The sequence below is a fragment of the Sitophilus oryzae genome, unplaced genomic scaffold, assembly GCF_002938485.1.
Source record: "Sitophilus oryzae breed Bouriz unplaced genomic scaffold, Soryzae_2.0 scaffold_1297_pilon_pilon, whole genome shotgun sequence".
NCBI lineage: Eukaryota > Metazoa > Arthropoda > Insecta > Coleoptera > Curculionidae > Sitophilus > Sitophilus oryzae.
The window spans coordinates 12339206-12483384 of NW_022145945.1; the positions used below are offsets into that span (position 1 = coordinate 12339206).

The 144179-nt window shown below is 33.1% G+C and overlaps 3 protein-coding genes across 11 annotated transcripts; 2 read left to right on the plus strand and 1 right to left on the minus strand.

The window, feature by feature from the left end:
- Positions 1-4344: 4344 nt before the first annotated feature.
- LOC115874808 (phospholipid phosphatase homolog 1.2 homolog) lies at positions 4345-117989 on the minus strand. 8 transcript variants are annotated; one of them, XM_030890101.1, is made up of 5 exons: positions 117777-117989; positions 30914-31100; positions 17893-18139; positions 8047-8281; positions 4345-5466 (listed from the first exon to the last, which is right to left on the minus strand). In XM_030890101.1, the coding sequence occupies exons 1-5, from the start codon at positions 117840-117842 to the stop codon at positions 5182-5184; spliced, it is 1020 nt and encodes a 339-aa protein (XP_030745961.1). In that variant the 5' UTR covers positions 117843-117989; the 3' UTR covers positions 4345-5181. The 8 variants fall into 8 exon arrangements, with proteins under 8 accessions (XP_030745961.1, XP_030745963.1, XP_030745964.1 ...); XM_030890103.1 differs by lacking the exon at positions 117777-117989 and adding an exon at positions 111891-112157; XM_030890104.1 differs by lacking the exon at positions 117777-117989 and adding an exon at positions 47416-47558.
- LOC115874807 (uncharacterized protein K02A2.6-like) lies at positions 97429-102621 on the plus strand. 2 transcript variants are annotated; one of them, XM_030890097.1, is made up of 3 exons: positions 97429-97482; positions 97594-97820; positions 98346-102621. In XM_030890097.1, the coding sequence occupies exon 3, from the start codon at positions 98369-98371 to the stop codon at positions 102434-102436; it is 4068 nt and encodes a 1355-aa protein (XP_030745957.1). In that variant the 5' UTR covers positions 97429-97482; positions 97594-97820; positions 98346-98368; the 3' UTR covers positions 102437-102621. The 2 variants fall into 2 exon arrangements, with proteins under 2 accessions (XP_030745957.1, XP_030745958.1); XM_030890098.1 differs by having other exon boundaries at positions 97435-97523.
- Positions 117990-126463: 8474 nt separating the features above from the next.
- LOC115874488 lies at positions 126464-126988 on the plus strand. Its single transcript, XM_030889638.1, has one exon. It carries the CDS (start codon positions 126464-126466, stop codon positions 126986-126988), a length of 525 nt encoding a protein of 174 aa, XP_030745498.1.
- Positions 126989-144179: the final 17191 nt, after the last annotated feature.

The following is a 144179-nucleotide window of genomic DNA, read 5'->3' on the forward strand; positions in this document are numbered from 1 at the left end:
ATCGATATCGAGCTACCGTTTCGTCTACCCGGCCTGGGTAAACCTGGCGGGCTAGACGATCCTCTGAGAGTAGGTCTTAGCGGATCAGAAGCACGGAGATCCGACTGCTCCACGAAGGATTTGCTCCAGAGGAAGCTAAAGCGAAAACACTCCTCCAAGTAAGGTAAGACAAACGAGAGTAAAGAAACCAAGAAACAACCTGACTCATCTCCATCAAAGGGCAAGAGAGGGAGCGAGAACCTCTCACCTCTTCTCCGGGAGAGAAAAAAGCCAGGATGGAAAGCCGTCCAACACCGAGAGGCAAGCAGGGAGGTATCACCAGCTTTGCCGCTATTGCTGGACAAGTGAAAATGGCGGTGCTGGCAAAGGATTTCCCAGAGGTTGCTCTGACACCGAACAGCAGACGTCTCTAGAAGAGGCAAGTAGTGGCGATCTCTGGACGAAGTATTGGCGATCGGATTGCAACACAACGATCTACAAAATGTGGGTCAGCTGCGTTTTGCGGGAATACACTTTCGGGTGGGCATGATCCCCATAGATTGTGTATCTCAAGAATCGGTGAATTGGTTGGTGGAAACCGCACCTAAGCTTAAAAATTGGCAAGGGACGGAACTGGTTGCAGTGAAGGGAGAAAACATGCCTAAAGGGGCGGCCATCATGGTCTTTCTGCCGAGGAGCAAGGGGAAAGACACCACCTACCTGCTGAGCCTTATCCAGAGTCAGAACTTCAATGTAAGGACGTCGAGTTGGCGAGTTATCAACTCCAGGGAGGAGGGTCATGGTGAGGTCCTCACAATAGAAATTGACCTCAAATCCAAGGAGGCAATAGAGAAAGAGGGACATATCCTCTATTATAGATACGGGACAACACCGGTATTAGGTATAAGGAGAGACCAAGTTAAAGAGGCGGAGAAAATGGAGACAGATCCTTCAGCCTCCACCTCACGGGTTTCTCAGCCGGAAGCAAGCTCCTCCACTGTGAAGGGCGGCACGGAGGGCCAAACTCCAACCGTGGAAGGGTGTGTACCCTCGGAGGAAGAACTGTTGTCAGAGGAGGATGGGAAATACCCTGTCCCCTCTACAACAGAGGTATGATGGGTTATGGACTGTGTGATGACTCAAGGAAGGGGGGCACAATACATCTTTAAAGTCGCAGTGACCAACCCCCCCTCTTACTCATTCTACATTCGACAATGTATATCGATGTAAAGAATATTTTAGGCATATTTAAAATATCCTCGAAAATATCCTAGAAGATATGCAGGATACAATAGCAAGAGAAATTCAGTATAGTCTAATTATACTTGTATTTCTATATTATTTTATTGAAGATTTACAGATATGTTTGTTGAATATATGAAACCTTGACACAACAATTCGAAGTTCATATTCGAAGTTTATATGGTATGGTGGTAAGAAACTACTGGGGGAGAGATACGAATTCGGTTAGATGAGACAAAAGTTGCATTATTAGAAGTTTGAAAAACGCCTGTGAAGAAAACGCCAGTATCTTGATTAGTTCCTGATTTACGTAAAAAACTGAATTTATTTGTTGTTGGCATGTCACCATTGGTCGTTGATTCGTCCCCAGCTCGATGGATATTTAATGGCGCGTTCTCACGACTCGTGTACTTGACAAACATTTGTGATTGATATACAGGGTATACATGGGTACGTTAGGCACCTATGCAGAATTTCTAAGTTATTTATATAGGAGGTATGCCGCACTCCCGCCAGACCCTTTAGGCCAATAAAAAATACTTGCCAAGTACACGAGTCGTGAGAATGCGCCTTAATATGATGCCCTGTAGTGTCTGTAGCTTAAATAAAACCAAGGAAAAAATGCGTAAAAAAGTTTTACTAATCTCATAATAATATTTACATTTCACTCAATAAATAACTTAATAGAAAAAAATACTTGTCAATTTATAGAACACGCATACAGGCACATAATTTTTGAGTATATTATATATTTACAAATTATTTAACACCTATTTACCACACAAACATAAAACGTGTAACGAAATAGCATTTTATTTCTGACATTAGCCGCCCGGACACGCAAGGAATTTTTGATAGATTTGTTCCATACTTTACATACTTTTTCTACATTTCACTACGATATTTCCAACCTCTTTAAAATATAGGATCGCACCACAAAGTCGGCCACAAATCAAAAGATTTTGCTATTAACTGCGAGGTTAATAAATACCCTTGAGAATCGCATATACCTACATATGAAAAATCAGATATGTGCCAAAATATCTGTACTCTGGGTAATATCTGGGCTGGGGGACCGATCGCTTAAAAACCCCTTGCGTATAGGCGGGTATTGACAGGTTAACCATTTTTTATTAGTCAGAAACCGGAGTTTTTACCTTTAGACGATTTAGAAAAATGCTCTTATTGTTTATGGCATTTGATATAAAACAAAAGATATTAGATCTAATTTACTTTTTCGAAATTGACAATTTCAAGTCAATTTGTCATGCAAAACAAAGTCGTTTCAAAAAGTTTCGTGATCAAGCGTGTTTTGATAGATGAACATTCTTTTACGTGAAATACATTAATATTTCTTAATTGTCTAAAAAATGCTTACACTCACTTGATCATAAGTCATAAGACTTTTTAAGTTTAACTTTTGGAACATTTTTGTTTGATTTCAATTCTTTAGACAGCGCCTTCATATTGTATTTAGTTATAAAGACTACTTTATCAGATTATCTTTAAATAAATTACTTTTTCAGATTGGTTTTAAATAAAGTTTGTCTAACTATCATTATAAAAAATAATAAAGCAAACCTAAAGCTAAACAATTATTTAAACATACTATACAACATCGTAGCGTACTCGAATAATACTTTTAAGTATATACAGTCTTAGAGAGTCTAAAATCTATTAAATCATTTATGATCAATTTATGTACAGGGTGGTCGGGATTGGTCTGTTTTAACCGAGAAAACCTATTTCCCGACTAGATAGAGTAAAACCGACATAGATGTCATGGGCTTGATTTCTGAGACACGTTTAATGGCGTAAACCGCCTGTTGATATCTTCACTGCCAACTGAGATACAGGGTCTTTTTGAATTTTTTACCATTTGGAAAATTGCCCATAACTTTTGTATTTCACGGAATAATAAAATTCCGTAAAAACGCTGTTAAGGCACTGTTTTAAGCACAATCCAGTGGCGTAGTTAGTTTTTTTTTCTATACTTGCTGTTTTTGTCAGAAATAGTAAAAAATATTATTTTTTAAATGGAAATCATAGTTGGCTATGAACTTAAAAAAATGCTGGCGTTTAATCCTTTTGAACGATGTAAAGTTATATGTATTTATTTCTAAGAATGAGAGAAATATTAGGTTTTTTTTTATCTTTGTATCGAAGAAGGCCTTGATTTTGTGTTGAGATAGTTGCCTAATTATTTTTTATTACAGTTTAATATTCTATACTATTATTTATCTGCATAATTAAAGCCTTTTGAAAAGGTAAATCAACATTCTATATTAGTATTACCAATTATAAATAAAACGCCAGGGTTACAACTGAACTATTAAATGGAGAATTTAGAGAGGTTTGGAATGGAACAAGGGGCCCCATATCTTAGCCTGCTAGGTCCTGTGATTTAACTCCTTTCGACTTTTTTATGGGGGAAATTAAAAAACCTTATATATAAGGGAAGAACCATTGGGACGAGAGAAGAATTGCAGAAGGCTACTAGGCAAGCTTTTGGACTTATTACACCAGCTCACCTAATAAATCGTTATAACTCTGTGCGCAAAAGATGTTTATTGTGTATTCAACAAGGAGATCCTCAGTTTGAACATCTTTGATGATTTTTTTTAGAAAACTATATTCGTCACTTAAAAATACATATTTTTAGTATTGTTCTTTGTTTATTGTTTCGATTTCAATTGTAATTACTAATGTAATAAAATGTAATAAAATATTAATTTACCTTTTCAAAAGTCTTTAATTATGCAGATAAATAATAATATAGAATATTAAATTGTGATAAAAATTAATTAGGCTTTTTATGTGTTGACCTATAATCAAGGCCCGCTTCGATATAAAGAAAAAAAACCTAATATTTTTCTCATTCTTAGAATGAGAGAATGGGTATCTACCCATAACTTTATATCGTTGGAAAGGGTTAAACGCCAGAATTGTTTTAAGTTCATAGCCAACTATGATTTGCATTTAAAAAAATTATATTTTTTATTATTTCTGACAAAAAGAGCAATCATAGAAAAAACTGACTACGCCACTGGATTGTGCTTAAAAAAGTGCTTTAGGAATGTTTTTACGAAATTTTATTATTCCGCGAAATACAAAAGTTTGGTTTGGTTGCGATAATAATATAAGATATTATATTATAGATAAGCAATTTTCAAAATAGTAAAAAATTCAAAAAGACCCCGGATCTCAGTTGGCAGTGAAAATATCAACAGGCGGTTCACGCCATTAAACTAAACACTTAAGTGTCTCATAAATCGAGCCCATGATCTCTATGTCTGTTTTGTTCCATCTAGTCAAGAAATAGGGTTTCTTTGTTAAAACAGGCCAATTTCGACCGCCCTGTACAAGACTTTCAGAGATATTTAGTGTGATATCTGGCAGGCTTACGGATTGGAGGTAGTCAAAACTCTAAATGCAGTAGGAATGTAAATCAAAATAAACAAAACACAACCAGACAGGTAGTAACATCACTGAATAATAACATCACTTATATAACATGGCTATTTTAATTAAAAACCCTGTATATTTTAAGTTTAGTTATATTAACAATAATATATAGCCACTAAATATCTCTAAAAATCATGTACAGGTTCAGAATAGTTACAGGAGCAAGACTTTCAGTCAGATGCCTTCAAAATGCGTTAGCCATTTTTTATGTAGTATATACATTAATATTACAAAGCAATACAGTTTTGTAAATGTAATTACAAAAGAAACAGAAATAGCATTTCTTTTGCTCCTTTTGAAGGAAATTGTTCATAATTAACGAAATCAACCATAATTACATGCAAACACTTCTATAGATATCATTTTTGTTATAGAAATAATAATACTTGTTTAAAATATTATGGATAAAGAATAAATACTATTAAAGTCAATGCAATTAAACTATTCTGCGGTATGATTCTTAAATCTCTCCACACCATCATTTGATAACCTAACCTAAATAATTTCACTTTTAGCGTCCTTGTTCTTGATGTCCAACAACGTAGTGGTGGACATCGCTACGCGAGGCATAGTTTCGGGTTTTCTGCGCACCATACTGAGAGAATAGGCTGCGCAGACGGTGCCTAGCAGCATACCAACGCCCACGTCCCACCAGTGGTGGCGTTTGTCAGTGATTCTGGTCAGGGAGCAGACTAGAGCCCACGTGACACACATTGAGATAGTGAAGAGTTTGAAGATTTGGCCTGTTTGGACAGTGGACAGTCGTGCGTGTAGAATATACTGAAAGGAATAAAAATGCTTAATAAATATTTAGTCTCCACTGTATAAGTTATGATATTCGTTCATTAAACACTAGTAATCCACAATAAGAGTCCACCGAGAGACTACCTATGTAGGGCGAGTCTTTAAATAAGTGCTAATATTTTAAGGAGTAGTATATTATGTCGATCCCAAGGACAGTTTTTTTGCAAAAAAAAATGTTGAAAATTTTGAATTTTTGGAAACATTTCTTAGTTTTTTTAATATTTAGTTAAACAATATATCTTGATAATATGGCAACATAGGTAGTAGATTAAATTTAGAAAAAGAAAACCCCACAAAAAGCCAGTGGTTCTAATATACCGTGTGGTGCATCGCAACACGGGACATAGGAAATCCGTATTATAAATTTTTAGTAATTTGAAGGTAGATTTTTGCAATTAACTTTTAGATGCCTATTCCAAATAAAACAGAATTCTAGACAAAGGTACAATTTTAACGCCTCTTCTAAAAAATTTATAAAGTCAAATAGAATTTTTGAATAAAACCATCTGGGGAGATATTATTTGACATTTGAAAAAAACTCCATGGCATTTCCTATGTCCCGCTTTCCGATGGTACATACTATACATAAATAACTATTTCTTTTTGGATTATATCATTCTTCGGGCAATATATACATACATATATATTTTTAGACACAATATAATGATAAGATTATAATGTGTCAGTGTATATGTTTGTTTGATATGAAATAGATGTAGTAATGTGACTTTTACAAAAAAACTTTTACTGTGTTAAAATGTAAATTTCTAATTTTGCTTTTGTGACGTTCAAGGTTATAATAAAAAGGTTTTGAAAAAGATCAAATAAAGATCGAGAGGGCCCCATGACCCCCCCCCCCCTCTGTATCCGCCACTGCCTGTATCTGTGTTATTATGGATGATAACGGAAAGGTGAAAACTGATTCTTGTAGAACTTTATCCGTAGAATACAGTTACGTAGTCTGTTTTCTTATGTAACAAATATTTTTGAAGATATTATCTAATTATGAGTTTTCAAATGGAACACCCTGTATATTCATAAATCATATGATCCGCCTTGCTATGAGCTTCACAAAAATATATATCACTCTATATTTATTTTCACTATTTACTGCAATATTTAAAATATATCATTTTCTTATTAGTAAGCCGTGATAAATAACAAAAAATCAAAATGGTATTTACTAAAATAGTCATACAAATATTAAAATTTTATTTGGAATTGATATATTTTACTTTTATTTTACCCCTGAATCTCTGAATATATTTTTCTTTTTTTATAACGGAATTTATTATAACGGGATGGGTTTGCAAATATCTAAAAGCTTGCATTATTAAAGAATTTTCCAGGTGTTCGACATTGTGTTAGTTGCCACCTCGGTTGCCACGATATATTTCATATTTCAAAAATCCCCAAAATCAAAAATCGAGAACGGACAAATCCGGGAGCAAAGGAGGATCCGTTGGTCCAATTCATTGATTTGAGAAATAATAATTTAACAAATAATATTTTCGTTGTAAGTTAAGTTGTGAGGGGGACCCTCACATCTTGCTGAAAGTATATTTCACGTAAATTAGCTAAAGGAAAATTTAAAAGTTCCGATACAGCAGCTTCCAAGATTTACAAACAGCGGTAGATAGTTTTAAGTTTCCCTAATATATAAAGAATTTATTAGTGGTTCTCAAAATAAAACAAGAGACAGATAGCAGTATACTTTTAATAATTATTTAGTTTCTTTTATTATTAATCATGGTCTACTAATAAACTTGATCTTTTAATATATTTTTTTTTAATATTGCACTAAATAGTGAAAATAAATATAGAGTGATATACTATATTTTTGAAAAGCTTATGGCAAGCCAGATCATATAATTTATAAATATACAGAGTGTTCCATTTAAGAAAACATAACTTTAATTCATACCTTAATTTATTTAATTATAGAATTTTAATTATAAAAATATTCTTTTCGTAGAATAACAGACTACGCCATTGTATTCTACGTAAAAAGTTCTACAATAAACAGTTTTCACCTTCTCGATACCTTTATCAATAACAGAGATACAGGGGGTGTCCCAAATTGCAAAATTTTCAAAAAGACCCTGAAGCTCAAAAACGAAAATCAACATTTTGTTTACGGCATCTTTGGTTTGACAAAAAAGTGGCACAGGCTTGTGCAAACCGCACCCTCCTATCTTCACGACTAACGGAGATACCATATGATTTCAACTAAAATGGGACACCCTGTACTTGGACCTGTTTTCATCTTCCAACTCGACTTGCATAAAACCTGAGGATAAAACAGTTAATACTATACAAGTAACGTACAAGTGTAACGTTCCTAAGCAATATTATAAGTACAGTTATATGGTGGCATCTAAGTGTATTACTTGGTTCAAGACACTTGGATCGTGTAACCGCCTTAAAACAGTTGATACTATACAAATAGCGTAAAAGTGAGACGCAGCGCAACGTCTATACAAGTATATTTATATAGCAGCACCCGGCTGACTTGGTCTAAGTACAATTAGACTACCAATTTTCTGTGAGACTTACGGAACAGAAAAATGCAACAAATGCACTCAAAGACGAATGGCCGCTAGGAAAACTTCTAGAAGTGTCAGACATGAAGTAGTTGCTGTATTTGGTGACGGTACATTCGTAGGTTTCGACGTACTCTCCTGGAGTGCAGTTTTTGGCAGTTGTCGGTTGACAGACGTCGAAGAAATGCGGTCTGTGTTCACCGACTAGCGCTTTCATAACCTCGGTGATGAGCAGAACCAAAGCACACCTGAAATATCAAAATAAATGTAAGAAATTATACAAACTCTATTTTATGGCACTCCTAATAACAAGCATAGGCTTGGTGCATTCTCCGTCGGTGCTGCCATCATCGGGGAATCCCGTAAAAAACCGGCTTTTACAAATACATGAGCATAAGCTTAAAATAGTGAGTACACCAAAAATCTGTTAGGTATAGGCTTGGTGCGTTTCATCTGATTTCAAAAAAATCAGACCGCAGCGCTGTGTACGACAGAAATCAGATATTTTCACTATGTAATTCACGCCGTCCCGGTTACAGTTCATGCCGATCGCCTTAAAATAATATTGAAATCGTGGCTTTGTCATAATATTTAAGTATTTTAGTTTTTTGCTAGTACAGTTATTCCGCTGGAAAGAGCATTACAACCATATCCTTAACCAAGACAACATCCCCAATATTCAAGCACTAAACACAATACCTCAATATAACAGCATCGATGTATTAGATATCCCAATAACGGAACAGGAAATAAAGGCCTCCATAAAACAACTTAAAAATAACAATTCGGCTGGCTGTGACGCGATTCCAGCGGAAATCTATAAGTGTGCAAGTAAAGAACTTATTGGTCATCTTAAAGCTCTCTTCGATGTCATATGGGAAAGCGGAGAGGTACCTCAGGACTTTCGCAACGCGAATATAGTGAATATATTTAAGAACAAAGGAAGTGCATCAGATTGTGGAAACTACCTACCGAGGAATTTCACTACTGGTTATCGGAGGAAAAGTTCTCGCAAAAATTATGTCAAACCGCCTTCACCCACATATAGGAAAAATCCTCCCAGAATCAACAACAACGAACAAACGGGCTTTCGCACCAACCGCGGTACCGTTGATTCCATATTCTCCGTCCGCCTGCTACAGGAAAAAGTAAAGAAACAGCAGAGTAAACTTTATGTTGCATTCATCGACCTTACGAAATCCTTCGACTCTGTAAACAGAGATGCACTTTGGGCAATTATGCAAAAGTTCGGAGTGCCCAACAAATTTCTTACTGTGTGTAAAAACCTCCATAACAACAACAAGTCGAGAGTGTCACATCATTGATCACTGAGCGATCCCTTCCTGACAAATACAGGAGTTAGGCAGGGATGTGTCCTAGCTCCTCTCCTATTCAACATATTCATGGCAGCGCTCTCTACTATAGTGGACAGCAAACTGCAGGAAAGAGGAATGGGTGTTAGATACAGGTATGACGGCGGTTTGTTCAACATAAAAAGACTCAGGGCAAAAACACGTATAAAATTCATCACAGAACTCCAATATGCTGATGATTGCGCTCTAGTTGCAACTACGTTACAGCAAATGTTGAATACATATACCTGGGCATACGAGACTTTGGGCCTTAAACTGAACATCGATAAAACTAACATCATGTGCACTCCCCCGGAAAATCATAACAGCGCTATAAAAATCAGAGAAGAACTATTGGAATATGTATCGGAATTTAATTACCTCGGCACTTTGATTTCGGAAAAGGCAAATATCGACTCCGAAATTCAGCACAGAATCTGCAGGGCCTCAAGAGCATTCTGGAAATTAAAAGACAGGGTTTTCTACAATCATGACTTGAGTACAAAAACGAAACTTGCAGTATATAATAATAATAATAATAATAATAATAGAGGACTTTATTTACTAGAAAAGAAGAAATACATAAGTAATAAAAAAATCGATAACATTTTCCAACAATTGCCGTTCGACAGCAGGCGAAGTCTAGCAGAGATGCTATTCCACTTAACCGGCAGGTCGACAACAACTGTCAGATTTGGCAGGACACAATTACATAAAAATAATTCTTATTAAAACTAAAGCACTCTCTTAAATAATATAAAACATAACGACAGTTAGAGAGAAACAAAATTTAACGTTACACAATATGCTAGATTAAAAGCTGAAAAAAAAATGACACTCTTTGCCTAGTGGCTGACAAACCCCAACAATACAAACAAAAAAAAAACGAATCACAGACAGGATCAGTGGTTTTCACACAAAAACATCCTTGTATATTTTGAGTTGTCCACCCATATCGAGCAGTAATAATCCCCACCATGTTATATGGAAGCGAAACCTGGGTGCCGTACCGCCGGCACACGAGCGCATTAAACAAGTTGCAACAGAGACAGACACCTTATAGACAACTGTTAAGAATCAAATGGTACCACCATGTCTCAAACGTATCAGTCCTTGAAAAAGTAAGCTGCGAGAGCGCTGAAGTCATGATTAGTAAATCTCGCTTAAGATGGGCTGGCCAAGTATGCAGGATGCAAGAAAACCGTCTACAGAAATCTTTTCTTTATGGTGAACTTGTAGAGGGTAAGAGGAAACCGGGTGGACAACTCAAAAGATACAAGGATGTTTTTCATGAAAACTTAAAGGGGATAAGTATGCAGCATCAGTGGGAGGAAGCAGCGCACAATAGAACGCAATGGAGGAGAATTGTAAATTCAGTTAATAACGACAACCAAAAACTAAAGAGGCAATAAAGCAATGAGATTTTTGAATGTCCGGAGTGCGGTAGGCAAATAACATCACGTATCGGGCTTTTCAGTCACAGAAAAGCTCATGACAGGAAACGTCTTGCGTAACCATCTTCTGATGCGTGTCAAATACTCGTCAGCGAGTAATGGCAGTAAGTAAGTAAGTAAGTGCAGTTATTGAAACTATAAAACATTCAGGTACGAGGTTTCTGTGATATATTTTTATTTACATACATACATATACTGCCATTACTCGCTAACGAGTATTCGACACGCATCAAAAGATGGTCACGCAAGGCGTTTTCTTTCATGAGCTTTTCTGTGACTGAAAAGCCCGATACGTGATGTTATTTGCCTACCGCACTCCGGACATTCAAAAAACTCATTGCTTTGTTGCCTCTTCACTTTTTGGTTGTCGCTGTTAACTGAGTTTACAATTCTTCACCATTGAGTTCTATTGTAAACTGCTTCTTCCAAATGACTCTGCATGTTAATCCCCTTTAAATTTTCATGGAAAATGTCCTTGTACCTTTTGAGTTGTCCACCCGGCCTTATCTTACCGTCTACAAGCTCACCGTAAAGCAGATATTTTGGTATGCGGTTTTCTTGCATTCTGCATACGTGACCAGCCCATCTTAAGCGGGATTTTGTAACCATGACTTCAATACTCTCGCAGTTAGCTTTTTCAAGGACCGATACGTTTGAGACATGATGGAACCACCGGATTCTTAAGAGTTGTCTAAGTTGTCTCTGTTGCCACTTGTTTAATGCCTTCATGTGTCGGCGGTACGGCACCCAGGTTTCGCTCCAATATAACATGGTGGGGATTATAATTGCTCGGTACACTGCCAGTTTCGTTTTTGTACTCAAGTCATGATTGTAGAAAACCCTGTCTTTTAATTTCCAGAATGCTCTTGATGCGCTGCTAATCCTGTGCTGAATTTCAGAGTCGATATTGGCCTTTTCCGAAATCAAACTGCCGAGGTAATTAAATTCCGCTACATATTCGAAGAGTTCCTCTCCGATTTTTACAGCATTGTTATGATCTTCCGGGGGAGTGCACATGATTTTGGTTTTGTCGATGTTTAGCTTAAGGTCCAAAGCCTCGTATGTCCAGGTATATGCCTTCAAAATTTCTTATAATTGTTGTAACGTGTTTGCAACTAGAGCGCAGTCATCAGCGTATTTAAGTTCTGTGATGAATTTTGTACGTGTTTTTGCCCTCAGTCTTTTTTGTTGAACAGACCGCCGTCATATCTGTATCTAATGCCCAATCCTCTCTCCTACAGTTTGCTGTCCACTATAATGGAGAGCGCTGCCATGAATATGTTGAATAGAAGAGGCAGCTAAGACACATCCCTGCCTAACTCCTGTATTAGTCAGGAAGGGATCGCTCAGTTATCCATGATGTGACACTCTTGACTGGTTGTTGTTATGGAGGCTTTTACACACTGTAAGAAATTTGTTGGGTACTCCGAACTTTTTTATAATTGCCCAAAGTGCATCTCTGTTCACAGATTCGAAGGCTTTCGTTAGATCGATGAATGCAACATAAAGTTTAGACTGCTGCTCTTTTACTTTTTCCTGTAGTTGGCGGATGGAAAATATGGAATCGACGGTGCCACGTTTGGTGCGAAAACCCGTTTGCGATTCTGGAAGGATTCTTTTTATATGTGGGTGAAGGCGATTTGACATAATTTTTGCAAGAATTTTCCCTCTAATAGCCAATAGTGAAATTCCCCGGTATTTTTATTTGTAAGTGAAAAAGAATCCAAACTATGCATCGTGTTGTGTTGTGGCAATTTCAAATGTTAATAAAATTGCCGAAAATTAGAGCATTATTGGGTGCAATAACATTCTTATTGAATGTTATAGCACTCAACTTTCCCGGATATTTAACTCTCCCGAAGCAACATTTTATAGTTTCTCACACCGATTTGATCAAAAGCAAAAATGGATACAAGCAGTTCGACGAAACAAGTGAATAAACCAAAATGCTCGTTACATAATCAAAAAGAGAGGATAAATATAATTTGCATTATTAATGGTATACTTTTTTAATCAACTAGTAAAACCTGTGGTAAAATTATGCACGCTACTGTAGTGGAATTCATCTAAAAAGTTTTTGTAGCTGGATTAATAAATTATAATACAAGATATCAAAATATTTACTATTTTATTTTTATTTTTAGAATTTAAGGTGTCTCTGTTGCCACTTGTTTAATGCCTTCATGTGTCAGCGGTACTGCACCCAGGTTTCGCTCCCATATAACATGGTGGGGATTATAATTGCTCGGTACACTGCCAGTTTCGTTTTTGTACTCAAGTCATAATTGTAGAAAACCCTGTCCTTTAATTTCCAGAATGCTCTTGAGGCGCTGCTAATCCTGTGCTGAATTTCAGAGTCGATATTGGCCTTTTCCGAAATCAAACTGCCGAGGTAATTAAATTCCGCTACATATTCCAATAGTAGGCCAGTGAATAAAGGGGGTGTAGAGTGCGTGAGCAGGGACCTAAGCGATTTCTCCAGAAACTCGTTCAGGGTGCTTAGAAAGTAAACATACTAAAAGTCCTGACGTCTAGGTGGTGAGCCGGACGGGTGGGGGGTGGTGGAGGAAGGCAAACGCAAGAAGAGTTCCATTTTTCATTTTTCGCTTATATCTCCAAAACGGTGTATTGTACGAGCTTTTTTCTAATAAGAAATTAAAGCCTATGAAATTCTCTACAACTTTCATATATATACCTTTTTCGAATTCGCAATCCTTTACGATCTACACGCTCGAGAAAAGTGAAAATTAAGAAAAAAAAAATAATAACCTCAAATTTTTTCATCATACCGTTTAAACTATTCACCTCACAAAAAAGTGTTCTTTAGAAAGTTGTAGAGAATTTAATTACCTTTAAGAATATATACATATGCAACTATATCTTGAACCGGTCAACAGTTACATCAATTATAAACTTTTTCATAAAATTTTGTCTTTTTCAGAAGAAGTTGTGTTTGTTATTCCTGAGCCACAACTATCGCTTGTATGCAGTGATATGTGTTGCTACACGTCAAAGCGGAATGTTAAATGCAAAAAAACAAAAATATTATCAAAATTAGCAAAAATTATTTTAGATTCAAATTTTCATTTTCTTCGGGCGTGAGGGTCCTGGCAAGGGTTCTGCATCTAAATAATTTTCGTCCGCAATTATCGGTGCTTCTGGCTCATCGTCTTCATCTTCCTCTTCGCCATAAATAGGTACTCCGTTAAGGCAATTTCCTTGGCAGTGGAGGCACGCCGCAGAGCAGTTAAGCATTGCTTTACGACATCCACATTTTCCACTAGCACAATCCTTGGTACAGCGGCAAAATATCGTTTTCAGTAGGACCTCCGGTGCTGGTGGATCTTCCGTTATAATTGGCACCAGTGTATCACCTAGGCGTTTCCAACCCCATTCTTGAGGGGCAACTCATTCCCGAGCCACTGCTGAACTTGGAGGTAGGTGCGCCGGGAATGCTGCTTAGCTGCGCCCTCAGTTGGTGGGAGGGAGCTGATATCAGGCTTAATATTTGCCACTGACCTCATGAATGACTGGAAGCGGTATTGGTTGAGGGAGGTCTGACTTGCTGGTGCCCCGTACCATTTGAGAAAGCACATCTTTCCAGCCTCTTCAACCTCGGCGTGAGTGGAAGAGGGGTTGTAAAGGCAACTGCCGCTTTCTTAACGATTTCTGACTTTAAGTACAATTTTGAAAAGCCTACTTTGCTTTTTCTTAAAGTTGAGGATGTTGTGTCGCAGCCGGTAAATGAATGTAAGAACAGAATATGTTCAAATCCACTCTGCTGCATCTTTTGGGAGGACAGTACTATTGTTTTAGTTTTTTCCGCGGCCGGGTTTTAACAGCAGGATGTCTTTGGTGGGAGGAGTGGATGCTATCAAAAGAACAGCGAGGTCTACATCTTCACCAACAACAGTCACAGAACTGTAAGTGGATTGTTCGATAGCAGTTTTTATGATAAGGACGTCAGCATCATCGGTGGCCTCCAGAGTATGTATCCCATACTCCTGAAGTTTTGTCTGTAGTAAGGAAATTAACTGACTTTTGTTAGTCGGATTGGACAAAAAATCTTCTTGTTTCATAGGTATCGATGTGTTCCATGTCAAATTTATGTCAGCCGACCTCTTCAGCCTATATCGTCGTTTCTGTTCTTGTAATTTCGTACTGTTGGTTGAGTTCGAGTACCCATCAAATACTACAGTGCGTCTGGTTCCAGGATAATGGTGATTGACGTAGGTGATATATCCATTACAAATGGTGGCAACGGAGGCATCTTTTTGCCAAATTACTCTATGCAGCAGGAATCCTCCGTCCACTACTATGTTCATATGAGACAGTTGAACAGCATTGTCGGTAGGCTCGAACATCGTGTAAAGGACAGATTTGACTGTCTTCCTCATCCCACTTTCGTTAAACAATGCCAAGGGAAATGGGGCCAACTCAAACTCCAAGAATTTCATTAAATCGTCATCTGATCGTTTGCTTATACACATCCGCTGAAATAGCAATGTTGGGTCAACTGCAACCTTTTCATCGTGAATTTTTATCGATGAGCTGACAGAAGAAAGAGGGAGTGCACGATCTTTGCGCGACAACTTGATACTTGAGAATGGCAAGCCCACGATTTTATTCATAGCCTCTTTTCCAATTCGAAGAGCATCGTAGCAATTAATTGTGGCATCTCCTACCACCCCACTTGCAATTGATATAATTTCACTGGTTTGTGGAAAAGGAGGGTATGAATCAAACCATTGACTGAGTTTGGCAATATCTGCTGTATCCCTACTCCGGCGGGCTTGTCCGAAGTCCTTGTGCTGTTCACTTGACGTGAAAAGAACTCCACAAAACTCTTCAAGGGAAGCACAAATCTCATGAGTTGCGTTCATACCAACTAACCACTTGCTGAGTACACTATGTGAAACACCTCTGCCTCCTGTTATGCCTCCTCGGCTTTTAAATGATCTCATCAATGTTGTTTCAATGGTCATATCCGACCACACGCCTGACCAAAAGCGATCAGAGCGCTTCATGGTAAAGTAGTAGTAGTAGTAGTAGTAGTAGTAGTTATGGTAATTTTTGTTTTTTGCATTTAACATCCCGCTTTGACGTGTAGCAACACATATCACTGCATATAAGCGATAGTTGTGGCTCAGGAATTACAAAAACAGCTTCTTCTGAAAAAGACAAAATTTTATGAAAAAGTTTATAATTGATGTAACTGTTGACCGGTTCAAGATATAGTTGCATATGTATATATATTCTTAAAGGTAATTAAATTCTCTACAACTTTCTAAAGAAGACTTTTTTGTGAGGTGAATAGTTTAAACGGTATGATGAAAAAATGTGAGGTTATTATTTTTTTTTCTTAATTTTCACTTTTCTCGAGCGTGTAGATCGTAAAGGATTGCGAATTCGAAAAGGTATATTTATGAAAGTTGTAGAGAATTTCATAGGCTTTAATTTCTTATTAGAAAAAGCTCGTACAATACACCGTTTTGAGATATAAGCGGAAAAATGAAAAATGGAACCCTTCTTGCGTTTGCCTCCCTCTCCCACCCCCCACTCCTCCGGCTCACCACCTAGACGTCAGGACTTTTAGTATGTTTACTTTCTAAGCACCCTGAACGAGTTTCTGGAGAAATCGCTTAGGCCCCTGCTCACGCACTCTACACCCCCATACGGGCCATTCGTTGATTAGCCTATAGTTCCTCTCCGATTTTTACAGCATTGTTATGATCTTCCGGGGGAGTGCACATGATTTTGGTTTTGTCGATATTTAGCTTAAGGTCCAAAGCCTCGTATGTCCAGGTATATGTCTTAAACATTTCTTGTAATTGTTGTAACGTGTTTGCAACTAGAGCGCAGTCATCAGCGTATTGAAGTTCTGTGATGAATTTTGTACGTGTTTTTGCCCTCAGTCTTTTTATGTTGAACAGACCGCTGTCATATCTGTATCTAATGCCCAATCCTCTCTCCTGCAGTTTGCTGTTCACTATAATGGAGAGCGCTGCCATGAATATGTTGAATAGAAGAGGCGCTAAGACACATCCCTGCCTAACTCCTGTATTAGTCAGGAAGGGATCGCTCAGTGATCCATGATGTGACACTCTTGACTGGTTGTTGTTATGGAGGCTTTTACACACTGTAAGAAATTTGTTGGGTACTAAGAAATTTGTTGGGTACTCCGAACTTTTTATAATTACCCAAAGTGCATCTCTGTTCACAGAGTCGAAGGCTTTTGTTAGATTGATAAATGCAACATAAAGTTTAGACTGCTGCTTTTTTACTTTTTCCTGTAGTTGGCGGATGGAAAATACGGAATCGACGGTGCCACGGTTGGTGCGAAAACCCGTTTGCGATTCTGGAAGGATTCTTTCTATATGTGGGTGAAGGCGATTTGACATAATTTTTGTAAGCATTTTCCCTCCGGTAGCCAATAGTGAAATTCCCCGGTATTTTTATTTGTAAGTGAAAAAGAATCCAAACTATGCATCGTGTTGTGTTGTGGCAATTTCAAATGTTAATAAAATTGCCGAAAATTAGAGCATTACTGGGTGCAATAACATTCTTATTGAATGTTATAGCACTCAACTTTCCCGGATATTTAACTCTCCCGAAGCAACATTTTATAGCTTCATAGTTTCTCACACCGATTTGATCAAAAGCAAAAATGGATTCAAGCAGTTCGACGAAACAAGTGAATAAACCAAAATGCTCGTTACATAATCAAAAAAAGAGGATAAATATAATTTGCATTATTAATGGTATACTTTTTTAATCAACTAGTAAAACCTGTGGTAAAATTATGCCCGCTACTGTAGTGGAGTTCATCTAAAAAGATTTTGTAGCTGGAATAATAAATTATAATACAAGATATCAAAATATTTACTATTTTATTTTTATTTTTAGAATTTATACAAATTATACTTCTTTAACAGTATTGGAATAATTATATAGTATACTCGCTATTTAAACCTCTGCACCGGCGGAGAATGCCCCAAGAGAAAAGCCTCTAGAAAATAGTAAAATATACTAACAATTCACCTATTGACTCACCCTGTAATAAATTCCTTGTAAAAGTACCAAACTTCCCTTGCACAAATCTGCCAAGGGTTCCTTTTTTGGAAAAACTCGGTGAGGAACAGTACGACCAGAGGCACTAACAATAAATTGCTGACTAGTAATGTAGTTGCTGTGATTGTATCTCCTTTAAATTCGTAGGAAAGTAGCGGATCCTTGCAGTAGAATCCAGTTTTTGTGGCGGGAATGTATCCCAGTTCTAGGAAAATGATCACAGCTGTAACTGAAATGAGAAAAAAATTAAATAAGTAAATTTAGATAGATTGTAAAAAATACCATGCACAATCGTTTTTATCTAGATTAATAGCCAGTATAAGCACCATATTCACTACCCGACTTGATAACAGAAAAAGCGAATATTTAAGTAAGTAGCAGGGCCGTGGCCGGGGCATTATACAAAGGGCGTCTACAACAAACATACGGCTACAACTAAAATATTAGAAATATGAATCTAAATAAATAATAACCCATACATCAATAATTAATCAATATTAGATATTATTAATTTCCACATCAAAATATTAGCAATTATCACACCGCATAGAGAAAATATATGAATAAACATTAAAACATCTTATATTAACATCACTATCCGTCACTCTTATCCTAGTATAGTTTAGGAAAATTGGTCTCAAAAAATATTTGGTGGCGAAGTTTTAGGGTAATTTCGATTTCTTATATTCCCTCTTTTTAGGGTGCAAAATCTAGCTTTTGCAAGCTAAATTTAGTGACGAAACAATGCAAAAATGTTAAAAATGTTAAAATATCTAGGGGGATTTTTATGTACTGCTAACTTGAAAACTATCAAATTTTCGTAAATAACCTTTCTATTTAACATTAAATTAAGTAGCTACATAAGATTTTCGATAATTTTTGATTTTTATTTTATTTTTTTTCTGAAGAACTGTTCGGGGTCTAATTGAAAATTGGCGGTTCTTGATTTACCATGAAAAATACATTTTTTGTTCTGTACTGCTAAACCCTTAATTTGTTATCAAAAGCTGGCAAAAACTAAAATATACATATATTGTATGACAGAACTTATTATTTATATCGCATTATTTATTAAGGAAATCAAGAAAAACAATTATTTTCTTAGTCTTTTGTCACTACAACCCTCTTGATTATTTCCAATTAATAAGTGCTCATCAATCCATTTGCTTTTATTTTTTCATTTACTTTAATTTTTTAATTATCAAACTATATACCAAATCTCGTTTTTTTATCTGAAAAATTGAAAAAAATGCGTTTGCACTATGTGCGCATATTTGTAGTGAAACTTCTCCTTACTTCCGTTTGTCTGTCTGTCCCTCTGTCCGTCTGAGGAATCCATTCGGGCACCTCTATCCACGTGCCTAGTTTGGTTCCAATCGACCCATAATTAAGAAAAATCCTGATGATTTCGTCCATTTAGAGTCATCGGTTCGAAACATCGGCGTCGAGAGCGTCATCCTGTAGCCCATTATGCCGAAATCGATCAACATTTTTCTTCAATATCAAATCGTTAGCATGATGAAGATGTAAACGAAACGTCGGCGTCGTATCCAACTTTGCAGGGTGGGACCGGCAGGGTACACCGTCGCACACATACCTTACCATCAGATTTGGTCGTAATCCGACGACATAAACTTTTGACGTTTCTTACGCCAAAACCAGTCAGTTGATTTGATTAATTGATGATGGGGTTTCGTAGTGCACAAAACGTCGTCAAAATATCATGAAAAGATGGGGCACTTAAAGCCCCATCTACATTCCGAGTTTCAGGCCCCTAGCTCACAAGGTTACGACGCTAAATCGAACGACTTTGCGTTATTGAGAATGGGTTTTCATAGTGCGCTAAATGTCGTCAAAATATCATGGAAAAATGGGGCCTCGGATGGCCCCAATCCACATTCAAGCCCCATCTACATTCCGGGTTTCAGCTTAACCTCTGATCGTTACCAATTTTCCTGACGCGTAAAGAAGTTTTACTTCAAAAAGTTATGGGGTGAGCCACTTTTGAGACGCACCCGATATTCTATATCTTATATCCTTAACCCTTAATCCTTGTACCCTCGCCCAAAAGTCAAGAATTTACCCAAAAGTTATGTAAACGCTATGCGGTTGATGGTCTTCCTCACTTTCTTAAAAATATTTATACTCAAAACCAAAACAAACGATCTTCAACAAAATTTTTATTTCGAAAAGTTTTCTTGTAATAATAAAACGCTACTTTTTATTATTACATAAGCTTAATTTTGTATTTGGTGTGTAAAAAAGAGGACTTTTTCAATACGTGACAGAAACGAGGACAGTAGTATAAAATAAACAATATAGATAATAGAATATAAAAAAGAAGAATAAAATTATAGAAAATAAAAAATTATAAAAAACAAACTATAAAAGAAGAATGCAAACCTACAGTAAGATTAGCCATGAAACACATGGCTATACAACTACTCGTAGAGACTAGTGTTTCTGCCTTCCGGCTTCATTAATACGGGAGGAATCAGCAACCATGAACTAGCGATCCTGAAAAAAAAAGGGAAGCAAACGAGGCACTAGGCAAACGAGGCACTTTTGTTTATTAATAAAATATAGATATAGATGTAAAATACTTTAAAAAAATAGACCCATATAAACTTATCTACTCCTAAGGTAAATCTATATTTCAGTATAAAATGCAATAATGCAATTATAAATTGTTAGAGAAACATGTTGCTATCAAAAATTTTATGATCAAGGTGTGCCGTGTGTAATAACGACAGATAAGCAATTCTTTAAGGAAATGATGTTGCTATAGTTACTATAGTCAAACCCAATATAAATGTAGAGCTAATAAAAGCAGTAAAATCATTATATAAACAAACAAAAACTAGAATAAAAGTCGGCAAAAAGTTAACACAGGATTTAATGGAACCAAAGGTCTGAAACAAGGGTGCTGTATTTCCCCAACACTGTTCAAGATATATCTCGAACAAGTTCTCAAAGGTTGGAAGCAAAAATGTAGAAATATGGGAGTACCCATAGGGGATAACATGCTCTACATACTTTGCTTCGCGGACGATCAGGTGATCATAGCACAAGATTACGATGACATAAATTATATGACACGAAAGCTTATAGAAGAATATCAGAAATGGGGAGTCGAGATCAATACTAACAAAACAGAATATATGTGTATCGGAGGAGAACAACAAGATCTAATACTAGAAGAAGGGAAGAAAATTAAGTGCTGCACAAAATACAAATATTTGGGTATGCAAATTACAAATGATGGACTGTTAGATACAGCAATTAAAGAACGAAACCAACTTGGAAGGAATGCTATCACGGTATTGAATGGGATACTGTGGGACAGAAACATAAACAACAAGAACAAAACTCTAATATACAATACCATCATAAAGAATATAACCACGTACAGCTGTGAAGTTTGGCCAATTAAGGAAACAACAAAACGAATGCTGGAAGCTACAGAGATGGATTTTTGGAGAAGATCAGCAGGCAAATCAAGACTCGAGCGAATAACTAATGAACGCATAAGAGAGATTATGGAAGTTAAACATACGATAGTGGACGACAAAAAGAACAGTCAACTCATATGGTACGGGCATGTCCAAAGAATGGCAGAAATAAGAATCCCAAGGCAAATTATAAACTGGAAACCTGCAGGAAGAAGAAAACCGGGTAGACCGAGAAGAAGTTGGTAGGAAGGGATTGACACGTTTATGGAGGAAAGATCTCTCGGAGACGGTGCATGGAGAGACAGACAGGCATGGAGAGATGGCATCGGAAGACGTAGAACGTTTTAAACCGATTAATATATATATATATATATATATATATATATGTGTTACTATAGTCAAAGTCCGGTTCAATATACACTTTTTCATCATAAAATACTTTTAACGCAATTTAGACCTGATTTTGATGGTTTTCTGGATAGTTGGTTCCATTTATGATACCAACTATCCAGTATCCAATGTATGAATGCAACGGTTCTCAAAGTTTTTAATATTTAATTTCTTAATTTTGAGCGTATTAACTTCGTTATTTTTTAATGTAATAGGTCATATTATCTTCATACTTGTCAAGCCAGCCTTAAATAAGTGTTAATGAAGTAACAATATTGTAAACAACAGAATGAGGCCCAGAATATACATTTCAAAAGTCTCTTCAAAGTTCATATTATCGGTTTTATTCGATCGTATACAGACCAAAGTTGAGGTGAGTTTTTCACGATTTTTTCTATGGGTTTCTTGGAAATTACAGGAATTAGAGTGTCAGTGAAATGGAGAAAGGATTGCAGTTTTGTGAGATAATTATATGCGCCTTTCGGATTTTTGAAAAAGTTTATGGCTTACTAGATATTTCGAAAAAAACAAATTTGGGCTATTTTAAAAATGTTTCCTGATTTCATGGTAATCTATTTTAGAAGTTTTTTTCTAAAGTCTGTCTTCGTTTTTTTCTAAAGCCTGTCATTTTTGACATATGACACAAACATTTGCATTTTTTAAATAAAAACCATAGTTGGCTATGACTTCATAAAAAGCGCCATTTTTTTAGATTTTCAAGAATATGAACTATAATATGTTTTTTTTCGAAACATTACTGAAATATAGCCAATCTATATCTTTTTAAAACGTATAAATAACTGATAAGGTGTTCTGGTGTTTCCCAATTTTCCCCACAGAATCTGCATTCGCCGTTGTTTCTCAGCTTCAATCTACTGAGGTGTTCGTTGACAATCCCCATGACAATCCGAAGATTGTTCTTAGTTTAATCAAGTAAAATCCTTAATTTTTCTCGGTCGTAAGTTCCGAGGAACTTTTTCGAGTGTCTTAGACCGCTGGAGGATTCCCATTCCAGGTTACGGATGGAATCCCCCAGGTTCTTTAGTTCCGCTTTAACCTGGTTTCCGCTTGGAAAGCAGAACGGTTTTGGTCCAGTTAGTGGGAGTGTTCGCTCCTTTTCTAGCTAGATCGACAAAATTTACAAGAGAACTTATGAATCAGTGAGGCACACGAAGAGAAGAGCTTCAGTTTAAAAAAATGCATTTTATGTACTCAAAACAATGGACGATTTTTTTGAACATTTGTTAAAATATCTTAAAATGTATGTAGTGATATTTTAAGTTTTAATTTGTTTAATGTAGATTGTGTAAATTGTAAAGAACCGTTTAATAAAATGTTCTATCTTTTTATAAGTTAGTTATCATAATAGATTAAGAATGTCATGCCAACTAAGTGAAATTAGTCAAAAAAGATAAGGATTGACTAAAACTCAGTAATTTATAGAAGAAAACATATTATAGCTTATATCACTGGAAAGCTTAAAAACGGCGTTTTTATATGAAGTCATTGCCAACTATGGTTTATATTTAAAAAAAAAACATATGTTTGTGTCAAAAGTTTGTAAGAAAAAAAAGAACAACTTTTATCTGAAAACTTTTTGTCTAGCCATAAACCATAAACTTTTTCAAAAACTCGAAAGGCGCATATAATTGACTTCAGAAAACCCCAATTCTTTCCTCATTTGTATCGTAGAAAACTCACCCTGCATAATAGCTCAGACCATATAATATATATTTTGTTAATCTACCGTACTGTTGCAGTCTTGCCCTAAGCCTGATGCAGTGACTAATGCTACTAATAAATTTGTTATTGGCATGAAGAATTAGTAGAAATATAAATAACTGTTCTAAATAATGATTTATGTATACCTAATATATGTTAATGTTGTTGGTAATCAATGCATGGGAGGTAAAAATAACATAAATATAAAATATACCTTTTTTTGTAAAACAGTCTAAAGTTCAAAGATTTTAGTATTAATTTGGTCAAAAATTGAATTTTCTGATCACTTTATTACTAAGTACAAAATATTTATTACATTATAATAGATAGGTTAGAGGATATGAATATATTGTTAGCCTCATATTCTATTATTATATAGACATTACTGATATTAATACAAAAAATCGTCATTTTATACAGTATGTCCCCAGATTGTCTATACAAGAGGAAATACTATTTTATTAATGACATTTGGAGAAAAATGCATTCTTTATTAACATTTTTGCTTGTTCTAAAATGGTTAACGCCGTTTATGCTTTTACTAATTTCCATACCGTTTCAGAGAAAATTAAGAAAAACATAAAAATATAGTTGAAATTTTTAACTACATTTGTTGAAAATAACGCGTTTCTATGGTAATATAATTTCGTTTTCATATTTTTAGCCGACCATACCAATAGGTATGGTAGGCTATTAGGATCGGCAAAAAAAAGTTTTTTTTAATTTCACTCAAAATGAGTTATTTGGGTCATAAATGACCTAAATACAAAATATTTTCGTGGTCTGTCTGTCTGTCTGTCCGTCCGTCCGTCTGCCCGTTTGTAACACGATAACTCAAAAACCGCTGAACCGATTTTAACCAAATTTGGCACAAAAATACTGTGGCACCCGAGAATCTGGCCATTAGTTTTTGGTGGGGGTGGGGGGTTGGTAAGGCGGTATAGGAGGGGGTTAAAAGTTTAAAAAAATCATAACTCCAAAATTACAGTAGCTAGCGAAACGCGGTTTTCAAATTAAGATTAGGAATAATATTTGCAACAAAATTTGTAATAACATCAAAATCAGTCAAAATCGCAGTTTTCGAGATATTAACATATTTTAGTATGGGCGGCTATACGTGCCTCCCGGCGCCAATTTTTTTCATTGATTGTTATTGATAGAATTTTAATTAACGTCATATTTTTTGCCGTTTTAAAATGTTAAAGAAGTACAAAATTTATTTAGTTCAATGCTACGGAAAGGGTGATATAGTTATCAGAAAATGTGATAAGTACTTTAAAAATAGCAAAAAATATGACGTTAATCAAAATTAATAATAACCATCTATCGAATAATGAACTCGAAATTACATTACCAACCAATTACCAAACCTTTTGATTTTTAGGATTCAAAAAAAACATGGAAAAATTCATTAATTTTTTCATGTTTTTTTTTAATTTACTCTAAAACGGTATGAATATTTGGAAAACTATAAAAGGGATTAAGCATTTTAGAACAAGGAACAAGCAAAATTTTTTACAAAGAATGCATTTTTCTCAAAATGTCAATAATAAAAAAGTTTTTCCTCTTGTAAAGACAATCAGGGGACATATTGTAGAACAAAGAAAATAATTCCCAGGTAAATTATCATTTGTGTAACAAAATGTAGGTATTTAATATTCTGAGTTCAGCGGCGGCTGGTAGAATTTCCAGGTTCATTATCTCTGGTTCTGGGCATGTCACTCCCACCAAATTTTAGTGAGTTCACTTAGAGCCTACCAATAACATTTTTGTATTATTAAAAACAATTTAAACATAATATAAACTTTTTTAAAACAAACAAATAATGTTGTTTTTATTATTTTTGTTACAGTTGGTGCCCTTTTTTGTTCATGCCTAGTGACAGAGGTGTATCGAAATTCTACCACAGCCGCTGCTGTTTGAATTTAATTGATAACTTATACTGGCCAATAATTTTAATATAACGCCAAACTTACAGCTCGGAAATCTCCGGATTTTCATTTTTCAATCTCCTTTCTTCTAGAATTTTAGTTATCGACCTATTTTAAACAAACACATTTCTTAAAAAGAGCAATTTTTAAGCTATCTAACGTAACGATTTACTATATGTAATAGCCTAGGTAAAACGACATTAAACTAACAGAAAATGTACGATATATTTATTATGAAGCAATTATCATTTGATATAACACTAACTTTCTACCTACATCATATAACAAGAATATCAAAAATATGGTATGATTTAATGACAAAATAACTTAATAGCAAAAAACTAAAATTTTTGGTGCAGAACTAGATGCATGATAATGTGCTTATCGATTCTAGCTTACAAGTTTGTTTCTCCAGATTTTAAACCATAAACATTGCCCAACTGGCCCAACTTAACCTAAAAATTGTTTAAATCGCGAAACTGCACAGGACAGGGAATATTTAAGCACTGTCATTTTTATGTTTGTAAATATATTATGATACTAAAGGAGGTAACAAAGCAGGTTTATATGCTGATAAGATTACAGGCACAAATTACAGGCATTACAGGCAAGAAAAATTAAGTACCTAAAAAAATTATAATGTTGACATTTCGCCATATTAACCAAACCATAAATTAATGATTGGTGTTGCCAGATTGGGCTATATTAAAATCCTTAAACTATTTTTTTTTGGTAATAAAATTTATATTTTATTTATTTATTTATATTCTAATCACCAAATTTATTAATAATATACAGGGTCGCTGATATGTATGGGAACGGTCGATTATTAGGTAAAATATAGGAGGTACCGCAAAAAGTTTAATATAAGTCATAGGGTTTTTAAATGTCTATAACGAGTAATACATTTTAGTATACAGGGTCGGTCATAAATTCGTGGCACATCAATATTTATTTTTTTTAAATGCAAAAAAAACCCTCTGTATATATTGCATATTTCAATTCTAAGTGAAAATCGAAATACAAACAATGTACCTCAAACTAACCGTTTCCGAGTTATGACTTTTGAAAATATCACCTAAACAATAATTCGATTTAATTAATTTAGATGTTTTTGGCTTATAAAATTTATACTATGCTAATAACCAAATTTATTAATAACATACAGGGTCGCTGATATGTATGGGAACGGTCGATATTAAGTAAAATATAGGAGGTACCGCAAAAAATTTAATATAAAAGTTATAGGGTTATTAAATGTCTATAGCGAGTAATACATTTTAGTATACAGGGTTGGCCATAAAGTCGAGGCACAGCAAAATTTATTTTTTTAAATGCAACCCTCTGTATATTATTGCATATTTCAATTTTTCCTTCAATTTTAAGCTAAAATCGAGTTACAAACAATGTACCTCAAACCACAGATTATAATCTTTGTTTTTTCTTTATTGTTATTCGTGGTTCCAATTTTCGGAATCGGGCACTAGTTAGGTGACTAGTTTGCGCACATAGCACGCCCACTTATGGCCTCTAAAATTGTGCACAGCGCCTGACCGGCACAGTTATTAGAGAGATATCGTAAAACCGAATAGAGTCATGCAGTATTTACGCGTACCTTATCATGGTCAGTCATGGTTACTATATGCGCGAGTCAATTTTTAACGCAACGCCCGCTAATAACGTTACCGTCTGACGTAATTTGCGGATCAATTACACCAAGCGCAATTTCTAAATAACGTTTAAAAATTGCTTAAAAGGGCATGTGCGGGTATTTGACAACCGGGGCCGGCCGGCGAGATCTTTTATTTTTGGTTATGTTTGAATTGTTTTGAATTATTACTTTAGTTTTATTAGGTAATTTGATATTTAAGTAGCTGGGATTAGTTTTAATTAAATAAATATGGCCCAAAATATGGATTCCACCTCCTCCAATATTAAAGAACCTCTAAAGCGACTTAAGCCTTGTTCATGTAGGCCATTCCCAGAAGAATCTCTGACTAGTCAGCGCGGTTCTTATTGGTTGAAATGTGTAGAAACCTGACTAACAATCAGGTTTCTACGCACTTTAACCAATGAAACGTGCTGACTAGTCAGGGATTCTTCTGGGAATAGACCTGTAGACGCGAATCGCGAATCGCGATTTTGCGAAACTGCTCTCATTGGTCCAATTTTAATTATCATGGCGGCGCTGTCAGAAATTTTAAGATTTTGGCGGTTAGCAAGATTTAAAATTTGGTGGGCGGGAAAGTTAAAGTGTTTTCAACTTTTCGCGAATATTCGCGCGATTTTAAGGTTCGCGTTTGCGCAGAATGGTGTTGTGATCGGTTATCGATTATTTTGACGACGCTGACAAAGTACAAAGTAACTGAAAGGATTTCTCCAGGTAAAATGGGTTCTCGTGCATATGTTTATGATATGTTTTTGATATATATGATGACAATTTTTCAACCAAGTTATCAAACTCCTTTACAGACAATCTGTGAAAATTCCTAAATTTTTTCTCATCTTTTGTCCTCATTTCTTGAATTAAATTACGATAAGCACCCTTGTTGTTTACGAAATTTAAATATTTCACATGTCCCAAATGACCGTTCTCTTCTACGTTTTAACAATAAGTAAATGGCAATTTTACGCCTTCTGTTCCAATCGCACAATGGTAATCAATATTCATAATCATTAAACAAATTTGAACTCATATTAGATTTGTTCGGGTTCTTGTTATTACCGATTCTGAACCGTCCTAGAACTCTGCAGCGCATGCGCAAATGAAATAATGTCTTCATATTTCCTTCTGCGCATACGCATCATAGTTCTAGGACGGTTCAGAATCGGTAATAAGAGAAAGCGGAATAAGCTATTGTATGCTATAAAATATAAAATAAAGGTCGTAAACGTTAACGTAAAAGTTATCTCAGGTTATGATTTTTTTTGGTAACTTTCAGTGGAGCAAAAATGAAATGTCCCTAAAAATTCGCGACTGTATGAAATAGGTCCAAATTTTGCGAATATTTTTTGGCGAATCGCTTTCCGCAATTCGCAATTCGCGTCTATATGAAGCAAGCTCTAGGTTTACAGCAGATGACGACTTAGCCCTACTAAGAGAATTATTTGTTGCTTGTTGCTCTAAACCCACTGGCAAACGTTGAACAATAAAGCACTGGAAGGAAGCACTTTAGGCCTTTAATCATATATCAACTTTTGCAATGCTTTTGCAAACAAACTTTTACTAAAGTTTATAGAATAAGTACTATATATTTTGTAAACTTTGCTTCAGTAAAAGTTGCATTAAATATTATATGTATATTCGGTAAATTTATGGTATATCATATCATTGTAATAAGCACTTAGGTATAAGTAATTAAAATATCCCTATAAAATAGCAGGATAAAAGAGCAAGAGAAACTCACTTAAATTTAAAGTCTTATTACTCTATAGTAAGTATTACTACTTGACTACTATACTGAATATTTACAGATATGTTTGTAACATTGACACGAACCTTCCAATATGGTAAAATTTGGAACAGTCTCTCTTCTATTTTTATGTTTATATCATAGAGAAATATAAAATAAAAGAGTTGTCATTTCCATAGTCAAAAGTAGGCAACACGTTTAACGAGGATCGATTGTAGCGCACCCTTGAGCCCTAACTGAACTAATTGAAATATGACAGACGTTATCGGTAAAATAGGTATCTGCATTGCCTACCACAAAAAAGGCGGGCTGTTTAAATGTGAATATAAAATTTTATGTATTTTTAAAAATATTACGAAATTAAAACTGCAAAAAATATAATGAAAGTTTATTTTTAAAAACGGAATATTTGAAAAGTATAAACTATTGTACACTTTTCAAATGCTTACAGTTAAATGCTAAATTAAATTTGATAATATAAAACATATATGCTGAATTAACTTCGAGGGGTAAACTCCTGATGAATTTCTGTACACTAATGCCAAAGTAATGCCAAATAATTTAGTACTAATACCAATAATGCAAATCTTGTACACCACCAAAATACACCAGCGGTTTACCCTTCGATTTACCTATAGTATTATAAAACGTATTTAACAACGCCACTAACAAAGCATATAAGATCGCAGGGTTTGCAATCTATGCTATTATAACAGATAAAGATTTAAATAAGACATCAAAAATTAATTCACCTTTAAGTTGAATTTATAAACTCAGCAGTCAGCAGTTGAAGTTCAGTTGAGGTAGCAAATGTTCAACACTATTAAATGAAGGCGCAAATTTATAGTCAGTTCGTTTTACGTTCACAGAGTTCAGAGATGGGCAATGTCTTTACATATCGAACTTGCTTTGCATGATACCCTTTCCTGGATCGTGTTCAAATCACATCATCGCTGAACAAAATATTACATGATGATGGCAAAACACAGCACAAAATATAAAGTTCAAATCATAGAGAAATATAAGGTCTCTGGTTCCTCGGGAAATAAAACTTCGTCCATAATTTCTGTACGCACAAACACAAAACAAACAAAGTTTATGCTACACAAAATAATAACAAAATTCCAAAATTCAAAACAAAATTGTAAACAATTACAAAATACAAATAATTTGCTGTCATGTCACTTGTCATTCTTGTAATGACACGTGACAGGTAGCAGGTGGCGACGCTTTGGAGCCCTAACTGAACTATGCAACATTATGGCCAAGTTAGACAACCTTTCAAACACTCTTTTATTTTAGTTACTTTATGGTTTATATTGTCAAGGTGTATGGCGACATCTGTCGGAAGAGCGAACAACCGCTGAGCGTGTTTATATTGTCAAGAAACGTGGCGACATTTTTCGGGAATTGAGTAGTGCGCCAACTCTCAGGGTGCAGCCACACTATCCTAAAAACGGCGTATCGGCGTAACAGCGTAATGACCTTGAATATATTTCCAGTAATTCTATTGGCTGAAACATTCATCTGTCAGAAATTTTATCTGTCAAAAATTTCAGCCAATAGAATTACTGGAAATCGATTCAAGGTCGTTACGCCGTTACGCCGATACGCCGTTTTTAGGAGGATAGTGTGGCTGCACCCTTAGACATTGTTGAAAAATGACGGACGAGACAACGATAATTTCTAGAGAATTCTAATAAACTCAAGAATTCTACAGAGTTCTAGAGTGGAAGTTTCGCGTACCATCCGTTACAGTACATAACCGCACCTCGCGCTGGTCAGTCAGTCAGTTTTGAATAGAATTCTGTAATAAGCGAATTGTGACAAATTCGGGAAGTTTTTTTAAATAGATACTTGTGGTTGTATTATGTATAGTTGGAAAAAAAGTGCTTTATCTTGTGTCTTAAATTAGAAGACTCACGGCATCCGTAACAATATATTTTCTTCGTAAAAACACAAACAAATAACATTTGTAATAAAAAAAATAATTTTAATAATAATTTTTGTTAACTACGGCAACGTTATATCTAGCTCCTCGCTGGGTTTGACCCTCATATTTAATCAATAAATGTTTGAAATGGAATTAACTTACCGAGGACGCAGATAACTGCGTTGACGGCGTGCGGCACTCGAATGCGTCTCCTGAATCGCAAACTAGATGGCAGCTTTGTTTGTTGAGTGGGGGGATTTGCTTTGTCGGGATCGGTAATGTTGATGCGAACGTTCGGTTGTGAAGGGACGCCGACAGATGGCAGAGGTGTCACCATCGCTTTATTGTCCTGAAAGATTGAATTTTGAAAGTTAGAAAGAGTTTCAACTTTTTTGAATATCAGACACATGTTTGGTGGATATCACAAATGAAATTATTGTTTACATATTTCGTAGTGAGGAACTGATGAAATACCAGAGGCATAGGCATCTTTTTCTTGGCATAGTTACCGTCGAAGATATTTTAATATTTTTAGACGACGGAATGGTGAAACCTTGCATTACTGTAAATATACATAATTGACATAATTTTTTATTCCTGTTTGTTGCTAGAATTTTTGGACGAATTGGCAACAACTCATAAGTCCTTTTGTCGAGTCTGGTGATTCTCAAAATTTTTAAATATTTTTAAATAATTAATCAGTTAGCTGCAACTAACTCCGTTATTTCTTTGGTTTTGTTTAAAAGATAAATATACAGGGTGAGTCAATAGGTGCAAATATTTTCAGGGTTGGTAGATATCGCTAAACGAAACATTTTTTCTCTGTACCGTTTTGCAAATAAATCTAAAATAACCGAGTTATTTAACTAAGAAAAATGATTTTTTGCTAAAATTTTGAGAACCACTGGAACTTTTCTGGATTTTTTTTCTTGTAAATTTAATCTACTACTTATGTTGCCATATTATCAACAAATTACCTTTTTTACTAAAAACTTTAAAAATTTTCAAACTTTTTTTGCAAAAATTCCTAATTTTCATTTTTTTTTCGCGAAAAAAACCTCGCATCATCGTGTTTCTGTGGTCGAAATATACTACCCCTAAAATATTTGCAGTTATTTAAGACTCACCCTGTATATGCCTATACATGGTGTCTTTAGTGAAGCTATTTCGATTAACAGAACAGAGATAATGTTCTATAACGTTAAAGCTACCGTATGATCGAATAAAAACGGCGTCAGCGATGGCCATGAAATGACGATTGATGACATTTCCCATATAATTTTACATATAAAATGACAGCGATCTTCATTTCATAGCCATCGTTGACGCCGTTTTTATTCGATCATACGGTATAAGGTTGAATGTTTTTGAGATAGTATTAATACCGATGGGAACATAGACTTAAAAACAATTTTAAGTCTATAGATGAGATGTATTCCTCTAAAATATTTTCTAGGCGGTTGTATTAACGGTACCCCCACCCCCCCTACACAGGGTGTTTCAAAACAAATGCGAAAAACTTCAGGGGGTGATTCCTTGTTAAAAATAAAGGGTAGTTTGCTTTATAAACGTTGGGTCAAAAGTCAACCATTAGGGAGATATCGCGGTACAAAGATGGCGGAAAAATAATGTTTTTAATTTTTATCTTGAAAACGAAAAGCGATAGACTAATGAAATTTTATGGAAGCATTACTGTTATGAAAACACACTTTCTGGTATTTTTTTTACTTTTTTAAAATGAGTAAAAGGGGTTGAAATAAAGTACCCCTATCATTCTTGTTAACGAAATTTAAAGAAAAATATTATCAAACACATGCAAGAAAATTAATTTGGATAGTTTAGTTTATTTAGAAACTTTTTATCTCTTGTGTTTTTTTGATAAAAGTCACCTATTTGAAATTAAAAATAAAATGTAAAGCATTACCATGTCAGGACAAAAAATATTTTTAGATAAAGAATCTAGTAGGTTAGGTTAGGTTATGGTGTCACTTTTTAGGATGTTTCTAATATTATTTTATTTGACATTACTCTACTGCAATACGTTATTATCTTACGATCAATTAATTATTCCGAAGCCTTTTTTCTTTATCTAAAAATGTTTTCTGCCCTGACATGTAATGCTTTACATTTTATTTTTTAATTTCAAATCGGTGACTTTTATCAAAAACACAAAGATAAAAAAAGTTGCTAAATAAATTGAACTATCCAAATTAACTTTTTTTGCATGTGTTTGATACGATTTTTGTTTAAATTTCGTTAACAAGAATGATAGGGTAGTTTATTTCAACCCCTTCCACTCATTTTAAAAAAGTGAAAATTTACCAGAAAGTGTGTTTTCATAACAGTAATGCTTCCATAAAATTTCATTAGTCTATCTCTTTCGTTTTCAATATAAAAAATAAAAACATTGTTTTTCCGCCATCTATGTACTGCGATATCTCCCTAATGATTGACTTTTGACCCAACGTTTATAAAGCAAACTACCCTTTATTTTTAACAAGGAATCACCCCCTGAAGTTTTTCGCATTTGTTTTGAAACACCCTGTATATGATGTCCCAAAAAAAACAATAAATAATAACTCTATTTTTTTCTGTTGTTGAGCTACATAGAAACATCGATAACTGATCAGCAATTAGTAAAGTTAAGCGACGTTATACGATGTGAACGTCTGGATGGGTAAAAGCCTGGTAATCCCCATAGTTCAGTCATTGGGGATCAAAAAAGGGGCCTGCTTGGAAAAAAGTCCGGAAGTTTTGAAACTTTGCAGGTTTATAGGTTTTGAGGTCCCTAACTAAAATCCTTAAAATGCACATTTCCAGACTTGCCGCCGGCGCCGCCATCTTGCCAAGATGGCGCCCAAAATTGGTATTTTGCGAATATCTCGAAAACTATGCGTTTTTCGCAAAAAATTGAGGAGAGCAAAATTAAAGAGAATTTTTTCCTATAAAAAAGGTTTTATGAAAATTTTCGCTAAAGTCAACCGTTTAGGCACAAAATCCCTGGAAATTTTACAATTTTGCGTAAAATATGATATATTATGTATAGTCGATTTTCCGAAATCAAATGTCGATTAGGGTTCACTAAAACTAGTTTTAGTTCAGTCTCTTCAATTTTGTCATGAAACAGTGGCGTATCCTTAATTCGCTCATTAATTTATGAATAATTAATTGTCGTGCTAGACAGCTGGAAATGATCAGGATTTTTCTTAATCATAGGTCGATTGGAACCAAACTCGACACGCGCATAGAGGTATACGAATGAAGTCCTCAGACTTATTACTTTTTCAAAATTTTAAACTACACTTTTTCAAACAATGTCCTTTAAATCATTCAATTTAATAGCTGTTAGTAAGAAGTTTCACAGCAAATATGCGAACATAATTTTTGCGACGCGACGCATAGATTAGATTGGAATGTGCCCATAAGGACAATTTAAAGATTTAAACACTATTTGGCGCTATTCTCGCAACGGTCGCGAACCAAAACTTTTGAAAATTTCGGAGCGGTTCGGCCTTTTCCGGAATTATATCGCCAAATATTGTTTATTCAAATTTATTGTTATTTTCGTTTAATTTTATAAATAAAATACAGTGTGTTGCATACAAGAAACTTTATTTTATATAAGGACGCATGTATGAAATACCTATGAAACATTGGAAACCGACGTTATGCCACGATCCACGATCGTTTTTGTAGTTCACAGTTCACAGCACAGCTTTTTAAGTTTTTAATGCCACTTTTTCACAATTATCACCGGTTGGAGTAAATAAAACTTGAATTAAACTCACAAGATAGCAATAATTACTTTAAAAATGGACGCTATAAACACTTCTCGGAATTTCTTTAATGAGAGCGGTTGAGATTTTGAAAGATTATTATGATTCATAGATAAATGAAACAAGTTTAGATTGGAAAGTGCCCGTAAGGACAGTGTAAACACTATTTGGCGCTATTCTTGCAACGGTCGCGACCCAAAACTTTTGAAAATTTCGGAGCGGTTCGGCTTTTTCCGGAATTATATCGCCAAATAATGTTTATTCAAACTTATTGTTATTTTCGTTTAATTTTATAAATAAAATACAGTGTGTTGCATACAAGAAACTTTATTTTATATAAGGACGCATGTATGAAATACCTATGAAACATTGGAAACCGACGTTATGCCACGATCCACGATCGTTTTTGTAGTTCACAGTTCACAGCACAGCTTTTTAAGTTTTTAATGCCACTTTTTCACAATTATCACCGGTTGGAGTAAAGAAAACTTGAATTAAACTCACAAGATAGCAATAATTACTTTAAAAATGGACGTTATAAACACTTCTCGGAATTTCTTTAATGAGAGCGGTTGAGATTTTGAAAGATTATTATGATTCATAGATAAATGAAACAAGTTTAGATTGGAAAGTGCCCGTAAGGACAGTGTAAACACTATTTGGCGCTATTCTTGCAACGGTCGCGACCCAAAACTTTTGAAAATTTCGGAGCGGTTCGGCTTTTTCCGGAATTATATCGCCAAATATTGTTTATTCAAATTTATTGTTATTTTCGTTTAATTTTATAAATAAAAGACAGTGTGTTGCGTACAAGAAACTTTATTTTATATAAGGACGCATGTATGAAATACCTATGAAACATTGGAAACCGACGTTATGCCACGATCCACGATGGTTTTTGCAGTTCACAGCACAGCTTTTTAAGTTTTTAATGCCACTTTTTCACAATTACGACCGGTTCGAGTAAATAAAACTTGAATTAAACTCACAAGATAGCAATTATTATTTTGAAAATGTAACTATAAACACTTTTCGGAATTTCTTTAATGAGAGCGGTTTAGATTTTGAAAGATTATTATGATTTTTGAAGATTCTGACTTTGACAAGGGAAAATTATTTCTGTTTTTGTTTGCCGTTGTTCTTAGGGACCGCTATAGCAGCGCCAGATCGCGTATAACGGTCGCGACACAAAATAATTTCGCGTCCTAAAATTTTTACGGGCTTTCCAAACTAAACTTGTTACATTTATCTATGTTATGACTTTTGAAGAGATTTTGAAGATTCTGACTTTGACAAGAGAAAATTATTTTTGTTTTTGTTTGCCGTTGTTCTTAGCGATCGCTATAGCAGCGCCAGATCGCGTATAACTGTCGCGACCCAAAATAATTTCGCGACCTAAAATTTTTACGGGCTTTCCAATCTAAACTTGTTGCATTTATCTATGACGCGACGTGATAATATAAAAACATGTGTCAAAGTGTCAAATTCAACGACCGTAACCATAGTTTCTCGATGTACAGGGTGTTTCAAAAAACATGTTCCATCTCTCGTGGGGAATCTCCCCCCCACGTAAAAATAAGAATTATTTTTCATATAAACATAGGTTCGATTCTGCTTTGTTTCGTAGCTACAGGGTGTTAAAGTTTTAATATTTTTTTCGATTTATTTTAATAAATAAGTACTCATTGATTCTTCATCAAAAAATATGAAAAAATGTTCCATCTGTCGTGGGGAGATTCCTCCCGTAAAAATAAGACTTATTTTGCATATCAACATAAGTCCGATTCTGCTTTGTTTTGTAGGTACAGGGTGTTAAAGTCTTAATATTTTTTTGGTTTATTATAATTTTCTTTCAAGTACTTTTAGCATTTCGAATGAAATTTTGATGGTAAAAGTAACTACAAATTCGTCATATTTTAAAGCTAAAAGTGTCGATATATTCACCAGGGACTTGCATATGGGTTATCTCTGGAATATTTTTCTAAAAAAAGCAGGTACGCCACTGACTGTTTTTTTCTTGTTAGTAAAATAGTGTAAGCAGTTTAATGCCGATTAAAAGTCGTGTCTTGATATTTTGTCGACTTCGGCCTCCTTGATGAGAGCCAAACCAAACGCAATTTTATTAATTTGCTTTGATCCAAGTCTAATAGCAACCTTCAAAAAAAAAATAAAATCATTAACTTGCGAAAGTTTTAAATAAGTACTCACTGATTCCTCATCAAAAAGTATGAAAAAAAGTTCCTATAAACATGGGTATGGAAATGCATAGTTTTAGAATGTTAAAACTTTTTAAAATTAGGGTTTTTGTAATTATCTTAAATACCATTATTTTTTTATTTGAAATTGCTGTAGGTTGGGCTAATAGTAGTAATAATTAATAGTGATAATACTTAATAACAGATAAATTAGGTAAAATATACAATTTATTAATTTTGATTTTATTTTAATTTTATTAATTGTGATTAACAAAATTGCGTTTATCTCACCAAGGAGGCCGAATTGGAATTGAGATCAAGAGATAACTTTTAATTGGCATTTAACGGCCTACACATTTTGATATTAAAAGAAAAAGTCAGCGGCGGACATGTTTTTTTCTTGAAAAATATTCCAGTGATAACCTATATGCACGTCCCTGATGAATTTATTGACACTTTTTTAGCATTAAAATGTGTAACCTTTATAGTAACTTTTTTTTACCCCCGAAATTTCATTCAAATCACTAAAAGTACTTGGAAGACAATTATAATAAATCGAAAGATTATTAAGACTTTAAACCCTGTAGATATGAAACAAAGCAGAATCGGACCTATGTTGATATGAAAAATAAGTCTTATTTTTACGTGAGGAATGCCCCCACGAGAGATGGTACATGTTTTTTGAAACACCCTGTATAATTACTTACAAGAGTAATAATTTTAGATCTTTTAATATTATTTTCAACGCTTGAATTTGTTTAAAACATTATTTGTGCCGTTTGAAAAAAAAAATATATTTTGTTGCTGCAAAAAAATCGATTTAAAAAATACATTATTTTATATAAAATTATCATTACTTCTACAATTATCCGGATTGTTGTTTATATACAAAATAGGTACATGTCGCATCACTTACAAGTAAATGTTCTTTACTATCTTCCACATTATCCTTGTGACTATAAATCACCTCAATGGAGGAACTACTATCTTCGATATCATCACCCATTCACGGTTTTTTCAAAAACTATTTTTTCGTTTTTTTTTGACAAGACGTCGTTCTATCTGTCTGTATACCGATAAAACTACCAATAATCACTGACAGTACCTCACCTTTCCACAAACAAATGCAATGCGATAGAGATAAAATATTGAGAAATGGAGTTTTGTTTGATCTATTTTTGCAAAGTGCAATATCTTTCACTGAATTTTTAGAACCTATATGTTATTTACATTGCACAGGGTGTATGAAAATGTGTTCCATTTGAGAAATTCAATATTAAAATATGATTTCTCAAATCATTATTTCTAATGAGTATATGCATAGATACTTATGAAATAAAATTAAGATTATCCATTTTTGCTGTTTCAAGAAACTTTAGGCAATAATCATTTTCAGTCACTTTACAATTATTTTTAGATTATTTAGTTATTGGTGCCATCTTTGATTATTAACATTTATTAGAATTAGTAAGTACAAATATTGTTTTTTTATCAATATACAAATACATGATACATATTGCATCGTAATCTGTGATTACATATAGTCACAGATATAGCTTTAAATCTAGGGATAAAAAATCAGAGTAAATATTAGAAGTATTAGAATATGTGGTTTTATTAATTTAAAATACATGAATCATGCAAATCTGCCATTTACTATCTGCTGTATACAGGCAGAGATGAAATGATATAGGAATTTCATTTCTCTCAGTCATACGACGCGGAGGCTCCAAGGTAAACGGTAGATTATATCGAAATAAATTTTTTGAAGCATATGTCGGTTAATAGATAATATTTATAGATTATAAAAATATACAGAGTTCTATAGGGTGTCCTGCAAAAAAGTTACGCATCAAAGTTGTGTTTTTTCTAATGGAACGCTTTAAGGTGCGTTCACAAAGGCTGCGCCGCTCTGCGCAAAACATTTTTTTAACATGCACTTTTGAAGTGTATTTTTTTAGCGCGCACAAAAGTATATGTTAAAAAAAGTATATGCGTGGCGCGGCGCAACCGGAGTGAACGCACCTTTATATATCTATCAATTATTGATTTTCGGATTCTAGGAGAAAAATTAAGGTGAATTTCATTAAAGAAGCATATGCCTGAAACGTATGGTTTTTGACATATTTAACATTTTGTGAAAATCAAGAATATATTTTAAATTTCAATAACAGTTACTTAAATAGTAATTTACCCTATATAGCCCGATATTTAGTTAAAATAACCATTGTATGATAATAATAATAATAATAATAACTTTATTGCCTAACAAGTATTAATAAGGTATGTATGTTAAACAAAATTAAAATTTGACCTGAAAAGGTGGGTGAAACAAAATTAATATTGACATTGGGGAGAAGTCCTCTTTTTTACATACCAAACCCAAAATATAAAAAATGTTCGTATATCACACAATGCTTTAAAGATTTTTTAACCTTTGTCTTTCGCTACTCCCACTCGTTTGTACAGAAAAGAAGTCGAAGAAATATTTATGTAAAAGAAATATTTGTGGAAGTGATAAACATGTTTAACTATTTTATGTTTACTTATTGTTGGCTCATGTTTTGAAAAAAAAAGTTTTGTTGAAAATGGTTTATTTTATTTTAACAAGTTTTGAGTATAAATAATGGGTAGTATTAATAAAAACCAGTATATGCTTATGTAGTAGGTACTATTAGCACTAGCATTTATTTTTAAGTATCAGCAGATGCTAGAAGCAAATGCTGATGTTTACATATATTAATAACTAAAAAATGCAAATACTAATAAGTATGTGCTTAATCCTAGTCAGTATCTACTAAAATCGCAAAGTTATTTGAGTTCCATTTTTAAAGAACTGATCATATCAATACATGAAAGTGAACATTCAAGAATTTTTAACAACAAACGAGCAAATAAACGTCTTTCTGCATCTGAAAATGTCGGACTCCGAGAGTAGTGTCAATTCCAGTGTGCAAGAAAAACCAAATTCGGAATTAGAATTTGTTGCAAATTTTGTGAAAGAACACGTAATTATCCTTGATAAAGGAAAAACACCCTCAATTACCCAGAGGAAGAATTTCAAAGTAAGTCATATTTTATTATTATACAAAATTATAATATAAAATGTATTAAAATTAAAATATAAGTAAAGTCAATTAATTGTGATAATTTAATATCCCCACCCCACGTGTCTTAGATTCAATAAGACTTTACTTTACAAATTTGACAGTGTTGGATACCGTAGGTTGACTAATACCAATGTCTTCAGCCACGCCTATCTGGAAACCTAAACTCACCAGGATCGCAAATATATCTTAAAAATATCTTCATCTTTGTTACTGGGTCTAAAGCACCCCCTCGTCTTTCTTCACTTTCCCCCAGAAAATGATGTGCAATCCATTCTACTTTTAGCTAGTAAATCGATATAATAAATATAGAACGTATAAAGTCACGTTCAGAAGAATTTTAGCGATGCGGTTTAAAAAGTTTTGGCGCTCGGATCCGTAAAAACATTTTAAAGATTGCCAAAAACTAACTGCTACTTGTTTGACATGCTATCAAATAACCACTAAATTATAATAAAATTAAAAAAAAGTATGAGGAACCGTAAACTTATAATTTTTCTAGGAGATACTTGTTTGTAAAAGTATGTACTGGTTGTTATTAATTCTTTTTTAAGAATATCCTGGGGGATACTTTGAAGTAAGCATTAGAAGATGCTAATCCTTAGCATCAAGTACTAGTATCATTAGTATCTTCTTAAATTTTATTAATACAATTAAAAGTATCTACTTCTTAAATTAGTAGTAGAAGCATTTGCTAGTCTTTATTAATACCATCCATTGTTAAGAAAGTAAGAAAGACCATCAGTTGTTGCATACAATTGACATAACTTTTTGATAAATTCTAGACATTTGGACGAGGTTTCAAAAAATGTTACACCTGTGCCCAGGGTTGGAAAAAATCATGATTTTTTAAAAAAAATCAAAAAAATCCGATTTTTTTTATTTAAATCGGATTTTTTTTTATTTAAATCAGATTTTTTTATTTTAATTCAAAACAATATTTAAATCGGATTTCCAAATGACTAGGACTTATATTTCCAAGTAAAGTCCTATCCTAAATGGCTAAATCTTAATAACTCTGAGCGATACCAATAACATTAACAATTCTACGCGGCGTGTAATTTTTCTACATCGGTCACCAATATATTGAGCAAAAAAGTCGCTCGCTTCAGATCAAAAGGATTTTTTTTCAACCGTCTCAAAAATATTAATTTTCGTCATTTTAACGGCACAAAAGTACAAAAATATATTATTGAACTGATATTAGGTGCCAAATTCAACGAGTGTACAAATCGTTTCTCGATTACTGTTTGTATTATTAGCAATGTTTGAAATTGATTAAAAAATTATTTGTAATGTTTTAAAAAAATAGTGTTTTATTCGGAGTAAAAATGTAATATATATATTAACATATCCCCATAAAAAAAGTCCACACTAGATAAATCAGGATCATTTAAGCATTCTATGAATTGATGAATGGGACATTGCAGTCACCAATTAATAGAATCATATCAATTCCCTCTGATGTTGGATAAGTTTTCATTTTCGACAAATATCGCAGAACTTTTTTTAACTGACACAAAATGATAACTAGTTGGTAAAGTTGAACTAATTTGACAGCTATGTTGAAGTAACGTCAGGTACATATATACAGCCACCTAGATTTTATCAAATAATAAAGATCTACTGACACTAAATCAAAATATCCAGGAAAATCTTTGTTTTTAGAGGTAGGCAACATTAATAGTATAGGGTGTTCCATTTAAACCATTTGTAACCAAATTATACATGCTTAACTAGCTAGAATACTAAATAAAGATATATTTATTTATTATTTATACAGGGTGGCGCCTCTCATACGCCGCGGACAAAATGAAATGAAATTTTGTGAGCATATGTAGGTTAATTCAGAGCACTTTTTAAAAATATAGAGAGTTCTACAGGGTGTCCCCAAAAGAAGTTACATATCAAAGTTGTGTTTTTTGTAATAGAACAACCTATATATTAATCGATTTTCGGATTCTGGGAGAAAAATAAAGGTGAGTTTTATAAAAGAAGTATATGACTAAAATGTAAGGTTTCTGACATATTTAACATTTTCTAGAAATAAAGAACAATTTTTAAATTACAATAAAAGCTACCTAAATTGGAATTTACCCGGTATAGCCTAATATGTAGTTAAATTAACTATTATACTTAAAATTAAATTAAAACTTGATCCAAAAAGTTATACAGGGTGAGACAAAATTAATATTGAACATTGGTCACATTTAAAAGCCTGTTACTCTCTTATTTTAAATGGAACACCCAGTATATTATTCCGATATTCAATGGAAAATTCATGTCTCTTCAAAATACTATTAAGGTTGCCTACCCCTCAAACAAAGATTTTCTTAGATATTTTCATTTACATGACTTGATTTGAGTAGATCTTTATTATTTGATAAAATCTAGGTGGCTGTGATATGTCCGAAGTTACTTCAACATAGTTGTCTAATTAGTCCAATAATAGTTATCATTTTGTGTCAGTTAAAACAAATAAAAATTCTCAGAAATTTGCCGAAAATGCAAACTTATCTTACATTAGAGAGAATTGAGATGATTGTATTAGTTGGTGAATGCAGTAGGCATTCACCAATTAATAGAATACTTAAATGCTCCTAATTTTATCTAGTCTGTTTTTTTTTACGGGAATATGTTAAAGACAGTGTTTACAAAACTCGACCAACTAGTGTCGCCAACATGAGAGAAATTATTGTAGCTGCTTTTCGAGATAGAACTCCACATATGCCTTTTAAAATGAAAAGATCCTTTTGAAAAGACAACCATTTTATGCAGCTGACAGGAAAGGAAGCATTTTGAGCCATTTGATTTCATATATCTAATTTTCGTCGCATAATTATAGGTTTATATCTAGTTTTAATTCGATAATAAATAAAATATGTATTTAAACGTGCATCTTTTTATTACCCTTGAGTATTTTACTCTACAATCTTTAATTTTTGTTAAATTAATATAAGGTATGTCACACAGCGATGACGCAAAATTATAAAAATGAAAATATCTGGGAAAATCTTTGTCTGAGGGGTAGGCAACCTTTATAATATTTTGAAGATATATAAATTCCCCATTGAACACCGGAAAAATATACTGGGTGTTCCATTTAAAATAAAGGAGTAATTTGTTTTTAAATGTGACTTATGTTCCATATTGATTTTGTCTCACCCTGTAAATTTTCGGTTCAAATTTCGATTTGGTTTAACATACAATGGTTACTGTAATTAAATATCAGGCTGTACAGGCCAACTAAAATTTAGGTAGCTGTTTCGAAATTTAAAATTTACTCTTCATTTTCACAACATGTGAAATATGTCAAAATTCTTAGATTTTAGGTATATGCTTCTTTAATAAAACTCACCTTTATTTTTTTCCTAGAATCCGAAAATCAATTAATATCTAGGGTGTTCCATAAGAAAAAACACAACTTTGATGTGTAACTTCATTTGGGGACACCCTGTATAATTCTATATATTTTTATAAAATGCTGTCAGTTGACCTACATATGCTGCCAAAATTTCATTTTGATATAAACTACCGTTCTCCTTGGAGCTTCCGGCGTATGAGAGGCGCCACCCTGTACGTATCAAAACTGAAAATCGATTAAAACACGCAAAAATAGTCTGTATTTCCAGCGCTTTTAGATGGAGCGGAGCGTCCGCAATGGACCGTCCGCGACTTCGAGCAAGTACCATGAGTTTATATGAACAATTTCACATGGGTGCGTATGCTCCGTCCGGATGATTTCGTCCGACGGCTATCTTGAAAAAACACGACGGACGGTGCGTCGTGGGCGCGCCACTCCATCTGAAAACGCTGTTAGAAGACATGGTTCTAATCGAAAAATAATGTTTCAGAAAAATTTTACGATAAAATTATTGCACAGAATATAGGGTTAAACATAGGGTAAAAACAACCCTTTGATTAACCCTGTATAATATAAGCCAAATACTAAATATTTATAAAAAAACTGAGTTAAGAGAATAAAAGTTGATATATTTATATAGTTTGCTAAAAAATCTTAAAAATAGGCCTAACAATAAAAAAAATAAAACAACCCTTTAAATATGACGAAAATAATTTTTGCTGCGGTTTTTTTGCATCTGAGGGTACATCCATACTATCCTAGAAAAAGCGGAACAGCGTATCGACGTAACGACCCTGTATCGATTTCCAGCAATTCTATTGGCTGAAAGTTTTGACAGATGAATTTTCGAAAAATTTCAGCCAATGGAATTGCTGGGAATTGATTCGAGGTCGTTACGCCGATACGTTGTTCCGCTTTTTCTAGGATGGTGTGGATGCACCCTGAGTGTACATTAATGTTTAGGTAGGTATATTACAAAAAAATTAAAATGCTTAGAAAACTGTTTTGTATTACTATTTTGTTCTATTAGCAAAACAATAACACAAAATAGAAAAATAAAATAAAAAACACACCATTTGTATTAAAATATTTGCTGAAATCATAGACTTAAAATTTTAAGTCTACCGCTGAAATGTACGAAAGTTGGCCAATATCAACAAAAACAAACAAATATTAACTTTATAACACCCTTGTTGATAATTATTCCTTAAAGGTTTCTTTACTTAGAACAAAATGCAATAACTTAATCTGGAAGATTACCAAACCAAAACACATTTTAACAGATAATTTTATATGATACTTAAGTAAATTCTTAAAAAAGCTTAGAATGGATTAGATGTACTTACATCTGTCTTTTTGTCACTTAAATCCTCACTATTCCGTCGCACCAACGCATACTTTAGCTTCATCGCTGATAAGGCCATGTTTTAAGACTGTTAACTCCTCGGCATCTTATCAGTAAATAAAGATCCATTTTACCATAGCAAGAAGCTCTCTGGTATCTATGCAGTTCAAGCATTTCGAAACTGCTAATCGGTCTTAAGTATATTTGAGTTGCAACTTACACAGTGTGAAGTTACTAATCAAACCTGTACTTGGTTAAGATAGCTACGAGGGTTGGATCAAAAATAAACTGGATTTTAACAGTAAAAATGTTTTTAACAATAAAAATGTATGTCAAAATTGAAGAAGTGGTTCCAACATGACGGCATACGTGTGAGGAGTTGTTTCAAAAAAGTTTTGCGTATGCACCTGAAATTGTCACAATGCAGGTCACAATGGCAAAACTTCTTGTAGGTCCAACGTTCTTTAGCATGAAAGAATGCTGGACAAAACAAATCAATGTCTAGATCGTAACCACAGTTGTGTTAATCTATTTTTATATGTACGGCTGCAGGGGTAGTAAAACAGAAACTGTATTTTATATTCTTCTACTCTACGCTGAGAAGAGGCATCTTCTCAGCATAGAGTATAGTGATTACCACAGCGAATTTTTCTCGTCTTTCTGCCATTCTGCTAACGGGTGTTCAAACACTCATTCCTGTCCAATCTCTTATGTTTCTCATCTAAGACATCTATCTTGGACTTCGCTTCCCTTCAATTTTATCTTTGATTATAAGGTGTAGTATGGTATTTGTTTATGGTATTGTTCCTGAAAATATGTCCAAACTATGCCGATTTTCTTTTCTTCGTTTTTTTTATCATACAGGGATACTTTGCGAATGCAGCTAAAAATAATTGCTGAGAAGGGCTACTAGTGGAAGAATATTCGGGATAGGGGCAGCTTTATGTACATTGATGGACAATGACTAACGCACTCACTTCAGCACATTTTCTCATGCAAGATTCAGCACATTTTCTCGTTTCCCTTCTTTAAGTGCAAATGGTCTCCCGAGATACAGTTCTGTCTTGCATTTTGTTAGCTTGTGCAATAAATAAAATAACAAAAATATAACAGTTAGTTAATAGAAGTAACTGGACCAAAGATTGGCTACTTAGAGGAAATAATTATTCCCATGTCAATTCGCTTGCTGTTTTAAAAATTGAAAAACAGGTATAGTTAAACTGATATTTTTTTCTTTGTTTCCTAGCCTACTACTATAATCTTTATTAGTGATGAAACGGATAGTTGTTTGGCCGGATACCGAATACCGGATATTCGGTGAGCTGAGAGGCCGGATAGCCGAATATCCGGCAGTCGGATATCCGGCCATCGCGATTGTTTCAGTGAAATTGCTGATGAAAATATTAGACAATGTCGCGATCAAGAGAAAAACTCAATTGCAAGCCTGATCGACTACTACTTGAAAACAGTTCGAATTGATCACAGCCGGGACTCTAACAGTTGGTTGTCGAATAACGCAAACCACTAACCCAATTTGACGAAATTTGCGAAAATATACCTTTCATCTCCTTCCAGCAGTGTTTTTAGTAAGAGGTTGTTTTCCGAAGCTGGTTTGGTTTACGACAACAAGCGAAATCGCCTACTACCGACAACTATTATTCGCCATAATTTGCCACTTATTAATTTTGACTATTAATTTTCTAATTAATAAATTCCCATGGATAAAAGAAAAACAAAACAAAAAAAATTGTTTTCAGTATTTTTTTTTATTTATTTTTAGTTACCTATTAGTTATTATTACTTATTTATTATTAGTTATTTATGTCACTATATGACGTTTTCATTTTTGTATTTTTCAAATTTTTTAAAGTGAATAATGAATATTTTCAGATTTTTTGAAGTTTTAGTTATTTTCAGCTTTAAATAAAAGCAATTTAAACTGTAATTACATTATTTTTTGTTATTTATGTGACTTTTTGAATATCCGGTATCCGGCCGGATACTCAATTTAGGCCGGATAGGCCGGATACCGGATAGTTGATGGATATCCGTTTCATCTCTAATCTTTACACCTTATAATTCTAGGCGGTATCCTAACATGATTTGTTCTGTTAATATCTCCTGTTAGAGAGAAAATAGAACGCTGCAGTTTGCGCTGATATTTTGGAAAGTTTGTGCTCTATTTAACAGTCTAAAAAGATATACAAGGTGTCCCAGAAATAAGTGCAAGTATTTTAACTGGTAGTATAGTTCAACCCCAGGAACACGTCTATGGGTTTTTTTCGCAAAAAAAAAATTTGAAAATTCGGAATTTTTTGATAAATTTTTTGGAAATGTTTTTAGTTTTTAGTTAAAAAACATAATTTCTTGATAATATGACAACTAGGTAGTAGATTAAATTTACAAGAAAGAAAATCCAGAAAAGATCCAGTGGTTTTCAAAATTTGAGCAAAAAATAATTTTTTTGGAAATTTTCAAAGTAAAATATCTCCGTTATTTTGGACTTATTTGAAAAACGATAAATAGAAAATATGTTTCTTTTATCGAGATCTACCACCTCTTAAAATACTTGCACTTATTTCTGGGACACCCTGTATAACCTGCTATTTAATTTTTTTATGCAAAAGCGGAGTATATGTTATGATGCCACACAGCGCCCTCTGGTTACCATGCAAACATATATGGACGCAAAATTTTTACTGGATATCATTAAGGGAGAAAAGCTCTTTTAAACGAGCCCTAGTTTGTTTAAATCGGTTAACCTAAACCAGAGTTAACCTTCCCCCACCACTTTATTTTATAAGATAGAGCAAACTAATAAATAAAAATACAAATTACCCATTGGTTACAATAGCAATATTTAAAATACCTCTTCACCTGCATATTTTTGAGAAAAATCCTCTTTTCTGGTTGGCCATCACAGATGCGCCCACTAGCGACATTTTTCGAACTTGGAAATAATTTCCAGTGATTTACTTATAACAGTTTTTTTCCCAAGGTTACGATAAAAAGTTTCTGAGATACAGCCAGCGTCCATTCTTAGTTGGCCACCCGGTACATGTCTATGAATAAAACTTTCATTAGTACTTTTTATGTTTTAGTAAATATACATTGTTAAGATATAAAATTCTGATTTAAGCTTGATTCCGCCTCGTATATATATTTATATGTATACTGTCTACGAACTCTTCTAAGTGATGTTTACTTATTAATAATGCGAGTTAAGAAAGTAAATATACATTGAGCTTTTCCAACATGTATTTTAATTTAATAATTACAGTGACAAATATGGATTTCGTAATTGAAATTGTAAATAAGTTTGGTTTGGTTTGGTAAATTAAATATATCGATAAATACTTATTGTTAACTACCCATTGATTCCTCATAAAAAAATATGAAAAAAAGTTTCTATAAACATGGGTATGGAAATGCATAGTTTTAGAGTTACAGGATGTTAAAACTTTTTTAAAATTAGACTTTTTGTAATTATCTTAAATATCATTATTTTTTTATTTGAAATTGCTAACTAATAGTAAATAATATTTAATAATAAATTAGGTAAAATATATAATTTATTAATTTTATTTTTATTATTATTTTATTAATTGTGGATTAATAAAATTGCGTTTATCTCATCAAGGAGACCAAATTCGACAAAATAGAGATAATGCTGAGATAACTTATAATTGGCATTAAACGGTCTACCCAATTTTGATATCAAAAGAAAAAATCAGTGGTGCACATTGTTTTTTTTAAATATTTCAGTGATCACCCATATGCACGTCCCTGACGAATTTCTCGACACTTTTTTAGCATTAAAATATGTAGCGCCTATAGTAACTTTTACCCTCAAAATTTCATTCGAATTACTAAAAGCACTTGGAAGAAAATTATATTACACCACATTATTAAGACTTTAACACCCTGTAGCTACGAAACAAAGCAGAATCTGACCTACGTTGATATGAAAAATAAATCTTATTTTTACGTGAGCGATCTCCCCACGATAGATGGCACATGTCTTTTGAAACACCTTGTATAATATATCTATATTATTTATAAACTTTTTTAATAAAAATATGATGCAACCTAGAATGTTTCTGTGTACATCTGGTTTCAATATATTCGATACCTTTGTTTTATAGGGTATCTGTTGGGCAAGGGTATTGTGCTATTACTCAACTGAGAGTACATAGATGTATTTTCTGATCGGCCCTGTAGTAAATACATTTTTATTGCAATTTACAGGTACGTCTGATAAGATAAAGAAACGCTAATTTGGACTTTAATTATTTGTTTACACTTTGATGACATAGTTTTTTTGAGATTTTATCTGAAAATAGTATGTTTACGTTCTACATTTTTTTATTAATTTTGTTGATGTTTAGATTAATAGTTTTTAGCGCAAATGTGACATTTATGGTGTGGATTAAGGATATGAAGTAAGTATATATACTAAGTAAACCAATTTGTTTCTAACTAGTTTAAAAAGGTATTGACCGAAATATTCATTTAATGACTTTAAATAATATTAGCTCGAACATTTTATTTTGCAAAAAGTTAGCTGATATAAAAATTGAAGCTGCTTAAGCATGTCCAACTTGGTTAACATTCGGGACAACAAAAAAAAATTGGTACATATATAATTAAAAATAACTTGGTTTTAGTCCTGCATTGTCGTTACCTATTATTATAATACAATAAAACTAAAGTTATGGACTAAAATGTCTGTTAAAATCTGCTAATCCAAGATTCAAATTTAGTCATGTAATTTGCTGAAAAAACTCTGAAGATTACCGCAATTATTTGCAAATGGACAATGATTGTTTCAGTGAACTATTAAGTTTGGTTATGCCAACATAAACATCAACTTATTAATCGCACTTGATGAATATTCACGCTTGGATGAACCATCCAGTTTGGTTGTTTGGACGAGACCTGCCACAAGTATTATTTAATCCCATAAAGCAAATTCGACAATAAATTTTTCAAAACAAGAAGTAGTAAATAAAGTTTGAAACCCCGGCCTAAAGCAGGGCGCCCATTGAATCGGATCGGACCGGCACGGCATCGCTCAGTCCGAAAACGTCCAACACCCGCTCACCAAATCGGTATGCTTCAGTTTATCAGTCGAAATATAATTTTTGTGGCGTGTAGTTTATTTTAGTTCGGATTAGAATTTTATAAACAATACATCTTCGTGTTGGCATGCCTTGAGATAGAGAAACAAAATAGGAGATTTTGTGTCCACGAAATTAACCTCAAACGAGATGTATTTGGAGAGTTTGTGAACTTGTTTCCTGATTTATTAAGAGATGACCAGAAATTTTTCAAATATTTTAGACTGTCGCAAGAAAATTTTTGAATTAGTTAAGATATTACCTTTAAAACGACAAGATACTAATTTTCGAGAAGCAATTTCTATTGAAGGACGTTTAGCAGTAACACTGAAGTATATTTATTTTAATTTACCGACAAACAAAAACATCAAGTAAACTACACTGTTTACATAAAACACAACGAGAAAACTGATCGGACCTTCGGAATTTTTTGCCCTCTCTACCAAAACAGACTGATTCCGAAGCCAACCGATAGACGTTGCCGAGCGGTACTGAAGCAGTGCGCGGATGTCAATCTATTTTTACGTATTTCAAATCATTCCGATAGGACTGTTCCGATCCGATCCGATCCGATCCGATTCAATGGGAGTACTGCTTAATTCGTTGACCGGAACTTTTCAGGCGGATTGTGTACCTTTTGGAGAGTAGTTTTAGGGAAAAACTACACCGTGTTCGGCCACTATAGTTTTTGGCAAATATCTGCCAAAATATACAATTTACAAAAATTTTCATAGAATAAAAAATGAAGCTGAGGTAATTAGCTCAAAAATTGGTCCATATCATTTCTTACGTGGAATTATTTAGTTTTCGAGATATTCCGAAGATTCCTGAATTTTCTCTTGAAGTCTTAACGCTCCAAAGATAGATTTTATAACGCTTCGGCCTACGTGGGCGACAAAAGGTCTGTTCTCAGAAGAATACCTGACTAGGCAGCACGTTTCTCATTGGTTAAAATGCGTAAAACCAGACTAACAATCAGGGTCAGGAAAACTGACTGGTCAGGGATTCTTCTGAGAACAGACTTAAAAGCGAGCGGGGGACGCGTGCGACATATTTGAATCACCTTCGATGCCGCTTCAGTCGCGCGCATCTCTTACCTAGGACTACTTCGTAAGAAAACGTTGATAAATACGCGTCGCTCGCACCGCCCTTGGTTACATTGGGTGCGTGTCCGTGCGTTTTTTTGGTCGTACGTGCACGAACGTACCCGCAGCAAAAAACAAACAAATGCTATTTACGTAGGCGGTTATATTGCATCGGAGTTTGCGCGTCCGTGTACGTACGTATATTTCCGTTGGTCGGATAAAAACAAACCGGTTTGTTTTTTTAATACGTGCACGTCCGAGCGTTCGAATTTTTCTTCTCTGATCCCAATACATTCCCGAAAAATTTGAATATTTCTGAATACCAGGTTTAATTTTATTTAGGATATATTAAGGTTGATGGAGAAATTCTAAAATATTTAAAAAAATTGACCGGTTGCTGTCTTAATTCACGAAATGTTTTACATATTCATTTTATTCTTCGCTTCTTGCATATAAATCATTTACCGTACATTTTCTTCTTTTCATGAGTAGTTATTTTAACGTTATATTCTCACACAGCATCAAAGTAGTTGCGCTTGTTGTGACAAACTCGACACACAGGACACTATGAACGCGCATCCAGGACCGGCGGAAGGAAAATATTGAGACCGGGCGAGTACCCCATCTGGCGCCCCCCCCCCCTCCTTAACAGTTATTATAACTCTCTTTTTCCTTCAGTCCTATACTTTAACCACAAATTAAGCATATTTATGCTACTTTAACAATAAATTTTCACTTAAATATACTTCAAAATTCTTCTCTTCGTTCAATCTTAGTCTGCGATTGTTGTTTTTTCTACACCGGTCTCGAAAGTGACTCACTCTTATAATTTTTTTATTTTTTTAGATAAAAGAACGAGTTTTGGTATGTTAGTATATGACATATATTAGGTTTGATTGACGTATTCAATGGTTTTTAGTCACTTCCTGTTTGACCGGAAATGACTACTTTTGATTTTTATATGCACCCTCGGTATATTTCTACTTTATTCCAAAAGAAAATGACATTCTGAGTAGAATGGCACATCATATGTCAACTTTTAACATTTTTGCTTAAAAAATCGTATTTTAAATTTTAATCTATAGTGCCAGGGCTGTGTTAAAAATAAACAAATTATAGGGGGAGAAACTTCTGAGACGCACTCGGTATATAGAAGAAATAGAATTCCAACTTCGGCAGTCTCGTTCTGGTATAAGTGATCTTCGAAAACATAACAGTATTTAATTGCAAGCAGTTGCATTAGTTTTATTATATTTTATTATTAAGAATTTAAGAAAATGTTCCTTTCTTTTTCACAAACAATTACATATTTAGTGCAGAATCAGTATTATGATCAGACAGTTTTGTCGGCTGCAAAATGAGGATCAGCCAATTCATTTCTTTGTGAGAAATTTTTCTTTGTGTGAGAAAATTCTACGATTTTGCTACCATTTTCAGTGTATTACTATATATTATATTCATATATTATATATGATAGCGCAACCTTCCAAGTTAAATTAGATGATGACCTCAAAACAGAAAAAATACTACTCGGCAAGGGCGTGAGACAAGGAGATACCATCTCTCCCAAGTTATTTACACTGGCACTGGAAAATGTCTTCAAGAAATTAGAATGGGAAAATAGAGGTCTAAACATCGAAGGGGTACACCTTAGCCATCTGAGGTTCGCAGACGATATTGTCTTGCTGAGCACCGACATTCAAGAACTAAACACCATGTTAAATGAGCTAAATGATCAATCCCAGAAAATTGGCCTTAAAATGAACTTGAAGAAGACCAAGATAATGAGCAACAATATCCATAACATTACCGTGGACAACGTTATTATTGAAAACGTAGACCATTATATATATTTAGGTCATAAAATCAAGCTGGGCAAGGAAAACCAAAATACGGAGATCAAACGCAGGATCCATTTGGCATGGGTAGCATTTGGAAATATGAGCGATATTTTCAAGGATAAAAAGGTGCCCATGAACCTAAAGAAAAAGGCTTACGACAGCTGCATTCTACCTGTGTTTACGTATGGCTTAGAGACTATGGCAATTACTCGAAAAACAGCAGAACAACTACGAGTAGCACAAAGAGCCATGGAAAGAATCATGTTGGGAGTCACCATTAGGGAAAAAATACGGAATACCCACATACGTCAAAAACAAAATTAATAGATGTCGTTAAAAGAGTGGCAAGTCTGAAGTGGCAATGGATAGGACATGTGGCAAGACAGGATCCAGACCGATGGCCCCAAAAGTAATCCTATGGAGACCTAGGGGAACAACAAGAAGTGTGGGCCGACCAAAAAAGAGATGGGTCGATGACGTCAGGGCAGTGGCGGGAAGACAATGGATAAGATTGGCTAGAGATCGCGAAGCATGGAAAAACCTAGAAGAGGCCTATATCCAACACTGGATGGAACCAGGCTGAGAAAGAAGAAGATATTCAATCCGGAACAATCAAAACCACCAGAAGATTGATATATTTCCCACTACTATTAATAAATTAATTTAATTAATGAGGCAAATTTATAAGTTTTTTTTTGATAATAAGGATATCGGGATCCTCTTCAGCTTCTTGCGAATGAATATTCGCCGCATATAACTTTAGGGCATATCAGCCATTAATAACAAATAAAGGGTGTGGATAGTAGAAAAAGTGCAATTTTGAGCGGTCAGTCTAAAACTGTTAATTTTGCTGGCTCTTGACCCAAAACAGGTTGTTTAGAAATTTGTAAAAACGAGAATTATAGAAAGAAGGATTATTTACAAAAAGTTGTTAGCTTTTGAGTTATAAAAATGCCACGAACAAATTCGATTTATATTTTTTTATTTAATTTTGTTTAATATTCTTCCACGAAAATGAATTCGCAAATCCCAGTTTCGGATAGAGCACTCAAAAAATATATAGAATTGAAGAAATTAAAACTATCCCAAAGCTTTCGTTCTAAAGATTTTTTGAGCATAATTTCAGTATGAGTAAATTATAATAGGATACATCATACATCTGGGATATAGTATACTGTTTATAATGTTTAGTCAGATATTGTGATAAGTTTAGTCAGCTAATGTGTTAATGTGGAAATTGACAGTACAGATTAATTATTGAAATAAATATTCGTTACTATTTGTTTAGATTACTGTTTTTAAATATTTTAGTTGCTGTCGTGGCGCCCTTCGTATCCGGCGCCCCGGGCGGCTGCCCGGGACGCCCGGCCCTTCCGCCGGCCCTGCGCACATCTAATGTAACCACTAAAAATAGTCGTGCGAGTAAATTCTGTCAGAGCTCGCACGTATAAAAAAACGCACGGACCAAGCTCACTCACGTTGGAACCGGTTTTCAAGTAAAGTGTTCGATTTTTGGCTTATTATTAATTACAGACGATGCAATTGATTGTAGTAAATTCAATTTTTTTGTAGTACTAATAATTAGCCAGAAGAAGTAAACAATTGTTCGCAATGTAATAAAGAGAAAAAATATTGAATTTACACAAACTACAAACGATGCAATTGATTTTAGTAAATTCAATTTTTTTGCAGTACTAATAATTAGCCAGAAAAAGTAAACAATTGTGCGCAATGTAATAAAGAGAAAAAATATTGTTTTAACAAAGGTCTAAAAACCTTCAAAATCGTTTGTAGTTTTATGTAGTAGCAAAAAAATTCAATAAAATATCCTTGGAATTAGTGAATTATAGTAAAATATGAAAATTAACATAGTTTGACATAATGTCTTTAGTTGTACCCAAACTACAAACGATGCAATTGATTGTAGTAAATTCAATTTTTTTGTAGTACTAATAATTAGCCAGAAAAAGTAAACAATTGTGCGCAATGTAATAAAGAGAAAAAATATTATTTTAACAAAGGTCTAAAAACCTTCAAAATCGTTTGTAATTTTATGTAGTAGCAAAAAAATTGAATAAAAGATTCTTGGAATTAGTGAATTATAGTAAAATTTGAAAATTAACATAGTTTGACATAATGTCTTTAGTTGTACCCAAACTACAAACGATGCAATTGATTGTAGTAAATTCAATTTTTTTGTAGTACTAATAATTAGCCAGAAAAAATAAACAATTGAGCGCAATGTAATAAAGAGAAAAAATATTGTTTTAACAAATGTCTAAAAACCTTCAAAATCGTTTGTAGTTTTATGTAGTAGCAAAAAAATTCAATAGAAGATTCTTGGAATTAGTGAACTGTAGTAAAATTTGAAAATTAACATAGTTTGACATAATGTCTTTAGTTGTACACAAACTACAAACGATGCAATTGATTTTAGTAAATTCAATTTTTTTGTAGTACTAATAATTAGCCAGAAAAAGTAAACAATTGTGCGCAATGTAATAAAGAGAAAAAATATTGTTTTAACAAAGGTCTAAAAACCTTCAAAATCGTTTTTAGTTTTATGTAGTAGCAAAAAATTGAATAAAAGATTCTTGGAATTAGTGAATTATAGTAAAATTTGAAAATTAACATAGTTTGACATAATGTCTTTAGTTGTACCCAAACTACAAACGATTTGAAGGTTTTTAGACCTTTGTTAAAACAATATTTTTTCTCTTTATTACATTGCGCACAATTGTTTACTTTTTCTGGCTAATTATTAGTACTACAAAAAAATTGAATTTACTACAATCAATTGCATCGTTTGTAGTTTGTATACAACTAAAGACATTATGTCAAACTATGTTAATTTCCAAATTTTACTATAATTCTCTAATTTCAAGAAACTTTCGTTGAGTTTTTTTGCTACTACATAACACTACAAACGATTTTGAAGATTTTTAGACATTTGTTAAAACAATATTTTTATTCTTTATTACATTGCGCACAATTGTTTACTTTTTTTGGCTAATTATTAGTACTACAAAAAAATTGAATTTACTACAATCAATTGCATCGTTTGTAGTTTGTATACAACTAAAGACATTATATCAAACTATGTTAATTTCCAAATTTTACTATAATTCTCTAATTTCAAGAAACTTTCGTTGAGTTTTTTTGCTACTACATAAAACTACAAACGATTTTGAAGATTTTTAGACATATGTTAAAACAATATTTTTATTCTTTATTACATTGCGCACAATTGTTTACTTTTTCTGGCTAATTATTAGTACTACAAAAAAATCGAATTTACTACAATCAATTGCATCGTTTGTAGTTTGTATACAACTAAAGACATTATGTCAAACTATGTTAATTTCCAAATTTTACTATAATTCTCTAATTCCAAGAAACTTTCGTTGAGTTTTTTTGCTACTACATAAAACTAAAAACGATTTTGAAGATTTTTAGACATTTTTTAAAACAATATTTTTATTCTTTATTACATTGCGCACAATTGTTTACTTTTTCTGGCTAATTATTAGTACTACGAAAAAATTCAATTTACTACAATCAATTGCATCGTTTGTAGTTTGTATACAACTAAAGACATTATGTCAAACTATGTTAATTTTCATATTTTACTATAATTCACTAATTCCAAGGATCTTTTATTGAATTTTTTTGCTACTACATAAAACTAAAAATGATTTTGAAGGTTTTTAGACCTTTGTTAAAACAATATTTTTTCTCTTTATTACATTGCGCACAATTGTTTACTTTTTCTGGTTAATTATAGTACTACAAAAAAATTGAATTTACTACAATCAACTGCATCGTTTGTAGTTTGTATACAACTAAAGACATTATGTCAAACTATGTTAATTTCTAAATTTTACTATAATTCTCTAATTTCAAGAAACTTTCGTTTAGTTTTTTTGCTACTACATAAAACTACAAACGATTTTGAAGATTTTTAGACATTTGTTAAAACAATATTTTTATTCTTTATTACATTGCGCACAATTGTTTACTTTTTCTGGCTAATTATTAGTACTACAAAAAAATCGAATTTACTACAATCAATTACATCGTTTGTAGTTTGTATACAACTAAAGACATTAAGTTAAACTATGTTAATTTCCAAATTTTACTATAATTCTCTAATTCCAAGAAACTTTCGTTGAGTTTTTTATAATTCCCTAATTCCAAGAAACTTTCGTTGAGTTTTTTTGCTACTACATAAAACTACAAACGATTTTGAAGATTTTTAGACATTTGTTAAAACAATATTTTTATTCTTTATTACATTGCGCACAATTGTTTACTTTTTCTGGCTAATTATTAGAACTACAAAAAAATCGAATTTACTACAATCAATTGCATCGTTTGTAGTTTGTATACCACTAAAGACATTATGTCAAACTATGTTAATTTCCAAATTTTACTATAATTCTCTAATTCCAAGAAACATTCGTTTAGTTTTTTTGTTGCTACATAAAACTACAAACGATTTTGAAGATTTTTAGACATTTGTTAAAACAATATTTTTATTCTTTATTACATTGCGCACAATTGTTTACTTTTTCTGGCTAATTATTAGTACTACAAAAAAATTGAATTTACTACAATCAATTGCATCGTTTGTAGTTTGTATACAACTAAAGACATTATGTCAAACTATGTTAATTTCCAAATTTTACTATAATTCTCTAATTTCAAGAAACTTTCGTTGAGTTTTTTGCTACTACATAAAACTACAAACGATTTTGAAGATTTTTAGACGTTTGTTAAAACAATATTTTTATTCTTTATTACATTGCGCACAATTGTTTACTTTTTCTGGCTAATTATTAGAACTACAAAAAAATCGAATTTACTACAATCAATTGCATCGTTTGTAGTTTGTATACAACTAAAGACATTATGTCAAACTATGTTAATTTCCAAATTTTACTATAATTCTCTAATTCCAAGAAACATTCGTTTAGTTTTTTTGCTGCTACATAAAACTACAAACGATTTTGAAGATTTTTAGACATTTGTTAAAACAATATTTTTATTCTTTATTACATTGCGCACAATTGTTTACTTTTTCTGGCTAATTATTAGTACTACAAAAAAATTGAATTTACTACAATCAATTGCATCGTTTGTAGTTTGTATACAACTAAAGACATTATGTCAAACTATGTTAATTTCCAAATTTTACTATAATTTTCTAATTTCAAGAAACTTTCGTTGAGTTTTTTTGCTACTACATAACACTACAAACGATTTTGAAGATTTTTAGACATTTTTTGTTAAAACAATATTTTTATTCTTTATTACATAGCGCACAATTGTTTACTTTTTCTGGCTAATTATTAGTACTACAAAAAAATTGAATTTACTACAATCAATTGCATCGTTTGTAGTTGATAATAAGCCAAAAATCGAAAAGTTTACTATAAAGCGGGTTCCAACGTGACAGAGCTCACGGACCCGCGTCCAATGTAACCGCGGGCTAAGGATCGTTGATTGATATGACAAATTGTTTAATAACTCGGCTAAAATTTAGTATTTTTTGATGATTCAAACCTCATTTAAAAGGTAGAATCAAGAGCTATCACATTTTGTAACTAAAACTGCTAAATTAAAAAGAAATATATATTTCTTGATGGTATAAAATTTAATATTTTTTGATGATTGATAGTTCATTTAAAAGGTAGAATCAATAGCTATCACATTTTGTAACTTGTGTGACTTTTGTCATGTTTTATGATAATAAAAAAACGAGCACACATTCCTGGCCCAAAAATTGTCAGATTTTTACAAACTTATTCATATTTTCACTAATAATAGCTTATTTGTCAACATTTGTTTAACAGTTGTTCTTAGAATCTCTTTAAGTAACTCAGAAAGTTTGAAGTATTTGTTTAATCACATTTTAATAAAAAACAACTATTCATGAGTGGCTTGGTCCGCTTTTTTCGGATTTGCGGAAAGTGTCGTAAACAAAAGAAGTTAAGGTCGACAAATTACACCGAGACTTGGGTCAAAGATAATTCAACTATAATATTCTTTGCTTGGGTTCTTTTTTTTTTTTTCATGTCCTTATTTACTGGACTAAAGATAATCTCAGCCTATTCATTAATACGGATCTCATTATTTCTAAATAATAATAGGATATCATAATTGATTACCTATTTGTAGTATTAAGAGAATTTTGGGGTCAAAAAACCTCTCAACAGGTAGATGAGTGATATCGTTATTATTATAAAAATACGTATATTGATAGCTTAGAGAACATTATACTGTATTTTTTGTGTCTGTATGTCCCCCGGATATAAAAGTGACAGACAAAAAATACAATTTACCCTTAAGGACTACATTATTAAGATTACTACAATAAGTAATCTTAATCTAACCAGATTTACTACAGCTATTTATTTATATAATTAGTATCGAGTATCGACTGATGTTTCATTAATTATAACTCAATACACTATTGATTTACACTCTTTTTTCAGATTTCTTGTACATGACAGATCACTAGATTTCTTTCTTTGAGCCTTTTTGTGTTGATTAGGACTGTTCTAACTAAAATTATATATCTCACAGTTCATATATCTATTGGTGAAATTTGCGTTCATGGTTAACAGCAAACTTCTGGATTAATGTTGATACTAGTTCAATTCCTAGATTCGCACGTAGTTTCTTATTTGTAGGGTACCAAGGAGCATCAATTAAAAATGTCTGTATTACATTAAGATGGCTTTGACCAAAATTGTATACGATAGATCATAATGATTTTAATATCTGTTTTATACAAAAGTAACGTAGGTATTTCGTATTTATAACAACGATTGATGAAGATTCCTCACAACCAATAAATTCTACTGAATTTAATATCTAGTTTATTTTTTTTGATATGAGTTTTCCGCCAGAGCTTAGCATCTAAAGTCATCCTTAGATTTAGCTTTACTGGTATATTATGACATAGCCTGGTTATTGAGAAGTAGGTACTGGCACTGGTGTATAATTAACATGTTTGTGATTATGGATTGTTATAAATTTAATGATTTACGTTAATAGTTTTATGTCCAGAAAATACAAATGGGTGAAAATAATTACAATGAATAATTACACACACATCTTAAAATATTTATATTGTATACAGAGTGTCTTCAAGAATAATTCCCACTGATAAAGCGAGGTATATTGAGGTAAATATTTACGCGAGAAGCCTTAAATGTTTTATACGAACAACCAAAAATATTTTCAATATTGCATTACTTCTGGTTATAAAGAAACATAGTAATGGATAATGGATGTATTAGGATTAAACTATCTGTATAATCCGGAATAACTGAACAATATTACGACCGGTTAATATAAATCAATAGCTATTATGGACCGGTTTCTATAAAAGGCGAGATTTCCGAAGTTATCAATTTCTTTGTTCACAAAAGTAAGTTTACATAACGTAAAAATAATGGGACCAAAATAATCAGTTTTAATAATAGATTGTTCTTACTATGGACTATCTATCGCAAAAATAAATAATTTCAACAGATTTCAAGACTACTTCGAAAATTGAGAGAGAAAAACTTTCGAATCAATAAAATAGACAACAATTATGACTGGGCTAAATAATAAAATGATGGAGCACTCTGTATACTACGAGACTGCGAGGTCGTTCTTGAGGTCGCTTGACGCTTACATAATTATGCACTACATATACATTATATGTAGTAAAATGTATAATATATATACATTTCATTGAATATGAACTACTTTTAATAGGGTAAGGTTGTTTAATAATAGATGATTTTTTTTTATTCGTATTAAAGAGAGATGTTTTAAAGCAGATTTTTTTCTGGATTTTTTTAAAGGTGTTTTAACGGAGTAGTAATTCTGTTTCTATTTTTAATAGGTTACTTAATTATATTCTGTAGCAAAAAGAATTAATAAAAGATAATATCTGTATTAAGAAAAGATAATATGCTGGAAAATACCTGGTTTTTTAAATTCGACTTTCGCATTTAAAATCTAAGAAACGGTAAGAGATACGGGTGGCTTATAATTGACGACAGAAGTACAAAGTTAAACTTACCGGTTGGCAGAAGTTTTTCTCTTTCTCAATCATGAATCTGATTGAGTTACTTCGTGAATTAAGATGATTGAGAAAGGAATCTAACTGTCTATCGGTTTCATTTCAGATTATAAAGGTATCATGAACATATCAAAGCCAGATTTTGGGTTTGACGACTGCGGTTCTAATGGCATTAATCTCGAACCATACCAACTAATTTACAGGTGAATGCTCACATACACCGCTACTTTATATTATGCCATTCAAATGCTTATTAAACATTTTCCGAACAACAAAACAGAAAGGTTGCATTAGGAAGTCTCACGGGTGCAAAGAACAGTTACTGGTGGATTCTCCCATTATAGGATAGGCACTACATAAACAAAGATCTTTACATTCTGCTTATATAGACTATTATGAGGCATTTGATTCGGTACCGCATTCATGGTGAAAGTTCTGGAAATATACAGATATATAGATATCACCGCAATTAATCAATGATGGAACATTTAATGACTACTTGAGAAACCAAACTAAAAATGACCAATCAATGAAATGTCGGGCCCCATTCGGATTTGCAGAGGAATATTACAGGGGGACAATTGGAGCCCTCTGTGGTTTTGCTTAGCTCTGAAGCCCCTATTTAGAATGCTAGTTCTGCACTGGGACTTTCACTAAAATTCCCTTCTCATATCCAAACTATATGGATGATATTGAGTGGAACTATTTTCTAAAGATATCCGTATGGCCTTCGGCTTATACAAATGTAAAACTCAAATAATATCAGGCTTGGAAGAGATACAAGACGGCAATATAATCGAAGCTATCAACAACATGGACACATGTCATTGTTGTCGGTATTTATACATATATATAAATACCTAGGTGTACTTCAATCCACTCGCACCGAACACAAAGTAATGAAGCGCAATGCCACAGAAAATTATTTGAAGAGATTAGAAAGTTTTTAATTTGTCATATAAATATTTAGGAAGTTGACCATGACGAACCTTATAAACATGAGTAGCTAAGTGAACACTCAATCGTTCGTCCAATGTTAACTAGTTGGACGCCTCTAACAAAGGTGTGACATGGTCAAATTTTCTTTTGCTAAAACTAAATTTTAAGCTTTTGTAGGCTATGTCTATTTTTTGTGTAATGGATGGGCAGGATAAAACATCGCTAGAGGAGTCATAGACAGCAGCAAAGAATTAGTGAGCTTTAACTTAATGTCAGTAGATAAAATATTTGCATGCATGTAAAGTACTTTTAATTTATAATAAGCTTTTTGTAAAATGCTGGATACTTGATTTTCAAGTTTAAGTTGGTTATCCAATAATATGACTAGTTCTATTCGCGGCGAACGTACAACTTTTGTGCTATCAATAATAACTTCCATACATATATTGATGGTCAGGCTGTGAGGCATGAAAAATAACAAAAAATTGGATTTACTTCTATTTAGTACCAGTTTATGGGTAGTATCTCTTACCATTTCCGACATCCCAATGGTGAGAGCGGAATTTGAAACACCCTCTAAAAATAATAAAAAAAATATTTTTTGACATTTTAAAATTCTAAATCTAATTATTTCTAGAAAACTTTACTTATTTAGCACAATTCTTTAGTTATTTAGCACAAAGACATGGTCTATGAAAACTGTTGACGTTCTGATTTTGTTCTGACATTACAAATAAGTACAAAAAATAGATACCTTTTAGTTTAAGGTAGATATATAGTCAAATTGTTGTGGTTGTATATTATAATATTGTGATTAATAAATTAAAGAGGTTTTAAGTTTCATTTAAGCTTTATTCAGAACCTCGCAATTAGTGGAATAAATTAGTGGTTTCAATTAGCGTAGAAGTTTGTTCCTTTAATTTCAATGTAAGCATTCAGAACGTCAAAATTAATGGTTAACATTTTCAATTAGTAGAAAAAGTTATCAAACTTTTCCACTAATTATACTTCAAAATTTGCGGGAAATGACATTTTGGTCATTGATTATCTTCTCTCAAGAGAAAAAGTTGATTGTTTTATAAGCTAAATATTAGGCTTTTTCTATGGATACAGCTGACCAACGCACGCTGTTGCTAGGATATTCTATTAATTTTAATTGTGTTTTTTAGACATTGTGAATGATCGTAAACTAAAAAGTATAAAGTGTAATTGAAACTACTAATTTATTCCACTAATTGCGATTAGTGGCTAATTTAGTGGTTTCCATTAGCGCAAAAGTTTGTTCCTTTAATTTCAATGAAAGCATTCAGAACATCAAAATTAGTGGTAGACATTTTCAATTAGTAGAAAAAGTTATCAAACTTTTAAACTTCACTCAGAACCTCGCAATTAGTGGAATAAGATAGTGGTTTTAATTACACTTTATACTTTTTAGTTTAGGATCATTTACAATATTTAAATAACACAATTAAAATTAATAGAATATCCTAACAACTGGTTGCGTTAGGCAGTTGTATCCATAGAGAAAGCCTAATATTTAGCTTATAAAACTATCAACTTTTGATTTCTATCCACCATTTCTGTTGACGGAAGAAAATGAAAGGCCAAAATGACATTTCTCGTAAATTTTGAAGTATAATTAGTGGAAAAGTTAAAAGTTTGATAACTTTTTCTACTAATTGAACATGTCTACAATAAACATCTACGATAATTGAAACCACTAATTTATTCCACTAATAGCGAGGTTCTAAATGAAGCTTTAACTTTTCCACTAATTATACTTCAAAATTTGCGATGAATGTAATTTTGGCTTTTGATTATCATCCATCAAGAGAAATTGTGGTTGGAAATCTGTTAGTTGGGAATCAATTTTATTGTTTTATAAGGTAGATATTAGACATTCTCTATGGCTACAACTGACTACTGCAAGCTGTTGCTAGAATATTCTATTAATTTTAATTGTGTTTTTTAGACATTGTGTAAAAAGTATAAAGTGTAATTGAAACCACTAATTTATTCCACTAATTGCGAGGTTCTGAATGAAGCTGTATATTATAATTTATAGTGATTGATAAAATTAACAAAAACTTAGTAATACAATTTATGAATATCGGAATCCACTCGATATAAAGTACATCTCATTGAACTATTCGTCACTGTTTAGGAATAAAATACAGTTACGTTTTCGGAATTTTACTCACGCTGGCAAATTAAGAAAGAAATTCCACAAAAGCTGCCTCGTCTGGTCGTCCTTGTCTGTAATGCGCTACACAATCGGAATTTGCAAAATACCAAATGCAGAATCCGGTTTTCGATACCATGAAGAATCACAGATCCGAGACCCGAGAAGGTATAATAAGAAAGACCCACTATTTTTAAAGATGAAAGATGTATTTAATTTTTCTGCTTGATAGAAGTAACAGCAAATTTTTGTTGGGTATAAATATACATTATAAATGTATTAATTAACTTTCTTTACACTGAAAAAATTTGCAGTTTATAAGAAATGTCGATTTGAGATTTGTTAAGTAATTCGGAGTGATATAGAGATATTTTTGGGCCGTTATCACTAGCGACAAAACAAACCAAAAATTAAATAATAAAATTAATTTTTTTGGCGATATTTAAATTCGTTTGCCACATTCTGTGAGACTAACCAAAACGAGATGAGAAACAAATTGATTTAATCTATGTTCTAATGTTGTTTCATATTTATTCGTTATTTCCTGGTTAACAGTATTTTGAAATCGTCCAACTATACGTTTCTAATATTTAGTAAATAATTAAATCGTCCTCAAAATTGCGAATTTGTATTGATTAAATGTTACTTTTCCGATTACGTTCAATTTCTAACCTTTTGTATGCCTGGATGAAAATAAATCGTTATTATGTAAGTATTCCTTTTCAAAGGAACAAAACTATGTCACAAACTATCAATCACTAACCTTAAAATTCTCATCATTGTTAATGTTTAATGTTAAATTTTGTTATAAGACTCTGTATATGTATATGTATATGTTAAATAATACTCCGTATATATTTAGACATATAGATATTTATAGAAGATATATATTTTCTCTTTACTATTTTTAGATCGGCAAAAAAATCGTGGGGGGTTGGTAAGGGGGTATGGGTGGGGTTAAACATTTTAAATTACGGTAGCGAGCTAAACGCGGTTTTCAATTTAAGATTAGGAATAATATTTGCAACAAAATTTGCAATAACATCAAAATCAGCCAAAGTCGCAGAGTTTTTGCGATAAAAAAATATCAAGTATGGGCGGGTATACGTGCCTCCCGGCGCCAATGTTTTAAATACATATTATCCTTGTTTATATACAAGGATATTATGTAAGTCTAGAATAGCCGAGTTTTTTACCTTCAAGATTTTTAAATTTTAAAATAATTTTTAAATTTTGAGAACCACTGTATTTTTACACCACTGACATACATTTAAAAATGCTTAATGATTAATAAAAAATTTTAAATAATTTTCTTACTCAATTTCAAAAAAATCGCTATGATAATTTCGGAGAGTCAGCCCTGTGGGGCAAATGCGAAATAATAACTTAATAAATCGAGTTTAAGATATCTTATTGTCATTTTTTTGCAAATTAATGGCGTAAAAATAAGTATTGTTTGCTGATAAGCAAATGATATTGTTTTATTTTTAAATTTAGAGCTCCTCAAGGGAATCAAAATGGGGCTACTCTAGAGATCTAGGAACGTTAAATAAGCCAATGACTAAAGAATAGAAGGACATATAATGCCCATGCATATACACGCTGCAGCAGAATTTGTGATGTTAGACGCCATTTTTTTGGAAGTAACGAATGAGTCATCAGGTGGTCATCAGCGACGATTTTAGCGATTTTTAATAGTTTGTGTGTAGTGAACTTTCTATAAACTTTATTACAATGGTGATTAGTTGTTCAACTTTCAAATGTAAAAGCCGCAGTGATAAGATCACTCAAGGGAATCAAAATGGGGCTACTCTAGATATCTAGGAGCGTTAAATAAGTCAATGACTAAAGAATACAAGGACATATAATGCCCATGCATATACACGCTGCAGCAGAATTTGTGATGTTAGACGCCATTTTTTTGGAAGTAACGAATGAGTCATCAGGTGGTCATCAGCGACGATTTTAGCGATTTTTAATAGTTTGTGTGTAGTGAACTTTGTATAAACTTTATTACAATGGTGATTAGTTGTTCAACTTTCAAATGTAAAAGCCGCAGTGATAAGATCACTCAAGGGAATCAAAATGGCGCTACTCTACATATCTAGGAGCGTTAAATAAGTCAATGACTAAAAAATACAAGGACATATAATGCCCATGCATATACACGCTGCAGCAGAATTTGTGATGTTGGATGCCATTTTTTTGGAAGTAACGAATGAGTCATCAGGTGGTCATCAGCGACGATTTTAGCGATTTTTAATAGTTTGTGTGTAGTGAACTTTGTATAAACTTTATTACAATGGCGATTAGTTGTTCAACTTTCAAATGTAAAAGCCGCAGAAATAAGATCACTCAAGGGAATCAAAATGGGGCTACTCTAGATATCTAGGAGCGTTAAATAAGTCAATGACTAAAGAATACAAGGACATATAATGCCCAGGCATATACACGCTGCAGCAGAATTTGTGATGTTACACGCCATTTTTTTGGAAGTAACGAATGAGTCATCAGGTGGTCATCAGCGACGATTTTAGTGATTTTTAATAGTTTGTGTGTAGTGAACTTTGTATAAACTTTATTACAATGATGATTAGTTGTTCAACTTTCAAATGTAAAAGCCGCAGTGATAAGATCACTCAAGGGAATCAAAATGGGGCTACTCTAGATATCTAGGAGCGTTATATAAGTCAATGACTAAAGAATACAAGGACATATAATGCCCATGCATATACACGCTGCAGCAGAATTTGTGATGTTAGACGCCATTTTTTTGGAAGTAACGAATGAGTCATCAGGTGGTCATCAGCGACGATTTTAGCGATTTTTAATAGTTTGTGTGTAGTGAACTTTGTATAAACTTTATTACAATGGTGATTAGTTGTTCAGCTTTCAAATGTAAAAGCCGCAGTGATAAGATAGAGCCAGGAGTTACGTTTCATAGGTAAATAAACAGCCCACTCCACCTTTTTAGCGTTTTCTTATTGAATTTGATAATTAATTTTGCGATAACTATTTCATATACCGGGTGTTGCATTGTCGAGCGGGACACAGGAAATCCCATGTAAATTTTAATGGGGTCATTTACTGACTTCCCTAATTATTTTAGAGAATAATTCAATTTAGGTTTATTGAAGAGCACTAAAACCCACATTCAAAAGAATAACTTTAGATATTTTTGATTAGCCCGTTTACGAGTTATCGCCGATTTCTTTTTAAATATTTCTCCTTTCTTATGGCCCTGTATTTACTTATGAGCACCAGTCAAGGTAAAAGATAACTGTCAAATGAAGTTGGCATTTCAGAAATTTATCTATTTAGTGCTTTATTATTATTATTAAAAACTCACAAGGTATCAAAGCTATCAAAGATCAGCACAAGGTAACTTGAGGATGAAATAGGAATAGATCACACTACAGCGTTTCGAATTTTGAAACGACATAAATACTATTCCTTCAAATATGAAAAGCACCAAGAGCTACGAGATGGAGACGAAATACGGCGGCAGGCGTTTTGTTTTGATATGATGGAAAGAGCAAACACGGATAGGGAATTTTTAAAAAACATATGTTTCACTGACGAATGCACGTTTACCTTAAATAATGAACCCAATGTTCAAAATTATCGATATTGGAACAAAGAAAACCAACACAGGTCTGTCGAAACAAGGACGACACAGAAAGTAAATGTTTGGGCAGGGATCTTCGGACACAATATTATCGGGCCATTATTTCTGACGCGAAATTTAAATGCAGAATATTATTTGGAACTACTCGAAAATCATATTTTACCTGCTTTACATGATGCCGCTAGGGAAAATCAAGTTTGGTACCAAATGGATGGCTGCCCGGCACATAGTACCCTGTCTGTTCGGGAATATTTAGACAATAGTTTTAACGGAAACGTTATTGGCCTAAATCATACAGTAAATTGGCCAGCAAGGTCTCCTGATATTTCGCCAAATGATTTCTTTCTCTGGAGCCATTTAAAAAACAGGATATACAAGGATAAAAAATACCCAAATCTAGACGAGTTAAAAAATGCTATTTCTGCCGAATGCAATAGAATTTCAGTTTACAACTAGCGAATGTAAAAAGAGAATTTTATGATCGCCTGGGTTATTGTCTAGCAGTCGATTGAGGAATATTTGAACATCTTCTTAAATCCTAAAGTTCTAATAATTTAATAGTACCTAAATTAATATGTTATTGAATATTGAAAAAAAAATAAATAAAAAAAATGTATTGCTCATGCATCTGTAGATGTTAGTAATGTATGGCAATCGCTTCTTTGATTTTAAAGAACATAACATAAATAAACATAACATACGTAAAATTTAAAAATAATCATACACAAAGTTTGGGCTTTTTGGTTTTACCTTATTAAGTAATTGTTATCAGGTAGTAATTGTTATTTTTGAAGTTTAACTTAATATAATGTCATTTTAACAGAACTTTAACGATTTCTTGTAGACGTATCTGTTTTAAAAAGTAAAGTGTTCTCGAATAGTTCAATTTAAATATTTTAAATAGTTTTTTTCTTGATTCTTTATATTTTTTTTGCTTCCGACGACGGAAAGAGAAAACTTTCCGAAACGTTAAGCATTTTTTCTTTGTTAGGCAAATTTTTATTACTGTAAACACAACTTCTGACAAGCAGCGTCCATTTAGGTTTAACGCCGGAAGTGTTTACAAAAAATAACTATTTTATTTTGTAGATTTTTCTTGCAGTGCAGTGGCGAAATACCCATAAAGGATTTTTTTGGATAGATGAATCCGCCACATAGGTATAGACATTTTGTACTATAATTAACCTTGTAACTGATTACTTTATTTTACTTTAATTCATATTAATTTGTATTTATAAATACATCTTTAAGATTCCGATGTAGGAATGAGTTTTCAATAATAATAAAGCACTAAATAGGTAAATTTCTGAAATGACAACTTCATTTGACAGTTATCTTTTGCCTTGACTTGTGCTCATAAGTAAATACAGGGCCATAAGGAAGGAGAAATATTTAAAAAGAAATCGGCGATAACTCGTAAACGAGCTAATCAAAAATATCTAAAGTTATTCTTTTGAATGTGGGTTTTAGTGCTCTTCAATAAACCTAAATAGAATTATTCTCTAAAATAATTAGGGAAGCCAATAATTGACCCCATTAAAATTTACATGGGATTTCCTATGTCCTGTGCGACGATGCAACACCCGGTATATGTGCTATACGTCGATACTAGTTTTGTTCCTTTCGTTAACATTTTAATAGTTTTTTGTAATTAATTAGTTAGTTATTTTACCATCTAAATAAGCAGCATACATCATAGGCATAGTCAAAATATTTATCAAAAATATAAATATCTCTTCAATCAGATAAGTTGTGGCATGCACTGTTTGGAGGTATGGTAACAATTTGGTCTCGGGTCATACTGGTCCTTGTATTATTTAGTTATTGGAAATTCAGTATGATCCAATGACTAAAGAATACAAAGATAGATAATCCCCATATACGGGCTGGAGCAGAATTTGTGTTGTTAGACGCCATTTTTTTGGAGACGATGGATGTGTCAATTTTTATGCGACAATTTTAGAGATTTTTAATAGTTTGATGTGTGTTAGTGAACTTCGTAAAAACTTTATTACAATATAGTTCAGCTTTAAAGTGTAAAAGCCGCGACTATAAGAAGGAGTTACGTTCAAAGGAGTTATGTTTCAAAGGTAAATAAACAGTCCGCTCCACCTTTTTAGCGTTTTCTTATTTAATTTCATAATTATTTTTATGATACATATTACACATACTTGATATGTGCTATACGTCGATAAAAGTTTTCTACTTTGTGTTAACATTTTATTATGTTTTTTTTTTATAATTAAATAGTATAGTACCACCTAAATAAGTAGCTTAAACCATAGGCGTAGTCAAAACATTAATCAAAAATATAAATATCTCTTCAAGCAGCTAAGTTAAGAAATATATGTGGCACGGCATTGTTGGGAGATATGGTAACAATTTGGTCTTGGGTGTTATTGGTCCTTATATTCCTTAGCCATTCGCTTAATCGAATAAACACGGCGTATAGTTGGCTTAGAAATAGCTACTTTTACTTTATTTAAAAATAATAGCGATCTCTTCCGACCCATGTCTGATACCGTTTTTCTTTCGATCAGGAATGGTAGAAGAGGCAAGCCAAACTTTTAAGTTTTTTATTTTTAAACAATTACTTAATTTTAATGATCGGTTAAAATAGATGTGAAAAACAAAGATTCAACATATTTTGATGTCCTAATGTTGTAGAAAAATAAATCACCTATTTTAGCCATCTTTTTATTAATTTAAAATCAAAATTTAATAACATGGAAATTATTACAGCGCGAACATCGATCCGTATACGACTTTTTGGCATCGATATGAAAATTGAATATCGCTGGTGAAACATCGATACTTATAAAACATCGATAAACATAACTCTAACGCTATATTTTAAATTAAATCAAACCAATATTATTAAGTATCATTTTCTATAAGCAAATCTTAATAAATGTTTTTTTAAAACCTTTACTCACCGGGTCATCATTCTCAGTCCTAATCACGGTATTCATTTTATCACACACACAGAAAATATATCACTATTTATAAATCGATAAGAACCAAATAATACGTCACATAATATTAAGGTACTCATACACCACTGTTCAGATAAGACTAAATTTATCTTAATTTAATATTAAATTAGCGTGAGGTTCCTGGTAATCGATAAAATATAGAAAAATAGGGAAAATACTGGCACTATAAGCACTACCAACTCAACCAAACCAAAAACTAAATAAAGGGGATTGAGAAATAATTGTTAATAATGTCCTAGTGCATGTTAAAATAGAGGAAGTAAGTATTTAGGCATCAGAGAGGCCTATATATGCCATATAGAGCTTGTTAGAAATTTGAGCCAATTTTACATACTAAACATTTTGATTCTTTAGAGTTTACCGTGTGGTGTAGACACCTAACACGGGACATAGGAAATCCCATGTAAATTTTGTAAAGGTCAAAAATGTTATCTCCCCAGGTAATTTTCTGCAAAAGTTGTATTATAGACTTTTTTGAGACGCGTTAAGGTTGTACTTTTGACTAGAATTTTGTTTCATTTGGAATAGTAATTTAAAAGTTATTTATGCAAAAATCTACCTTAAAATTAGTAAAATTTTCAATATGGCCCAGAGAAAGCTACAATTAAAATACCAGCAAAAATGTGATTCTGTCATTGTGTCATTGTCAAATTCGATGTTACACTTTGTTTACAAAAATTTGAAGGTACCAAATAGAGTAATTTTGTATAAAATAATTATGATTTTCGCAACTTCTGGAAAAAGTTAAGATGATTGAACGGTATTTTGGTGGAAATAATACTCCCGCTGTGTTAGATATGTTCGCAGCTGAGTCTCCAGGAAGCCTATACCGAATAAGTCAACAGTTTAAAGAATAAACCAGAGGTTTGAAACTAAAGGCTTGGTATTAAATACATGGGAGTGTGAAGACAAAAATAATTATTGAACAGGAAGAAAACGACAATGACTAGAATATTCTTCATGTTGAAGAAAAATTCTTGACTCTCGTCTTTTGGGGATACAGCAGAAAAAGAAACACATGATCTTCCGCCCAATGACTTCTTCCTGTATACACTCAAAAACTGTCTTTATAGACATATTAAATACAGAAATTTAGATGAACTGAAGAAAACGACATCTCTGTGGAAAAGGTCGAATGCCTCTGGTGGAAGATTCTCCCCTTAACAGTTTTTTATTGTGAGGCGTGAATTTTACTATCATTCTGGGTATTATTTCGCTGTGAATGGGGGATTATGTAAACATTTTATTAATTAGTATAGTTTAATAAAGTTCTTAAATATTTCTTTTATTTGTTAAATTATTATTGCTGTATGTGGGAAGAGCGAGGCCTGCGGGTGATCGAGTAATGAACAGCAATCAAGTCATACTCCGCGAATACTATTGTTAAGGTCAAGGTGTATTACTGGTTGCATAACCGCAACGTGCATTGAGGAACCTGGCGAATTCGACAGAAAGTAAAAGAAAATTACAGAATTCTTTAGAAAATTCCAGAAACCATCGCCAGGGGGTATATAAGGCCCGCGCTTTGACAGTTGGACAAGTCTGAAGATAGTCTGAAGTCTGAAGTTAGAAAATACCGCGAAATACCGTTAGAGTAATAGTAGTTGCATAAGTTGTGTTGTAAATAGTATAAGTTGTGTGTACAGAGTGAAACAAATAAATTCGTTAAGTATTTTATCGTGAGTTTAAATAGTGGACCCACGGAATCCGTAACACTATTATCAGTTCAACTAATTCCTTTGTAGATGATCATTCCAATTCAGAAAAAAATAATATCCTTTCCAAACCACATAAATTCTTGTAAACAAAAAGTATGCGACGTCGACTTTGACATGACAAAATCATATTTTTGCTGGTATTTTAATTGTAGCTTTTTCTGGGCCGTATTATCAATTTTTAGTAATTTGAAGGTAGATTTTTGCAAATAACTTTTAGATGCCTATTTCAATTAAAACGAAATTCCACACAAATGTACAACTTATTGTGCACTTAGTACACTTACTTACTTATTGTACACACACTTAGTACCCTTATTGTACACGCCGATTCATTTTACGTAAACTATTTTCCTCATAACCAAATAATAAAAAATCCCATTTATTTTATATCAATTGATAAAATTATGCAAGAATGAAATCTTAAGTATGATTCATTTAATTCATTGTATTTAATCTATACACATCACAGGAAACAACTTCGTAAGGCAATTCTTCGAAACCTACACATTAGTTACATTTGTTTACTATGCTTATTAAATGGAAGGCTAAGGTGATGAGTTGTAGTTTTCAGCACTTCTTTTGTTTAAAATTACTTTTGTTATAACAGTAAACGGAAGTTAATTGGTTGATTGAAGCTAGGCGCTTACATGCAATTTCGCGTTGGCCGACTATTTAGTTGCAAGAGAGAGAACAATCATTCTTAAAGATCGCGCACACTATACCTACACGGACCAGTACGGACCAGCACAGCACAAACCTGCATCCTGCATGACATCGCACACTTTACCGCCACAGACCAGCAACATAAGCGAGAGTTTCGAAAAAAGTACAGTTGTCAAGGCTCAACTACTAGAGCGTGCAACATAGAAGTATTGAAAATGAGTAGTTCAGAGGAAGAAATTATTATTTTAGCCATGTTGTGTGAAGAAGAGGAGGAAGAGAAGGAAGCTAAGAAAAAAAGAAGATTTTGGGTTCACCCTATAAATCAAAAGAGAAAGCAATATGGCGAATTTCATTATTTGTTTCCTGAATTAAAAAGATTCGAAGAAAAGTTTTTCCAATATTTTCGAATGTCACAAATCAAATTTAATTATTTTTTTTTGCTATCGACTCCCATATTGCATCTTTTCTTTCTTGGTCTCTATATATAAAATGCTTGGCTCGTATCGCACAGCTCTGAATACTTTTGTACCAGTAAAATAAGCTTTTTTTCATTCATATTTAAAACGATTTAAAGGTTCGAACAAAAATAAACGAAATCTAACCTACATCATGCAACTTGAGCCAGCTAGCGTACTCGAAATACTGACAAACCCTTCAATATTTGCATGTTTGTGGAGGTGTGCTGGTTCGCCGGTGCGCACATTAGGTCGGACCAGCACGACCAGGCATAAATATTGCCGGTCATATTTGTCCCTGACCGACACGACCTGTTTTGACGGTCGTGGCTTGTGGCGGTACGTGCTGGTACTGGTCTAGTGTGCTCTACTCTATTAAATAACACGGTCACCTTCACCGGTAGATTTTACTGGTCTGGTCCGTGCAGGTATAGTGTGCGCGATCTTTTATTGAGCTGATCGGCTGACTATTTAATTATAATATACTGGTTTCAGTTCCCAGTGAGCATTTTATTCCTTTAAGGGAAATATGTTCTAGGTGACGTCGTTGTTACCAGGTCCATCTTTTGCCTGATATGAAGCAATAAAACGCAGATACGTAAGTGGTCCCTAATGTTCCCTAAATGTGACAAAACTTTGCTCACTGGGTTCTGCAACTAAATAATCGGCGGACTAAAAAATAAGCTTAAGATAAGCTTAAGTTTGTATATCTAGATTCATAGATTTATAGAGAAAGACTTTTATGCCAAGATATAATACAAAGAACATTTTAGTATAACGTGATGATTTATACAACTTTTATTTTAATATCTTCAGAAGTTTGATGTGGGATTGACAGATTAAGTTATATGCAGATTCGAAGAAGAAACGACAGTACATTATTAATCTAAAGCACCGTCTAAAGGCAGTAAAAACTCTATGTTACAGTACGATAGACTTGAATACGTGTGGTTCTTTGTACTGGGCAAAGGCATGGTTTTAATGTTAAAATGAGATAAACCAAAAAGTAAACTATCGAGAAAAGATGCATCTAGATGATTAAAAGGTACAAAATTTTAAGTTCCTAGCTATTTTAACATATTCTTAGCTATTTTAACACATTCCATAGGGCGCTCCAAACTTTCACCAAAATAACAACATTTTGTGGCCCCTCGTATAGTTGACAGATCGGAACTTTCATTTTTAATTTAGAAAAAGACACTAAAAAGTCAAATGATTTAGCTACAAATTGATTAAAAGATCACCGAAATCCGTCCACTAGAACACAATCTATACTAATATATAAAATCCTTAAGTGACTGACATACTGATTAATCACGATCCTGCTCAAACCACTCAACGTAAGAAGCTCAGTTTTGGCATACAGGTTGATTCTAGGGTGTAGAGGTTCGATAAGATGGGATGATTTTTAGAAATTCCAGTTCCAAGGGGGAGTTTCAAATATTACAATATTTTTTATTTAAAAAACGGTCAAGTTTCCGAAAAAACGCTTAAACATGTATATTTTATTTTGTTTTTTACATATTTTAAGATTTTTTAAAAAGGTATACAGGGTGTTTCGAAAAATCTGGTCATTGATTAATCACGATCCTGCTTAAAGCGCTTGACGTAAAAAGCTGATTTTTGGAAAAGAGATTGACTTTAGGGTGTAGAGGTTCGATAAGAAGGGATTTTTCGAAACCCGAATTCTAAGGGGGTGAAACTATCCCTCAAATATGAAAATATTTTTTATTTTAAAAACCGGTGAGTTTTTCGGAAAACTCTTAAACACGTATATTTTATTTTGTTGTTTTACATATTTTTAGAATTTTTATAAATTTATACAGGGTGTTTCATAAAATATGACCATTGAATAATCACGATTCTGCTTAAACTGCTTGACGTTTAAAGCTGATTTTTGGCAAACGGATTGACTGTGGGGTGTAGAGGTTCGATAAGGAGGGGTTTCTCGAATCTCAAATTCCAAGAGGGTGAAAACGCCCCTCAAATATTACAATATTTGTTATTTAAAAAACGGTTAGTCTTTCGGGAAAACGCTTGGACAAGCATAATTTATTTGTTTTTTTTACATATTTTGAAATTTTTTAAAAATCATACAGGGTGTTCCAAAAAGTTGGGTAATTTCTTAACCACGATTCTGCTTAAACTGCTTGACGTAAAAAGTTTATTTTTGGCAAACGGATTTCTCGAAAGTCAAATTCCAACGAGATGAAACTACCCCTCAAATATTACCAAGTTATATAATAATATCGCCCTATTGTTTTTTCTGATGCTGACATAAATGTGAGAAAATTTTATCCAGTTTGCATCTTAATGGAAATTCTTGCTTTGCTTTATCATCGCCATTACAAATGATTAATTCGACGCGAACGAAGTCGCTGGTACACGCTAGTATACATTTAAAACTTTAAAATACATAAAAATTTTAAGGTGCCCTTTTTCTTGCCGGTGAGTGTATACAGGGTGTTTCAAAAACCATGTGCCATCTCTCGTGGGGAGATTCCTCACGTAAAAATAAGATTAATTTTTCATATTAACATCGGTCCGATTCTGCTTTGTTTCGTAGCTACAGGGTGTTAAAATCTTAATAATCTTTGGATTTATTATAATTTTCTTCCAAGTACTTTTAGTGATTCGAATGAAATTTTGAGTGTAAAAGTTACTATAAGTGCTACATATTTTAATGCTAAAAAAATGTCGATAAACTTATCAGGGACGTGCATATGGGTTATCACTGGAATATTTTTCAAAAATAAAACAAAATATGCGCCACTGATTTTTTTCTTTTTATATCAAAAAAGATAAACGCAATTTTATTAATTACAATTAATACAATTGAAATAAAAATAAAATTATATTATAATAATAATAATATATTTTAACTAATTTATTTTTAAATATTATTACTATTAGTTATTATTACTATTAGCCCAACCTACAGCAATTTCAAATAAAAAAAATAATGGTATTTAAGATAACTACAAAAAAACTAATTTTAAAAGGTTTTAACCTCCTGTAACTCTAAAACTTTTTCATACTCATGTTTATAGGAACTTTTTTTCATATTTTTTGATGAAGAATCAATGAGTACTTATTTATTAAAGTAAATCGAAAACATATTAAAACTTTAACACCCTGTAGCTACGAAACAAAGCAGAATCGGACCTATGTTGATATAAAAAATAAATCCTATTTTTACGTGAGGAATCTCCCCACGAGAGATGAAACATATTTTTTGACACCCTGTATAAAGCGATTAAACTTTCAATAAAGTTAAGCTGTTTTTAAAGTTAAATTTGCCAGACATTTTTTCAAATTTATATCATTCCGGACCATCCCGTATACTTTAAAAAATCGAAAATGTCCTGGTAAATATGGAAAAAAGGTAAGAAGAGAATGACAAATACCCGAGCAAATACCACAATATATAGGGAAATTGGAACAACTTGCACGTTGCACGTCATCAATGACACCATGCGTCGTCTTAGGGAGTTTGCTGGTGGTCGTATTATGATGTGCAACGAAAGTTATTTTAATTTCCCTATACGTGTAAAAGTCACTTAGATAGAAAATCTATATGTACTGCCAAAATATCATTTTACTGCCAAGCGACTGCGAAGAAGACTGCCTATGACTGTCATGTAATTATTATAGGCGACTGCCGTAAGACTGTCAATGACTGCCAGCGACTGCCAAGAAAATATACATTTAATTCCAATAGTGAGACACCCTTCGGGAATAGGCCAATAGCCACGCCAAATAATCTAATCTAATGGTACACTTTCTTTTACTACACTCTGAACACAATAAATACCCAAATATACAACTGATATTTAAATACACTGATTAATAAAAGTATACAAATGTAAATTTTTCAATGTTTAAAATTTTCTTTATTTCTTTATCTTAAATAATCACGAGTGTGTACCACCACACCTTGGGAACCACTTATAAAATACATTTAGATATGTTACATTAACAAACATACGTTATACGAATAACTAAATAGATAAGATCATTCTGAATAATTTCAAGTGAAAGGTTTGGTTCGTTATCAGAGTAATACACAATTTTCATCTACCGTATAATGGGAAGAACGGCGTCCAATTGGCTTTTAAATTACGATTAATAACATTCCTCATATACAGGGTGTTTCAAAAAACATGTGCCATCTCTTGTGGGAAGATTTATTTTTCATATCAATATAGGTCCGATTCTGCTTTGTTTCGTAGCTACAGACTGTTAAATTCTTAATATTTTTTCGATTTATTATAATTTTCTTCCAAGTAGTTTTAGCGTTTCGAATGAAATTTTGAGGTTAAAAGTTACTATAAATGCTTTGAATAAGAAGACTAAGGAAGGAGCATAATGCTATCCATGTATTCATGCATGGTGGGCGGAAAAAGGACTCTAGGGCGGGGATCATTGACAGTTCTGTTTGACGATTCATTTGACACATTTGAAATTGATTTGAAATTTTGTGGATTTGTCAGTCTTTACGGAGCTTATTTTATATTATTTATTATTTATTCTACTACTCTTAGTTGTTCAAAGGTAGTAAATCTAGATGGAAATTGTGGCAGAACTTAAATTAACAGTGACACTATCGCGATTTATCGAAAAAGACTCTAAAATAGTTGGTTGATGCTACACAACCAACTATTTTAAGCGGTAGATCTCGGCAAAAATGTGTGAAATAATGGAACAACTTTTCGCTAGTAAGTGACTATATAATATACATACGTGTAGTAAACCGATCATTTATGAAATTCACTTAAATTAACTAATTATATATTTTATCTTGCATTTTTACTTTTATTTACTACTTGTCAAAGATTAGATGTCAAAGAATTTAGATACGTCAATTTGACTTACCTGCTTCAGTAGCGTATCGGATGTTTATGGTTATAAATAATTATTATAACTTAACTATTTTTATTAGAATTTTATATTTTTATAACAATTTTAATAACTACCAACATTTATTCACAACGTAAAATAAAAAAAGAATTATTGAGTCTGCCCTACGTCTACCCTACATCATAGTTTTTAAATAAAATTAGAACGGCACTGATAAACCGGAATTTAGGTCGGCCATATTTGAGGCCCATCGCGGTGGACCTTTTGATATGCTCCTTCCTTAGTCTTATGTTATTCAAAGTATAAATGCGACATATTTTAGAGCTAAAAAAGTGTCGACTTATTCACCAGGGACGTGCATATGGGTTATCACTGGAATATTTTTCTAAAAAAAGCATGTACGGTATTGACTTTTTTCCTTTTTTTAGCGAAATAGTGTAAGTAGTTTAATGCCGATTAAAAATTGTCTAATGATATTTTGTCAATTGATGAGATAAACGCAATTTTATTGATCCAAGTCTAATAAACTATAAAAAACTATAACATATCTAGCAAACTATAAAATTTTTTAATATCATTAAGTAAGTTTTAAATAAGTATTCATTGATTCCTCATCAAAAAATATGAAAAAAAGTTCTTACAAACATGCGTATGGAAATGCATACTTTTATTATATTATATTTATATTTTAAATTATTTTAAATACCATTATTTTTTATTTGAAATTTCTGTGGTTGGGCTAATAGTAATAATAATTAATAAGAATAATATTTAATAATAAATTAGGTAAAATATATAATTTTTATTAATTTTATTTTTATTAATTGTGATTAATAAAATTGAGTTTTTCTTATCAAGGAGGCCAAATTCGACAAAATATCAAGAGATAACTTTTAATTGTCGTTAAACGGCCTCTACAATTTTGACATCAAATGAAAAAAAGTCAGTGACGCACATTTTTTTTTAAATATTTCAGTGATAACCCATACCCATATGCACGTCCTTGATGAATTTAACGACCCTTTTTTAGCATTAAAATATGTAGCACTTATAGTAACTTTTGCCCTCAAAATTTCATTCGAATGACTAAAAGTACTTGGAAGAAAATTGTAATAAATAGAAAGATTATTAAGACTTTAACACCCTGTAACTACAAAACAAAGCAGAATTGGACCTGTGTTGATATGAAAAATAAATCTTATTTTTACGTGAGGGATATCCTGACCAGAGATGGCACATGTTTTTGAAACACTCTGTATTTTTACATATAAAATGACAGCGATCTTCATTTCATAGTCATCACTGACTCAACTGCAACTAAATAATCGACCACCCTTGAAAATCGTGAACTATGAAAGTACGAGTAAAACATAATGTAATAAACAAAAACCAAAAGAATTTCGGACTTCCATTGTCTTATATATTTATTTTTTGTTTACACAACGTTTCGGTCAGAAGTATTACTGACCATTATCAAATGTGAACTAAACCAAATCCTAAAACTACTGAGCTTATATGCTAGAGCCGAGCACTCACCCGTGAATTAGTTGGGTGCAGTCAAGCATGAGGTTCTCCACTAAGAATATCTGCATTGGAGCGTTTTATGAGTGGTTGCCATATTGTTGAAATTTCCATACTTGGATTGCTAAAGGTTTTATTATTGTTAGAAATAAATACGGCCTCTTTAAATTTGCGCTTTTTTCTATGGGGTTTTCTTTGTGGACAACACGGGCTTCCGACCATTTCATGTTGTGGTGCTTGGACCACGCATGATCTGCAATGCCCGACTTCATTATTTCACCTCTTTGCGTATGTTTTTATGCCAAGTCGTACATATAGAGGACGTTTTGTCTCTCCAATGTACTCACCGCACTCGCAAGGTGTCTGGTAGTTGTACTATTTTTCTTGGTTTGAGGATTCCGATTTTGTTTTTGTTAGGATACTTCTTAGAGTCGTCTCAGACTTAAAAACAGTTTTAATATTATACCGCTTAGCTATTCGCCTGATCTTCTGCGATGTTCCTTTTATATATAATCGTCAAGAGAGAGGAAACATCCTCCTCAGGCTGGCGTACAAATGAGTCAGACTTGAATCCCATACCATTTGCACATGCACCTGTGGAAAATTTAAAGGATCGCCTTTTTGAAATCGTGGTTCCATTACACTAATTTCTGATGTTCATTATATTGTTGCGGACACGTGTGGACTCGACCTAACCTAACTATATGTCCCGCCCTCAGATGACCTTAACATCGCATTAAAGAATAGACACCGTAATGATTCATTCGTTCGAGAAGAATCGAGTCCCACTGGAATGGACTAGTACATACGAGAACATTCGAAAACCTTCTCTACGCACCTAACGATCTATGGACTATTCTAGAGTTCTTTACCTGTCGGTATAAAAGCCGGCGGCTGTGGCCTACAGGGGGCAGTTATAAATATACCAGTGCAGTTGACGCGCTAAAATTCAAAATAAATTCTTAGTTATAAATCGTTTGTAAATAGTTCTATGTCTTTTATCGTTATTGTTTTTGTTAATTAGTGTTAAATAAATAGTGTTTAAATAAATTGTGACTTTCTATCCACACGGAACGGACGAAAAACGTAACAATATTATTTATTTTCTTTACACAAAGTTTCGGTCAGAAGTATCACTGGCCGTTATCAAAAGTGAACTAATCTAAATCCTATAAAACTAAGCTTATAGGGTATATTAGAACACAACATTCACCAATAAAAACTTTGGGTGCGGTCAAACATGAGGTTGTTTACTAAGAATATCTGCATTGGAGCGTTTTATGAGTGGTTGCCATATTGTTAAAATTTCCATACTGGAAATGGTAAAGTATGGTAAAGTATAAACGGGATTAACCATTTTAGAACAAGCACATTTTTTGTAAAGAATGCAATTTTCTCAAATGTCAAAAATATATTATTAAACATAACCTATCCCTATCATATTGCTTTTCCGTTTGATAATAAAACAGAATCATAAAACCGACAGCAAGCCAAAAATAAACAAAATCGGATATCAGCCTATTAAGTATCTCCAAACTATTGTTACAATGTTAAACAAAACGCTACGGGACTACAATAAACCCAATTGGCTTTGTCCCGAGCAGATCAAATCATTTCCTGTATTTTATGGAGATGTATGGTGATTTATAGTGCAGATACTGCACCATATACAAACACTTAACATGTTTTACGATAATTTGTTCCAAGACGGTTTAAATTCAAGAGAAATATAATCCCATTCATTAATCCCTTCATTCATGTGATGTTTTTGCGATTAAATGCTCTCCACATATAATTAGAACACTTTGCGTACAGGGTGTTCCCCAAAAGTAAGGCAGAACATTTCAGTACGATATTTTCTAAGTAAATTTTGATGGGTTTCTTTAGAAGTCGAAAAGTATCTATTTGTGGATGTAGGTATTGCTTTTCCTATTCTGCTAAATAATGCTCATAAAAGTTTAGAATAGAATTTTTAAACAATGTAATAATTGTTTATAAATGTCTTTACATACTACCAAAAATAATTGTGGGTTTCTTGGTAATTATTTAAAATGGGGGTGCAAGGGGTATTGAAGCGATACATATAGCCTAGCTTACCCAAAAGTCAACCTCACCTTCACGTGGTGCACCCTGTTTACACAAACGAGGCTCTGACGTCCGAGTATAGGCGGTATAACCTTATACAACCCTCAGACCTACCATCTTCTGGGGAAAAGGAGTAATAAAATACACCTAGCCGGCCGAGAACGTAGCACAAGGGAACTATCGTCGCAGTCCTCACTGTGCCATAGCCATCCCGTGCTACAGTTGCAGCCAAAACTGTGCGGCAGCGTAACCGCCACAGTTAAACCTTTTCACGCAGCTTACACACAGCAATGATGGAACATTCGAGTGGGACAAAATTATCGTCCGGAGGTAAAATACCCCCTCAATCGGATCTCCGGAGGGGGTGCCTACTCGAGCGTATCATCGGAGAAACAAAAACATCAATGTTTCACGTTCGCGGCGTGGAACGTCCGCACTCTACTGGACAAGATAAATTCAAATCGACCAGAGAGAAGAACAGCACTGGTCTCACAGGAACTCCACCGATTAAATATAGATGTTGCCGCTCTAAGCGAAACACGCTTTGCAGATGAAGGTAGTCTCACTGAGGAGCATTACACCTTCTTTTGGAAAGGTCATCCCGCAACACACAGGAGAATTCATGGTGTAGGCATTGCGATCAAAAACGAAATCGCCACCAAGTTAACAGAAGTACCTATTGGTGTCTCCGAACGTCTTATGACCCTAAGGTACCCCATATCAGACAAAACTTACGTCAACATCATTAGTGCCTACGCTCCCACCCTTGACGCTAAAATTGAAGATAAGGATAAATTTTACCAAGCTTTACAAAATGCCCTTCAACGAATTCCAAAGCACGAACGAATCATCTTGCTAGGTGACTTTAATGCCCGTGTAGGCAAACAACAGGAAATATGGCCTGACGTATTGGGAAAAACATGGAATGGGAAACGCAAATAGCAATGGTGAACGCTTATTAACAACATGCGCAGAGTATAATCTTTGCATCACCAATACGTGGTTCATGTTGAAGGACAAGTTTAAAGGTACCTGGAAACATCCTAGATCAGGCCACTGGCATCAATTGGACCACATAATCGTTCGAAGGACGCATCTAAAAGATGTTAGGCTCACAAAAGCTAGAGTAGATGCCGAATGCGGCACTGACCACCGACTTTTAATTTCAAAATGAAAATCCAGTTAAAACCCAAACATCCACGCTGTAAAAGCAAAACAACATGACCAGATTGAACGTACGGGGTCTAGAAAACAACAATACCGCCGACGCCCTCCGGGAAGCCATCAAAGAATCACTTCCACCGATAACTTCAATCTCAGTATTGGAAGCTGAACAAGGCTGGACACAATTAAGGGATGCGATTCATAAAACCAGCGAAGCAGTACTGGGAAAGTCGAACAAAAGAAACAACCAGACTGGTTTGACGAAAATCAACCGCATATACAGGCTTTGTTGGAACAAAAGCATAGAGCATATCAAGCCGTCACTGCAAATCCACATAATCCAAGACTGGTAGACAACTTTAAAGCAGCCAACAACACGCTTCGAAGAGAACTGCGCCAAGTAAAGGATAACTGGTGGTCACAAAAGCGAATCAGATTCAAGAGTACGCCACGCATCACGATTATCGTAAATTCTTCGAGGCTGTAAAAGAAGTATACGGCCCAACTAAGAAGGTAAGCTGCCCAATCATGGCTCAAAATGGCGAACTTCTAAAAGAGGAAGAACAAATTAGAAATCGCTGGAAAGAACATTACAGCCATATCCTTAACCAAGAAAAACAACCCCAATATGGAAGCATTAAACACAATACCTCAGTATAACAGCCTCGATGTATTAGACATCCCAATAACAGAACAAGAAATAAAGACCTCCATAAAACAGCTTAAAAACAACAAATCAGCTGGCTGTGACGATATTCCGGCGGAAATCTATAAGTGTGCAAGCAAAGAACTTATTGGTCATCTTAAGGCTCTCTTTGATGTCGTATGGGAAAGCGGAGAGGTACCTCAGGATTTTCGCAATGCGAATATAGTGAATATATTTAAGAACAAAGGAAGTGCATCAGACTGCGGAAATTACCGGGGAATTTCGCTATTGGCTATCGGCGGAAAAATTCTTGCAAAAATAATGTCAAACCGCCTGCACCCATATATAGAAAAAATCCTTCCAGAATCGCAAAGGGGTTTTCGTACCAACCGCGGCACCGTCGATTCCATATTTTCCATCCGTCAACTACAGGAAAAAGTAAAAGAGCAGGAGTCTAAACTTTATGTTGCATTCATCGATCTAACAAAAGCCTTCGACTCTGTGAACAGAGATGCGCTTTGGGCAATTATGGAAAAGTTCGGAGTACCCAACAAATTTCTTACAGTGTGTAAAAGCCTCCAAAACAACAAGTCAAGAGTGTCACATCATGGATCACTGAGAGACCCATTCCTAACAAATACAGGAGTTAGGCAGGGATGTGTCTTAGCGCCTCTCCTATTCAACATATTCATGGCAGCGCTCTCCATTATAGTGGACAGCAAACTGCAGGAGAGAGGATTGGGCATTAGATACTGATATGACGGCGGTCTGTTCAACATAAAAAGACTCAGGGCAAAAACACGTACAAAATTTATCACAGAACTTCAATACGCTGACGACTGCACTCTAGTTGCAAACACGGTACAACAATTACAAGAAATGTTGAACACATATACCTGGGCATACGAGGCTTTGAGCCTTAAGCTAAACATCGACAAAACTAAAATCATGTGCACTCACCCGGAAGATCACAACAATGCTATAAAAATCGGAGAAGAACTATTGGAATATGTGGCGGAATTCAATTACCTTGGCAGTTTGATTTCGGAAAAGGCCAATATTGACTCTGAAATTCAGCACAGGATTAGTAGCGCCTCAAGGGCATTCTGGAAATTAAAAGACAGGGTTTTCTACAATCATGACTTGAGTACAAAAACAAAACTTGCAGTATACCGAGCAATTATAATCCCCACCATGATATATGGGAGCGAAACCTGGGTGCCTTACCGCCGACACATGAACGCATTGAACAAGTTGCAACAGAGACACCTTAGACAACTCTTAAGAGTCCGGTGGTTCCATCATGTCTCAAACGTATCGGTCCTTGAAAAATCTAACTGCGAGAGTATTGAAGTCATGGTCACAAAATCCCGCTTAAGATGGGCTGGTCACGTATGCAGAATGCAAGAAAACCGCATACCAAAATCTCTGCTTTACGGTGAGCTTGTGGACGGTAAGAGGAGGCCGGGTGGACAACTGAAAAGATACAAGGACATTTTCCACGAAAATTTAAAGGGAATTAACATGCAGAATGAGTGGGAAAAAGCAGCTCACAATAGAACTCAATGGAGAAGGGTTGTAAACTCAGTTAACAGCGGCAACCAAAAAGTAGAGAGGCAACAAAGCAATGAGATTTTTGAATGTCCGGAGTGCGGTAGGCAGATAACATCACGTATCGGGCTTTTCAGTCACAGAAAAGCTCATGAAAGAAAACGCCTTGCGTGACCATTTTCTTTATGTGTGTCGAATACTCGTCAGCGAGTAACGGCTGTATGTATGTATTTAAAATGTGTTTAGGAGAGTTACTTGTTACTCTTATTAATTAGGATTTTTTACCTATATAATAAATATTAACACCGAAAATTAGTTTTTATTATCAGTTATCTTTTAGCATTAAAATTGAAGCAATAATTTCGTACAACTTTAACCGAGACTTTAACTATACAAATTTCTATATACATTTTAAATATAACATTACCTCATAAGTAATTTTGCAGTCATATAGTCATATTATTATTATTATCCTTTATATAAATAAGGCTTTATGCAAGTCTTTCATTTATCGGATATCAATCAAAGTTTGGATAAAAGAGTACTTTTTTATATGTATAGCTTGAGTTGTCATATATTTTTACAGAGGCATATTCTAGCAAGGTCTAACCAATGTATATTTCATATCAATTAAACTTTTAGTTACGTAATCGAGGGTGCGATTTTTAAATTCACTGTTGCCAACCATGGACATATTCGGAGCTGTGGAATTTAAATTTCGCGCTGGAAATTTAGGTGGTAGCTGAAAATGTCCAGTTGCTGCATTTATTTATTTATTTCCTGACACTGTCATTCGTTTTGACACTTTAGTTTTCTATTACAGTTTTTGATTTAAATAAATAGTGTTGTGATACTTTAAGCTTGAAAATGTCTACTAGCAGACCTTGCTGTCGAGCATTGTTCTTTTTAGAACCTCTTTTAGTGCGAAGTGTACAAGATAGCTTAATAGCCCTAAGAAACTCATCGCAACTTTATTAGAATATTTTGAATGGGAAAGTGGTACTAATAATGGCCCTTTATGTTCCTTAAATGCTGTTAAGAAGGTGAGTTTTGTTGATGTAAACAATAACTATTTATAAATTTATAATAAATTTATTTTTATTTCCTAAAATATTTTGATTAAAAGAAAATATATAAAACTGTGCCGGTCACGTTTAATCACGCGACTAAAAGTTTATTTGGTATGACCTGTATTGTATTACATTATAAAGGATTATATTAATGTAAAAATACTCACCAGAATAAAATCATTATTAATAAAACACATTATTCCTTATAAACTTTAAAACTACCACAACCACAGGCACAACACTTATATATTTTTTAACCAAAACACCTTTGGGAATATATTCACTTACTAATGTTTTAAATTGTTAACATGTTCCAATTTTTTTATTATATATCCAGGCTATATATAGCAGTGAAAACTCTATATCTAATTTGGAGAAACTATGTTGAGTTAGTAAATGTACTAAAATTCACCTCTGTATTAAATGGCTCTGTTATATTGATGCATCATTCAGAAAAATGAGCAATACAAATAAAAACTATCTAACCGCAGACTTCGATAAGTGACGTCGTGACGAGTAAAATTTTACATACATATTGGCAAATTCTTGAATCCCATCAAAAACATAAAATGTAGAAAATGACAAATCTTGCAACGTAGTTCTTCCACTACAAAAAGTTTTGCGATCTCATGTCAGGGGCACATATACGGGAGGGGTAATGGGGGTAATTACCCCTCCCAGAAAGAAATTAATTTATTTTAATTATTCCTTTCGAAAATCGACAACTATGAAACTATAAACCCTTCCCGGACACAAACGGTACATTGTGAGACAGGAAATTGTAGAGAGAAACAAATCCTATAACATAGGATACAACATTTTAATGAACAGTGCTTTCCATAAAATCAATAAAATGAAAAATATACGAAATAATATACATGTTCTGATTTCTTTCGAAAATCGACAACGATGAAACTATGATCCCTTCCCCGACACAAACGGTACATTGTGAGACAGGAAATTGTAGAAAGAAACAAACCCTATAACATAGGATACAACATTTTAATGAACAGTGTTTTCCATAAAATCAATAAAATGAATAATATACGAAATAATATACATGTACTGATTTCTTTCGGAAATCGACAACTATGAAACTATGATCCCTTCCCCGACACAAACGGTATATTGTGAGACAGGAAATTGTAGAGAGAAACAAACCCTATTACATAGGATACAACATTTTAATGAACAGTGCTTTCCATAAAATCAATAAAATGAAAAATATACGAAATAATATACATGTTCTGATTTCTTTCGAAAATCGACAACGATGAAACTATGATCCCTTCCCCGACACAAACGGTACATTGTGAAACAGGAAATTGTAGAAAGAAACAAGCCCTATAATACAGGATAGAACATTTTAATGAACAGTGCTTTCCATAAAATCAATAAAATGAAAAATATACGAAATAATATACATGTTCTGATTTCTTTCGAAAATCGACAACGATGGAACTATGATCCCTTCCCCGACACAAACGGTACATTGTGAAACAGGAAATTGTAGAAAGAAACAAGCCCTATAATATAGGATACAACATTTTAATGAACAGTGCTTTCCATAAAATCAATAAAATGAAAAATATACGAAATAATATACATGTTCTGATTTCTTTCGAAAATCGACAACGATGAAACTATGATCCCTTCCCCGACACAAAACAAAATAAAATTTGGTATAAAATAAAATTGTTACAAAAAAGTTAATAATACAAATTAAAACAGAATATCCAAACCAATCCAAGTAGATTTTTTCCACAGTTACAATACCTTCCAGCAAAAAATTAATTCAAATTTAGTACTTTTTTGAATATCCACACTACCCCTCCCAGACTCAATCTCCAGATGCGCCACTGTCTCATGTATAACCAAGTTAGTTATTTTAGTTAATGCAAATGGAAGATGGAAGCTCCTATTAAATAACTTTGATAAATAATTGTTATCTAGTCAATTACCTCTTATACCGTATGATCGAGAAAAAACGGCGTCAACGATGGTTATGAAATGAAGATCGCTGTCATTTTATATGTAAATTTATATGGGAAATGTCATTGATCGTCATTTCCCAGCCAACTGGATGCCGTTTTTTTTCGATCATACGGTACATATATCAATAAAAAATTATTATATTTTTATTGCACAGCATCATATTTTAGTTTAAATTTATTAAGTAACCGGAATAGTAGACCATTCCTTTATAGTTGTTATTGTGTATCTATTTCTATTTTATAAGTCAGGTAATGACAATAAGTAAGTTAAAACTAAAGCAATCAAAACTGGATAGTGTCTACTGGATAGTCAGTTACCGGTAGCAACTAACCTAAGCACAAGTTTTTTTATTTTTTCTTCCGTTATGGGCTAAACGCTAAAGCCTCGGTTTCCTACAAAGCTGTACCGCTAAAGAGCGGCCATAATTTAAAAAATGCCGAATTTAAATAATGCCTCAAAAAATACCACACCGGCAATAGTTGATTTGATCTGCTTTGTTTGAAAAGCGAAAAGTGGCAGTATTGTATGGGGTCGTATTTAATGTTATTTTACAATAATATGCACCGTCAAAGCGGCCGTACTCGTTGCCAAAAACGGCTGCCAAATTAATCTTTTGTTTTTTTAAATAACTGCGATCTTCATTTTCAAGCCAACTCTGACGCCTTCTTTGTTTAATCACATAATATTATATTAAATTGTTCATTGATAGAAAATCCGTCCCATATAGCACGTCCAAATGAAATTACATTTCTACAAGGGAGACACATGAGAAACAACATATGTTAAAGTGAACCCAAGTGTTCATCTAGTTCTAACATATAATATGAGATACACGCAGGTTTATATTGATAGAATTGTGTGATACAGTGTTTACTAGTTGCATACCGTATGTACTCAAGATTCTAAAGAGTTTTTTGTAACGTAACAAATAATTATTAAAATGATGAAATCTGACGTTGGTATATGAGACATACAATGTATAAGTCATATGTATGTGTGATACTTCGTATCATAGTTATGCCTATAGTACACACCTTGTAAAAATGTGACGTATACACATAATATAAATATCTATATAGACACTTTGTAATAGTGTACTGTTGTGTCTACATTCTAGCATGAAATGAAGGTGTGCGCATGCGCGGATAGCCTCAGCGTGGATACACCGACCAAGTGTATCTTATGTGTCTCTCCTTTCTCCTTTCTAGGAGTGGTATGTGTTAGTATTAGTTAACCATTATTGTTTTATTATTCGGAAGCTCTATATAAATGTTCTGTTTGTGGTTTGAAAGTTTAAAAGAGATTTTAAGGTAAGTACACGTTTATAATTACTTTGTTACACCTTCCTAAGAGTATTAATAATATTATAGCAGCGACTCTTCCCTTACTCGATACCCAATTTACCAAATTTTTACTCCAATGAATGAAAACTCCAAATATTCTCGTATAATGATAAAGAGGTTAGCTGAGTTAGCTCTGCAATATATATTTTTTTTAATTTGGAAGTAATAAAAATCTAAATGGACCAGAGAAAGAAAGATTTAAACACTTCAAAGAACTTCTTACGCTGATATTCGGTTAGTTATTGATGGATCAATATACAGATATGTTTAATATTCAATAATCAGTTTCATATAAAATTTAAGGATGAGATTGTTAATCTGGAAATAAAATACAACAAAGTCCAAGAGAATGCTCGATGAATGAGTATGCTAATAAACCAACCGCTTGGAGAGAAAAGAGGAGAAAAAAATGACTAAAATCCTGGCGATGGTCCACCAAATCGTGGCGATATACCAGTGTTTACCATTTTAGAATGTTGTTATACCTACTAGGTACTTATATTTTTAATACATTTTGATACAAATTCTGTTCTTTTACAGTGTTCTCTTACTTCTGGTTTCTGCAGTGTAAATAATTATTATTATTGTGTTATTTGTGCTATTGCGTTCCATGATAAAAATAAATATAAGAATTTTATTTTTTAACCACTTAATCCATTTTATGGAAGAAAAATGGTACATTTAATACAAAACAAAAATGGAACGAATTTTAAGGCTACTTCTCTTGAACTTACGATCGAGAGACTTTTGGAAAATAGAAAGTTTTGCCTTCCTAATTTTCGTTCTAAAAAGATATAATTGATATCATTGAATAAATATTTCTTAAAAAGAACGAAAAGTTAGGCATCAAAACTTGTGTTATTTCCTAAATTCGTTCATAAGAAGTAGTTTTATCTAGCACAAGATGTATATACGAAGCAAAATACATACGTATACACGCGGTAGTCACAACTGCAATGTGTAAACATAGTTTAAACGTAATACACAAGCACTGTGTATCCTACGGTACACTGTGTATCCCCTACTTTGTGTATACGTAAATGCTATACTGTGGCTACATTGTGAGGCGGATGTTTAACCTTTGTGCATACGTGTTGAACTACAATGTGTAAACGTAGCATATTTACATCGGGGGAATTGTGTCACCCTGTGTCTACATCTAATAATGTAAACACATCGTAAATGTGATTTGATGTGCTGTATGGGGTATTATTAACGTACTGTAGCCAAAATCAGTAAATATATGAATGAATCCGTAGTTCTGGCAACACTGTCTCCAGCAACCACCCACACTGCCGACTGAAAGCAGAACTACGGTACAGTATTCAGCAGGTGGATGACACTTCTTATGGGAGAACTGGCAATGGTTCAAAACTTTTCTACAAGCGATTTTCTAGGAATCTTCCTTACCGATAAATTATTGACAAGAGTGACAGATAAAACCTTGACGTTCTTTCAGTATTACAGTTCATCTCTTTTTCTTTTTAAAGTGTGCGTTGAAAGGAGACAAAAACACTTTTTGGTGACCCATAATTTGTTATTCGAACACCACTTTACTCCTTGTCGGGTCGTTGACGTTGACTTGTCGCCATTTTATTTGTTTTGTTTACCCGCTGCAGTTTGCTTTGCAAATTTAATACATAAATTATTTAGGCAAATATAGGTTTTTGATAAAACTCTTCGGACTAACGTGTAGGTAAGTGTTGATAAATAATTTTTTTTTCATCTTAACATGGTCATTGTCATTCTCCTGATTTAGGTGACAGAAAAGGATCATCAAATCAAATTGAATTTTATATTTTTTCATCCCTGGACCGATAGTAAAATATATATTTTATGGATATCTTCCTAAATATCAACGAGATGAGCCATCGGAATAAAGGGACCATAGTACAAAATAGAAAGGTGATCTTTTTTCTTTCCACATAGGATATTGAAATTATAATCAAGTCAATAAATAAGTTCACAATTACTGACTTTTCGAGGTCTGTCCTGTCTTTCAAAAGAAAAATTAAGAATCAACTGCTCCCGGAATGAATTGATATAATTTTTAATTTTTTTTTAATCCTCTTGTGCTATTTTAAGTAGAAAGTTCTAAGTTTATTAAAGATTGTTGCTTTTTTTGTGTCGTAATAATACTTTTTGTACGGTCTTTTTTTTTAGTTTTGTATGATATTGATTTGTGCAAAATTATATTATTATTGCCTTTTGTTTGGTAATATTGTTGTATATTTTTTTTTTCGTGGCCTCAACAGCACCTTCGACTTTGAAGGAAGCTGACTGTGCCTTTTGTTCCAATTGTTAAAATAATTTATATATTATGTATTTTGTATGTGATTTGGAACAATAAACCTTTTTTATTTTTTTTTATTATTATTATTATTATTATATACTGTAGTCGTGTTCGGCATTATGCTCTGAGAAATATAGATAAACAAAGAACAACAGATATAAAGCATCCCAGAGGAAAAGAGAGGCAATACCTGTACTCTCTCTGATATTTGTGAAAGTTACGGCAAAGTATTGTTGTAAATGTCATCTTTTTGATCGACCTGAAAACTTCGAGCAAAAAGATGACACTTACAACAATACCCTGACAGATATCAGAGATGATACAGGTTTTTCCTCTCTTTTCCCCTGGAATACTTTTAATTTATTATTCTTTGTTTATCTAGATTTCTCAGAGCACTATGAACGAACTCAGCTTGTATGTTTGAAATAATCGTCCAGTTGGCTTAAAAATGATGATCGATGACATTTCCCATATAATTTTACTTTCAAAATTATGATATATATCTTTATTTCTAAGCCATCTATGACGCCATTTTTTTCAGTTTTGTTATAATTAATTTTGTCTCTTGGTCTACTTGTAACATTATTCTTTTAATTTTATAAATTTATTGTGGTGAAATTAATTTTTGTTGTATATTTGATATTGATATTAAACATATTTTTAAAAAATGGTGTATTTTTTGTGTTCTTATGTATGTCATAATTAAAAATAAATGAAGAATTAAAATTTTTTATTTTTTTAAACTTCCCGCCATGCGTGACAATCTAGTCCGTAGTTCCTCCAAGCGATATTGCGGGTGCTAGTAGCAGTAGACTTGTCAACAGTGTCAAATTTAAACGTCAATTTCACTTTCCAATATTTAGCAAGGCGCTCGCACTTCTTCTTGTGTATGTGTTTTGTGGTATACAGTATTCTTTATCCGCTGCACTGTAAACGACGCGCAGCGGAGCAGAGCTAAACTAAATCTCGGACAGGTTGACTAGCGGCGACGGTATCGTCAGCTACATCTCGGACAAGTTTTATTTCTTTAATCAACGGTTATAGTGATTTCGGGTGAAACAGGTGCCCGAAAACAATAATTGAATTCGTCAATCAATCCCGATTTATGTCTTGTACCAAAGTACTAAATCTCTTTTTTATATCTATATCTGAAAAAAATATAAAGTTATAGGAGCGAGCTACTTTTGAGTAACACCGGGTATATGTTTATATAGATTTATCTTAAATAATTATATTCCATTGCTTCCTAGTTACAAAATATTATTAATGTTTTGAAAAATAAAGTTTATTTTTACGCTGTGCTGTAGAAATAATAAATACACACGTAAATCTTACTGATAACGTAAGAAATTGGTCTCGGTATTTCTGAAAACTGATGGACGTATAATGAAAATTACTCACTTAATTGTTTCTAGACGTTATATTACACCAGGCAATGGGTCGACGCGCGACGTAATCATTAAGAATTTCATTTTATTGGTGTGGGTGGTGCTGATTTTATTCCCAACACAGGTGCATTTTTGTACCAGATATTTAAAATAAATAATGATCGAATTAAATAGATGTCATAAGTTCCTGATAATAACAGTGACAGTTCATTGTTCTTTTCTTTTAATTTCCGAAACGGTTAAAGCTACAATTATTATAAAATTATAATATACATAGTAAAGCCCCATACTCACTATACTGTGCGTTGATGTATCAATTTGATACCCATGCACTCACAGTGAGTATGATGCGCTTCGTCGTTGCGACTTGTTAGTTCGTTTGGAAATTTGTCCATTGCGTTCGTGATATTTATTTTAGACAGTTTTCCCAAAACCCGACATTTTGCCGAACCGCCAAAGAATCTATCGCATCGACGCATTGGCCTATCAAATCGATGCATTGGCAAACCGTATCGACAAACCGCATCAGCGCATAGTGAGTATGGGGCTTAAATATAGATCATATTATATGGTATTTTTCTAAAGTTCCACACTAGTTCTGTCATTGGAAATTTTTACTTGGAAAAAAGTCCGGAAGTTTTGCAACTTTGCAAGTTTATAGGTTTTGGGGTCCCTAACTAAAATCCATAAAATGCATATTTCCAGACTTGCCGTCGGCGCCGCCATCTTGTCAAGATGGCGCCCAAAATCGGTATTTTGTGAATATCTCGAAAACTATGTGTTTTTCGCGAAAATTTGGGGAGAGTAAAATTAAAGAGAATAAAATTTCATATAAAAAAGAATCTTATGAAGATTTTCTAAAGTCAACCGGTTAGGGACAAAATCCCCGGAAATTTTACAATTTTGCGTAAAATATGATATATTATGTATAGTCGATTTTCCGAAATCAAATGTCGATTAGGGTTGACTAAAACTAGTTTTAGTTTAGTTTCTTCACTTTTGTCATGAAACAGTGGCGTATCATTAATTCGCTCATTAATTTATGAATAATTAATTTTAATTATTGAAAATGTGTACTCGTTTCCACACCACCCAAGAGATAAAGTACATGGCGCATTTATTTTAACGTGGTCTCCCCAGAGGCCTACTCCACTAGGTGAATTAAAAACTTTAACTTATCTGCACAAGCCCGACGGATCTGGCTCATTGATGTCAAAGTCGATCGTGTCTGCTGTGCTGGGCTCCTCAGGGTGGTCTCTCAATACGTCCAACTCTTCATCTTCAGCCGCCAGAGGGATATCTACAGGCCAAGTCCAACCCCTCTTCATCGGATTCGTCGAGTGACACTTCAGTGACATTGTCACAAGATTTCCCATTGCAGTATGCACAAGTTCGCAATGAATGCTGTCCAGCACGACAATTAATTATTCATAAATTAATGAGCGAATTAATGATATGCCAATGTTTCATGACAAAATTGAAGAAACTAAACTAAAACTAGTTTTAGTGAACACTAATTGACATTTGATTTCGGAAAATCGACTATAGTAGGTATGTATTGTATATTATACTTTACGCAAAATTGTAAAATTTCCAGGGATTTTGTGCCTAAACGGTTGACTTTAGCGAAAATTTTCTTTTTATAGGAAGTTTTATTCTCTTTAATTTTGCTCTCTTCAAATTTTTGCGAAAAACGCATAGTTTTTGCGATATTTACAAAATACCGATTTTGGGCGCCATCTTGGCAAGATGGCGGCACCGGCGGCAAGTCTGGAAATGTGCATTTTATGGATTTTAGTTAGGGACCCCAAAACCTATAAACCTGCAAAGTTTCAAAACTTCCGGACATTTTTCCAAGCAGGCCCCTTTTTTGAACCCCAATGACTGAACTACACCCAATATGCATTGATGCGGTTCGTTAATGCGTCGAGTTTTGGGCCAAGCATCAAAAGAAATAACACAATGGACGAATTTACAAACGATCTCACGAATCGTATCGACGTACCGCATCATATTCACTATTCGTCCATGAACGTATCAAATCGATGGAAGTATCAGCGCAGTATGGGGCTTAAGAGTAGTATTAAAAAAGAATGTCGTATTTTATACTACATACTATAGTAATAAATAACCACAAATTATAAAGCTTGTTTTTTTATTACGGCAGGAGATTTTAATACGAATTAGGTACAACATCGGTGTAACTGTATACGGAGTGATTCTGATGCTTGAAAGAAATTTAGGAAATGAAAGATTTTTTTAAAAATACGCTGGACATATCAATTATTAGTACTTCAAATTACGTTTTTTATGTAATGAAATAAAGAAAATTTTATACAGTATATCCCAAATTTTACAATTATCGTTTTTTTGAAGTGAAACTTCTTTACTCGCGATGGAAGTGAAAATTCAAAGCCATGACACGGACAGACGGACAGATATGGACAGACAGGCAGACGGAAGTAATAAGAAATTTTACACACAATTTTTTTTAAATGGCAACCTTAATTTTTTTGACATTATTCATAAATGGTATCTATATAAAATATCAAATTACACATGCGTGCCAAATGTTTATTCCTTATTTAAACATTATTTAACCCAACATTATCATTTTGTAATTCGAAAAACGAATTCAACTACATATTTACTTCTATATATTTTAAGATTCAATAAACGCTGGAACAATTCTGGTTTTTTAGCCAGAACGGCAAAGTTTGCAACATACCTCATCACATCTCGAAAAGGAAGCTTTAAACTTTACAAGTTGATATGAACTTTTTGTTTTATTTTTGCAAGTTCTATCGTCTATTAAATTTTCCCGATTAAAATCTGAGACACCCTGTATATTCTTACATATTATGTGTTTATAATGTTTAGCGCTGAGTAAGAGTAGTGGACTAGATGAATTTTAGTTTGGAAATTTACTGGGTCACAATCAGTGGAGGCTCGTGAGTTGTGAAAAAGATTGAACACAACTTCCACAAGAAAAAACAACTTGGCTACTATTAGCTGTGCTATTAGGGTTCCGTACCCAAAGGGTAAAAACGGGAACCCTATTACTAAGACTTCGCTATCCGTACGTCCGTCCGTCACAAAGGTCTATCTTATGAACCGTTATAGTTAGATAGTTGAAATTTTTACAGATTAATCTATCTATGTTGCCGCTATAAGAAAAATACTAGAAACATAATTAAATAAATGTTTATAAATAAAAAAGTACTTTCACTAAACATTATCTTTTAAGTAAGAATTTTACACAGAGTCTTTCAAGTCCTCGGTGGCCGCGTGGTTAAAGCGTTAGCACTTTATGCTGCTATGACGTTGGAGCCGTAGTAAGGCAAGTTCGAATCCTAGTCAAGGCGACTTTTTTTTAATCGTTTTTTTTTTATTTTTACATATTTTTACATATTTATTTTTACTTTTTACACATTAATACAGTTTTTAGTAATATGTTTCTTCATTTTTTTTAAATTACTTATACGCGCATTCAAAATTTCAGCTAAATCGGAAAAAAAGTTTATAATAATATAGTGTCTAATGTTGTATAGATAATGAATGGTACGGAACCCTTCGTGCGCGAGTCCGACTCGCACTTGACCATTTTTTTATATTTAATGAATATACTTATTAAGGTTTTACGCTAAACATGATGTCATTATTTGAAGGTATAAAGTATAACGTAAAAATATCATCTCATGCCCTCAATTATATATTTATCTCTTTCCTTTTTTCTTGGCGGTTGGCTAGGTACGTGCCCCGGCGCCATTTAAGAACAGCCGGCACTGGTGGCAATCATTGCTTGAAGCTTAAACTGTGGCTTAAATGCAACTGAACTCCATATTCCGTTTTATAGAGAGAGTATTATGTTATAGGGGTGTAATTCATGGAGCTCATACCCCTTTTGATTTTATTGCTGTTATAATAATAAGGGTTGATAACCTTAAAGACGTTTCAGAGCCTAATGTGTGCCTTTTTCAAGTGAGAATATATTTTTTGTAGTTTCAAAAAAATGTTGAAAAACATGAGTGACTTAATTAATACGGAACAATTCGGTACGTTTCGACATTTGTTTTATACGAATACTGTTGACAGCTACCATACATTGCTGGCAATAGTTTCGAAGAAATATTTTTTAATAACTTTTATTTAAAAAATATAGGGGAGAGACGTAAATAAATAAAAATTCGTTATTTTTCAAATTATTATCTATGAAAGATGAGATGTAAATAAAAGTGTAAAAAATGCAAGACCGCAAGAGTCTCGTGAGTGTATAATTTATTATTGTGAACCTGGACTAGCACAAATTGGCGACGAGGTAAATACTTAACAACAAATAATCACCTAGTAAATATATAGGTAAATAGTGCCTATTTAAAATAAAATGCACAAGTAAAAGCATAAAGTATTAAGAGTGCTGTAATTTTAGATATAAAGAGACCTAATACTACCAAATAAGGGAGTGGATTAAATTCTACTAAAATAGGAGTGGATTAAATTCTACTAAACAGGAGTGGATTCAATTCTACTACAAGAGTGGATTAAATTCTACTAAAGGAGTGGATTAAATTCTACTAGAGGAGTGGATTAGATTCTACTAAAGGAGTGGATTAAATTCTACTGAAGGAAAGCTGATTATTGAGACTAATAAGCACTGTAAGTGAAACAAAGTAATTTACAATAGTTAGTTGGTTCATAACGCTTTAATGTCATAAAAAAATGGCAATTTCAGAAGCTATTATTCCTAAAAATAAAATAGCTAGGGGTTAAAGCAATTTATTACATTATAAAAATATGATATATTTGGTTAACTATAATATTCTTTGATTTGGTGCATAAAGCTTTCAATATTATTTAAAAAAAAATATATGTATTTATACACATCTGGTTTTAATTTTACATTATGAAGTTTTAGTAATCTGGCGAATTTCAAAGCCTTGTGACATTAAAGTGGTATCAAAGCCTTGTGACATTAAAGTGGTATGTTTCCGGAGGAAATCTAATGCATGGTCATGGTCGCACTTTCATATTATGATGATCAATGTTTCTTGGGTTGTTAGGGGGAACTGTTGTTGCGTTTTGAGAATACCCGTGCGTCATCAATGACACCAAAAAAAAAAAAATGAATAGGATGATTATATGTTATTGAAAATACTACAATAGAATAAATTTTATTCCTAGATATCCTCGAAAAAAAAAGTGCAATGGATCAGTCGTCTATTAAACATTTCGCTTGTGAGTCTATAGACAAAGCTCTAATAGCTCTTGAATGGAGAAAATGGATTCGTTCAGTAAAGTTATATTTAGATGCAGAAGAAATTACAGATGTTGTAAAAAGGAAAAATAAATTATTACATCTTGGAGGTCCGCAATTGCAGGAAATTGCCTTTGGCTTGCCAGGCGCGGTTACGGAATATGACCCCACTATTAAAAATGATGTATTTAAAGCATTGGTAGATAGACTTAATGACCATTTTTCGCCTCAACAAAACCCTTGCTTTGAGAGACACGTATTTCGCAACATGAAACCCGCGGATGGAGAAAATTTAAATAGATTCCTTATAAGATGTAGAACACAGGCCGATAAATGTTATTTTGGTAACAGTGAACAAGAAGCTCGAGAAATCAGCATTAAAGACAAGTTAATTGATATGTGGGCACCGATAGATTTAAAACAGAAACTTCTGGAAAAGGAATCATCATTAAATGATATTATAGAACAATGTCAAATATATGAACAGACACGAAACCAAAGTGCCATCATGCACAAGAAAGACATTTTTCTAACAAACTCCACTAGCGAGGCTCAAGTTAATCGAATTGAAGATTCACGGAAACGCAAACACTGGGAAATTACAAAAAGTCATGAGTGCACACGCTGCGGTGGAATCCACAGCTTAGACAAGAAAAATTGCCCTGCCATTAATACTACATGTTATCAATGTGGTCGTTTAGGACATTTTGCTAGAAGATGTAGGACAGGAAAACTTAAACGTACATTCGGTCAAAACACTAGCCGGCACCCCAATCCGCCGAAGACAAGAAGAATTAATTGCATCGACGAATCCAATGACGAAAGTCTCCCTTCTACTAGTGGTATCGGCAACTATGAATGTTTCGAAGTTACGAGTTCAACCCTACTTGGATTGGAGAGCAGCAATGGAATAATCTCGGTGATAATTGGAGGTGTCAGCATTGATATCTTAATTGATTCCGGAGCCTCGTGCAACATTATAAATGGACATGATTGGGAAAAACTACTCGGAAATGGAGCTGCAATACTTGACATCCAAGAAGATGTAACTAATTCGATAAAAGCGTATGCTGCAAATACTCCGCTTATTGTAAAATGCCAATTCAAAGCCCCAATACGCGTGGGCAATAGTCGTGAGCGTATTGAAACATTTATGGTGGTAGAATCCGGTACAACCTCACTGCTGGGAAGACGCACATCGATAACCTTAGGAGTTTTAAAGTTGGGACTAGACTCCAATATTAATCATATTGAAAAAATTGAGCCTTTTCCAAAAGTTGCTAATATTAAAATAAAACTCACCATCAATCCAAATATAAAGCCAATACAACAACCAATGCGTAGAATTCCAATTGCCGTTGAAGAAAAAGTGGAACAGAAGCTGAATGAAGCACTTGCCAGAGATATCATAGAGCCCGTACAAGGACCAAGCCCTTGGATTTCTCCCATGGTCATAGTCTTTAAACCAGATGATGATATTCGTATTTGCATCGACATGAGGAGAGCCAATGAAGCTATACTTAGAGAGAATTTTCCTCTTCCCACTTTTGAGAGCTTCATGACTAAACTGAGTGGGGCCACTTACTTTTCGCGCTTGGATCTAGCTAGTGCATATCATCAACTAGAATTGGAAGAAGACAGTCGACCAATTACTACTTTTATAACACATAAAGGATTATTTAGGTACAAGCGGCTAATGTTTGGCATAAATTCCGCTCCAGAAATATTTCAGCGTATATTTCAAGGTATTTTGGCTCCTTGTCAGAATTGTCTCAACTACCTCGATGACATAGTTGTTTATGGAGAAACTGAAGCTGATCATGACCGATATTTGAATAACTTACTGACGGTACTACAAAATCATAACATCTTGTTAAACGAAAAAAAGTGCCACTATAAGGTTAAACAATTGGAATTTTTAGGACATATTCTAACATCTTCCGGAATATTACCGGACCCAAAGAAGATTAAAGTTATTCGTGACTTTCGTGCACCGTTAAATAAAGGAGAAGTAAGGAGTTTTCTTGGCATGGTTACATACTTGGGAAAATTTATACCTAATCTGGGAACCCTGACCGAACCACTAAGACTATTAATAAGAAATGAAACAAAATTCAATTGGGGACAAATAGAACAAGAAAGTTTTCAAAAATTAAAAAATGAATTGGTGAATTTGCCGACTCTGTCCTTTTTTGATATGAAATTACGCACGCAATTGATTGCCGACGCCAGCCCAGTGGCCCTGGGCGCTGTGCTGCTACAGATTGATGGTGACGATCAACCACATGTAATCTCATTTGCAAGTAAAAGCCTCACCGCTGTTGAACGGAGATACTCTCAAACTGAAAAGGAGAGTCTGGCATTGGTTTGGTCTGTCGAAAGATTTTATTACTACCTCGCTGGAATACAATTTGAGTTGATCACAGATCACAAACCACTTAAAGCGATTTTTAAACCAACTTCAAGACCACCCGCAAGGATTGAGAGATGGTTACTTAGACTCCAAGCTTTTAAATTTACTGTAAAATATAAATGTGGAAAATCAAACATCGCGGACCCCTTGTCGAGGTTATGCAAAATAGAATCGGATCCAACTTTTGATGAGCCGAACGAATGTCAGATTCAAACTATTATAACAGAAAGTATACCCAAAGCGTTATCAATATCCCAGGTAATTATGAACAGCAAAGTTGACCCAGACATCCCAGAAGTTATCGAGAAATTGGCAGGCAATTCATGGAACGTAAATGACAAAAGCGCGTACTACCCCTTTCGAATGGAACTCACTTCCATGGGACCACTACTACTAAGAGGAAATAAAATTGTAATCCCGAGAAATCTGCGAATTCAAGTGTTGAGGCTAGCACATGAGGGCCACCCCGGAGAATCGGTGATGAAGCGAAGATTACGTTCAAAAGTCTGGTGGCCACAGATAGACAAGGAGGCGGAAAAACACGTTAAAAGCTGTCGCGAATGCCTACTTGTATCACAACCGAGCAGACCTTCACCAATGGTAAGACAAATGCTTCCTTCAGGGCCATGGCAATACTTGGCAATGGATTATATGTCGGGAGAGCCAAATCAAGATCACCTACTGGTAATAATCGATTATTATTCCCGTTATGTAGAACCAATTTTTACAAAATCAACCACATCGTCAACGGTCATTAGAGCACTTGAAACGACCTTCTGTCGATTTGGTCTACCAAAAACTATTAAAGTAGACAACGCTACTAATTTCAATAGTGAAGAATTCAAAAAATTCTGCGAAATAAATGGCATTGAGATAGTGAATTCTCCTCCTTATTGGCCGCAGGCAAATGGGGAAGTGGAAAATATAAATAAATCACTAAAGAAACGGCTACAAATCAGTTACCTGAACAATGAGCGCGACTATCAACGGCAGATTATGGACTATATTACGATGTATAATGTTACACCTCATGGAACAACAGGAAAGTCCCCGTCAGAACTTTTATTTAACAGAAGAATAAAGGACAAAATTCCATGCCTAGAAGATATAAATATAGAAACGTTGGACGAAGAAGTTTATGACCAAGACCTAGTTCAAAAAGATAAAGGAAAAAGAAGGGAAGATAGCAAAAGAAGAGCAAATGAAAAGGAAATTAAACCAGGAGACAAAGTCGTGGTAAAGAATATTTTCTTTCCACATAAACTGACAGCGAACTTTAGTAACATAGAATATAATGTCCTACATCGAAATGGGAATGAGCTAACCCTATTCGGAGATGGAAAGACGATCAAGCGAAATGTTGCCCACGTAAAAAGGATACCGGACACCTCACCTACCGTAGATCTACCCGAAGCTCCTCCAGACCCCTCAACATCTAGTTCAACACTTCCATCAACCCAACCGACTTCAGAAGATACGACCACATCAGAGCCGCCCCCGGCTGGAGGCCAACCCGAAGAAGAGGACTCGAACGCACCCCGTGTGACTCCACTTGTTCTGGTGAAAAAAGGAGGGATGTGGCAACCGGCTGATGCCCGAAAATAAAAAATTGTTTATATGTTTTTGCTGCGATATAAATTATCGATCGGCCGGGCAGCGGGCGATGGGTATTTGTGTAGATAAGTTAGTGAGTATGTATTTGAAGTTGTTTGGAATATTATTGTTTGTTAATAAATGTATTGTTATTGCTTATTTCGTGAGTGTATAATTTATTATTGTGAACCTGGACTAGCACAGTTTTATACGAATACTGTTGACAGCTACCATACATTGCTGGCAATAGTTTCGAAGAAATATTTTTTAATAACTTTTATTTAAAAAATATAGGGGAGAGACGTAAATAAATAAAAATTCGTTATTTTTCAAATTATTATCTATGAAAGATGAGATGTAAATAAAAGTGTAAAAAATGCAAGACCGCAAGAGTCTCGCATGTAGGTCTTGGTCTTGGTTTTGCTCCACTCTCATTTTTGCTCCACTCGTTTTGATCTTGGTTTTGCTCAAAAGCAAGACAAACACCAAGACCAGTCTCGCTAATTCACTTTTTGTATGTACAAAATCATACGAGGTATAAATATAAATATTACTATAAGCAATATATTTGGTCGTATTATTTGTACATACATTAATTTAAAATAAACATTGTTGATTCAAGAATAACTAGTACTTAAATTTACCCAATTTAACTTCATTATTTTGAATATATTAGTCAATGTCATCATTTATTCCCCTTTATTCTCTGTCTGACAGTGTGTCTGTCAATAGGGCATAGTTAACACGTAATTTGAACTCCTATAGGCCCAGAAGTCACATCTGCCACACTGAAATCTAATTAAGGTTCTCTTCAAACGCTTTAACAAACTAATAGAAAAAGTGTCAATACCATCAGCCAGAAAAACTATTTTAAAGTGAGGTTTATTTAGTCCTAATTTAAATATTAAAAATGAATAAAATAAAAAATACATGAAAGATTAAAATACTTCCTTAATAATTTAAATCATATTTACTTAATGGATTGATAATTTTATGAGAATGAAATTAATTAATTAATATTTTATTTATTATAAGTAGTACGAGTATATTTGGATAAAAATAAAATTTTCACAATCTTCTATGTAACAAATAATTGTTTCGTTCTGAATGTGTGTACACTGGGGTTGGGCTTAATGAAACTTAATAAGGGAGTTAAAGAAACCCTATACTGGATAAGTTAGTAAGTCATATTATTATGGTTGGAGTAATTTCGTTTATTTTTAGAAACTTATTTTTCTTAATCAGAAAGGTATTTTCGAGGGTATCTTTAATTAGTTTTCACTTTTCAGTAAATATTTCATCAATTTATGTGGGCAAAATTAATAACGAGTTTATATACAAAAAAATACAAATAAAATTTAATCTAAAATATACTTTAAACTGAAGTGCTAGTTAAATGTTAAATGTTTTGTTCGATTGATTTTTCATTTTTTACAGTGACAAAACATTAACATTTTAAAATGTTATTATTAAATAATACAAAGATTATAATAAAAAAATAAGTATCACTAAGAATTGAAATACGAACACAAACACAAACAGATTAAAATAACAAAAAAAAAATAATGGGAAAATTACAAATAAAACTTGAGATTTAGAATAGAGTTTATTTTGGAACTTTTGGTGTAATAACAGCAAAATAAAACACTAATTAAAATTAAACTACAATACACGAAAATACTTAATTTTAACATTGGACGCGCGTTTCGCTAACAACGTGAGCATGATCAGCAGATGATTAATATATAGTCACATCTGCTTTAGATGCTAACATAGTTAGCAATTCGCGCGTCCAGTGCAAGTAATGTGTGTGGGTGTATGTGGTGAATTAGTGTTTATTTTTCTAAGAATTAGAAACGTTCTATTAATTAGAAGTAGATAAATGTAGATTTTTGAAAACGGAAGTAGATAGTAGATGTAGACCTTTGAAAGAACCTAATAGTTCATTGTTGAAGTGAAACTTCTTTACGCGCGTTGGGAGTAAAAATTCAAGGCCGTGACACACGAGCTAGCGTCAGGAAAAGTGGTAACGGCAGTGTTGCCACAGCTACCTCATTCGGGGTAGATATATCCCTTTGTAAAACAATTTAACTCTCTCTGGGTAAACGATCTGTGCCATACGCAGCTAGAATGTAGAATATTTAGGAGGAGAGTTAATCACTGCGACGTCTTACAGATCTATGGTATGTTCTCATTTCTTGAGTTATAACGAGTTATAACTCATCATGCAGTCTCAGAGCTTTCACAAATGCCAGCATCTGAGACGGCTCCACAGAGGCTAGCTCTCCATCCTCAACATCAGCCGTACCAAAGTTCATGGCACGAACGGTCGTCGTCTCGGCGCACTCAGTGATAAGGTGTTCTGGTGTTTCCCCATTTTCCGCACAGAATCTGCATTCTTCGTTGTTCCTCAGCTTCAGCCTACTGAGGTGTTCGTTGAGGAGACAATGCCCTGTTAGAAACCCTGGGACAATCTGAAGATTGTTTTTACTTAAATCAAGGAAACATTTTTCAACGAGATTTTTCTCGGTCGTAAGTTCTGAGGAAGTTTTTCGAGTGCCTTAGACCATTGGAGAACTCCCATTCCAGGTTACGAATGGAGTCTTCTAGGTTATTCATTCATCCTCGGTCTAGTTTTTTCATTAATCCTCTGGTTGTGTACTAGGATGTACATTTTCATTGATATTTTCATCGACAGGTTTGTAGCTTCTGAATAACGGTCTAGGTAAAGCACCTAGCTCATTTGCTGGCTCAGAATTAGAATTATTAGAGTTAGTAACTCACATTTTCATTGGAGGACACTGTCATATTTATTTCAAACCAATAACCAACAAGAATATTCGTATAATTTAATAAAATTACTGTAACAAATTGGTTAAATGGCCACAGCTGCCAGGCCTATCCGGCCGGTTGATAGAATTAGCTATTTACGGTTGAGGGTTTGGGTCGATTGGAACCAAACTATGCACGTGGGTAGAGGTACCCAAATGTAGTCCTCAGACGAATAGACGAACAAACAGACACACGCAAGTTGACGCAAGTAAGAAGAAGTTTCACTTCAAATATGCGCACATAATGCACTAATAACTTTTTAGTTAAGAAAATCTGCATTTTAGTAGCTATGGATTTTCAACCCAGCGGCCTAGGCATAATGGTTTTCAGTCTTACAATATTGTATTCCTTTTATTATTTAATCTTTTGCAAAGCAAATTCAGATCTCTGTACATACCTATTTATAAATAAATTTTATAGCATCACCATGTATGCTGTAATAGAGAAAACAATTTGAAATATTTTATTAAACATCCGTAATACCGTATGATCGAATAAAAACGGCGTCAGCGATGGCTATGAAATGGCAATCGATAACATTTCCCATATCAATTTACATATAAAATGACTTCTTTCAAAATCTTCATTTCAGCCATCGCTGACGCCGTTTTTATTCGATCATACGGTATTATATCGAATATAATTTAAATAAAATTCCTGAGAATTGACAAGACTGATTCAATACTGAGTTTATTTCTTCAACTTAATTGTTATTACTTAGTAGTTAGATGCTATTAAGAATTAGAATTTATATAATTGTGACATAAAAAAACGTGAATCTGCCAGCTATTGTGATTCACCGATGGAAATTATTCGAAATAGTTATAAATTACAAACAGGATAAACATACGATAAACAATAGTGTTGGTGTCCTTGGGTATGGTTCGGTAAATCAGTGATTCAAAAATTTCGTTTCTATAAATTAGTACCTGTAGGTATTTCTTTTATTTCAACCACAAATAAAATACCATAATATGCACAAATATTACTTAAACAATTTGTGTATTTGTGAAATTCCATCATTTGTGTTTTATTTTTGGCAAAATTAGATAGATTTTTTTTATGAATATTTTATTTAATTTCAACCACAAATAAAATACCATAATATGCACAAATATTACTTAAACAATTTGTGTATTTGTGAAATTCCATCATTTGTGTTTTATTTTTGGCAAAATTAGATAGAATTTTTTTTATGCAAATCTCTAGTATTTTTATCACTGAAACATAAACTTAAATATTTGTTTTATATTTATATAGTATATTTTTGTATAATAAAGTTTATTTTATAATAAACTTTGAGTTGGAATGCAAAAAGACCAATTGGGGACTGGTTCTTCACTTGTACACAAGTTTTCCTAACAGTAAAATACTTTTTATTACTTAATTTTGTTATATGCTTCATTATTTTTAATATCTACAGAGAACATAATATGTAGTGTGCTGTATGTACAATTATTTCTTTATGTTTGAATTAAAATAAGACCATTTAAGTTTCCTCTTTTCCCAAATTACTGTTAAGCAGGGTTGGCATGATTTAATCAAATGATTTAAATCGTGATTTAAATCAAGTGATTTTTTTAATTTTAATCGTGTGATTTAAATCAAAAAATTAATTTTATTGAAACTTTATAATAAATCAAAAAATAACAGTAAGTTATAAAAATCTGTCCTAGAAAACTATAAAAAATATTTCTATAACAGATATAACAGATAATAAATCGAAAGATAATTGTAAATTTTATAAAACTAAACAAAAATATCTATTCATCAATTTAAATGTTGAACCGATTTTTGAAGTAATTTCGTGTGAATCCATAAGACCGCTAAATGCAGAGATTTATTTTAAAATTTATGTATAAGTAACAAAAATTCGCTGTTCGAATACATATCATTCGCAGACTAGTGCCAGAACTAGGTTCTTCTGATATAGAGACTAAATATCTTCATTCCCGAAAATCTATAATCGTTGTCAGAAAATGCTGTTTTATATATTTTTTTTGAAACGTTGGTATGTTTCCAAATTCTTACCGACATGACATTTTGATTTGCAGTAAGTACTTTACACTTTGACATTAGATAATACTAATTTCATTCTCGACTTAAGACTATTTCCGAACAGTAGTGTATTGTTTTATTAAGAGTAGAAATTATACTTTTTTTTTGACGATGCTGTACATTTGAAAAACCATCGTAAAACTATTCCGACGTTACAAGGAGGCAAAAGAAGTACATTTTTACTCCGGATAAAACACTATTTTTTTAAAACATTACAAATAATTTTTTAATCGATTTCAAACATTGCAAATAATACAAACAGTAATCGAGAAATGATATGTACACTCGTTGAATTTGACACCTAATATCAGTTTAATATTATATTATATTTGTACTTTTGTGCTTAGGCGTAACAGTGCTTTACTTTTATGCCTAGCCGTTAAAATGACAAAAAATAATACTTTTGAAACATTTGAAAAAAAATCCTATTGATCTGAAGCGAGCGACTTTTTTTGCAGAATATATTGGTTTGACCTATACATGGTGACCGATGTGGAAAAATGATACGCGCCGTAGAATTATTAATGTTATCGGTATCGCTCAGAGTTATAAAGATTTAGCCATTTAGGATAGGACTTTAATTGGAAATAAGTCTTAGTCATTTAGAAATCCGATTTAAATATTGTTTTGAATTAAAATCAAAAAAATCTGATTTTTTTTTTTTTTTTAAAAATCATGATTTTTTCCAACCCTGCTTTTAAGTCCTCTTCTGGATAGTGTTGTGAGAGTTTTCCGAAGCTTAGAATTATTATTTTGAATGTCGGTTATGATATTTTAACACTGCTGTTCACTTATAACCAGCCAAATGGCCCTTAGAGTTGCAAAATATTTTTTTTTTTCAAATACACTATGTTCTTTAATTTGAATGTTTAAAGTCCTAGATTCATTGACAGAAATATGAAATGTTTTTCCAACATAAGAAAAAATTGACTGAAATTATAAATTTGGGAACTTACATTATATCATTACAACATAAATTTTTCTTCGAAATAATGAAACATTTCAAATTTATGATTTCAGTCTAATAACTCTTTAGTCAACCTTTTTAATTTATGTCAATGCGCTGACAGGCATTGATAATTTGTATTCCAAATATCTTGAGAACCATTACTCTTAGCGATTTTTATCAAGAGATTTTTTTTACCAGTAGTTTTATACACGTACGGGCGAAAAGTTATTACTCTTCAAACCAGTTAAAAACATGTAGGTGGTGCCCTCTACAAGTAGAAATTATATTGACGTCAAAATCAAATTCATCATGTCAAAAAACTCTCAGACACCAATTTTCATCCAAATATTTACTTTACTTCAGAAATTCTTTGGAATAAATCGAAATAAAAATGAAATTTCTACTCCCTGTATCTCAGAAACTAAGCATTTTAGAATAAACATTTACTTATTTTTATCTGCAGAATATGCTGCCGATGTTTCCGGAATACAATTCGGACCACCCTGTATAATAAAAATAAAATAAAATAATAATAAAATCTTTTAGGTATTTTTCGTTATTTTAGATTTATTTTAATAGTGATTTAAAGAAATTTAAAGTTGATCCATGTGTAAGGAACCACTATATAATTAAAAAATTAACCCCTTTATGCAATAATAAAGTTCAATTACCACGGCCGGAAGTGTTAATTTGTATGGCACAATTTCTTGCTAAAAATTATTGAGCATTGAAATTAAAGAGGCAAGTGAAACATCGTTTACCCAATAATTGGTTATAATTAAATAACTCTGACTGTAGTGGAGAATTATGTTATCTAAGATTGAATTAATAATGAAATTAAGATTTTTTGAATGTTCCATTTATCATGCTCGTGTATGTTTATATTTTATTGTGTGGACTACGAAAATATGATATATTTACAGTTAAAATCTAGTCTATGTAAATACTTACATAGGTCGATGTAGCAAATAATGACCTGGTGCATTAATAATTAACTACTACAGTTGGAGGCTGGTACCGTTAATATAATAACAGCTAAATCAAACACTAATTCACCACAATACACCAAAACACTTTACTTTTGCACTAAACTTGTTAAAACTCTGGATTTTTAATCATCTGCTGATGATGTTAACATAGTCAGCAAGACGCTATTACTTCTTGCTAAGAGAGAAGTCATAGCATATGCAGATTATGTTGCGCTGATGGTAAAAGCTAAATGTACCGAATACCTCGTTAGAACTGCGGAAAGAGCATCGGAGCAGGTGTGCTCATGGATGGATGAGGTGGGACTAGAAATAGCACCGCACAAAACGGAGGTAGTTATCTTGGTCGGTAACCGAAAATCACGAAGTGTACGTTTTCATTTGAAACAAAATATAATTGTACCAAATAAAACAATAAAATATTTGGGGATTGTTTTCCAAGCGGGAGGAGGCTTTTCTGAGCATATCCGCCATACAGTTTTGAAAGCAGAAAAACAGGGCGCCATGTTATCCAGAATTATGCCAAACTGGTCTACCTTGAGTCAAACGAAACGCCGAGTGCTAGATGCTGTACAAGCATCTACAATTCTGTATGGATCCGAAATTTGGGGAGAAACCTGCAAAATTCGGAGTCATAGAGAGAAACTTCTTGCAGTGCAATGAAGATTGGCCATAAGAGTATGTCGTGGATACAGGACAATATCTGCGGAGGCTGCACAAGTTTTGAGCTCAATGACCTCAATAGACATAGTAATTGAAGAAAGAATGGAAAGGCAAGAACATTCAGGAAGAACAGCGGAAGAAAGTAGAAATAAAGTTTTGGAAATATGGTGTAAAAGATGGAGTGAAAACAAAAATGGGAAAGGTAAATGGACTAGAACACTTATAAAGGACCTAGAGTGTTGGATAAATAGAGAATATGGAGAAATGAGCTACGCCATGAGTCAATTCCTTTCTGGCCACGGTTGTTTCAGGTATTACCTACATAAAATAAAGTTAGCTGATAGCCCGAGATGTCTCTATGACGACTCCGATGCTGATACGGTGGAGCATATCCATTTGGAATGTAACTGATGGACAGCTGAACGAAGGGTTCTATACAAAAAACTAAAAGTACTAAAAATTAAGATTTCCAATCTAGTTCCATAGATGATTCGATCCCCAGAAAATTGGAATACTGTTCACACTTTTATGGAGACACTAATAGATATAAAAGAGAAAGAAGCTAGACGAAGTAACTAAAACATCGCAGTAAAACCGCCTCCTCGAGAAGTAATGCCGAAAGGTAGTTCCTCGGGGAGATATTCAAAGCGGCTTGTGGAGGTTTCTTAGTCGGTAAGGTACCTCAACCACCCCGACAGTAACGCATATGGTCTCTGGTTTGCAGATTTTTCCCCACAAAAAAAAGAAAAAAAAAGACGCGCGCCCAGTGCAAAAGTAAAGTGTTTTGGTGTTGTGTTGATTAGTGTTTTATGCTTATTAATTAATGTTTAATATTTATAATATCAATATATAATTTGTTATAGTTGTTATACGTAATATACATATTATGTATATGTAAGATATTTTAACAGTATACTAATAAATACGAGAATAAATCTAAGTAAAAATAATATAAATATAAATTTACACAGAGTGTAATTAATTATTGATAAAAATGTTATATTTGACTTGAATATCTTTTTAGATTCTCTCAAAAGCAAATACAAATATTGGAAAAAGGATAGACATTTTACTTAGCTGACATAGGCTCAAAACTTATTATACCGTATGGTCGAAAAAAACGGCGTCATTTTATATGTAACTTTAGGTATATGGGAAATGTCATCGATTGTCATTTCTCAGCCAACTGCACGCCATATTTTTCGATCATACAGTAGTAGGTATATATTAATACAATCGAAAAAAGTGGCGTCAAAGTAGCCTATGAAATGATCATCGATAATAATTTCACTCCGACAGACGCTTATATGTTATTTATAAAAATATGATTAAAAACTTGCCAAAATGTAATATGTAAATAAAGAAAATAAACAATCATTCATTAATCAAAGTTTTTTGCAACTACCTAGTTTATCTTTGTTATACAGTATGTCCCCCGATTGTCTTTACAAAAGGAAAACCTTTTATATTATAATGGTAATATAATTTCAATTTCATTCTTGATAGATAGATATTATATATTAATTTGGTTAAGGTGATATTTCTTGCTGTTGTTAAATTATCACATTTTCCGATAATTATTATTACTCTATTACCCTTTCTGTAGGCATTGAACTAAATAAATTTGTGCTTCTTTTACATTTTGAAAGAGCAAACAATATGATATTCATTAAAATTCTATCAGTAACAATTCTATCACAAAACCAAATTATAACGCGTTTTGATTTTTAGTATTTAAATTTAGGAAAAAATTTAACTATATTTTCATGTTTTTTTTTTATTTTCTCTAAAACGGTATTTGGAAAATTATAACGAGTTTAACTATTTTAGAACAAGCAACATTTTATAGGAACAATGCGTTTTTCTCAAAATGTCAATAATAAAAAAAATGTCTTGAAAGGACAATCTGGGAACATACTGTATTATAAATAACAAAAAAATAACAATCTAAATTAAATAAACAGTTTTAAGCACTTACAAAGCACATGTTAGGATTGGAGGCATAAAACTCCCCTCTTTGACTATACCCATTGTTCATCATTCTATTCCCAAAATCTTGAATAAAACTCACTCAAAAAGATCGCTAATCCAACCGTAATAATAAAACTATCACGAAAAAAATTAAGCAAACACCTGCAAAACCAACTTTAATATTTATTTGTTTGCGATTTGCTGCTGCCTATCGAACGTTAAGCAAGCTTTACACAACCCGAGGACCGCTACCGACTACTGCCGACTGCCGGCTTGAGTAAATAGCGGGAACTCAAACTCAGGTGAGTTTGCATGGGGCGCCTCGATGATGAGTCATTCAGGTACAATTTCTGTATTCGACCGGTGCTAATAGTTATTTGCTACAGAGGTCGATGGTACTTTCATTTTCGGTTGGTATTCGGCTGGTACCGTAATGTAAATTATTAGGACGTTCTACATCAATTGACGTCTAGTAAAGAATGTTTACTACAATAAAACTTGCTAATAACGGACGCCCAAATAACTTGAGACGTGTTAGTTACAGCGAGGCTTCGGTAGTTTCGGATTAATTAATAATTTATTGAAGGAAACTATACCAGGTGCGTCTCAAAAGTGGCTCACCCCTACAACTTTTTTATTTTTTCACATAAAAAAACGAGACTTGGTATGATAGTATATGACATAAATTAGGATTGACTGACGTATTCAATTGTTTTTGGTCACTTTCTGTGTCACTGGAAATGCCTACAATTTTTGATTTTTAAATAGCACCATCGGAAATTTTTTACTATATTCGATAGAAAATGACACTTTGATTATAATCACATATCATATCTCAACTTTTGACTCATATCGAGACTCATATGGTTTATTTGAAATTGTAACATGAGGTTCATAACGGATATCTGCCTAGAAATACCAAGTGTGTGGTACCAAATTATTCGTAAAAAAATGCTTTTTCCAAATATGCTAATTAGCCACCTTCGTTATATTTGAAAAAATTGAGATATGATTAAAAATACGATTTTGGCATCTTTTCTGGCCAAAATAAGACACGAAAAACATTAGATGATGAAATCTATTTTTCCAAGGCTCCTTGAATATAAATTAGTGATTTTAACACAACCACGGCACTCTAGATTGACATTTAAAATACAATTTTTGTTAAAGCGAAAATGTCAAAAGTGGACATATGATATGTCATTCTATTCAGTGTCATTTTCTATCGAATAAAGTAAAAAAATACCGAGGGTGCCATTAAAAATAAAAAGTTGTAGTCATTTCCGGTGAAACGGGAACTGACCAAAAACAACTGAATACATCAATCAATCCTAATTTATGTCATATACTAACATACCAAATCTCCTTTTTTTATTCGAAAAAAATAAAAAAGTTATAGGAGTGAGCCACTTTCGAGACGCACCCGGTATAGTACTCTCCTATAATCCGTGTATTGAATAGGCGACCTCCCTCTCTCTGAACATAGGAAATCTCATGTAATTTTTTAAAATGATGAATTTTACCATTTTATTTATAGGCATATACATAAACAACATGCATATTGCATAAAACTTATTAACATTAAAATGAAGCAAATTTTTGAATAGTTTCTAAGAATGGGTTTTGAAATAATGCCTACAGTCTACAGGGTCCGGCAATAGTGCATCGGGCATCTTAGGAATTTTGTATAAGTGCAAACCTATTAGGATGTATTTCAGGAAAATATTTTAACTTCTACAGGGTGGCTCAAAAAAGTGTGAGTAGATCGGGATGATTTATTTTAAATGGAAGACCCTGTATATTATTGCATTGTTGGCTTACTTTCAGATCACTTTATATAATTCTAGGATATGAGTAAATATGTTTCGATAGTTTCAGAGATATTATTAGATAAATATATATTCTTCAGCCTTAAAAAAATATTAAAAATACAAGAACAGTCGTGAAATCAAAACTATATTAGGTATTTACTTTAGATGGCCTGGTGCTAACTTTGCTACAAATATCGTAATTTTAAATCAGTATACAGGATACTTTGCAATAAATATCGAAATTTTACAGGATGTTCAAATTCTGCACCAAATTTCTAAAGTATAAAATAATTATTCTTCCTTTTTTAAATAAAACACCTTGTATATAATTTTTTTATTAGATAGAGAATTAAAAAATGAACATTTTTTGTGTTTAGGGTAATGCAATTTTTAACGATTTCGCAGATATTAGGGGCTTTATATTTCATGTAGCATTTTCTATAGTAAATTTTTATCAAAGCCATCCAATGATTTTTCTCTCGTATTTTACAGTTTTAAGAGCCATAATACTGCGTGTATCTGTCAAACTGTTAAAAAATTTAAAATATTCCAAATACGGATATATACAAATATATATAAATAGTTTATTTTTTAATCTTCATCCAATAACAAAATAATATATAGTTGGATAGGGGTGAGCCACTTTCGAGACGCACCCGGTATAATGTATAATAGTATTTGAAAGTAAATACACTCTTTTAATAATTTTAAACATTTTCAATAGTCAACAACAAAATACTTTGCACAAAACATCCGACTAAAAATAATCAACTTTCACTTTGTAAACATGGCAACTGTATATTTAATGACGAATGAATGTATGGTACATAATTAATCATTGGCCATGTCAAAACAGCATATAAGAACATTTCTTCTTCTTTATTTCTAGGCCGTCTATAGGTACACATATATGCATAAAATATTAATAATTTTAAAGTTACTTAATAATAACTGAATATGACTTTATCAAGGAAAAAAGGATACAGTCAAACAATTTTTTTTCTTGAGGCGAAAAGTCTAACTTATTAAGCTGTCAATCATAACAACAAAACTATATTGTTAATATGTTAAAATAACCGAGTTATTTTACTTTGAAAATTTCGAAAAAAAAAGATATTTTGCTTAAATTTTGAGAACTACTGGAACTTTTCTGGGTTTTCTTTTTTGGAAATTTAATCTACTCCCTATGTTGCCATATTATCAAGAATTTTTTTAACTAAAAACTAAAAAAAAGTCCAAAAAAATTTAAAGAAATTCCAAATTAAAAAAAAATCGCAAAAAACTCATAATTGTGTTTTTGGGGTCGAAATATAATACTACCCCTACAAATATTTGCACGTATTTAAGAGTCACTCTGTATAAGAAATAGTAAACATAATAATCATGATAAATAACAAATTAAATTAGATTATCAAACAGCTTATGAATTTTACGTCTAAAGGTAGATCTACTCACTGGCAAAGATGTTATAAAGCTTTCTATTATAAAATTTAACGGTATTGTATAAGTATTGTAAGTGATCCCTGGTGCCCCACACTCCAATTTATTTGGGTACCTTAAGTACCGATCAATGCCTACTGCTTCGAAGAACACATGCCTAATGAAAATATTTAGAATAATCCAGAATAACCTTTTTATTAACAAAACTATTTGATTTCTACACAAAAACAGAATTTTTACTTGCCTGAAAAATGTATATGTTACGGTTAAAGTCCGATATCCGGTTAATGTTTGGGTTTTGTTTTGTGTTATTCTCGAGATTACCCGGTTATAATGTCGACATTAACCGGGTATTGGACCTTAACCGTAACATATACAGGGTTGTTCCCCACATACGACACGGGGTATTGTAGCTAAACGATTAGATTTTTGCAAATTGTAAGTTTTGGGTTCGTTGAAGGACTATTAGAGCTACAATTTAAAAATATTTTACAAGATTGAGAGTGTCCTAAATAAATAAAAAATATCAAAGTTGTATTTTTTTAAATGGAATATCCTGTATATTATTACATTTTTAGTTTCTACGATTAAAATAAAGGTAAAGTTGATTAAGGTTTACTACATTTTAATCTTACCGTTTTTCGTTTTTGAAATATTTAGGTTTTTGTCAAAATAATTTTAATGCTTCATTTCTCTAGGCGTATTTAAGTTTTCAAAACCAAATATTGTACTGAAGTATTTCTATTTACTCAATTTTGTGTTGCAATTTGCAATAATAATATAAAATTATAATATATATTATTATAATTTTATATTATATTATAACTATAAATATAAATATATTATATATAATATAATATAATTATAAATATATTATACTACGTTATACAGAGTGTCTCAAAATTTATTTTAAATAATTACTAGCTTTAAAGGGCAATAACTTGTTTAATTTAAATGGAACGCCCTATATATTTTAGGATAATCAGATGCACAATTTAATTGTCTATTAAATTGTATACCATTTTTTACCTATCCCTTCAAGTATTCGTAGAAAATGCATTTTCTTATAATTTAGACTTATTTATCAATATACCCATGGAATATTGACATTTTAGATTATTTTTAAAGATGTAAAAAATTTTTAAAGAGCACAGATACTAATATTGTCGAAATAGTTCGTTTATTTCATTAAAAATAAATATAAAAGTGTTTAAATATTTGTTAGAGGACCAATTAATAAAATATGATTCCAGTATCCAAACTACATTAATTGACTGTTTACCTTGATTAATAATAATTGCTCCAAATACTGAAAAACTGAATTTTGTATGTGTATTAGACAATGTGGTAAAAAGTAACACCTTATAAATGTTATTTCATTTTTTGATGAATGCTTATTTATGACAACAGAGACGTTCATATTCATAACTTATTATTATATTGATTTCTGACTCAAATCCACATTTACTTAGAATAATTTATTAACTAACACAATTAATTGTAATTAATGAATATTTGGGCGGAAATAATGGTGGTATATTTATTTAATGGTAAAAAAAATTAAAAAAAAGATAAAAAAAAATATCCCTTTTATAAAGATTGAAATAGTTTTCTTTTTGTATACAAACGGACTAGTAATATTATCGTTTTTAGCACCTGTACATTTTGTACATTTGTTGCTTGAAAAAACAACAAAACAATCTAAAATGTCAATATTCCATGGGTATATTGATAAATGAGGTTTGAATTATAAGTAAATGCATTTTCTATGAAAACTTGAAAGGATAGGTAAAAAATGGTATAATATAATTTGATAGACAATTAAATTGTGCATCCGATTCTGTTCAAATGTACAGGGTGTTCCATTTAAATAAAACAAGTTATTGCCGTTTAAAGCTAGAAATCATTTAAAATAAACTTTTAGACACGTTCATTATTGCAGCACAAGAACTGATCAATAAATAAATTTTAGTAAATATTTGGTATTAAAAACTTTGATACCCTTGAAGAAATGAGGCCTTAAAATTTTGAATGCAATTTCACAAAATTGAAAATATTTCAAAAACGGCAAGATTTAAGTGTGATAAACTTAATCAAATTTACTTTTATTTTAATCAGATAAACTAAAAATGTAATAATATATAGGGTGTTCCATTTAAAAAAATATAACTTTGATATTTTTTATTTATTTGGGTCACTCTGCATCTTGTAAAAATATTTTTAAATTGTAGATCTAATTGTCCTTCAACGAACCCAAAACTTACAATTTGTAAAAATCTAATCGTTTAGCTAGAATACTCCGTGTCGTATGTGGTGAACATCCCTGATAATACGATAGACTGCATGATATAATATTATATTATTCATCAGTTACTGTTCAATAATTACTGAAAATAGTATAGGAAACTCAAAATTATAAATAACATTTTTGTTAACAATAATAGTTGGCATCATCAAGTATTATATTGTTGGTTAGAGAAAGATTTGTTTACAGGAATTAATGAAAAATTGGTATTCATGCATGCATTCTAAATCTAATGACTTTTTGCATGTCTCATGTAAATCTTATGTAAAACTTGTGTATCTCTTGTGTATCTCATGTAAAACAAAATAACCTAAAGAAACAAATAAATAATACTTACAAAACATATATTACAAGACGACAAGTAAAATCCTCTGCCAAGATTGTTACAGGACATCTTATTCATCTTGATCACTTTATCACTACATGAAAATATTTTTTATGCATAGGTAATTACATTTAACACGAAAGTTTTTACTTTAACGGTCATTTTACTGTTTTTAAATAAAGTGTTTTCGAAACTCCGACATTTTCTATAGCCACGTCTGTTGTAGCTTGTCTCACATCATTAACGATACTGACAAGACCAAAAACCGAGATGACACTTACTTTATTACCTCTCAGAGACCTCCATTGAACTTATTTAAGCTTATAAGATAATTTAAACAGTAAAATGGCTATAGGGGGCTCGCCGAGTTGAGATGATACTGATGAAACGTAATTACGTAAAGTAGTGTGTTTTAGTTTTATTTGTTGTTGGGGTTTTTTATTATATTTTTAGTTTAAGATCATGCAAATGGCAAAATAATAAATATACCGAGTCTTTCATTTTATGTTTTTTGAATCAGAATATTAATTACATATGTATCAAATATTTACCTATAAAAATTAAAAATAAAAGTAGGCAGCCTCTTAATAATCATCAATAATTATTAAACAATAATATTATTGCGTAACATTAAAGATAATTATTATTCATTTAAAGTAGTAGTTTATTTAGAAGTAACAAAAAAAAATCATTTAATGACAGCTAGAATTTTCTTTTTTTCAAACGTCACAAAAATATTAATTTTTGCGACGTGATTGATAACATAAAAAAGTCATTTGAATGCCTAGGCATAAAAGTAAGGCACTTTCCACCTAAGCATAAAAGTACGAAAATATATTAGTAAACTGACATAAAGTGTCAAATTCAACGAGCGTAACGATATTTTCTCGATATACCGAGTGCGTCTCTAAAGTGGCTCACCCCTATAACACTCTGAATAGAATGGCATATCATATGTCAACTTTTGACATTTTTGCATATAGTTTATTTGAAATTAAAGTAATGAAAATTTGACTCAAAATACCAAGTGTGTGGTATCAAATTATTTGTAAAAAATGCTTTTTTCAAATATGCTACTGAGCCACCCTGGTTCCATTTGAAAAAATTGAGATATGATTAAAAATGAAATTTGGGTATCTTTTAACCGGCCAAGACAATAAAAACATTAGACGATCAGATCTATTTTTCCAAAGCTGCTTGATTAAGAATTAGTCAGGCGCGTGCGGTCCATGGAAGCGGGGGAAGCGGCGCCGGCCGGCGCTTCCCTATACGTTGAGACCAAGCTTTTTAATTAATAATTCATAGCAAGTAATATGAATCTAGGTAGTGGTTTATATGTGATCTGTTAAACATATTTTTCGACTTTTTTCATTAACTTTATCGAATCGCTTCCCCTTCTATAAATTTCACAGCACGCCACTAGAATTAGTGTTGTTTTTAACATAGCCCAGACACTCTAGATTCAAATTAAAAAAAAATCATTAAGCGAGAATTGAAAAAATCGAAAAAAGTTGACATATGATATGTCGTTCTATTCAGAATATCATTTTCTATCGAATAAAGTAAAAAAATACCGAGGGTGCTATTTAAAAATTAAAAGTTGTAGTAATTTCCGGTGAAACAGGAAGTGACCAAAAACTACTATGTTACTAAATTTATGTCATATAGTAACATACCAAACTCGTTTTTTTATCTGAAAAAATAAAAAAGTTACAGGGGTGAGCAACTTCTGAGACGCAGCCGGTATAATTATTTACAAAGAATGATTTTTGGTATTACTTTTAAATTTGTTTATATTATTGGGAACATTTGAAATTGTTTAAAAAACGTTGTAACGTTTGAAAAAAACAGCATGTTCTATTCGGAGTAAAAATGACTTTTTGTGCCCCCCTCGTCTGCATGTCAAACGTACCGCCTCGCCACGAAAAGTGTCATTTTTACTCCTAATAAAACAACATACTATTTTTAATAACTGATAGTACATTAAACAAATTAAAATATTCAAAGGAACAGTAGACCAATGCAATATAGAAAATTACAATATGTTAGAATGACATATTTTCATTTTATTTTTGCCACTCCTTTTTTGTAGCGCGACGACTGCTGAAGCGTACAACCAAAGAATATCTTAATACCTATAATATAAATATATAAACTATAATATTCTTTATTATATAAAGTATAATAATAAACTATAATATTCTTTGGTACAACTTAACAAGTATAACTAGAGACGTGAGAAATATAAAATAACACTCGACCGGTGCTATCCTCAAGTCTCTTCCTATATTTGTTCAACTCTACCTTTCGAAACAAATTTTGATTTGATTTAAAGTACAACGGTTATTTTCATTTAAACTATATATTAGGCTCTTTAAACTATATATTAGCTATTCAAGGCACACTTCAATTTAGGTAGCTTTTATATTAAAAATTGTTCTTAGAAAATGTTAAATATGTCAACCAAACCAAACATTTCATTTTAGCCAGGCTTCTCTAATGAAAAAATGAAACTTTAATTTTCTCCTAGAATTCGAAACTCAATTAATATATATATATAGAGTGTTCCATTACAAAACGCACAACTTTGATGTGAAACTTTATTGGGTACTCTCTCTAGAACTGTATAATATGTTTTTTAAAAACACTCTTAAATTTAATTTCATTACAAACATCCTGTCTCCTTGGAGAGGCGTCACTTTGTATAATTTACTAGTTGAAGCCTGGCGCATCCGCCACGACTTCAGGAAAAAAAATACTTTTTATTTTTTTTAAATTAAATGAAAAACAAAAAATCCGGCGAAGACAGTTTCTAGAAGAGCCAATTAGCTATCTTTTAGTAAAAAAAGCAAGTTTCTAGAGCAAGTCGTTACTTCAGTAGAGACGACACAGATAAACATTTGCATTTTATATATGTAGATGCTTCGTATTAATACCGGGTGCGTCTTAAAAGTGGCTCATCCCTATAACTTTTTTATTTTATCAGATAAAAAACGAGATTTGGTATGTTAGTATATGACATAAATTAGGATTGATTGACGTATTCAATTATTTTCGGCCACTTCCGCTTTCACCGGAAATGACTACAACTTTTGATTTTTAAATAGCACCTTCGGTATATTTTTACCTTATTCGATAGACAATTACACTCTGAATATGATGACATATCATATGTCATCTGTTGACATTTTCGCTTAAAACAAAAACCAATACCAAATTTCGTTTTTCTATCTGAGAAAATAAAAAAGTTATTTCTTCTTTTAGCTACATACATTTTGTCTTGTATATTGTACTACATTGATCTAATCCCCATCGCACAAGTAAATAACTACCAGCATGATTCATTCTGCTCGTTTTTTATTTTACACCACAAAAGGGCATATAATTCATCGGCCCAAATTATAGGGTGTGAAATAAGGCTCACTTGGCAACATAACAACTGGCAATTTTTCTCTTGCTGAGTCATCAGAATCGCATTAAAATTCGTAATGGCATTACCACTTTTCTTTATACTGCTTCTAAACGCGGGGAGATTTTTTGCATTATTTCCTTTATTAATGCTGATATCGTGTTAGTATTCTAAGAGACACCGGCTTGAAGTATGAAGTATGTTTACATTTTGTTTGAGGCATTCATCACTTTAAATTTCTAAATTTTATTATTTGTAGATATTCTAAAATCGATAAATAAGTGAATTTTATTAGGTAATTCTATTTGTTAATTTCATTAACATAGGTAACATAAGTGTTTTTTGACAATTTCGATGCTCAATGATCAATGAAAATAATATCTTTATTTTAAATGGCAATATCTTCAGAACTATTGTATCTGTTAACGTGAGTAGTAGTAATGTTAACAGTTTTTTATTCTTGACCTAAGCCAATTAAACGCCATTTTCAGAAATACCAGTAACCTTAGTATCCGGAGGAGGTACCCTTTAGGCGAAGACAAAGAAAGATGATCTGCTCCATTTTCTCCACCTCTTTAACGTGGTTTCTCCTAAGACTTGATGCCGGTGTTGTCCTGAATATATAATAGAGATATATCTTTCTTTCTCTATTACCTCCCCTTCGAGTTTATGACTCGCCAACTTGATGTTCTTATATTGGAGTTCTGAGCTTGGATAAGGCTCAGCAGGTAGGTGGTGTCTTTCCCTTTGCTTCTCTTTGCTCTTTGGGGACGTTTTCTTCTCTAACTGCAACCAGTCCAAACCCCTGCCAATTCTTAAGCTTTCATCAACCAATCCGGCGATTCTTGAAATGCACAATCTATGAGGAGCATGCCCACCCCAAAGTGTATACCCGCAAATCTCCGCTGACCCACATTTTGGGGATAGTTGTGTTCCAATCTGCTCATTACTACTTCGTCCAGTATCGCCCTTCTAGAGTCGCTTGCTGGTTGGTGGTCAGTGCAGCCTCTGGATAATCCTCTAGAAGCACCGCCATTTTCAGTTGTCCAGCAATAACGGCAAAGGTTTGGCCCTCCGTGCCCTTCAGAGTCGAGGAACTTGTCTCCGGAGGAGGTACCCGTGAGGTGGAGACGAAGATTGTCTCTCGGTGTTGGACGGCTTTCCATCCTGCGGCTTTTTTCTCTCCTAGCAGAGGTGAGAGGTTCTCGCTCCCTCTCTTGCCCTTTGGCGGAGATGCGTCAGATTCCTTTACTCACCCCTTTTTCAAGAAGTGTTTTGGATTTTGCTTTCCCTGGAACAAGTCCTTTGTGGAGCAGTTGGAGCTATCTCCGTACTTCTGCTCCGCTATGACCTACCCTCACCGGATCGTCTAGCCCGCCTGGTTGACCCAGGCTATATCCTAGTTTCGGAAATACCAATTCTGAGCATTGATATTGTCTTATATCATATTCCTATGTTTAACCTAACCTTATACCACTACACTTATTATACTTATAATAACAAAATAATTATGCACAAGGTTTTTCACGCAACTCAGAAGTAATTTTTAGGATATGATTTAGATACTTTACATTTTTTTCAGTTAAGGGTATTTCCTAAGTGTACTTTTTTGTTTTTTTTTTAAATATTTTTTACTCTTTGTCATTTCCGGTCTAACCGCAAATGGCTTCCAAATTGTGTATTTCAAATAAAACATCTATGTTTTTTGACTTTTGAATTCTGCTCAAAATTCTAAACACGGGTGTTTGTCCAAAATATACCCCTATAACTTTTATATTTTTAGATAAAAATACGAAATTTGGTATATTAGCATATGACTTAAATCGAGATTGATTAATGTATTCAATTAGTTTCGGCAACTTTTTCATCATTTTGTTTGATCGGAAATGATTACAACGTTTGATTTTTAAATGGTACCTCGTTATTTTTTTTACTTTATTTTATAGAATTCTTCTGAATAGAATGACGTACCATTTGTCATTTTTAATTAAAAAATTGCTTTTTAAATTTCAATCTAGAGTGCCATGGCTGTGTTAAAACCATTGATTTTTAATCAAGGACCTTTGGAAAAATATATTTGAACGTCTAATGTTTTAGTGCCTTTTCCTGGCCGGTTAAAAATCTTTTTAATACGGCCTCTGCCCAAATCGTATATTTAATCGTAACTCAATTTTTTAAATCGAATGAGGATGGCTCATAGTATATGTGGAAAAAGCATTTTTAGAAAATAATTGGGTACCAAACTACCAAATGGTGGTATTTCCTGTCAAACTGTACATTTACGAGTGTGGCACCCTAGATTGAACAAAAGTTGACATTAATGTCAATGAATTAATTAATATGTTATTCTATTCAGAGTACCAATTTTTATCAAATAAAATAAAAAAATACCGAAGGTATTATTTCAGTCATTTATGGTGAAACAGAAACTGATAAAACAAACCTAATTGCATAGGCCAATCAATTCACATTTATGTCATATACTAACAAACTGAATCTTATTTTTTTGTCTGAAAAAATAAAAACATTATAGGCGTTTGAAAAGCACCCGGTATTTAATCAGTTATATTATATTATAAGTTTGAGTGGGTAGCTGCTTCAAATAGCTATATCGTATAATAATAAACATGCGTATATAGACATGGTCTTGCTTAGTAATGTAATGAACAATGGACGTCGTCGTATCGATAAAACACGAAGAACAATAAGCGCTGCAAACTGCATTACGTACAAAAAGAACTGTAAATGGGGCAGTTTTAATATAGAAAACAGAGCTATCTTTGTAAGGAAAATGAATGAAACCACTAAACCACACAGTTTTTCTCTCTGTTTTTGTATTATCCAGACGATGAATCAGTGGTTAAATTAATTGAATTAATTTTTACTAGCTGTCTCTTTATAATAATGTGGATATTTATTTGAAAAAGTTTATTTTTGTGCCATTATTTTAATAATTTACTATTATCTAGGTATAATACTGCCAGCTAACGACATAAAATTAAAAATTATTTATTATTCATTTTTAAACAAGCGCTTATTTAAATGCTTTATGATGAAAAAAACTTTAAATTAAATTAAATATATAATTTTATTTTTTTTTGGAAATTCTGTCAACACTGGCAGCAGAGGCTCAGATGGGTACCAAAACTATAGTTTAAAATAACGCACGCTAAAAACAGCGCAAGGTGGAGTAATGTTTCCCCTACTGTAGATCTTAGTAGTGGATGAACTATGTACTAAACAAATTAACTCTAGCGGAATACACTACATTAGGTATGCAGGGATGGAGCTCTGTAACTAAATAGCGATCGCTATTTAGTTACAGAGTTCTACCTCAGACGACATGGTCATGATGGCTCGGGAGAAACATAAAGGTACCCTGTGTGATATTATCCACAGAGGACTCCGTATTATGCGTGGTAGGTCATTACAGACACCCATGCTACAGTTACAGCAAAAACTGTGCGGCAGCGTAACCGTCACAGTTAGATCTTTCACGCAGCTAACACACATCAAAGACACATTCGAGTAGAACAAAATCATCGTCCGGAGGTAAAATACTCCCTCGATCTCCGGGAGGAGGTATCGTTGGTTGTATCGAGCGTATCATTGATTAGGTTAAAAACAAAAATTGTGCGGCAGCGTAACTGTCACAGTTAGACCTTTCACGCAGCTAACACACATCAAAGACACATTCGAGTAGAACAAAATCATCGTCCGGAGGTAAAATACCCCCTCGATCTCCGGGAGGAGGTATCGTTGGTTGTATCGAGCGTATCATTGGAGAAACAAAAATCATCAATGTTTCACGTTTGTGGCGTGGAACGTCCGCACTCTACTGGACAAGACAAATTCAAATCGACCAGAGGGAAGAACAGCACTGGTCTCACAGGAACTCCACCGGCTACATATAGACGTTGCCGTTCTTAGCGAAACCCGTTTTGCGGATCTCACTATGAGGAGCATTACACCTTCTTTTGGAAGGGTACACCCCGCAACACACAGGAAAATTTACGGCGTAGGCATTGCAGTAAAAAACGAAATCGCCACCAGATTAACAGAACTATCTATTGGTGTCTCCGAACGTCTTAGACCCTAAGGTACTCCATATCAGACAAAATTTACGTCAACATCATTAGTGCCTACGTTCCTACTATAGACGCTAAAAGGAGGATGGATAACTAATTTTTGGGCTGCGTGGGGTCATTTTTTCGGCTAAAGCTGGCCGAACACGGTATTACAATTTTTTTTTCCTAAAACTACACAAGGTACACAATCCACCTAAAAAGTCACGGTCGACGAATTACGCCGAGATTTGGTTATTTTCGTGTTCCTATTTATTGGTCTAATTGTAATACATTGATGGGTTTAATTCAATTCAAAGTTTATTTTCTTTATTTTGGAATATTTATATAAAAGCTCTAGGGTAGCGGGTAGGCACTTCTTCACGATCCCGGTGGAGAATAGGTCACTTCAGGAATGCGCTCCTTCCCACGCAAGTCATGATTTCCTCTACCTCCTGTACTTTAGGGGGAATCATGTCCAAACCCTTTATCCTACCCTATTCCAACCAATGATCCTACCCCATTCCCCTACACTTTACCAACCGGCAGGGCTAGCGTGGTAGAGTACAGCCAATTCCCCCTTAACTATGGAAACGTCTTCCAAGATACGGCCCTCAGTCTCCGGCAGCTCAAACTCCCTCGACTATAGGTAGCGGCCGAGTAAGGAAAAGAGCAGAAGGTGCTAAGAATCCCCGGAGTGGACCAGGCTACCTTAATACACGAAAACTTCCATTTTTAACGTTCAAACCCTGTCAAAGGATGAGAAATTATTGGAATTGGGGAAGAATTACAACATATAGGATGTTGTGGGTCCGAGTGAGGTAAGAAGAAAGACTGAAAAACAAATAGAATTGAAATGTGGGAACCTTCTTTATCATCAGGGAAATAACGAATATGCTCTGGGCGCTGTAGGCTTTCTGATTAACAAGAGACATATTAAGAACATCGTAGACATTGGAAGCATCAGTCCTAGAGTCATCTACCTAACCCTTCGTTTGAATAACCGTTACTCTCTAAAAATTGTACAAGTCTATGCCCCAACGTCAAATATCACCGAGGAAGAAATAGATATTTTTTATGAGGACGTCTTCGAGACTCTATCACTCAAATCCCAATTTACGATATTAATGGATGATTTTAATGCTAAAGCTGGACAAAAGGAAGATAAGGCAGAAATATGTGTGGATACATATGGTTATGGTGAAAGAAATTAGAGAGGAGCGAAAATGATCGAATTCACGCTGCAAAATGGACTATACGTAATAAACACCTTCGTTAAGAAACATCCAAATCGAAAATGTACCTGGGCAAGTCCAGACGGAATTACCAAGAACGAGATAGATTTAATCATGACTGATAAAAACTGGATAATTAGAGATGTACAAGTATTGGACGAATTCTCCATAGGAAGTGACCACCGAATAGTTCGAACTAGAATTGAATTCAACCTTAAATCTGAACGACGAAAAAGGATAAAGAAGAGGCCCACGAGAACATGGGAACCAGAAAAGCCAGAAGAATATAGAGCAATGGTAGCTGAAAACTTAGGAAATCTGGAAAATAGGGAGATTGAAGATATAAATAATTACAGTGTAACTATTTTAACGCAAGCTATTAAAGAAAGTTGTCCTAAAAAAGATAATCAGGGAAACACAAAACTAACCCAAAACACAAAAGATCTGATAAAACAGCGAAGAGTTATGACAAACCAACACTCAGATGATTATAGGAAACTTAATAAGAAGATATGAAAAGAGATGAATCCGAAAGATGATGGAAAGATATCAGAACCTACAATACCAACAAAATAACGCAACTCATTGAGAGAAATCAAGGATTAAAAATTTTCAAAAAGGAGGCAAGCAGAGGAAGAGCACTAATTCATAAGTTGCAAAACGCAGAAGGTCCTATAACATCTAATAGAACAGATATTCTGCGTGTTACGGAAAATTTCTACCAGCAGTTATATGAGAACCCAAACCCTAGAAACTCGTATAGTACCATACCAACTGTGATGAATCAAGGCTCAGAAGAAATCCCAGATATTACTTTAGATGAAATATCGGCGATATTAAACTTTATGAAAAACAATCGGTCTCCCGGTGACTACAATATAGCTATTGAAGCCATTAAAGAAGGAGGAGAAAAGGTTCTCAAGGCCTTGCAAATATTGTTCAACAAATGTCTTGTCGAAGGAAGAACGCCATCAGAATGGGATAATGCCAATATAATCCTATTACATAAAAAAGGGGACAAAACAAACCTTACCAACTATCGGCCTATTAGTTTACTGAGCCACACGTACAACTTATTCACATAAATTCTTACAAATCGTCTCTCCCTAAAACTAGAACAATATCCTAAATAAAGATTTAGATCGAACTTCGGTACAAATGACTATCTGTTGGTGGTGAAGTCCCTAATAGAAAAATGTGTTGAGTATAATAAACCCCTCATTTTAATATTTGTCGACTACAAAAAGGCAAAAGATCAACACAAATTATTTAAGGCCCTAGCCAAATGTCGTATAAACACCCGTTATACTAACCTTTTAAAATATACGACCATGCAACAGCATCTGTATCGCTACATGAAACAAGTATATTCATATATTTTATAAATATCTGGGGGCACGAAATAGCAATTGGTCGCGATAACCAGACACACGAGATACAAACAAGAATAGGACTAACATGGGCAGCATTCGACAAACTAAGATATGTGTTAAAATCAGATCTACCAATGTGCTTAAAGAGGAAAGTGTTCCATCAGTGCGTTATGCCAGTACTTACATATGGCGCAGAGACACTTACACTGACGAAAAAGTCCATAGAAAAAATCCGTGTAGCCCAACAAGCTATGGAAAGAGCAATGCTTGGTGTATCTCTAAGCGACAAGATACCCAATACAGTTATTCAACAGCGTACACGAGAAACAGATTCTGTATATCTGCTTAAAAAAACTCAAATGGAACTGGGCTGGGCATATTGCCAGAAGAACGGACGACGAATATAGATGGACCAAGCTAATACTAGAATGGCGGCCAAGACAGGATGCTCTCAGAAACAGAGGAAGACCTCCGACAAGATGGTCAGACGACTTAAAGAGATTTAGGGGCGGGGAAACTGGATCCAAGTGGCACAGGACCGAGCAGAGTGGAAATATTTGATGGAGGCCTACGTCTAGCAGTGGAAACTTCAGGCTGGTTGATGATGATGATATAAAAACGCATATATTTTTAAAAATATTTTTTAAATGAATAATTTCACTTTTAAATTTTTTGTTTTCTCTTAATTTCATTTCAAGTAATTCATCATTATTGATATTTTTTCTGTTAATTTGGAACTATCATTCGCGCTAATTAAATGTGTATTCTTCAAAAAATACGAATTTTCTTGCTTTAGACCATTTTAATTGTCTATTGGTGCGATGTTTTGTCGGTGCTGTATTATGGTGTAGAGACTTGGACTCTGAAGAAACTTGACATAGGAAAACTAGAGACATTCGAGATGTGGCTGTACCGTAGAATACTTACGGTAAAATGGACCGATAAAGTGACCAACATGGAAATCCTGAAAAGAATAAAAAAGGAAAAAGAAATTATCATAACGGTAAAAAAGCGTAAACTTCAGTACCTTGGACACGTCATGAGAGGAGAAAAGTACCACCTACTCCAACTGATATTACAAGGAAAAATTCAAGGAAAGAGAAGTGTAGGAAGAAGGCGCCACTCATGGATGAGAAACTTACGTGACTGGTTCGGGTGCACCACAAACCAACTATTTCGGTCGGCTGTGTCACGAATACGTATAGCACTGATGATTGCCAACCTTCGCAACGAAGAAGGCATTTGAAGAAGAAGAATTGTCTATTTTCAAAATTAAAATGGTATAGAAGGTTGAACATTTTTTTACTTTTAAATGTTGATATCTATGTTTTGCACGATTCTATTTTATTCGACTTGATGTCCCAATATTTCGTGAACATAGAACTTCTACGCATTTTTGGAATCAAAATAACTTTATTGGACAAAATTTACCTCTGTACGAAAGTGCTTCATTTGTCCGCCAGAGGGCATGGAATATTAAAAAAATTCACAGTCCTTTACAAAGATGCAACCGGGGGGCATTGAAAATGATGAATAAAAACGTAAAAATATGATTAGTGTTAATATGATACACTCATATTAACATATGTATGTTATTTAAACATACATACATATGTTTAAATAACGAACTTAACAAAAAACAACAGATTTAAAGATTCACTGAAAAAGTAGTAATGTTAAAATTAAATAAAATATTATCAATAATAATTATGCGATCGCACCTATCCGTAAAACAAACTAGCAAAAAAACCTCGAAAAAAATAAAATAACATACAAAACATCAGATTAACATGATGACAGATCATGATCCATGACAGATAAAGAATTCTTACGGAAAGTTACACTTTACGATATAATTTTTTAACTGTTAAAGGCAAACCCCATTTAAACACAAAACTGTTTAGTACCTACTACTGTATCTAAAAGACTTTTTTTTTAAATTACTAAATTCTTAGCCACGCTTCTGTTTTTCTTGGCTGTTGTGCGTCACGTCACAGATTAACAGGCCCACGTTTGCACCACAAGGCGATGCTGCAGACCACTAGGTAGACCGGTCGTAGAAATTTATGTTATACAACTTGTAGTCAATCTACACACATATTATCAAAAACTTTTTTCTTTTAAAATGTGTTCAGATTTTGTAAAAAGTATAAGTCAAAATCGCAAAACTTAAATTTGATATGAGTTTCTTAGTTTTTAACTAATATAGTGGCGAATTACAAAAATTCCTTTTCAATGAAAATTAATGAGTTAAATAAAATAATTTAATAAATTACTAGCTTTTTCTCGCGACTACGTTTGCGTTACACTTCGAATCGTTCATGCATTGATTTAAATGATTTTTTACTTCTTTATAGAGAGCTAGTGAGCATAGATGTTTTTTTATTTTTCATCTTTTTTTATTTATTAAGAGCACTAATACTCTCTTTATAGGTTATTTTTTATTCTTTGAAGGATAATTGAGGAAGATATATTTCGTTATGATGTCACTAAATAAACCCTTGTATAAAATTTTATACTGTCTGGTTTATAATGTTATAGTATTGCATTTTCGTACAGCAAACTTTCATTCCCTATTCTACTCCCTAAGGGTATAAATTTCATAAATTCGCTTTACCTTTGTCTCAATTTTTATGTGTATAATCCAGAGGTCACCAAGTTTTATATAAATGTTTACTAACTTTATCCATTTGGTTGATGAATTAAAAAATTTCTTTTAATTCTTTTTGTAGGATTTCATTCTTCTAGACCAAATAGTAATAATAATTTTACTCTCTAAGAGGATGAATTTCCTAAAATCGCTTTGTGTAGCTAATTCACTAATGTCGTTTAAACGAACCTTTGTGCTAATATTTATGTATCTAAAGCTGGCGGCATGAACTCACTCTAAAATATCTAAAAACGTAATATATAATCTAATTGACAGACCACTGACAATGACAAATAATTTATTTCTGGAGGTATGTATGTAGGTGTTTTTTCAGGTATGTTTTAGTATTTAGTCGTTTTACACAAAGAAATAGCCATTCAGCACTATAAAAATACTTCATAACAAATCTACACATATATACCTTTCATTTAAAAAAAGAATCATCAAGATTGGCAAAGCGGTTTCGGCGGGATGGATGCAACAAAAAAACCCTTTGAGCTTTTATATATGTATGGATTAATTTATTTTTCCAACATATTTTACTTTGCAAATTTTTATAAATATTCAGACTCGCCAATATCGTACTCCACCGTGTCCAGCCTGTTTAGCCAGACGTAGGCCGATTCCTTTTGGGCGGCGTCGTGACCCTGGCCGAAGGAAGAGTCTTGAAGACGCTCATCCGCGCATAGGAATAAGTTGACTGCGTAGCGTATTGCGTATTAATCGATTCTGAAACTTTCTATCTCGTGTATAACATGTTACGCAAGTTTATTATTTTAATCTCGATTTTAATAGATAAATGTGTGAAATGCCACCTGAATATCTTCCGCCATGACATCTTTTTACTTTTTTCTTATGTTAAAGTGATTTGTATAAACTTTATTCAATAACGTATATTTTCCTCCATTTGTGATTTTTTAATTTTAAGCGAAAATTAAGTATAACATTTTAGGAAAAAGAAACACTGTAATATTTAAAAGAATAAGAAGAAATTAGTCTTATTTTGAAAGGAAAATATAGAAAAAACTCTTTTTATAGAAAAAGTCTTTATACTAACCAGAATTCGGTGACACATACGCGGTCTCACCGGAAACAATGGAAACATTACTTATTACTTCGCATAACTTGAAGAATATCTACTTTTAATAATGAACACTTCAGAAATACACCAGTAAAAACATTTATTATTTGAGATTAAAACTCGAATTAAATTATAAATATCAGTTACCTATGTTGTTATAGCTTTTATAGGCCTGTTTAACGACTTAATAAGTTACCTAGCGAAAAAATCTGTGCGCGTACCTACCACTATTGTTACAGGTTAATTCGTTAAAGAAATATGTTACACAAGTTAAAAATCCTAAAATTTTAATGGTATTACTTGTGCATTATTGGCCTTATAATGTAATTTGTTGGAATTATATCTCCTTTAAATATAATTAGTCTTTTTAGCGACTTTTAAATTACCCAGGAAAAAATCTGTGCACGTACCTACCAGTATTGTTACAGGTTAATGCGTGAAACAAATGTGTTACATATTATTCGTGGTATTAGTGGTATTATATTGGAATCAGCTTGGCATTAGTGGGGCATTATATGAGAAATTTTGGTATTTAATTTGTATTTTGGCATTACTTTGGCATTAGTATAAAGACATTTGTCAGCGGTTTACTCCTTGTAGATAATCAAAAAGTTTTTTGATAAAATTTGCTTTTTATGTCAGATCATTTCTATGAAAAATTACATTAGATTTTTATTAAAGACGCTGGGTAATTAAAACATTGACTAATAAAGCTTGTCCACTTTAAATAAGGGGTCACGAAATATCCTCCTTGGAGTGTTTGGGTTAAGGGGTGTATAATAAACTAATCGTTGTTTTATAATAAAAACCACAAAACATTTATTTGTGAGTAAAATAATGCAATGCTTGGATATCTCTCCTTTATAATTACGTGACTAAAAATACACTAAAATAATTAGAAAAAAATCTTGTACTTATTTAGTAATTACGTCAATATTAATTAATTGACTTTCTAGTCTATTTTATTTTATGTACAAATATATTATTAAATTTTAAGCATTAAGTAATAAAACACTTTGTGCCCTCTTATATCGTAAGAGGTTACGAAATATACTCCTGGTTACACCCCTTACAGAATCACTGTTTTTTATAATAAAAACTATAAAACATTTCTTATTTGTGAGATTAAAAAAACAAAACAATGCATTGGTTAAAATAAGTACATTCAATACATATGTATGTGTTATAACATAATATAGCCATTACTATTATACTATTATTATTAAAATAATATGTGTGTAACATATTTCTTTAACGAATTAACCTGTAACAGACATTTATATACCCAGTATACTTTTGTTTAACAAACCAATCAGGAAAAATCCAAAACCTACCGTTATAGGAGGTATAAGATGATTAAACTTATATAATGACAACTACTTATCGGATAACAAATTAATTACTACTGTCAGCTAGTTCAGCTACTGTCTAGGTAGAATATACCTAGAGTACCTACACCTACCTATGATGTCGGTAGATTAAAGCCATAGATAAAAGAAAATAATCTTCTATTAAGATAGATATGAAACTTAATAGTAAAATTTTGGGTCAAAGCGCCCCTCCGTGTTCTTAGTAGAGACTACGTTTAACCACAAGTTTAACCCAGCGCCTTCGCCTTTTCTGCTGTAAATATTTTTTATGTTTATATTTGATTTCAAAGGATTTAGTTTTAAAGTTACACTGATATATTAGTATATCAGAGTAACTTTAATAAGACATAAGAATATATATATTTTACAATTTATTAAATATAAATTTTGACTACAAGGTAGAAAGTAAATCACAATATTATATAAAACTTATAAGTATACAATTTTTACAGTTAATAAATAATAAAACTATTTCTGACTATGATATTTAAAATTTAGATAGATAGAATATTAAAAAACATACCGGTATTTGCAGACGCAGGCCCAAATTCAATAAAAACCAACATTTTTCCTGCGAAAATCGGGCTTTTTTCACAGAAAAGGTATTTTTTGATTTATCAACAATCATTGTCAAGTTGACAATATACAGGGTGTTTTTCTAATTAGCCTAAAAATTGTGGTGTGATTCCTCATGTGTTCTTAAAACAATTTTTATATAACCATTAGGTCTAAAGTACTGATCTACAGGGTGTTAAAATTAAAAAAATCGATATTTTGCTTAACATAAATGGTACACTACTGCTTTTTAAAGAAAATATATTTTTTTTTCTTGACTGGCCATCCTTTTTCAACAAAATTGATCTTTTGAGTTTTTCTTGTTCATCAAACGGTTGCCGAGAAAACAATAAATATACTTATTAAGAGCCCGCCTTAAGCCGGTTTCTAACGATTTTTTATTTTTTAGATTAATTAGGAAACACCCTGTATATGCATATCACAGGCAACCAAATAAACTAGTAACCTCTAAAAAGTATTTTTCCTACCACTAGCGACATACCGTGTTTTTAGTGAGTACTAAATTATTTTATCAAAATTTCACCATATAAGTTTCCAGGCAATGATTAAAGCTTATTTTGACGTTACCTCTCACTTCGGTGTCACAAGCTGAATTTTTCAGGGATGGAAGTACAGTACATGATATGGGGACCCTTATTCCGAAAGTAGTACAAAATTAGACCGGGTAAAAGGGCACTATCATCAAAAATCGATATATTAATACCACCGTATAGAGAAAACAAATACTTATTTTTTGATCCAGTACACAATAAAGTCGTCGTAGGGAGTAATTTTTTATAATTATTTACAAAAAAATATTTCCATTAGCGCTTATGACCAAAAAAAACTTTAAACATGAATAATCATTTCAATCATGCGAAAATTTGGTTTAAAATAGATTTTTTTTAATATAACTCTCATTTAACGAAAAACGAAGGCCTAAATGAAAAAAAGAAACAATTTAAAAGTTTCGCTTATGTCTTGACAAGGTATCAAAGCAAACCCCATATTTTTTGCTTTTAAACTAATAAAGATATATCAATAAACAATTGGCGATGTAATGGTTTGTGCGCGCGCTGGCCGACTGTCGCCGCTGCGCCGAGATTTCCTATACCCTTGTATATATGACGTCATGGTGTGGCAAATGTAGCATTCTAATTCGATTTGGGCTCCCTTATATAGGATAACAGAAACATTTTCAATGTTAAAAATAAACATATTTTTTCAGATATTTTAAGAACCGTTTTTCCACAAACGCAGACGACAGATTTTCTTTTAGGAAAATGGTTGCTCTAGTATTTACTACACTTTTTGTGTCTTGGAACAAAACGCCATATCCCATAGTTTTTGAGAAAAAAAAATTGGAGAATTTATCCAAAGCCATCCATTTTTTCTAAATATAGCTAAACCAAACTACTGTATTATGATAATGTTTTTAAGTCTTTTTTATTTTTGTGCCATAAACCATAAACGATTATATTATTTTTTCTATGGTTTAAAATAAACACATGAATTCACATTTTGTATAAGTTAATTTTAAGGCACCTGCAAGTTTCTTAAGCCATATTTGAAGTGCCTAATCTGAAGCGATATATAAAACAAAAAAAGCTTCAAAAGGCTCATCCTTTAGACATTAGAAAATATACTTTTCTTAGATATTTTCTAGTTTAATGCACTGACATGAGAGTGGAATGTGTAATAAATATTGTCAATGTGTAAGTTAAGGAGATTATTTTAACTAACTGGCCCCGCTAACTTTGTATATACCGCCTAATGGTAAAGTGAAGTAAAATTGTGTTCCTTTTTTGTTACTCATGTGGTACTGATTTTTTTGTTCTCTATATTTTATTTCTTTCCATATTTCGATTTAAGTATTTTCTATATTATTTCAATATCTTTCTAGATTTGAATATGCTATTTTTTTCACCATTTCCCTTTAAATTTCTATTCTATAATGTCTATTAGTATACAAACAAACAAACAAACAAACAACGCTTTATTGTGGAAACAGCCAAAACAGCTTCATCGACAAAGCACTCACAAACAACAAAATAACAAAAAAATACAAACAACAAAAAATACACAATACAAATATACAATTCAAAAAAATTTAAGCCTTATAATTACAAAAAGAATATACATGGACAATTTTAGAACAGTACGCAGTAAATAGATATAATTTTAAAGTTATAAAATATTAAATACTTGACCTTTGACCAGTGTGTGAGATGATCAAAATTTTAAAATTCAAAATTGTTCATAATTAAACATCAACAAAAAAGTCGTTTACCGTATATAGGGCTCTCTTCAGTAGGTATGATTTTAGAGCTTTGCGAAATGCGGGAAAGAATGAAAGCGATTTGATATTCAAAGGCAGATGATTGTACATTTTTTGGCATTGTACAGTATTGAACCTTTAACTAGTTCTGAGCTCGGGGTTAGCAGATAAAGATCGTGCTCTGCATTCCTAAGTGGATAGTTATGAGATGGCCTTTCAGGAATAGCAGATATGTGCTTGCGGATTAAGCAAACGGATTCAAAAATGAATAAAGAAGGAAGAGTCAGTATTTATAAATTTTTAAAGAAATTCTGGCAGTGAGTTCTACTGTTCAGTCCCAATAAATATCGAACTGCTCTCTTTTGAAGTCTGAAAACACAATCAAATTTTGTTGCGCAGCAAGTACCCCAGAATGGAAGGGCATAACGAAGATGTGACCCAAAAAGGGCATAATATGCTATTCTAGAGGTTGAGAAGTTAAGTTCCTTAGAAACTGATCTTCGCGCAAAACAGGCAGCGCTTAGTTTCTTTGATAGAGCTTCAATGTGAAAGTCCCATTTTAACGAGTTGTCTACAAGAAGTCCTAAGAATTTCACATCTACAAGAAGTCCTAAGAGTCCACGACGTCAATAGTAGTGTTATTAAGTACAAAAGGTTGTATAGTACTTTTATATGACAAAACTTTAGTTTTTGATAGGTTGAGGCATAGGAGATTAGAATCACACCAAGACTTAATGGTGTGATTCTCACTGGATATAGTATCATATAGTGCCGCAACATCTGGGCCGCTCCAAGTGAAACTAGTATCATCCGCAAAGAGGCAGATTTTACCGCTAATGTCTAGATTTGCAATGTCGTTGATAAACACCAGAAACAAAATAGGGCCAAGTACTGAACCCTGAGGGACACCACATTCTATAGGCTTACAAGAAGACATAGACGTATCAATCCTCACAAGCTGCCTTCTGTTGCCAAGATATGGCTTAAGCCATTCGAGCGGCACTCCCCTGAAACCATAGTATTGCAATTTGTTAATTAAGATATTATGATTTACACAATCGAAAGCCTTAGAGAAATTACAGAAAATTGTAGCTGTAGAGTGATGGTTATTCAGGCTAGTGTATACATTATTAAAAAGGTCGAACATAGCATCATTTGTGCAACTGTTACTTAGAAATCTAAATTGATGGGTAGTAAGTATTTTATATTTAAGGAGAAAAGATAGAAACCTTTTTTTAACCAATCTTTCAATGATCTTAGATAATGTGGGCAGGAGTGCAATTGGGCGATAGTTCGAAGCTTCATCTTTATCACCTCCTTTATACAGAGGAATAATTATTGCTGTCTTAAGGCAGTTTGGAAAAACTCCTTTTTGGAATGACACGTTAATTAAAGTAGTAAGATGGTTTAATGTACATTTAGGAAGTTCAAAGAACATTTCGAGAGTAAGCCCATCAGTCCCAGATGAGGAATTGTTTTTAATACTATTAATTGTACTACGGAGCTCATCTAATGCTACGGGCGTGAGGAAGAAACTGTGTAAATTCTCATTTGCTTTAGGAAGATATGAAAGTGAATCATGGGAAGGAGTTATGGTGTTAACTAAATTTTTAGCCACATTAACAAAGTAAGTGTTTAAATCTTCAGGTGAATTAAAGAGTGTGCCAGACGAAGAAGTCTTATTCCTTAAGTCATTTACAATAGCCCAAGTCTCCTTAGCGACATTACCGGCTTTGGCTAGCCTCGCATTATAATAAATGTCCTTGGCAGCTTTCATAGTCTTACGATAAACCTTTCTATAAAGTTTCACGTAATTATGAAAGAAGACGCTGTCTGTGAATTTCTTAAGGTGAGATAATGAGCGCATGTTCTTTGCAGTATACGCAAGCCTGTAGTAGACCAGGGTATACTTTGTTTACTTTTGATAGGCCTAAGAGGAAACGCCTTGTACGCTAGATTAGACAAGGTATCCATAAATCTAGAAAATTCGGAATCGACGTCAGCCGAGAGGACAACCCACTCTGTTGTTAGACATAGGTGGTGAAAATTTAGAAAATTTTCATCCGAAAAAATACGGCCCAATTTGCGCGAGGTATTTTTGCATTTGGATTTTGGCAAAAACTTTGTCAATACTGCCTCATGATCAGAGAAACCTGAGTGAAGTGAGAACCTACAGTCAACGAATTCCGGGTCAAAAGACGACACGACATAGTCTATAGTACTAGAGCCAGTTTTAGTTATTCTAGTTGGTGAGTCAACATGCATGAGTATACCAAAAGAAGGAAAAATGGACTGGAGAGACTCTTTAGCTGCACACACACTGGAAAAGTCAATATTCAGGTCGCCACACAAAATTAATTTACTTTTTATAGGTAGGGATTCAAGCAAACTTAGCAATTTTTGACTGAAAATATGTACGTCAGCGTCAGGTGTTCTGTAAATACAAATAATATAGAGGTCAAAGCATTATGATAAACGACGGAAAATTCAAAAATTTTTTCGGATATTAGAGTATCGAACTTTCGCCGAAAAGTCGTTGTTAGTAGACATTATCATAGTACCTCCATGAGATGAGTTAGTTCTATTGAATCTAGTTAATGTAGTGTATTTTTTGACAAATACAGACTCATACATATTTAACCAATGTTCAGTTATGGCAACAATTTCTGGAAAATTGAGCTCTTCTAATAAAAGATATAATTCATCCGTTTTATGTCTTAAGGACTGAATATTAATTAAAAAAACACTAAGCTTGCTATCGTCTAGTTTTTCAGAGGGTGCTTGATCCTCTATTCGCGTCATTTCACCTAAAAATTTGTAGTTTTACTTGGAGATAAATACTTGGTATGACTTTCCCTAATTCTCTGAAGCTGCTGAAGTTTTTCCGTTGAAAAGAAGGACCTGAAGGCAGAAAGATCCGCATCCACTTCAGCTGAGTCAATACCATAAACGTTGTGGAAGCGATAATACAGCCTGCGCAGGGAATCCGCGTCACTAGGAAGTCCATCTGATGCCATAAATAATTTGATGGTGGTGTTGGTGTGCCCTTCAAAACACACACTTGAGGGTTGATCATGGAGATAGGCGAGGAATAGCCGAATAGGCTTTAATATGGAAGGGTCCCTCAGCCTAGCAAGCAAATAACGCCCATTTGCCTCATCCGAATTCTGCGTCATCCGAACCACAGGCGGAGTCAACGGGTCCATATGCAGCCCACCATCCCTCCTCGCACTCTCTTCCACAACAATTTCCACATTTTTCAGCCCAAGAGACTTACAGACAGCAATAGCCTCCTTGTCAGAACAAATCTTAGCAGATTTAACCTCCCTCGGTATATTCATGAATGTCGAGTCAGAGCAAGGTGGTAGACTTTGGATGTCAACAGTGTTTGATAAAATTTGTTTAGAGCCTGTGGACGAAGTACCTGGTGCTGGCGGTGATAACTTTAAAGGTATTGTAAAAGAATTGGCAGTGACTATTTCAGTACCTGGCGGCCACATACCTATGTCCTTCAGCTGCTCAAGGTGGCTCTTGTTCTGCACACCAATTTTGAAGTCAGAGTGTGAAATGTCCTTGTGTTTCAGCAAGGGAAAGCATCGGATAAAGTCAGTAGTTCCAAGCTTTTCCTTGACATAGTGTGCAAGCTGGTTTGCTGTATAAGGAGGTGGGATTTTGGACACTATCAGGTAATGCCAGTCTTCTTTCTTGGACAATCCGTGAGGTGTGGGTGTGATGGTATTGGGAGAAGTAATACCCACTGTATCCTTGTTATCTGAATGGTCAGTCTGCGTCGAAATAGATATTTTTTCTATTTGTGGGTTTGGTTTGGTACTTTTAATGTTCTTTGGAGGAATGTTCTTGGATGTCTTTTCGCTGAAGGCCAACCTTTCCAACATGAGTGCCATTTTATTTACACTCAAACGCAAATCACCCAACTCCTTTGATAAGTCTTCCTTTGATGAGTCATGAATTTGGACCTTAATAGACTCATCATGATTGTCCAGTAAAATAGATGACAAGTTGAAAATATCTTGCTTCATGTCCCTGATGGAATGGAATAAAGATTCTTGTCTACCATCGGACAAACTGGTATGGAGGCTGTGAATGTCATCCACTTTCTTGTACAAGCTCTTCCACTTGGAGTCATGGTAACTCAAAATATCGTACATCTCATTAATGACCGGAAGGAGATCATTGTTCTTCTTTAGGCAGGTTCCCAGAGCTTCGACAGTGTCTAGAGAGGCTTGCGATTTTTGAACTTTAGTTACCTTGTCATGAAGATATTTTAACGTGGGTGAGTCACAGATATTGCAGAAAAATCTGATATTGTTGAACTTTTGTTGGCAGAGTATATGACACTGATTTGAAGTGGACATGCATTATTAGAAATAAGCTATACCGTCTCAGAAGTGGCTCACTTTATTCGATAGAAAATGACACTCTGAATAAATGACATATCATATGTCAACTTTTTACATTTACGCTTTAAAAAATATCGTATTTTAAATTTCAATCTAGAGTGCAATGGCTGTATTAAAAACCAGGGGGGTGACAGTGAAATAGGAAAATTGGAAACAGTCATTAGTGTCATTCCTGTCATCTCCTGACGACAAGTATGGCCGCCTAGACAAGGACAGCAATGTTTCTGTCTAACTATTGTCTAACTTCACAGTTTAGAATTGACAGATTTCACTTCAGAGGCAACTTCAGATTTGTTCTAGAACAAATGGAACAAATTTCGACGCCATTTTAATTCTCTCCGTGTAGTTTTGTTTCGTAAATTCAATTTGATATTTCGGCAGAAATTTATAAATATAAAGGTAATAAAGCATATAAAATATATGTTACATGAAAAATCCTGGAGAAAAAGACGTTTCTGCAGTACTAGGTATGTCCCAAGTATATTAAAAATACGTAGTAAATAAACACTATTTCTGTATTTTTTAGATGCAAGAAAATTTTCTTATGTTTATGATAGGCGATTTTTTTGAAAATGGAAACAATTTACAGCAAGGTAAGATCATTTTTAACTATAGCCAACATTAGTTATCACCAGTATGTGCGATTTATTGTCAATAATGCAATAAATAAATAAATTGTCAATAATAAATCTGATTGATACAATCTGATAGTTATCCGACTAAAAGTATCTTTGCTTCTTTTTTATTTATAAACCAGGTCTCTTTGGGAATAATGGACGCTTTTTTAAACAGTATATTTATATTTTATACCTATTGATATTTTTACATTGTTAATTTTAGTATAAAAAAAATTGTTTTTCTGTTTTCAGGTTTTTGTATAAGGCTCCCGTTTTCATGTTCCTGCCCCCGTTTACTGTCCCTGATGGCTGTGAATACGTGTATGTATTTACAAATTACTGTAAGTCATGCTTATACCTTACTAATTTACGTTAAAATTGTATATAATTAAGTAATTACTGTAGAAATTATTCAATTCTTTATTTTTTATATTTATTAAATCACGTTGTCTCATATTTCAAATAAATATGTTTGAATAAAATTTTGTTTTGTTTTATTTATGATAAGAAAGAGTAAAAAATACATTTAAACTGAGAAAGGGCCCGCCATTGAATAACCGGAAACGGAAATAAAAATGAAGCCATCATGTCAACCTGTCAATTGGAAAATTAGTTCTCCAGACGACAACGAAGGCTTTCGGTGGCGTATCGTGTTTCCACGATTTAACACAGAGTTGACACTTCTCTCTAGTTAATTATTTTATGTTAAAAACTACTACTACTTGTGGCTGTATTAAAAACAATAATTTTTAATCCAGAAGCCTTGGAAAAATGGATTTAGGAATGGATGTCTTATCCTGGCCGATTAAAAGATGTCCAAATCGTATTTTTAATCATATCTCAATTTTTTCAAATGGACCGAGGGTGACTCAAAAAGCATTTTTTTACGAATAGTTTGGTGTATCACACATTTGATATTTCGCATGTCAAATTTTCGTTACAAATTTGATCATGGCATTCTAAATTTAACATGCTATTTTTTATAATAATTGAATATATTAAAAGTTGACATATGATCTGTCATTCTATTAAGAGTGTCATTTTCTATATAATAATAATAAATAATAAAGCAAAAAAATACCTAGGTGTAAAAATCAAAAATTGTAGTAATTTCCGGTGAAACAGGAAGTGGCTGAAAAGAATTGAGTACATCAATCAATTCTAATTTATGTCATATACATATACACATTTGGTATGTTAGCCAAATCTCGTTTTCTCTATCTGAAAAAATAAAAAGTTATAGGGGTGAGCCACTTTTGAGACGCACCCGGTAGACATCCAAACAAACCTAATTTATTTAAAAATAAATTTTGGGTATATTTTTTTGGTAAATTTATGCCAAAAAAATGTTTTAAATAGATGTCCATTTACAAAAATACATTGTTTATACATTCACTTTTAAAATTTTTTGGCTTGAAAAAAAATTTGGAAACTAAAAGCATTTCGTATTTCAGTTTCAGTAAGTATTAAATTTAAAAAATAGGTACCCTCTACCCTCTGTCTCTATAATCTGTACGGTTTTTATAAATACTAGATTTTTGCTTTCTGATTTTTTCTGACGATTCTTCATCCTCAAGAAATATTAGAAGAGCCAAACTTCGCCAGACCGTTTTTCTGGTAAATACCACACAAAATATTTGACTTCAACTGACCCAAAGTGAAAAGCGGTAGTATTTTAATGCACAGTATTTAATGTGGTAGGATTTCCTAACTGCGTCGAGACGCATGCGTCTGACGTGTGCGTTTTTAGATGCGTTGGACACGCGGCGGCAAACGCACCAGGTTGTGTTTTTCTATCAGCGTTTCATATTAAAATAATGTTCTGGAAAAAAAATATTTTAGTTGCTATGCAAATTTGTTGTACCAAATCTTGATACCGTATGATCGAATAAAAACGGCGTCAGCGATGGTCATGAAATGACGATCGATGACATTTCCCATATAATTTTACATATAAAATGACAGCGATCTTCATTTCATAGCCATCGCTGACGCCGTTTTTATTCGATCCCACGGTATTTTAAAGCGTGTGTAGTTTTGAACATGGAGAATATTGTAAATTTATTATTGTTACAAGAAGAGGAGGATGAAGAAGCAATGATACTTTTTCACGTAGGAATAATAAAGGAAAAAAGAAACCCCGAAAAAGAATTATTTAAAAGAAGGGAAACTGAGGGTTATGCAAATTTACTAATAATAGGTCATTTTCGATACGACGAACATACATTTAGACAATTCTTTCGATTAAGAAAAGTTTGTTTTTATTATAAAATATTAATAAAAAAAAGAACACATTCCGTATACTTTTCACTATGAAAACGCAAAGCATATGCGTCTAGACTCCTCTCGAGGGCAGTCATGCGATAACCGCATGCGATTGCCGGACACTGAAGCGTCAGACGCTCACATAGGAAATCAGTTCTACATAATTTCACTGAACCAGTAGGTCTGTTCGTTTTCCTGTTATTATCGATTCTGAATCGTCCTAGAACTCTCCAGCGCATGCGCAAATGAAATAATGTCTTCATATTTCCTTCTGCGCATACGCATCACAATTCTAGGACGGTTCAGAATCGGTAATAACAGGAAAACGAAAAAAGCTAGTACTTCGCGTTTATCGCATGCGTCGAACGCATACGTTTCGACGCAGTTAGGAAATCCTACCTGTTACTTTACAACAATATTCACCGTCAAACCGGCCGTACTACTCGTTGGCAAAAACGGCCGCTAAAGTAAACCGCTTTTTAACGTTAAAATACCGCTTTGTAGGAAACCAGCTTAATCGAAAATTAACGTCATATACGCTGAGCGTCTAAAAGCGCTTAGCGTTTTCTAAGTTACAGTATTCGGGCCCTGTACTATTATTTTGCAAGAGCTACTTAAAATAAATAGACTAAAATGTTATATGTTATACTTCTCTGCGAAGCGCAAATCATTTTGTTTGGAAAATACACAGTGTTCGTTTAAAAACCGCAACTTTGGGAATATCACACTAATGGATTCAATGCAAATATCATTATAAAAACCATTGTCTAGCTATTCTATATTTTGATAGACGAGATATGAGGATGTCCTAAAATGGGCATTACTTTCAATTTCGCACTAATTGAAAGTATGAAGCAAATCAAAGTATGATAATTTTGATTACTAAATGGGAAGTTTTACGATAAGATGTTAATGTTTGCAAAAACAGCAATCTTTTATCTTCAATAACGAAGATATCTGACGAGGGCAGCAAAAATGGGACATCAGCCTGTACATACACCTCTCAATTTGAGATATAATTCGAAACTTGTATATGTTCAAATTTGTTCAAAACTAATTCGATTTTATTAAGGAGAAGTGATTTGATTTATTTTGTT

Coding starts and splice junctions, on each gene's coding strand:
- LOC115874808 (XM_030890099.1), bottom strand. CDS start 37,728: ATGGGTGATGATATCGAAGATAGTAGTTCCTCCATTGAGGTGATTTAT. Junction 31,101..37,638: donor ATAGTAAAGAACATTTACTT/GTAAGTGATGCG, acceptor TCAATCTTTCAG/GACAATAAAGCGATGGTGAC. Junction 18,140..30,913: donor CGCAGTTATCTGCGTCCTCG/GTAAGTTAATTC, acceptor TTCTCATTTCAG/TTACAGCTGTGATCATTTTC.
- LOC115874807 (XM_030890097.1), top strand. CDS start 98,369: ATGGATCAGTCGTCTATTAAACATTTCGCTTGTGAGTCTATAGACAAA.
- LOC115874488 (XM_030889638.1), top strand. CDS start 126,464: ATGATCGAATTCACGCTGCAAAATGGACTATACGTAATAAACACCTTC.